Source organism: Dasypus novemcinctus, chromosome 16 (assembly GCF_030445035.2).
Source record: "Dasypus novemcinctus isolate mDasNov1 chromosome 16, mDasNov1.1.hap2, whole genome shotgun sequence".
In the NCBI taxonomy this organism is placed as follows: Eukaryota; Metazoa; Chordata; class Mammalia; order Cingulata; family Dasypodidae; genus Dasypus; species Dasypus novemcinctus.
This window is the reverse complement of record NC_080688.1, coordinates 62980794-63105927: the sequence shown is the minus strand read 5'-3', so window position 1 is coordinate 63105927 and position 125134 is coordinate 62980794. Positions and strand designations below refer to the sequence as shown.

The following is a 125134-nucleotide window of genomic DNA, read 5'->3' as shown; positions in this document are numbered from 1 at the left end:
CTGTACATCTGTCTGCCTACCAATTCAATTTCTACACACTTGAATGTATTGTATACATTATGCTCTTTGAACCCTAAATACTGTTATGAACATTTTCTAAAAACAAGGATATATCTTAAGGTCAGTTATCAAGTTCAATAAATTTAATGTTGATATAAAGCTTACATTCTATGTTCCACTTGACTTCTCTCCCTCAGTGTTCTATAGGAAAGTTTGGTGAGCTGACTTCTACACATGGGACAAGTTCTGGGACAGCAAGTGCCTCAGGCCACCACCAGATAGATTGGGCAAGACATACATGCTTCCAGTAATGTTCATAAGGTTATTCTTCTCCCACTGAAACCAAGACAGAGATTCACAGTAAGAGTACAGGACACTCTGTAAAGCAGTTGGTGATGGGATGGGGGCGTGGCCAGCAAGGGCAACACAGGATCCTACTGCTTTTTTTTAGGAGGTACTGGAAATTGAAATGGGGACCTTGTATGTGGGAGGCAGGCACTCAACCATTGAGCTACATCCATTCCTTTCCTACCACTGCTTTTTCATTTTTATTTTTTGAGGTACCAATCTGGGAAGCCAGTGTTCAACCACTGAACAATTAATACTGCTCCCCTTCTACTGCTTTTAAGTACCCTTTTTCCTGATTCCACACTTGCCCTGTTACTGCAGTCCTTTAAATGTTTCTGGAGCTTTGAGAAAGATGTTTCTGCCAGTACTTGCTTATTGTTCAAAGTTTCTGTGGGGAAACAGAGCCCTGCAGTGTCTCACTCTGCCATCTTAATTGGGGTCAAAGTTTCTGTGGGGAGACAGAGTCCTGCAGTATCTCACTCTACCATCTTATTTGGGGTCTACAAAAAGAATTCTTAAAATAAATCTGTAAAGTAATGGAGGAAGTTTCTGTGGGAGTACAGAGCAGTGGACTACACAGATAAAGACTGGTCTATATACTTTACATGTATTAACTAATTTATTTAGTCTATAATATTTCCCATCTTAACCACTTTCAAGTGCACAATTTGGTGGTGTTAATTACATTTCACAAATTTGTGCTACCATTACCACCATCTGTTACTAAAATGTTTCCATCATCCCAACAGAAACTCTGTGCCCATTAAGCATCATGTCCCCATTCTTTTCCCCACCCCCACCCTGGATGCCTGTAATCTACTTTTTGTATGATTTCACATATTCTAGCTAGTTCATATAAGGGAGAGCATACAATATTTATCCTTTTGTGTCTGATTTATTTCACTCAACACACTAATGCACTCTCCATTTTATATGAGAAAAGTAAAGCACTAGAAGGTCAAGTAACTTGCCCAAGCTCAACCATCAAGTAAAGTGACAGAATTAGATTTTTACCCAATCTGCCTTCAGAGGCTTTTTGCTTAACCTCTGTGATACGCTGACTTCTAGCAGTAGTTTCGCTATCAGAGATTTTAAACACTGAAAACATCTGTCATTCAGATATTCCCTGAAGCTGGCTTTTCATGGTAGATTATTTTTCCAGTTACTTCTAATGGCTGTGTAAGACAACCATTTTTCTATGATCATGGATTCCATGGGTCAAGAAATTAGACATGGTAGAGTAGGGATAGTTTTCTTTTGCTCCATATTGTCTAGGGTTTCAGCTGGGTAGATTCAAAGACTGCATGCAACTTGACGATGAGTTGAAATCTTCTGAAGGTTCTTTGTCTGGCAGTTCATGCTGGACGTTTGGTATCTCCATATAGCTGTTGATTTCCTCACAGGATGGTGGTTGAGTACCAAGAGCCAGTGTCCCTTGTGAACCAAAAGGAAGCTGTATTGCCTTTTATGACCTAGTCTTAGATCATAGAATCACTTCTACCACCATTGAAAGCTTACTCAAATTCAAGGATAGGAAACCAAAACCTCAACTCTTGATGGTAGGTGTGTCAAAGTCACATTGTAAGAAGAGTATGTGGAATGGGAGAAATTGATGTGGACATTTTTAGAAAATACAAGTTTCTCTACTCCCCTAATTTTCATGTAGCTGTTTAGGTTTCCAGAGAATCATGGCATTTTGGAACTGTAAGGTACCTTAGCCTTTCCCTGTATAGTCCAATATCCTGTACTCCCACAGCAAATAACTCCATTAGTTATTTTTACAACATGTTCATTAAAAAAACAATGGAAATAAAGACACCTAATATAGTAAGTGAACATAGTATATGCACAGGCTTAGTAATCTCCCAAGCACATATTCCTCTGATTTTTTCCCCTCTCTTTATATTCTAACGATTACTATTTCTAAATATTTTGAAACAAAACTGGGTTCATACTATACATGTAAATTTGCAGCTTTTTCATTTAAACTATGTATAGCTTGGACTTTTTTCATGTCAGTACATACAGATACACCTATTGTTTTTATGGCTGCATAGTATTCTAGTATGTGTAGAATTTAACTTATTCAACTAGTTCCCTACACTTGGACATTTGGACTGCTTCCAACAATTGCAGACATTATTTAGACATTAATTTCAGTACTTATAAAGTGTCTTCTAATTGCAGCCAGATTAAAGGGGTGGCCCAGCCAGGTAACTGCCTAGGGCCTCAACCTGTAAAGGGTCTTAAAACATTTTATCACTGGAAATATAATGAGGAGAAAATTGTATTTAATGAAATTTCTCTGGAGGAAGAATTCTGTGTGTAGCTGGATGTGGTACTCTGATATGTGGCCTACAGTGTGTGGTGACACTACCACATCTCTCCTTCCCCACTCCCCTCCAACTGTGTCACGCATATTATAAGGAAGTGAGAGCCAGATAAGTGCAGGGATCTCTTTTTTCTAAAATTTATTAGACTGTTGTAGGTTTACAGAAAAATCATGTAGAGTACAGAGTTCCCATATACCCCCAGTTCAGTTTTCTTTATTATTAACATTTTGCATTAATATGATAACTTTGTTAAAACTAATGAACCAATATTATTACATAGTTTACATTGGGGTTCACTCTGTTGTATAGTTCTGTGGGTTTTTTCTTTTTCTGGTTATGTACATAAAATTTCCCATTTTAACCATTTAGGAATTTCTTTTTGATGAGTAGGATATAAAAATCTGAACCAAAGCTGAATTGCTCAGGACAGTAAACAGAGAGGCATTCTTTTCACCCCTTACCACTCAGTCTCTTCTTTAAACAAATATTGACTGAATATCATTAGGGACTATAGTTTAGAAAAGGTGCCAAAATAACAATCTGGCCTGGAGAGACAAAGTAGCATCCTATTTCAGAATTCTTTTTTTTTTTTTTCCAGGAGATACTGATATGGAGATTGAACCTGGGACATTGTACATGTGAAGTATGTACTCAACCATGGAGCTACACCCACTCCACTTTCAGAATTCTTCTGATTACAACTAATAGAAAACCCATCTCAAACTACCTCCAACAATAAAAGAGGGACGTGGATGTGTTTCAAGCAATTGGGCTCCTGTCTACCATAGAGGAGGTTCAGGGTTCAATACCCAGGACCTCCTGGTGAAGGCAAGCTGGCCCATGTGGCGAGCTGGCCCACGAGGAGTGCTGGCTTGTGCAGGAGTGCTGCCGCATGCATGAGTGCTGGGCCCACGTGGAGAGCTGGTGCAGCAAGATGACAAAGCAACAAAGAGAGCCACAAAGGAGAGACAATAAGAGATGCAGCAGACCAGGGAGCTGAGGTGGCACAAGAGAATGATCACCTCTCTCCCACTCCAGAAGGTCCCAATTGGTTCCTGGAGCCACATAATGAGAATACAAGCAGACACAGAAGAACACACAGCAAAGGGACACAGAGAGCAGACAACGGAGGGAGGGAGGAGAAATAAAAGAAATCTTAAAAAAAAAAACAGTAAAAGTTATTAATAGCTCAATAAAACTGACAAGTAGGGAAGCAGATGTGGCTCAAGTAATAGGGCCTCCATCTACCATATGGGAGGACCTGGGTTTGATCCCTGGGGCCTTCTGGTGAAAAAGAAGAAAACATGATTGCATGGTGAGCCAGTGCCTGCACGGCGAGCCGAGTGCCTGTGCAAGGAGCCGAGTGCCTGCGTGAATGCCCGCGCGGCAAGCTGAGTGCCCACGCAGTGAGCTGAGTGTTCGCACGAGTGCCTGCATGGCGAGCCAAGTGTCCGCATGAGTGTCTGTGTGGTGAGCTGAGTGCCCATGTGGTAAGCCAGTGTCTGTGCAAGTGAGTCACGCACCAAGATGATGATGCAACAAAAGAGAGACGAAGGGAAGAGTCAAGGTGAAGCACAGCAGACCAGGAACAATTGACAGGGAACCTCTCTCCATATCAGAGGTTCCCAGGATGGAATCCCAGTGCATCCTAGAGGAGAAGGATAAGAAGACAAAAAGAGAAATAGATACAGAAGACCACAAAGCGAAGCAACACAGCAGAAACAGCAAGGTGAGGGAGGGGGAAGGGAAGAGAAAAAAATTTTCCTGTGATTCAGATGGGTCCACAAAAATTTGATATGGAATGAAAATAAAAGCTTCATGAGGAGAAAAAACTGACAAGTACAGAGATAGGGTAGGTGTCAAAGTTAATTTAGCTGATACAAGTTTTTGTGATTCTTGTCCTCAGGTTGGTCTCTCATTGCAGCAAAAGGGCTACAGCATTCCACATCCCATAAAGTCTCATCTCTCATCTCTGAGTAAAGGTCCTAGGCTTTGTTCCGATTGGCATACCTTTTGGCATCTGCCCACACTTGGTCTAACTGGCAAGATGAGAATTCCCTGCACTAATTGGGCTTACATGTCCAGTGCTTATCTAACCATTGTGGCAAAGACATGGCAGTTCTTATTGGCTTAGGCCAGTCTGGAGCAGCACTTAAGACTCCTTGCAGTCCAACCTACTGAGCCTAACCAGTAACTGATACACATTGGGAGAGGGGCAGATAGAGAAGCAACTACATTGTACACTACAAATTAAGCATCAGTGCAGCCTTGCTTCTCTTGGTGTTTGTTCATGTTTGTATTCTTCTCTCTTATGGGCTGAAAGTTCTTTCGTGACAGGAAGGGCTGTATTGTATTTTATTCATCTTTCTATTCCCCCAAAGCAACTTTCACTTAATGTCTGTTGAACAATGTGAAACTATACTGAGATGTAAATTAAGGCCTAAGGAGAATAAACTAAGCTAGGGAATAAGTTCAGATCCCAAAGTTTACGGTAGAGAGCCAGAATGAGAACCTACTCTAGCCACTATTCATTTATTCCTTTATTTGTTAAACAAATAGGAGGCCAATTTTTCAGGGATTACAGTCTAGTATATTTTAAGATAAAAATTTTAAACAATAATTATTTATACAATAATCTCACAAATACCTACATAATTACTATGGAAAATTGTTATGAAGGAAAATTTCAAGGTATTATGAGAGGTCAAGTCGTAAGAGGGAGACTTGAATTAAAATGTGGGATGGGTATTGGGGAAGATCTTTCTAAAGAAGTGACATTTAAACTGAGACCTGAAGGAGGAAGAGGAGTTAGAGAGGATAACAGAGAGATACTGGGAAATTCTTCTTGGCCCAGGGATCAGTGTTCAGATATCTAAAAATATAGGGGGGGAAAAAAGCAGTCTTATGGAGAAATTGAAAGAGATGCAGTTTTGATGGAAGGAGGAGAGTGGGAAGAGATAGTGGGTAGGAGCCAGATTAAACAGGTCCTTGTAAATTATATTGGGGTTTAAAGTCCTTTCCTGGGTGAGGAAATTAGAACGCTGAACTCTGTCTAGAGATTTTTCTGACTCCCTTGATTCCCCGTCTTCTTAGGCTCTCATCATGGATCAGCATGTTAGGGGTGCCATCAAACTTCCATCTATTCTGCCTTGGCATTTAATTCTTTCCTAGCTATCTGATTTCCCTGACCCTCCAGCTCTCTATCGGGGCTCTTCTGAATGCTTTCTTACTTCACTCCATCCACCCCTCTCAACTCAGTAGTCCATTGACATTCACTGCCTTTCAAAGTCACAAAGAATCAGCCAGGTAGATGCTCCGAAGATATTAACAATTTAAAGAGGTCGCACTAATTCTGCACCATTAAATCAGAACAATAGCTTACCCGAAACCCATATTCAGATTGTTCCGCTACAACTATTCTGGGGAGTGGTTTTACGTGCGGTTCGGCCCTCAGTCCACACGACCGTGTGGAAGGGCATCGTAAACATTTACCGAAAAATTCCTTTACGAATCCTTTCCACCTCCCGGCCACTTCGTAAGGCAGACCCTCCTCAAGGCCCGCGGGTAACGCTGCAGTCGCGACCGTGATTCGGGTAGTCGGCATCGGCCTCCGCAAAGGAAAAGGAAGGAACAACGAGGGGCTGAGGAGGACAAGGCGACAGTTTGCAGAAAGGCGTGAGGAAAGCTGGGAGGGTGCGAGAGAGGGCGGGAGCCGACGTGAAGCCAAGAAAGCGCACTACAGCGGGGGAGGAAGATGCCGGCGGAAGGTGGCCCGCCTGGGAGGGCAGAGGAGGCCGGGAGGGCGGGGCCGCAGGCGCCGGGGGCGGGGCTCCCGCGCAGATCACGTGACGGGCCGGCGGCGGCGGCGGCGGCGGCGGCGGCCGCGGCGTCTTTAGCGGCGCCCAGTGCAGGATGGTGCTTGAGGCGGCGACGGCGGCGGCCGTGGTGGCGGCGGTGTTGTTGGCGGCAGCCGGGGCTGTGGCGGCAGCAGCGGCGGCGGCGCCCGCGGGTGGTATAAAATGGCGGATTTCGAGGAGTTGAGGGTAAGCGGGGGCGCGGGAGTGGAGAGCTGAGGCCGCGGGGGAGGGGAGGCGGGGAAGCCACTACGTCGCCGGCCGCCGCCTTCTTGTTTCGCGGGAACCGGTTGGCGGAGTCCGGAGCCTGAGCCCCGAGTCCCGGCCGGCGTCCGCGCGGCGCCCGAGCTGGCGGGGGAGGGGAGCGAGACCGCGGAGGACGCCTGGGCCGCGCGGGGGCGGCGGGCCTGGGACGGCGGGCCTGGGACGGAGGACTAGCCGGCCAGCGCATGTTGCAAGCGGGTCCGCACACCTGGCGCGGGGACCCGGGGCGGCCCTCGGGGAGGGGCACGTGGAGATCCAACCTCCCTGTTTATTTTAAGGACAGAGGTGAGAAGCATTATTTTATTTTCCATCTTCGCAAGGGGTGTACGTGTCTATGGCGATTCAGAAGTCTACATGCTCCTCACTTGGTGGAAGACTAATTTCTGAAACGTGAAGTTGCTCTAGGAATTTTTCTCTTCTCTACGGCTGATGCTAACGTTTCGTCAGGTCTGTCACAAGAAAAGGACCCTTCCCCCATCCAATACCTTCCTTAACATCTTAAAGAGCGTGGTCTTTTGGTTTCTCTGCCTTCGGTAATTTGCCTTAAATCTTGACATATCTTAGTGCCTTGGGAAGAAATCGGAAAGTGTGATGCCATGAGATTTGCCAGTGTATTCGTTTTGCTCTTGAGTAAGCATTTGTTTTCCTTCCTTGCTTTATAATAAGGTCATTTACTTTATTGTTGATACCTTTGTATAGTAGAGATTTGAATTGAGCTCTGATGGGTGTAAAGACAGAAATTTTCTTTTTTTCCGTACACTGGAAACCCTCAAGAGTCTTTAACTGAATCAAAACTAAGTGTGATAAATGAGCCGGGTTTATTTTTTTATGATCACTGAATTACTGGCAACGTAAATGGGATATTTAACGGAAACCTGATATTTTAAAAAATGTATGCCAGAGAGATGAATGTCAACTTGAAATTAAGTTAACTGCAGTTAATTTGCATAACAAACTTAGAATGTTACGGTTACTTTTTTTAAGACTAAGAAGGAAGAGGAATCTGCTGAAAGATTCAGTTTTGTGTGTTTATTATTACTGTTTTTTGACGAGAGATGCTATGGGGGAAGGAGTGTTGGGTAGTTTGTTACCTGGCTGGTATAGTGGACATCAGCGTAAGAAACATGTTCATGGTCCTGATCTAAAGGGAGATTCTTGTACTTTACATAATGCCTGCCATTTTATCCCTCTGCTGTTTCAAATCATATAGTTCGTAATATAAAGAAGTATATTTATGCATTGTATGTCCTGTACTAGTTTATACAGAGGACCATGTTGATAGGTAAAGGGTGTTCATATTGATAAGTATAAGGGTATTAGTGGCTCAGAAGCCCACCTCTGGTGCTTTAACACTTGTGGAGTGTTTGAAACAACTGGACTTGAGCCTCCTTTCTATAAATTGACGCTTTAGATTTTGGATGGGTTTAAAGGACTGAAGTTTGAAGTTAAACGTATTTTTACCTGCAAGACTGTCTTAATTTGTATAGTAACAGATGTATACGACTTTTCCAAGTTTTTTGTTGGTGGCAGTTTTCCAGAACTTGTATTAGACTTTTATAAATATTGTCGGTCAAAGTTTAACGAAAAGGGGAGAATTTATTTACTAGCAGAGGGTAAAAAGTGTGGTCTGTTTAGGTTGGAGTGGAACCAGAAACTGGAAAGTGGTTGGAAACCACCAAAGAACCTTTTTCTCTCTTTCTCCATTTTGTTTTGTGTATCAGTTTCATTCATCTCTTTTCTTAATCAGCTGTTTTTATTTCTCCCTGTACTTTATAGAAGATACCCCCCAATTCACACCAGGAGACCAATAGCCACTTACTGGTGGGAGAGTTTGTAGAGGAAGGGAGGGTAGGGGCTTACCACTCCAGTAATTGCCTTAGTTGCTCAGTGTTGATCCATCTTCCCTTACATTCAAAGATGAATTGTACCCTACTGTACAATCATCCTTTCTGCAGAATGGTAGAGTGACACTCCAAGATCTCTATTCTTACAGCCTGTGATGCTGGATGATGATAATGGCAGATACCCACTATAATATAGAATGCTTATTATGTGCCAGGCTGTGGTCTGAGGACTTCACATATAAATCTTCAGTTCTCACACTTCTATGAGGCTGTTGAGTCACGAGAGATTAAATAACCTGATCAAGGTCACACAGCGCTAGACTGGAAAAACTGGGATTTTTAACCTCAGAGTTTAGTTTTAGAATCTGTGCTCTTCAACATCCAATCTGTACTGCTTTGCTCAGTTTCCTTTGTTTTCTGGAAGGGCTTGTAGCCATCATCCCACAATCTGTGTACTAAATTAAATAACTAAGCAACAGTCTTCTTATGTGACATATAATATTGGAGGGAAAAGAGGACAGTTGATTAAAAAATTAATTAAAAAGGGGAAAAAAACATCTAAAATTGTCTTAAATAATGATCGCTGGTCTAGAATATATTGTGATGGTGAGTGATAGTCAAGTTAATTATAGGACCAGCAAAAATCATGGGCATTCGTTTACTGGCTAACTTCTTGGCAGTAGAGGAAATTGTTAGCATGGTTAGCAATTCTGGCTACCACATATTTGGTTGCTGATTTTGCCTTTGAGAGGATTTCCGTTATGCTTGTCCATTATCCCTCAGGGCCTAGGGATCTGTATAACCAAAATAGTTTGCATCTGACTCGTGTCCCTTGTCTTGTACTGGGGATTGGGAATTGTGGGAAGCATCGAGGTTGCCTTTAGTGTGGCTTTAGTGTGACTCTTGTGCCCTTTTTATTTACAAAAAATTGTTTAAATTTAGGCTTGGGGCATTTATATGATGAGCCAGCTTCTGTAGAACCTTAGGCTGCTTGACAGGTTCATGGTTTTTGAGATAATGTGAGCCTGTACCAGAGATTGTGTCTGTTCATAGCAGTATGGCAGCCCTGTAGTGCCCTGCATGTTGCCACCTCTCAGTTTCAGTGACCAGCAGGCTACTAGTACACCTGTCTTCCAGTTCTTTTGGGAGAGAGAATGTGATTGGCTTAGCCTAGGTCAGGATCCACCTCTGTTCTGGTCTTCTATAGCCAAGAGATTAGAGTCACATAGTACAAACCTGACTCAGAAGATGATACTGATGGGCTCAGGGAAAGGAAGGGGGAAGTACTCTGAGAAGGGAAATTGTGGGTTGTACAGTCAAAGATGCCTAAAGTTGTCATATATTAGAAGCCAGGGTGCCAAAGAAGAAATTACTCAGTTTAAAAGTTGCTCGTTTATAGCATCTTTTGTTGGTAGGAGTTGAAGGAGTGGTTAAGTAGTTAGTGAATTAACTGTGGACCTGGGACAGACTGAGGAGGTCTGATGGCCTGTATCTGTCTCTGCCACTTCTCCTCCTCCCCCCAAAATATCCCCAGGAGGAGCCAAACACAGGGGGTGGAGAAGAGGCAGAACAGTTGAGATTTTGGAGCACCTTAACCTCTTCTTCAACCAGAGTACCTTTTTCACTCTTCTTTCATAAAAAGGCCTCTGTTAGAATTAGGTACATTATGCATGGTTGTTTTGTAAGCTCACAGCTTCTATAATTAAAAAAGAAAAAAAAATCCATGATATATTTTAACCTGGTTAATCTACTCTTCCTACTTCTCTCCACTTAAGTGGGGTGGGGTGGAGTGGGGGAGTCTATTGTAGTGTTATTCCAACGCTTTTTTTCTTTTTATGAACTCTCATATTTCTCATCCCCTTCCTTTTGTGTATTGAGAGTTTATTTTGCATGTGTGTCTCAGAAAAGGAGAGTAGATGTGCCTGTTAAGAGTCTGGGTGTGTATTTGGGCCAGTGAAAGAGACAGAAAGAGCCAGTGATTATAACTTTTTTTTTTTTAAACTTTAAAAATTTTATTAGAGAACTTATAGGATTATAACTTTTAAAACTAGATATGGGTATGAGTAAACCAGAAAGTTTACCAGTGTCAATAAGTCTGGTGTATTATCATGATTTGAAGAGCACAGATGTGGGTCTTCAAGTTCAAAAGGCTCAAGTAATTCTCTTAACAGATTTTTCTGCCTAGTAGGCTTATATGTTAGGTTCCTTACATCTAGCAGGAGTTGCCATCTGGATAACTTCAGTTGCTGTTAGGATGCAGAAGGAGAATGGGACTCTAATGAGAATTTGAGATTTGAGGTCCACAAAACTACCCCCTTTCTCACTTGTGGGCAGGGAAATACACTAATAGATGTTATAATAGATGTTATAGATGTAAAAGAATCTATCATATGATTAGTCTAGCATATGATTAGTCTGTCATATGATTAGTGGACATGTAAAATTTCCAAGAGGACTTCATCTGCGATAATGTCTATGAAAGCACATTTCAAAATTAATTACCTAATTTAATTTAAATTGAAATAGATAATTATTTTTTATAATAAACCAAGGTATTAGCTGTAGTAGGCACTTCTTCATTTCTTTGTTCCAAAGATCTGCTTCCTCCTGGTAAATATGAATATTAAAGCTGACATTTTTTTTTTCTTGTATAACATTCTGCAGGTATTTCTCTTCTGTCAACATTCTTGTCTTTGTTTTCCTAGATTGGATTTTAACTTGTCTGTTTTATTTGATTATTTTTAAATTGACATGATTTACATACCTGTAGATTTAGCCTTTTAAAAGGTTCAGTTCCGTGTTTTTTAGTATATTTATAAAGTTGTGCAACTATCACTACTGTCTTATTATAGGACATTTTCATCACTCTAGAAGCTCTTAGAAGGAAACAGGTACAAATCTTTGTGAGAATGGATTAGGCAATCGTTTTTTTTTATGGTTTATATTTTATTTTATTTTTCAAATTCTCAATTTATTCATTTTTTTTTAAAGATATACATTAAAAAAATATGAGGTCCCCATTCGCCCCCACCGTCCCCACCCCACCACTCCCCCCACAATTACACTCTCCCCCCATCATCATGTCACATCCATTGCGTCTGGTGAGTGCATCTCTGGGCATCACTGCACCCTTTGTCCCATGTTCCACACCATAGCCCACACTTTCCCACGTTCCCTCCAGTGGGCCATGGAAGGACATACAACATCTGGCAATTGTCCCTGGGGCACCACCCAGGACAGCTCCAAGTCCCGAGAATGCCTCCACATCTCTTCTCTTCCTCCCCTTCCCCGCACCCAGCAGCCACCATTAGGCAATGGTTTTTTTAGACTTGACACCAAAAACACAAGAGACAAAAGAAAAAAAAATAAGTTGGATTTCATCAAAATTTTTAAAAATTGTGCTTTAAAGGATATTGTCAAGAAAGCGAAGACAGTCCAGTGAATGGGAGAAAATATTTGCAAACCCATGTATCTGTTAAAGGACTTGTATCTAGAAAACACATAGAACTTACAACTTAATAATAAAAAGACAACTAACTTAATTTAAAAATGGACAAAGGATTTGAAATGACATTTCTCAAGAGAAGATATGCAAATTGCCAATAAGCACATGAAAAATGCTCATCGTTAGTCATCAGGAAAATTCAAATCAAAACCACAATAACTTACTAGGATGGTTGTAATTAACAAGATGGAAAATAAGTGTTTGTGAGAAGGTGGGAAAATCAGAAAACTTACACATTGCTGGTGGGATTGTAAAATGGTGAAGAAGCTTTGGAAAACAGTTTGGCAGGTCCTCAAAAAGTTAAATAGGGGAGCGGATGTTAGCTCAAGTGGTTGAGTGCCTGCTTCAAGGGTTTGATTCCCCCATACCTCCTAAAAACAAACAAATGAAGAAACTAACTTTTGTTTGGGAGCGGATGTAGCTTAGTGGTTGAGTCCTCCTTCCCACGTATGAGTTGCAGGTTCATTACTTGGTACCTCCTAAAAAAAAGTTAAACATAGAAATTACTGCATGACTCATCAATTCCACTCCTAGATATCTACCCAAGAAAACTGAAACAGGTCCACACAAAAACTTAACACTTGTACTTATATATATTCATACCAGTGAAAAAATGGAAACTCAGATTTCCATCAGTTGATGAATGGATAAAATGTAGTATATCCATAAATTGACTATTATTCATACATAAAAAGGGATGAGGTTATGGGAAGTTCAGAGCTCTTCATTATCTGTACAGGTGAATAAAAGCAGATTTTGTTTATGTCACAGGAGGTCCTTTATATATATATATATATATAAATAAACATATATTAATATTAGTATGACCTTGGAAAGGTTATTTACCTTTTTTTCTAATCCAGAAAATGATTTTAGTAACATTTTTATCTTGAGTTTTGTAACTCTTCTAAAGTTTTCTACAGTGTGATTCCAGAAATTGAGTACTAATGACCAGCCTTTGCAATGTGATTTTTGATATAAGTATTAATTACTGTAGAACTAAGTAAAGGTGTAGATACTTTACTTATATGGTACTAAACCTATACTCTTCAAGGAGAAATTTAACAAAGTTCTGCCTGAGTGAGGAGAACTTACTGGAGTTATTATTTTAAAAATTTAATATCACAATATGTTTTCATCTTCTTAACCATTCAGCTTTTCTTTTTTTTTTTTTAAAGATTTATTTTTTTATTTCTCTCCCCTCCCCCCACCCCCCCCCCCCCGCCCAGGTTGTCTGCTCTCTGTGTTTATTTGCTGCATCTTCTTTGTTATCTGTTGTTATCAGCGGCACAGGGATCTGTGTTTCTTTTTGTTTGTTGCGTCATCTTGTGTCAGCTCTCCATGTGGGCGGCGCCATTCCTGGGCAGGCTGCACTTTCTTTTGCACTGGGCAGCTCTCCTTATGGGGCGCACTCCTTGCGTGTGGGGCTCCCCTACGCGGGGGACACCCCTGCGTGGCTAGGGCACTCCTTTCGCGCATCAGCACTGCGCATGGGCCAGCTCCTCACGGGTCAAGGAGGCCTGGGGTTTGAACCGCGGACCTCCCGTATGGTAGACGGACGCCCTAACCACTGGGCCAAGTCTGCTTCCCTATTCAGCTTTTCTTGATGACAGACTTTCTGGAGCTTTCTGTTCTAATTTTGGAGAGCTTCCTTTCTAGACCTGCCATACAGCTATCATCCTGGGATTACTTTTATGTTGCATTCCTGGGTAAGGTCTGCTGTTGTTTTGGATCTCATTTCTTTCTTTTTTTTAAGATTCCTTTTTTATTTTACTTGAGTATAGTCTTTAGTTGTTTCAAGAAAGACCTGTTGGTAAGAAACTTTCAAAGTTCTTGAATGTTTGAAAATGGCTTCCCTTTGTTCTTGATTGAAAGTTTAGGTATAAAATAAGTTGGAAATACAGTTCCCTCTGACTTTGAAAGTGTTGCTTCAGGGTTTTACAACACTGTGTTGCTTATGAGAGGTTCCTTGCAAATCTGAGTCTTATCCTTTTGTAGTAACCATGTTTACAATCTGAAAACCTTTATGTTGATCTCCTTTGTTTTTGGTGTTGTGAAATGTGCCTTTTTCATTCCTTCTGGCAGGTACTTCAGTTCTAAGACTTCAGGTCTGGAGAATTAACTTTGGTTTCTTTGACAATTTTTTCCCTTCTTTTCTCTCTTTTCTCTGAGGACTACCCCTACTCCCCAGTCTCTCTGCTTATTGTCTGCTTGCTGTGTCTGCTCACTCTTTCAGCTCGTCTTTAGGAGGCATGGGGAACTGAACCCCAGACCTCCCTTGCGGGAGGCTGGTGCCCAACTGCTCAAGGCAAATCTATTCCCCTCTGTGACTCTTGATAAATGAGTGCTGGACATCCTAAGTCTGTTTGTTTAGTTCTGGAAGATTTTATTGACTTTGTCTTTAAACTCTTCTACAGAATAATATTTTTAATTTTTAAGAACTCTATTCTTTTTTTTCCCTCTACTTTTTAATAATGCCTGTTCTTGATTTGGGGGAGAATAACTTTGAATCTCTCTGAGGATGCAAATTTCTTTAAAAAATTCTCTTGCCACAAGACCCTGATTTGGTCATTGTAATAGTAGTTTTTGTATTTGGGTTTTCCATGCTAATTTTTATCTTTTGAATAAAATATTTATTAACTTTTATAAAAGAGTGTTTATAACAGGTAAGATATAAGTAAACATAAAATTACTTGAAACAGGTAAGATGTAAGATGCAGGAAAGTAAATGTAAATTTAAAAAAAATTACTCCTACACAATTTAAGAAATAGTTCGTTAACTTAGTTGCTTTTTTTTTTAAGATTTATTTTTTATTTATTTTTCTCCCCTTCCCCCCTCCCCCAGTTGTCTGCTCTCTGTGTCCATTCGCTGTGTTCTTCTGTGATGGTGTCTATCCTTATCAGCGGCAATGGGAATCTGTGTTTCTTTTTGTTGTGTCATCTTGTTGTGTCAGCTCTCTGTGTGGCGGCGCCATTCTTGGGCAGGCTGCACTTTTGCGCTGGGTGGCTCTCCTTACGGGGCTCACTCCTTGCGCGTGGGGCTCCCCTACGTGGGGACACCTATGTGTGGCAGGGCACTACTTGGCACGCATCAGCACTGCGCATGGGCCAGCTCCAAATGGGTCAAGGAGGCCCTAGGTTTGAACCACGGACCTCCCATGTGGTAGGCGGACGCCCTATCCATTGGGCCAAGTCTGCTTCCCAAGTTTCATATGTTTTTAAACTATATTAATGGGATAATGCTGCATGTAATATTTTTTTCCTTAATGTTTTTTACATTCTAGTTATGAATATACTCTAATTTGTCCATTCTTTTCTTGGTGGATATTTGTGAGCTTTCTCCTTTTTTTTAATTACCGGTCATTAAATCCCTTATCCAAGTTTTGAAATCCAAAGAGTTCTGAAAATGAAAATAAAATAAAATAAAATAAATTTCTAGCAAACATTTTGTGGAAAAGCCTGACCTGCACTTGGCATGAGACTTTTTGTAATCTTTGTTGATCCCACTTAGTGTGGATATTTGTGTGCTTGACTATAGAACTCTAGGAGCAAAATTGCTGGGACTTAGAGGTATGTGCATGTTCAACAATACTGGATAATGGCCAGATTGTTTTCCAAAGATGTTTATTTGAGTATATACTTCCTCTAGCAGTGAAGTTTCATTGTGCAGCTTTCTTGTCAGCACTGGATTTTGTCTTACTTTAAAAGTTTTTGTTAATGAGTTTGAACATCTTTTACTATACTGATGAACTATTCTTCCCTGTTCTGTGAAATTCCTCTAGATGTCTTTTGCCCATTTTTGTATTGGGTTACTCCTTATTGACTTCTAATAATTTTTCAATTGAGTATATGTTTTGCCAATTTCTTTGATCTTTCTTAGTCTTTTTATTCTTATGTCTTGGTGTATAGTTTCTTAGTTTTAATATGTAGTTGCACTTAATAGGTGTTTCTTTATGGGTAGTGCTTTTTGAATATTGGTGAACGTTTTCAACACAGCTTGAATTTTTTTTTTTATTTCTCTCCCCTTCCCCCCGTTGTCTGCTCTGTGTCCATTTGCTTTGTGTTCTTCTGCGTCCGCTTGCATTGTGAGGTGGCACTGGGAAACTGCATTTCTTTTTGTTGCATCATCTTGCTGCGTCAGCTCTCTGGGTGTGCAGCGTCACTCCTGGACAGGCTGTGCTTCTTTCATGCGGGGCGGCTCTCCTTACAGAGCGCACTCCTTGCATGTGGGGCACCCCTTCACAAGGGCGCCCCTGAGTGGCATGGCACTCCTTGTGCATGGCAGCGCTGTGCGTGGGCCAGCTCACCACATTGGTCAGGAGGCCCTGGGTATCGAACCCTGGACCCTTCATAAGGTACGCGGATGCTCTATCAGTGGAGCCATGTCTGCTTCCTGAAGATATTTTCTAATGTTATCTTATAAAAGTTGTGTAGTTTTTTTTACCTTTCTCATGTACATTTTCAATCCATCTGGATTTATATATGGTGTGAAGTGATGATCCAGAAGAATAACACATTTTCTCAGCGTCTTTTTTGAGGTAGATTCTTTCCCTACTGATCTGAATTACATTATTTGTCAGGTCTTTCTGACTATCTAGTCTGTCTGTCTGTACTTACAAAACCAGCACATTGTTGTAATTACTCTAATTTTTATAACTACATCTATAAAAGCAAAGCCTTTATTGACATATATATATAGCATAGGTATGGAGTAAAATATACAGATAATTTTCTCAATATAACCATATTGAAAGTAAAGAAATAAAACATAGCAGCACCCCAGAGATCTTTGAGTTCACTTCTGGTGACTAACTTTGTCCTCCCCACTGAGACTTGATTATAACATCTAAGATTACTTTTTCCTGTTTTTTTTTAAAGATTTTTTATTTCTCTCCCCTTCCCCTACCTGCCCAGTTGTCTGCTCTCTGTGTTCATTCACTGTGTGTTCTTCTGTGATGGTGTCTATCCTTATCAGCGGCACTGGGAATCTGCGTTTCTTTTTGTTGCATCATCTTGTTGTGTCAGCTCTCCGTGTGTGCGGTGCCATTTTTGGGCAGGCTGGCACTTTCTTTCTCTCTGGGCGGCTCTCTCCTTATATGGTGCACTCCTTGCGCATGGGGCTCCTGTACGTGGGGGACAGCCCTGCGTGGCACGGCACTCCTTGTGTGCTTCAGCACTGTGCATGGGCCAGCTCCACACGGGTCAAGGAGGCCTGGGGTTTGAACCAGGGACCTCCCATGTGGTAGGCGGATGCCCTATCCATTGGGCCAAGTCCACTTCCCTAGAGTTCCTGTTTCACATCCTTGCCCACCCTTTTAATTTTAGCCACTCTGGTGGGTGTGTCATGGTTTTAATTTGCATTTTCCTAAGGAGTAGTGATGTTAAGCGCCTTTAAATAGGCTTATTGGCCGTTTGAACATCTTTTGTGAAGTGGCTTGCCAAATCTTTTTCATACTGATTTGTAGGAGTTCATTATATTTCCCATATCAGCTCTTGCTGGTTATCTTTTGCAAATACCTTGTTTCCCTAGCCCTGTAGGTCTTCTGCTTGACTTCTCAGCCTCTCCATTGCCCCTTTCCATTGGCAAATATTTCAGGGGAAAAGAAGCATCACGTGTTGGGCTCAACCTTTCTAGACTTCCCTTCTTTCCAGAATCTTCAACTCAGATATTTATTGCATTTGTAGCACCTCATGCCTTTAAAGAGATGTTTTTTATATTAAGTGTTTTAAGTTCTCACAGGGAGGGTTGGTCTGAAACAGTCTAGTCAGTCATTGAGGGACGTGGAAGTAGGGCATGTTCTCCTGCCTTGTAGTTGTTCTTCAGGGAACTACTGGCTGTTTGTTCCTCCATATAATTTTAGAATCATCTTTTAATGTTTTATATACACACACACAGACACACCCAGCTTGTTGGGATTTTGATGGGAAATGCATGGACTCAATTTGGCAAGAACTAATATTTTGTTATTGTTTTCTTAACCATGAACATTGTAATCTCCATTTATTTAGGTATCTTACAGGGTCCTTCAATAAATTTCATAATTTTCTTCAAACTAAAGTATATTGCAAATATTTGCTAGATTTATTTTTAGGTGCCTTTGTTTTTTTTCTAAGCAAATATTTAAAATTGTCTTTTTTTTAAAAAAGATACATATATCACAAAAAATGTTACATTAAAAAATAGCAGAGGTTCCCATATACCCCACATCCCCAACCCACTCTTCCCACATCAACAACCTCTTTCATCGTAGTGACATATTCATTGCATTTGGTGAATACATTTTGGAGCACGGCTATACCGCATGGATTATAGTTTACATTGTAGTTTACACTCTTCCCCAGTCCATTCAGTGGGTTATGGCAGGATATATAATGACCTGCATCTGTCCTTGCAATATCATTCAGGACAACTCCAGGTACTGAAAATGCCCCCATATTACACCTCTTCTTCCCTCTCCCTGCCCTCAGCAACTCCTGTGTCCACCGTCTCCACATGAATGATTCATTTTCTTCCATTGCTAGAGTCATAATCGTTCTACAGTAGAATAACAGTAAGTCCACTCTAATCCATATTTTATTCCTCCATCCTGTGGACCCTGGGATGATAATGTCCACTCCACCTCTAAATTGAGAGGGGGCTTAGATCCCACATGGCTGATGGATGTGATTATCCTGCTTGCAGTTATAGACACGTTGGTTCCCTGATGTGGTGGTTGACCATCCTCACCTCCTTGTTAGCTGACCTGGGTAAGTCCAACGAATGGGAGAGTAGGTGTTGCAACTCTGCTGATGCTCAGGACCCAGCTGGCACATGGACAGTCCAGAGATTCAGGTCTCCTGAGCATGCACCAACCCCAGCACCATCCACAGGTTCAGGAAAAGTGACAGAAAAGGCATGTTTGGAGAGGACACATCTGAGTCCAACTCCATCACACTCAGGAGCACAAATTCCAAAGTAGGGCCCACTGACAAGGAATTGAACTCCAGAGCCATCTTCCATGACTGTAGAACCTGTGTGTCTCCGTAGCCCTCAGGAACACCAGTAACTGGGGTTGTATCTACTTTGGCTGTCTCTGGGATCCTGCTGAGACATGCATAAACGCGACCCCTCTGGTGACCTCCCGACACATTTTTAAGTCTCTTAGCCATATAAACTGATTTGTCTTTACCATTTTCCCCTTTCATTCAAGGTCTTTTTCTAGTTGAATCACCACCTGGTGATTGGTAGTAATCCCTCAGTGCCAGGGAGGCTCATCCCCGGGAGTCATGTCCCACAACGGGGGGGGGGGGGGGGGGGGGGGGGGGGGGGAAGGCAATGCGTTTACATGCTGAGTTTGGCTTAGAGAGTGGCCACATTTGAGCAACGTGGAGGCTCTCAGGAGGTAACTCTTAAAGGTGCCTTATTTTTATAGCATATCATACATGGTATGTTTTTATGATGATATTTTGTACTTCGCTGGTGGAGAGAAATATAATTTGACTTGGTGTAACAATCTTGCTATACTCCTGATTGTGATAAATTATCTAAATTTCTTTTGGATTTTCTATGCAGATATTCCTATCTGTTAATAATAACCGCTTTGTTTCTTCCCTTCCAATTCTTATGTTTTTTTCTTTCTTTTTCTTGTCTTAATGTGCTGGCTAGGATCTCCAGTACAATGTTGAATAGAAGCGGTGATGGGGGCATCGTGATCTTGTTCCTGATTTTAAAGGGAATGCTTTCAGAGTTTCACAGTTAAGTATGATGCTTGCTGTAGGTTTATTGTAGATAATCTTTTCAGGTTAAGGATGTTCCTGTCACTTGTTTTCTAAGCTTTTTTTTTTTTTTGATTCATGAATTGGATGTTGAATTTTTGAGAGGACCACATATATATGTTTTTCTTCTATAATCTGATAATATGGTATGGAGAATTATGTTGATTGACTTTCTATTGTTTAAACTAACCTAATGTTGCCAATATAAATTCAACCCTTATCTGTCTTTCTCATTTTTTTCATTACTGGACTCAGTTTGATGATTTTTAATTTAGAATTTTTGCTTGTAAGAATGAGTAATATTAATATTTTTAAATATACCTTTTCTCTCTGGAGGAGTTTATATAAGATTAGAATGATCTTTTCTTAATTGTTAGAACTTGCTTGTAAAAGTGTTATTGGTGTTTTCTTTGTGGGAAGATTCTTAACCGCTGATTTCATTGCTTTGATTATAGTACCTTTCATATTTTCAGTTTTCATATCACTTTTGATAGGTTTCAGTTTTATAAAAAGTTGTCCATTTTATACATGTTCTTGAATTTATGTAATAAAGCTGTTAATCTCTTAATTTGTATTACCTGTAGGTGATGTCCCCTTTTTCTTTTTTTTTAATGTTTTCTTTTTTTCTGGATCAGTTTTAGCTACAAATTCTTCAATTTAAAAAATCTTTGCATAGAATCAGCTTTTTGGGTTGATGCTTTTTAATGTATCTTTCTCCTATTTCATTCATTTCTTTTTATTTTCTTCTGTTTCTTTGACTGTTCTTTTTCTCATTTCTTAAGTGGAATGTTTAGCTCATTACTTTTCAGCATTTTTAATAAAAGTATATAAAATGGTAAATTCTATGTATTTATTTCTCTGCATCACCTGTTTTTGATGTATATTGTTTTCATTATTTTTCCCTTTTAGTATTTTTCTGTTTTCCTCCTTGAATTCCTTAACCTGCAAGTTATTTAAAAGTTTAATTTCAAAATGTGATTAGACAGTATGGTCAGTCTTAGATCTTTTGAAATCAGTTGAGATTATGTGGTCAATTTAAAACAATTTTGATTTGCTTAAAAGAGTGTGCATTCTGCAATTGTTGGTGTAAAGTTTTTTATTTGTTGGTAGTTAGACTTTTTATGTTGTTCAAATCTTACTTTTTTTAGAGAGCAGAGGTATTTGTTTACTAGAATGGTGGATTTTTCCTTATACTATTAATTTTTTTATATGTACCTTTAAATCATTCCTCATACATGACATTTATTATGTCTTCCTCCTGAATTGAAACTTACTCTGTGTAGTGACTCTTTGTCTAGGAATGTTTTTTATCTTAAATACTACTGTTTGATATTATCTATTTTTCTTTCAGTTATTTAGTTTTGTCTGATTTTTAGTTCTTTATCCTTCCTCCATTTTTGCTTTTTTTTAGTTGTAGCTTGTGAATATCATGTAACTGATTTTTAAATTTTTTTAATCTGGTCTGGTAGTCTTGTTCTTCGTCATTTTAAATTAAGCTTTTGCTGGTTCACTCACAGTTGTAAGAAATAATAGAGGCATCCCATGTTCTCTTTACTCGTTTTCTCCCAGTGGTAACATCATGAAAATTTATTGTTCACTATCAAAGCCAAGATACTGGCATTGACGCAATGAAGATAGAGAACTTTTCTGTTAGTACAAGGTTCTCTCATGTCTCCCTTTTATAGCCACACTCACTATCCCCTACCCACACCTCTCATTTCATGTCTGGGATCTACTAATCTGCTTTACATTTCTAGGATTTTGTATTTTCAAGAATGTTACATAAGTGAGATCATATAGTACGTAATCTTTTGGATTTAGCTTTTTTCACTTAGCATAATTCTCTGGAAAATCATTCAGGCTATTATGTGTATTAGTATATGCACTGTGTTCACAATGTTGAGTGGTGTTCCACGGTATGCAGTTTGTTTTAACTACCTGCTGAAGGACATCTGGGTTGTTTACAGTTTTTGGCTATTACAAAAAAACAAGCAAACTGCTAAACACGTTCATGTACAGGTTTTTTGGGAACATAAATTTTTATTTCTCTGAAATAAATGCCCAGGAGTGCAATTGCTGAATCATGTGGCAGTTGTATCTAATTTTTTAAAAAAGTCAAAACTGTTTTTCAGAGTTAGTTGTACCATCTTTTTTTTTTTTTTTAAGATTTATTTGTGTTTTATTTATTTATTTCCCCCATTGTGGCTTGCTTGCTGTCTCCTCTTTGTATCCATTTGCTGCGCGTTCTTCTGTGTCTGCTTGTCTCCCTTTGTTGTGTCATCTTGCTGCGCCAGCTCTCCATGGGTACGGGCTGTCAGCTCTCTGCAGGCGCAGGCCAGCTTGCCTTCACAAGGAGGTCCCGGGACACCAACCCAGGGCCTCCCATATGGTAGATGGGAGCCCAATGGATTGAGCCACAGCTGCTTCCCAGTTATACCATCTTATATCCTCACCAGCAGTGTATGAGTGATTCAGTTTCTGTGCGTCCATTTGATGTTACTCTTTTTCATCTTAGCCATTCTGGTAGGTTATGTGGTGATATTTTATTGAGCTTTTAATTTGCATTCCCCTGATGGATAATAATGTTAAACATCTTGTGCTTATTTGCCAACTGTATATCCCAATTGATATAAAATGTCTCATGTTGTTTTCCCTTTTTCTACTTTGAATTTTTTTTCCTGTTGAGTTTTGCGAGTTCTCTCTCTCTATATATTCTAGATACTAGTTCTTTGTTAGATATGTGGTTTGGAAATATTTTTTCTCAACTTGTTGATTGTCTTTTCATTCTTTTAACAGGGTCTTTTGCAGAGCAAGGTTTTTAAATTTTGGTGAGGACCAGTACATCAATACATCATTTTTCCTTTTATGGATCTTGCTTTTAACATGAAGTGTAAGAATTCTTTTCCTAACCTCTTAGATGCCAAAGATTTTCTTGTTTTCTCCTAAAGCTTTTATAATTTTTTCCCTTACGTTTAAGTCTGTGATTCACTTAATTTTCCAAATTGTTTCAGCTCTTCTAGTTCCTTTGCCTTTCCATAAAGATTTTAGAATAATCTTGTCTATAGCTATAAAAAAATCTTGCTGGAATATTGAGAGTAGTTGTTTTAAACCTATATACCAATTTGAGTGAGAATTGACATCTTTATTTGTTGAGCCTTCCGGAAGGCCCTTGAACATGCTCTTTCTATTTATTTAGATCTTATATTTCTTTCATCAGCATTTTGTAGTTATTAGTAATCAAGTCCTGTATATGCATGTTTTGTTCGCTTTACACCCAAGTATCTCGTTTTCTTTGGAATGATTGTAAATGGTGTTATATTTTTAATTTTGGTTTCCAAATGTTCAGTGTGGAAATGTGATTGGTTTTTGTGTGTTGATCTTTTATCCTGTGATCTTGCTGAACTCACTTATTAGTTCTAGGAGTTGTTTTGTAGATTCCTTGGGATTTTCTATGTAGGCAGTCATGTTATTTGAAAATATTGATAATTCCATTTTTTCCTTTCTGACCCATATGTTTTTTCTTCTCGTTTCTTTGCACAGACTGGATAGAAGAACTTTAAGCACTTTGTTGAGTAAGAGTAGCGTGAGTAGACATCCTTACTTAGTTCCTGATCTTAGGGGGAAAGTATTCAGTCTTTTACCATAAGGTATAATGATAGCTATAGGTTTTTTTTTGTAGATACTCTTTATCAAAGTGAGGAACTTCCCCTCTATTCTTACTTTTTCTGAGACTTTTCAAAAATCATGAATGGGGGCTGAATTTGTCAAATATTTTTTCTGCATCAATTAATATGATCATGTGATTTTCTTTTTTAGCTGTTAGTATGGTATGCTATATTGATTGATTTCAAATGCTGAACCAGACTTGCATCCCTGAACTAAGCTTCACTTGGTCATTATGTATAAATGTTTTCATATGTATAACTGAATTGTTTGCTATTACTTGCTAAGGATTTTTGCATCTATATTCATGAAAGATATTAGTCTAGTTTTTTTTTTTTTTTTGGTATTGTCTTTGGTTTTATTATCAGGGTGATACTAGCTTCATAAAATGAACTTTGAAGTGTTCTTACATATTTTGGAATAAATTTTATATAAACTCTACAATTCTTTAAATGTTTGGTAGAATTTGCCAGTCAAATTATCTAGGTTCAGAGATTTCTTTTTTGAAAGTTTTAAAATTGTGAATTTGATTTCCTTAATAGTTGTAGGGCTATTCAAATTATTTCATATTGGGTGTGTTGTGGTAGTTTGTTTTTTTGAGGAATCACTACATTTCATTTAAGTTGTCAAATTTATGCATGTGAGTGTTCTTAGTATTTCTGTATTATGTTTTTGATGTCTGCAGTTTTTATAGTGATAGCTCCTAATCTTGTTCTAATTGGATAGTTTATTCTATTTTTTTTTTTTTTTTTGGTTTGGATTATTGATAGGTTTACATTAATTTTACACTCTCATTTTATGCAGTTTTATTTTTTCTGTGATTGTTGCTCTTTGACCTCACCCTACCCCCCTGGATTTTCTTGCTGTCTTTTGTGTCCCTCCCCTCGCCTCTCATATTTTCCCACCCTACTCATTTGGAAAGTATGCACTTTTTTTTTCTTTCTCATAGACTACACATTTCCTTGAAATTTTTGCACGTTTAAGTTAGTCTAATGTTCACATCTTTTCCTTTCTCACAAACAGTACAAACACCTATTAAACACTTTAAACTGCTCACCAGCCTACCAACTTACATGCCAATGTTGCCCAGCATTTTAATTGTTTTTTTTTTTTTTAAGAATTTTTAGCTTTATTTTATATACAAAGAGCTAGCATTGTTTCTTAGTTTGGGTAAATGTCTTGGATAATCCATTCAAGGAAGATCACTTAGTCCAGCTTGATGAAGCCTGTCCTCTTTTGTGTAGTGATGGAAGCATTGGAGGCATACCTTGAGCCCCTATTTCGGGATCATGCCATGCTGTTTTGAGCACATGTAGCAGTGGGAACCCCGGCCAAATTTTTGTGCTGGCGACCCACTTTTTTTAGAGATGCAGCGAGATGAAAGGTAGTTTTATTTTTTCTTAAACTTACAAAGTTGACATTATTATTATTTTATATAGTAAATATTTGTTTAAATCAACCACCTCCCTCCCATGTTTGTCAGTTTCTTTGCTTGTCATTCTACTGTCTTAATAGTCATTCCCCTAGATAGTTCTGGTTCAGCAGTAGTGGGCTTTTCACTTTCCTCCTGTGTATTAAACGTGTTTTCCGCTTCAGAGGCTTTGCACCTTCTGTGCATTATGCCTTGGAATACTTTTTCCTCAGATATTCATTATGTCCTTTCTTACTCCTTTAGTTATTTGTTCAGCTACTCATTCTCATTGAGGCCTTACCGCTTTAAAACTACACATCCTTTATGTCTTCACTTCCTGTTTCCTTTCCCTCCTTTATTTTTGTCCATTAATTAATGCCTGCCATATTATATATTTCATTTAATTCCTTATTTTAACTTTTGGTTAGTCAAGCTATCCCACTTGTCATCCATTGGAATTTTATTTATAATTTAAGTTGGGGAGAATTGACATCTTTTCAGTGTTGACTGTTTTTACCTAATAACGTGAAGGGTTTCTCAATTTTTTGAAGGCTCCTTTTTTGCCCTGTGTTGTGTTTGTTGTTTTGTTAGTTTTGTTTTAATATAGGTCTTGCAAAATTCTTTAATTTATGCCTTTACATTTTATATTATTACTTAGATACTTTAAAAAAGATTTTTTTTTTTTTGAGGTACTGGGGCCTTGGGAGTGATCCTAGGACCTCATATGTGGGAAGCTGGCACTCAACCACTGAGCCATATTGACTCCCCTGAGTTGGTTTTTTCATTTGCCTTGCTGCTTGTTGTTTTGTTGTTTGTTTCTTAGGAGGCACTGGGAACTGAACCTGGGACTTCCAGTGTGGAAAGCAGGTGCTCAACTGTTTGAGCCACATCTGCTCCCAGACACATATTTTTAAACATTGTTTTCTTTATTGGTCATTTGAAAATCAATTTGGTATGTAAAATATTCAGTAAATTTTGTTGACATTATTAGTTCTAATTTTTTAGTGAGTTCCATTATATTTCCAGTGTAGAGAATCCTGTCATGTGTAAATAGTAAATATTACTTTTTCCTTGGAATAATGTTGAATGTCTTAACATAATACACACTTTGTAGATCTTGACTTTATGGTCTTGTGTTTCATTTTTAAAGTATATTTGCTATTGATTTCACTGACAGTTATCAATTATCATTTTACCAGTTTCCTTCTATTTCTCTTTGTGTAGAGGTTTTGTCAGGAATGGATAGAATTTTATTAAATGCCCTTCTGGCATTTATTAAGATAATCATATGGCTTTTCTTCTTGAACCAGCAAATCTTTTTATATTGTTTCCCTTCCTTTATCAACTTTTACAATAATAATGAGCTGGTTTCCTAACATTCTCTAAAGGAGATCAGGGCTTTTTGAAAAAGTATCATTATGAACAAATGAATTTTAATATATTGATGTGTTTGAATCTGTTCCCGTTGTTTGTTTTTTTGGGTGGCAAGGGGGAGATGAACAAATTGTTTCATCTTGGGCTACTGGTAGCCCATTCTAGCAATTTCCTGTATTTTGACAAGACCTCCTCAGTGGTGTTTTATAGCATCCTTGCTTTCTGGTATGATAAAATGTTCTAGGCTCATCTTGAGCATTTTCAACCCCAGGCAGAACTACTATCAGCCATTCCCTCAAAAATGCTGGGTTCATTTTATGAGAAATGGTTTGATCACAATATCTTTTTTTTTTTTTAGTATTTATTTATTTATTCTGCCCCCCTCTTTCCCCTCCTCCCACCTACTGTTGTTGCTGTCTGTGTTGTCTTCTCATTTTTTCTCCTTTAGGATTCACCAGGATTCCATCCTGGAGACCTCTGATGGGGAGAGAGGTTCCCTGTCAATTGTCCCACCTCACTTCCTAGTTTATCCTTTATTTCACCTTGACTCTCCCCTTGTCTCTCTTTTGATGTGTTGTCATCTTGATGCGTGACTCACTTGGCGGGGCGCTGGCTCACCACGTGGGCATGCTTTCTCTTCTTCTTTTTCACCAGGAGGCCCCAGGGATCAAACCCAGGTCCTCCCATATGGTAGGCGGAAGCTCTATCACTTGAGTCACATCCACTTCCCACAACATCTTTTTTATCCATCTTCAAGCAAATGAACATGTTTTGTTTAATTAACTTTTAATTAGAATACATTCAGATTTTTAGAAAAAGTTGGGAAGATAGTATAGAGTCTTCCCAAATACCCTGGTTGCCCTTATTAAAACCAACTTTTATAGAAACTTTCTAACAAAGGTAGAGAGTATAGTATAATGAAGTCCCTGTGTACCCAATACCTATCTTTGGCAATTATGAACACCAATTTTTTTTTCATTTATGTCCCTACCTACTTTCCCCCAAATTATTTTAGCAGAATCCCAAACCTTGTATTATTTTATCCGTAAATAATTCAATGTGTGATATAACATAAGGATAGAGATCATCTTAACCAAGTAATTTATTGAATTTATGTTAAGACCATTCTTAAATTGCTAGATTAAACTGTATTTGGTTATATTGTGGATTTTTGTGTCTACACTCACAGGAAACAATGTGTTAATATTGGTTTATAAATTGTGTGTGTTTTTTAAAAGTCCTTATGGTCTGTCTTAGAATTGAGAAAAAATATAGAGGTCCCATGATTCACCAGGCCTTTTATTAAAATTTTGTTTGAATGGGATGAATTTCCCTACTAAAGTTTGAAAGCCAAAAATTTGCATAGTTCTTTTTCAGTTTTATGTTTCGTGTTCAACAGATTTTTCCGTTTGCCTCCGAACATATATTTGACTTTGCCTTTAGTTCTCTTGAAGTTTAAGGAACAGAATTCCATCTTTGCCTCCATGGTTTGGTAGTATTTACTTATAATATTGTCTTGTCTGGTAGATATTGGAGCTGGAGAGGGGCAAAGATAATATACTTTTTCTTGAATCAGCCTGAGGAGTTTATATTTTCTAGGAAATCACTTTTATCTAGCTTATTAAATTTTTGTTTTAAAATTTATTTTTTATTTATTCCCCTCCCCTCCCCCGCCCCGTTTGTCTGCTCTCTGTGTTCATTCACTGTGTGTTCTTCTGTGTCTGCTTGTATTCTCATTAGGCAGCCCTGGGAACTGATCCTGAGACCTTCTGGAATGGGAGAGAGGTGATTATTCTCTTGTGCCACCGCATCTCCCTGTTCTGCTGCGTCTTCTTATTCTCTTCCCTCTGTGTCTCTTGTTGCATCATCTTGCTGCACCAACTCTCTGCATTGACTGGCACTCCCGCGCGGGGTGACTGTCCCACTCTGGGTGATATTCCCATGCAGGGCGGCACTACTGCGCGGGGCTGCACTTCTGCGCAGGGCTGGCACTCCGCGAGGGCTAGCTTGCCCACACCAGGAGGCCCTGGGCATCGAACCCTGGACCTCCTATATTGTAGATGGGCGCCTAGTTGGTTGAGCCACATCCGTTTCCCTTAAGTTGTTGAATAAAGTTGCATATGCTATTATTTCAATTTAAAGAAATTTTTTAAGTGTTTGTGGTTATTATGTTCCTTTTCTCATTCTTAAGACTATTTTTTTTCTTTCCATTCTTTTGAGTCAGACTTTACAGATTTTGTTTTACTGCATTTTGCCTTTGAATTAATGGTTTTTTGCTTTTACCCTTTAATTCCTCATTCCTATTTTATTTTGGTTTTGTTTTTACTTTCTGCCTTTTGAATTAACTACTTAATTTATTTTAAATAGCATTTAAGCAGATGTTTTTCTAAGCTTTGACTTATTTTACAGATTTGAAATATAGTGTTTTCTTTATTGTTTCTTTTAAATAGTTGACTTCCAATTTTTATTTCTTTGGTTTAGGATTTACTAGGAAATGTAAGGAAGAGATACACTTAAGGTCCTCTAGTATAGGGAGATTTAATTATTGGAAATATATGATTTCACAGGAATATAGGACCAGGAACTGGGGCTTCTCTTTTGATGTTTGAAATGGGGAATAGTTAGAAATTGGTGTGCCTTCTTATTTGTCACAATTTCCTTTATGACAACAGCCTGTCTACTCTTTTGACTTATCAGTCATGCTCATATATGTTTGTAGAGGTTATTCATTATCCAGTTATATTTATAAATGAAGATGTAGATTGTTTTAATAGTCTACCTGGAATATGCAGTATTACAAGTTATTTGTCAGTTTTCCTCAGCTACTCTTGTTCTCACTCTATATTATTTACCACAGCAGAAGGAGAATCTACAAAGTTTGTTTAAATCTTTAACATGACTTCTGAACTATTAGAGTTCCTCAAATTCTGCATTATTTTTGTCAGTTTTCATCTCACATTTACAAGAGTTGAAAAGGAGTCTTGGAAATGTTTTTACTCATTGCTGACTACATATAACTAACATATTTGCATGTTTGATGAGGTGTTTTCTAAATGTAGCACTTTTAACTTTAATTCTTATATGTAATGATTCAGATATATAAAGTTCTTGCTTTAAAAACCTTCATAATTTTGATATTTAAATTTGATAAAAACAAGTCATAGTCTTAATTTGAGTTAGATTTTCTTCAGAAATCCAATTATGTATATTAATCATGCAAGCATAATTGTCCATAGTTTGTAGAATTTCCTTTAAGTTGGTCAGCAATCATTTTTTGTGAAGTTCCTCTATGTAGAACACATGGAAATTGTAGCAGAAATGTTAGAGGCCAGACTTTGGGAGCCTTTGGGAGGTAGTGGAGTAGAGTGAGAAAAGTCTACTTAAAAAAAAAATTAGACTAAAGATAAAAGTCTTCAGAGGCTGGTGGCTATTCAGAACTGAAACCCGTTCTTGGTAGTATTCATAGCAGGCTAGCTTTACCCTGAGAGTCTCTAATAACCCTTCCCATGCGCTCTAAAAACTGATAAAAGAAAAACTTCTCATGCAGTTTAGGATCTCACAGCTTTATTTGAACGATTCATGAAGCAGGCAGCATCCCATTCAGAAAATGGAGGGGCGCTCCACTGAGGGAGTGGAAAGGGGAAGCTCATATAGGCTGAACATGGAAGCAAGTAAAGAGGTGTTCTGATTTGGCTGACATTGTTTCCATTTCCCAAGGGGGGTTTCTTAAAAAGTGGGGAGCAGATATACATTGATCAGTATGATTTGCTTGTCCATTCTGATAAACTGTTTCTACTAGACCAAAACTGGTTTTATCACCAAGTATCATTTATCAGCACCCTTGCAGGGTGTGTTCCATTTTTACCGTTGTTTTTGTCTTCTGGAAAAGCCCTTCTTGAAAAAGGGTCTTCTCCTGGCAACACCTAATACAGCTTACCATTTTATTTTGCTTAATATCACCATACTGAAATTTGCTTGAAGACTTGAGTTAAAAAACATAGACATCTGGGAAGCGGATTTGGCCCAATGGATAGGGTGTCCACCTACCACATGGGAGGTCCACGGTTCAAACACCGGGCCTCCTTGACCCACGTGGAGCTGTCCCATGGGCAGTGCTGATGCATGCAAGGAGTGCGTGCCACGCAGGGGTTTCCTCCGCGTAGGGGAGCCCCATGCGCAAGGAGTGCGCCCCGTAAGGAGAGCCGTCCAGCGTGAAAGAAAAGTGCAGCTTGCCCAGGAGTGGTGCCGCATGCATGGAGAGCTGACATAACAAGATGATGCAACAAAATGAAACACAGATTCCTGGTGTCACTAATAAGGATAGAAGCAGTCATAGAGAACACACAGCGAATGGACACAGAGAGCAGACAACTCGGAGGTGGGGGGAGGGGAAAGAAATAAAAAAATAAGTCTTTTAAAACAAACAAGCATAGACATCATTTTAAGAAATGAGAACCCAGCAAGATTTGCCAAAAATCTGGCTTCAGAATCCAGTGGTTCCATGTTCATAGTTTTAAGCCATTATCTCTTTCTTCCTTTTTGTTTGCTTGTTTACAAGAGCTAATAGTCATTTGTTTTAGCCTCCTTTGCCATATAATTTGACCATTAGAAATATGTTAGGGAAACGGACTTTGGCCCAGTGGTTAGGGCGTCCGTCTACCATATGGGAGGTCCGCGGTTCAAACCCCGGGCCTCCTTGACCCGTGTGGAGCTGGCCATGCGCAGTGCTGATGCGCGCAAGGAGTGCCGTGCCACGCAAGGGTGTCCCCGCGTGGGGGAGCCCCACGCGCAAGGAGTGCGCCCGTGAGGAGAGCCGCCCAGCATGAAAAGAAAGAGCAGCCTGCCCAGGAATGGCGCCGCCCACACTTCCCGTGCCGCTGACGACAACAGAAGCGGACAAAGAAACAAGACACAGCAAATAGACACCAAGAACAGACAACCAGGGGAGGAGGGGGAATTAAATAAATAAATAAATAAATAAATAAATAAATAAATAAATAAAAAGAAATATGTTAGATGAGACCTCCTAGAAATTTCTTTTTGAGAGCCAAGCTTAGGCAGGGTGACTTTGTGCTGTTCTGTTTTCTTTCTGTAAAACTAGTCTCCTTAAAACAAAGACTATCTGAAAATAAATTTGAGGAAGGAAGCTAAGTAATGACTCTGAGCTAGTCTAGTCTCCAGAAGGAATCACATATACTTGTATCTGTATCACTTCCTTTGTTGGTATTAGTGTTTTCCATGATTTAATGTTGCCTATACCACTGTAAATATAAGCAAACCTCACTTCAAATATTTATTGGGAAAGATGATTTGCATTCATTGCTTGGAAAGACACTTCCTGAAAAGTTATCATAGGCCTTTTTGTGCATGAAACCTTGAGTGATAAAGTTGTAATGGATGTATCATGAAATAGGCAAAAATTTGGTTTTCCATTCTTGTCCAAAGCATAGGGGTAAGATAAGTAAAGTAATATCTTAGACATGGAGGAAATACAGCAAGTTAAAATATAATGACCATAGCTTGCAATGTGGTATATGTTATTAGAATATGATTTAGAGCTGTACTGTCCAATATGGTAACCACTAGCCATGTGTGGTTAAAATGTGGCTAGTCCAAATTGAGATTTGCTGCATAAGTGTAAAATATACACCAGATATTGAAGCCTTAGTACAAAAATTTATCCTATTGACACTTTTAAAGATTATTGGTTACATGTTGAAATGATAATATAAATAAAATATTAAAATTAATTTCTTTCATTTTACTATTAATGTAGTTATTAGAAAGTTTAGAATTATATGTCTGGGTCACATTATATTTATATTGGACAGTGCTCCTTTACAGTAAAATGGTTGCTGAGATTGCCACTTAATTTTCTGTTTTACTGTATAAAACATGGGGACGTTAACTATAGTGCATGGAGTAGACATGATACAGCATGTGTATATATACTGTGGTGTATTTATTTATTAGATTACTTTGATATTTTTAATTTGTTTGCTTTTGGGAAAACTAGCAAGAATTATTCCAGACAATTATTTAAAAGTCAAATGGACTTTTGCTTCTGAACTACCTTTAAGACTTAAAAGTGCAGAACAGAGGAATTGTTACAGAGCAGCGCCAGCACTTGGATGCTGATGCTCAGGCACTATGCTGAGGTGAAGAACAAGTCGAGATGGAATCCCAGGCAGTTGTGTGCCCCGCTCAGGAGGTGGGGGGGCAAGGGGGGGGATTCTGGGGTCATCTTGATTGGTTGCTTAAGATAGGTTTTCCAGAAAGGAGTTTTGGCCAGCTCCAGGTCTTGCTACTTTTTCTCACCTCTTGAGTTCAGAATTGATGAAAAATCCCTAAGAAGATGGATTCCTTAGGCAGCAAGTGGATAAAAATATTTATTAGTGGGTTTTTTTTTTTTTTTAAATAAGAGGTGAGATGCAAAGCAGGAACTGTTCTTAACCTTGGTTTTATACCGAAGAACAAGTAGTTGAGTGTAGTAGAGTGGCTTGGAGGGGAGATTGCCATTTAAGATTCATGACCACTTGTTTCCTTACTCTTCAAAAGTCTTTTTCTCATTTGGTTACCCAGCTGGGGAACTTAATCGTTTTAAATGTTTGACTCCTAAGTAAGATATACATAATTTTCAGCTTTAATATTTATAAGTATCTTCATTTTCTTAGATTGTCTGTTTCTTAGTACTTGGATGGGGGAAAAGTCATTGGATTTTGGATCAAAATTCTGTCTTGATTTTGTAGATTTGCTTCTCAGCATTAGAAGTTTTACTTGTAACATTGTAAAAAATCAGAGTATTTTTGTTCTGTTGCAAGTAATCTGTAATAAGTTTTGGCTTGTGTATTGGTAGGGCTTAGTTTTGAAAAAGTATTTTCATTGGTCATAGATTTCATACTCAAAGTACACATGGGTTTACATTTGAGCATAATCAGATAATAAAGTGATTAATAGAAGCTAATAAACTGTAGATTACCAAAATTAAGGATACAGCAAAATACAATTAACATAATTTAAATGAATGTAAATTGGGAAGGGGGTGGTCTTATAAACAGTAAGGGTTCTAAGCGATGGGTGAAAATGCTACTTCATTACCATATGCCATGTGATAGAATGCTGGAAAAATCAGATTTTACAATATAGTTTAGATAGGAGTTTTATTTACTTGAGGGTAACTGTTGGCTTATTTCCCTTTTTGTTTTTCTTTCCTTTCAGAATATGGTTTCTAGTTTTAGGGTGTCTGAACTACAAGTGTTGCTAGGCTTTGCTGGACGGAATAAGAGTGGGCGCAAGCATGACCTCCTGATGAGGGCTCTGCATTTATTGAAGAGTGGCTGCAGCCCTGCGGTTCAGATTAAAATCAGAGAATTGTATAGACGCCGATACCCACGGACTATTGAAGGACTTTCTGATTTATCCACAATAAAATCATCGGTTTTCAATTTGGATGGTAGCTCATCACCTGTAGAACCTGACTTGGCCGTGGCTGGAATCCATTCATTGCCTTCCACTTCAGTTACACCTCATTCACCGTCCTCTCCTGTTGGTTCTGTTCTGCTTCAAGATACTAAACCCACGTTTGAGATGCAGCAGCCATCTCCCCCAATTCCTCCTGTCCATCCAGATGTGCAGTTAAAAAACTTGCCCTTTTATGACGTCCTTGATGTTCTCATCAAGCCCACGAGTTTAGGTAAGCAATCAGTTTCTTCTGGACAAGAGAGTAAATAAAACAAGAAGCCTTCAAGTACTGATTAATGATTTGCTGTTACAATTTGAGGCATTAATGCCAAATGTTTAAATGTGCAGATAAAATTTTGGCAAGTATGACAAATCTAATACAAAACAATTCACATCCCTCAAGCTTTATTTTTCTTACGATTTAGAACTTAGTTGCTTCTGTATGAATGGGAACAAACATAATCTTATTTATTGCCTGTGATCCTGCATTTTAATACATTTACAAAGAAACTTAGTTTATGTTTAACATATCTTTTAAACAGTTTTCCTATGGAAAAAAACTTTTTAGTTTTAATTTGGAATTAAAGTGCCATAGGGAATTTGACATGCTTTTTAGCTTTTCGTTTAATATCCATCAACTTCTCAGAAGTTTCAGAAATTTTAGCATATTAATAAAAGATGTTATGTATAGTTTATTTGCTTATTTATTTTTTCCTAACTTGATGACTTCTGTGTTGTCATGGAATAATTTTTATACTCCTAATGAAATTATTTACTGAGGTATTTGGATTTACTGATGAAATAAACTGCTTGGGATTATGTTCTGTATTGAAAATTTGTCAGCAAATAATTGATAAAGTAAAAAATATGTCAGAAAAATTAAAAACACAGCAAAGCTATATATCTAAACTACTAACATTTAGCTGCAGCCCTAAGAATTGTACATGTGTATTGCATATGCATATGCTAACTCTGGAAGCATTCGATTTTCAAATGTTAAAGCTTATGGTTTGTGGAAACCCCTCTGGGTAAGTTGACAAAATCATTAAGAGAGCCTCAGATACTGGCATTTAATTTGGTGAATTCACTAAAGGTCTTGTGGCTGTATGAAGCAAGAAACAGTTGTTGGGCAGATCCTTTAGTTTATCCACCCTTTCCATCTTTTTTGCTATTTTTATATCTTGTACTTAACCTGGGTTATAAATCCTGCCTTTCAATGCTTTTACTTTTGCTTTAAATAGTTATCTTTTTAAGGAAATTGCAAGAAGGAAAAAATACCAATTACTTACTGTTTGTGTTTTTTTTTAGGGTACAGGTTTGATTTGGTGTGTGTGTGTATATATATATATATTTTCAAAGCTTGGCTATTTCCTTTTATATTTTTTGAAGTGTATGTCTGCTGGCATGTAATTCTCTTAGCTTTTGTTTTTCTGCAGTCACTATATGACCCTGTTTTTGAAGGTATTGAATTCTTATTTGGTAGTTTTCTCCTTTTCACTCACAATGTCCTAGCATTGTGTTCTGGCTTACATTGCTTCTGATGAGAATTAGCCTGTATTCATATTCATATTCATATTGTAGTTCCTTTGTATTTAATGTCTTTTTTTTTTCCTGGCTGCTTCCAAAATTTTGTATTGATCATTGGTTTTCAGTAATTTGATTATGATGTGACTTTGTAGTATTCCTTGTATTTATCTTCTTGGGGTTTGTTCTGTAAGTCCTTTTTTCCTCCATCGAAGTTACTTTTTATTCTGTCCTGGGTTTTTTTCTTCTGACCTATTTTCATTCTCTTCTCCTTCTTGGACTCCTTTTATACTTACGTTAGACCTTTTGATATTGTCCTCTGGGTCCTTAGAGGCTCTGTTGACTTTTCTTCAATCCTATTTTTCTTATTGTTGTGAAATTTTCTATTGGCCTTCTTTATTTGCACTTACTCATTATTTAGTGAATTTTGTCCAGCGAAATTTCTATTTCAGCTTCATACTTTTTGGGTCTAGAATTTACATTTATTTTTTGTGTAGTTTCCACATCTCTGTTGATATTCCCTATCTGTTCTTCCTTTAAACCATGTTTCTTAAATTCTTTAAAAAACATAGTCTTGGAATATTTATAGCACCTACTGGGCTATCAAAGAGTTGTTTTCCATTGATTGTGTTTTATTTTTATTGTGAATCACTTTTCCTATCTCTTTGCATGTGTAGTGATTTTCCTGACTTCTCTAATGTAGTGATCTCAGTATTCTTAAGGATCTTTTTTTTGGTTTATCTCAGTCTTTGTTAATATGTGTTTAGAGTAGACCTTACTCTAGGGAATGACCCTTAGTCTTAAGATGTCATCCTTAATGGCATCTCGGATACCAGGGGTTTAAATTAAGCGTCAGTGAGCTTTTTCTACTCTTGCCCAACTGGAACTTCCAGTGTTTTTCAGCATTGCTCAGTCTCTAATATTTCTATTTTGTTTTCAGTCCTGTAGCTAGTTTCCACTCTTTTGCTCTCAGGTAGTTTAATCTTGTTGCATGTGCAGCCCAGCCCTTAGCCAAGTTCTTGATTGAGCCCTCATGCTGATTTCTGATGGGTCGCGTCCATGGTTTACTCCTCACCTATTATCTTTACCTGAAGATTCCAACCACTTCATCTACCTTGAACTCTATTCTTTGCCTTCTCATCTCTGTGGAACTGCCACTGTGCTTGGCCTTGAGCATACTATAAAGCATTCAGGAAATTGTTACCAGGTAGGCAGCTGGGGTGATAGTGGAGCTGCCTTCATGTAGTTTGCCTTTTCTCTAGGATTGCAGGCTTCTGCTGCCTCTTGTCTGTCACTTATGCCTTATATATTTTGTCTAGTATTATGATAGTTTAGGATAAGATGTTGAAGTTGACACCAGTGCTAGTTGGAAGCAGATTCAGTATAATAATCTTTACCATTTTTCCATCAGGATCAGCCAAACTGTACATTCAGTTTGTGTACTTGCTTTTGTCCTATTTAATACATCATGAAGACTTTCCTTGGCCACTATTTTTAATGGACTTATTTATTATTATTATTTTAAATGCATTTTTTATTAGAGAAGTTGTGAATGTAAAGAAAACAGTCATGCATGTGCAGAAGTCCAATTCCCTCCACCAACACCTTACATTGTTGTAAAATATTTGTTACAGATTATGAGAGAACATCATCAGTTACCACTAACTATGGTCTATAGCATGAATTTGGTATATTTTTTCCATACTCCACTCTTACTGTTAACACAGTACCTTCTTTTCGTTAATGTAAGAATATTACAATATTGCTGTTAACTATAATCAGAAGTGACATTAATTATATTTTTCGATAAATGACATTAATTGTATATTTCCCATGCATCACCATATTCTTACCACCGTGTTATAGTGATGTGCATTTGCTCTAGTTTATAGATGAAAAATATTCTTGTGTTTGTATTATTAACCACAATCCTTATCCACCTCCAGGTTCCCTGTGTTATTCAGTCCCAAGATTATTCTCCAGCTTTCTTTCAATTGACATTTACATCTTTAGACTACCCCTTTCAGCTGTGATCTCATTTATAAACCAGTGTTATACTCAATTACTATCAACTCTATTTCCACACTTTTAAAGTCCAGGTAATTAAAAATTCTACATATATTAAGCATCAGTACCCCTTTTCAGTCCTCATACTATTTGCCAGTAACCTGTACTCTAGATTTTAACTCATATGTTTATTCTTTGTATTTAGTTCATACTAGTGAGACCATACAATAATTGTCCTTTCGTGTCTGGCTTATTTCACTCAGCATAATGTCCTCAAGGTTCATCCATGTTATCATATGTGTACCATTTTCATTTCTTCTTACTGCAGCATGGTATTCCATTGTATGTAAATATCTCCTTTTGCTTATCCATCTGTTGTTGGACGCTTGGGTTGTTCTCATCTTTTGGCAATTGTGAGTATTGCCGCTATGAATATTGGTGTGCAAATGTCTGTCTGTCACTGTTTTCAGTTCTTCTGGATATATTTCTAGTAGGGGGATTGCGAGATCATATGGCAGTTCTATATTTAGCTTCCTGAGGAATTGCCAAACTGTCTTCCACAGAGGCTGCACAATCCTCCCCAGCAGTGAAGAAGTGTTTCTATTTCTCCACATCCTCTTCAGCATTTGTTTTCTGTTTTTTTAAATAATTGCCATTCTTTGAAGTGTGAGATGTTCTTATTGTTGTTGTGATTTGCATTTCCCTAGTATTGACATTGAATATTTTTTCATGTGCTTTTTTGCCATTCGTATGTGTTTTCTAAATATTTAATATTTTCTCCATTCAGTGGGCTGCTTTTTCACCTTCTTGACAGTCTTTTGATTCACTAAAGTATTTCAGTCCCATTTATCCTTGTTTTCTTTCGTGCTTGTGCTTTCAATGTAAGGTTTAAGAATCTGCCACCTACCACCAGGTCTTGAGGATGTTTCCCTACATTTTCTTCTAGGAGCTTTATGGTTCTAGCTTTTATATTCAGGTTTTTGACCCATTTTGAGTTAATTTTTGTATAAGGTGTGAGGTAGCGGTCCTCTTTATTTCTTTTGGATATGGACATCCAGTTCTTCCAGCACTGTTTGTTGAATAGACTTTACTGACACAGCTGGGTGGTTTTGACAGCCTTGTCAAAAATCACTTGACCATAGATGTGAGTGAGGGTCGATATTGGCCGTACCATGCTGTTTTTACCACTGTAGCTGGGAAATAGAATTTAAAGTCCAGAAATGAGAGTCTTCCAACTTTGTTCTTCCTTTTTAAGATGTTTCTTGCTATTGGGGCCCATACCCTTCCATATAAGGTAGAATTTTTATTGGAATTGCATTGAATCTGTGTACCAGTTTGGGTAGAATTGACATCTTAATGATATTTAGTCTTCTAATCCATGAACGTGGAATGTTCTTCCACTTATTTAGGTCTCCTTTGATTTCTTTGAGCAGTACTTTGTAATTTTTTTAATACAAGTGCTTTACATCCTTGGTTAAGTTTATTCCTAAATATTTTATTTTTAATCACTATTGTAAATGGAATTTTTTCCTTGACTTCCTCCTCAGATTGCTCATTACTAGTATATAGAAATACTACTGATTTTTGTTTATTAATCTTGTCTCCTGCCACTCTGCTGAAACAGTTTATTAGCTCTAGGAGCTTTGTTGTAGATTTTTCGGTACTTCCAAGGTATAGACCCTATCAGCTGCAAATAGTGAAACTTTTACTTCTTCCTTTCCAATTGGATGCCTTTTCATTCTTTTTCTTGCCTGATTACTCTACCTAGAACCTCTGGCACTATATTGAACAACAGTGGTGACAGTGGGCATCCTTGTCATATTCCTTATTGCAACAGGAAAGCTTTCACCATTGAGTACATTGAGTACAGTTTAGCTGTGGGTTTTTCATATATGGCTTTTTATCATGTGGAGAAAATTTCCTTCAATTCCTGTCTTTTGGAGTATTTTTTATCAAGAAAGGATACTGTGTTTTGCCAAATGCCTTTCCTGTGTCAATCAAGATGATCATATGGTTTTTATTCTTTGATTTATTAATTTGGTGTAATATGCTAATTATTTTCTTGTGTCGAACCACCCTTGCATGCCTGGTATAAAACCCACTTGATCATGATGAATAATTCTTTTAATGTGTTCTTGGATTCAATTAGCAAATACTTTGAGGATTTTAGCATCTGTATTCATTCTGAAAATGTGCCTGTAATTTGCTTTTTTTGTAATATTTTTGTCTGGGTTTGGTATTAGGATAATATTGGCTTCATAGAATGAGTTTGGTGTGGGAGTCGACGGACCCGAGGGTATCGGGAATGAAAGATAAAGATTGGGTTCAGGGGATCTGCGAGCATTGAAGCCTCTAGCTCATCAGACAAGTTTATTAATCTCAGGGGCTTCTTTATATACCCCAAGCAATTGTGAGATCCAGCAACTATTCTAGCTAACTATTCCTGTTACCTCATTCTAAATAACACAGTGCACAGTGGATAAGATAGTTACCAAAGCTCATAATGTTCTATTATATTATTGAAACAAATATACTCATTAATCTTGTTGCCCAGGTTATTTGAAATACCAAGTCTGGGTTCTGCTGGAATGTTATGTTTCCCAGAGAGATTAGCCACCTGCACGTATATCTCTAGGGACAGCATGACCCAGTGATCAGAAAATAACTTGCTTCCATGGAAACAACATGCCTTTGTTTCCTACAGTTTGGTAGCATTCCTTTTTGTTCAATTTTTGGAAAAGCTTGAGTAAAATTGGTATTAAATCTTCTTATACTGCTTGGTAGAACTCACTTGTAAAGCCCTTTGGTCTAGAGTTGTTTAATGATTGTTTCCCCCCCCCCCACCTCCATGGCTGCCTCATCTTGCTCACTATTTTTGCTTGTTGCTGCTCATTGTTTTTTGCTCACTGTCTACTTGTGTTTTTTTCTTTAGGAGGCACTGGGAACTGAACCCAGGGTCTCTGTGTGGGAGGCAGGCACTCAACTGCTTGAGCCATATCTCCTTCCTGCTTGTTTTTGCTTGTTGTCTGCTCATTGTTTTTGCTAGTTGTCATCTCAGTGTTTTTTGCTAGTTTTTTCTCGTCTGCTTGGTTTTTGCTTAACGTCTGCTCGTTTTTTGTTCGTCTTCTTTAGGAGGCACTGGGAGCCAAACCTGGGGCCTCCCATGTGAGAGGCAGGTACCCAACTGCTTGAACCATGTCTGATCCCTAATGACTATTTTAATCTCTTTACTAGTGATTGGTTTGTTGCAGTCTTCTGTTTCTTCTAGGGTCAGTGTAGGTTGTTCACATGTTCCTAGGAATTTTTCCATTTCATTCACATTGTCTAGTTGGTGTACAGTTGTTTATAGTATCCTCTTATGATCTTTTAATTCTAAGGGGTCAGTAGTAATATCCCTGTTTTCATTTCTGATTTTATTTATTTGCATATTCTCTCTTTCTTTGCAGTCTAATGGCTTGTCAATTTTATTAATCTTCTCAAAGAATCAACTTTTGGTTTTGTTAATTTTCTCTATTGGTTTTTGTACTCAATTTTACTTATATCTGTTCTGATCATTATTTCATTCCTTTTCTTTGCTTTGGGATTAGTTTGCTCTTCTTTTTCTAGTTCCTCCAGCTGTGTAGTTAGGTCATTGATTTTAGCTCTTTCTTCTTTTTTACTGTAAGCATTGAGGGCTGTCAGTTTCCCTCTCAGCACTGCCTTCACTGCATCCCATAGATTCTGATATAGTATGTTCTCGTTTTCATTGTCTCGAGATATTTATTGATTTCTTTTGCAGTTTCTTGACCCACTGATTATTTAAGAATGTGTTGTTTAATCTCCATATATTTGTAAGTTTTCTCTTTTTCGCCTGCTGTTGATTTTTAGATTTCATTATGATCGGAGAAAGTGCTTTGTATAATTTTTTTTCTAAGATTTATTTATGTATCTTCCCCCCTTCCCATCCTCCCACCCTGCTGTTTTTGCTGTCTGTGTTGTCTTCTCATTTTCACTCCTCTAGGATTCACCGGGATTCGATCCTGGAGACTCCTGATGTGGAGAGAGGTTCTCTGTTAATTGTGCCACCTCAGTTCCTGGTTTCTGCTGTGCTTCACGTTGACTCTTTCCTTCTTTCTCTTTTGTTGTGTCATCATCTTGATGCACGACTCTCTTGCATGGGCACTGGCTCACCACGCAGGCACTCGCGCTCACTGGCTCACCACATGGGCACTGGCTTGCCACATGGGCACACTTTCTCTTCTTTTTCACCAGGAAGCCCAGGGATCAAACCCAGGTCCTTCCGTATGGTAGGTGGAAGCTCTATCACTTGAGCCACATCTGCTTCCCTGTATAATTTTGATTATACCAATTTATTGTTGAATTTATTGGTATCTGCTTTGTGACCCAACATTATTGTGGAGACATCTTTCTCCCTTCAGTTTTGCCAGTGTTTTCCTTATGTAATTTGGGGCCTCCTGGTTAAGTGCGTATACATTTATGATTGTTATTTCTTCCTGGTGAATTGCCCCTTTAGTAATATATAATGTCCTTCCTTGTCTCTAATAACAGCTTTGCTCTTCAAGTGTATTTCATCATATTTAAGATAGAGTCCCCAGCTTTTTTTTTTTTTTTAATATAATGCATGTATGAATATCTTTTTCCAGCTCTAGCAGTTTGATATGACTATGAATTCCAAAAGTAGATATTGGATTATGTTTGTAATCTGATCTGTACCTGGGCATGATTGAGTTATGATTAGGGTGTCCCCTTGGTGGGTGGGGACTCACACATAAAAGGCATGGCAAAGAACAGAGTTGAGGGTTTCTGATGTTGGAATTTTGATGTTGGAGTTTGATGCTGAAGACTTAAGCTGGAGCCCTGGGAAGTAAGCTCACAGAGGAAAGAGAAGCAAGCCCCAGGAAGAAAGGAACTTTGAACCGAGAGAGAAGCAAGACCCTGGAAGGGAGGAATCCAGGAAGCCTGAACCCTCATAGCCGTTGGCAGCCATCTTGCTCCAACAAGTGAAAATAGACGTTGGTGAGGGAAGTAACTTATGCTTTATTGCCTGGTGTCTGTAGGCTCCTACCCCAAATAAATACACTTTATAAAAACCGTCCAGCCTTTCACTTTAAATCTAGTTGTATCCTTCCTTGAGTCTAAGGTGACTCTTTTGTAGACAGTATATATATGACTCTTTTTTTTTATCCATTCCACCAGTATGTGTCTTTTGTTTGGGAGTTTAATCCATTAGCATTCAATATTATTACTGTAAAGGCAGTTCTTTACACATTTTGACCTTTATGTTTTATCTGTCATATCTTATTTTCACCACTCTTTTTACATTTCTGATTACTTTTACTGATGTAATACTCATTTCTATATGGCCTTTCTGTCTTTTCTTTTTAGGCGTTAGCATTCCCTTTAGTATTTACTGCAGAGCTGGTCTTTTGGTTACAAACTCTCTCAGTTTCTTTATCGTCCTAATTTTTGAAGGACATTCTTGACAGATATAAGATTCTGAGTTGGCAGTTTTTCCTCTTGTAGTATCTTAAATATATTATATCACTACCTTCTTGCTTCCATGGTTTCTGATGAGAAATCAGCATATAATCTTATTGGACATTCCTGTATGTGATGCATCACTTTTCTCTTATTCCTCTCAGGAGTCTCTCTTTATCTTTGGCATTTGACATTCTGATTAGTATATGTCTCGGGGGAGGTCTATTTGGATGGGGGTACATTGTATTTCTTGGGCTCAAAATATATAAGTACCTCAGTAGGGTTGGGAAATTTTCTATCATTTCTTCAAATATTCCTCCTACTTTTTCTCTCCTCTTCTTCTGGGACACCTGTGACATGTATGTTGGCATGTCTCCCTGAGATCCTGCTCAATCTTTTCCATTCTTTTGTTTCTCTCTATGTTCATTTTTCAAGGCCATGTCTTCAAGCTTGTTGATCCTTTTTTCTGCTTCCTCATACCTGTTGTTATGTTCCTCCAGTGTATTTTTAATTTCATTTATTGTGCCTTTCATTCCCATAAGATTTGCTATTTTTCTGTGTAGGTTTTCAAATTCTTCTTTGTGCTCAGTCAGTGTTGTCTTTTTAAAAATATATATAAAATTTATTTTTAGAGAAGTTTTAATATTTTAAGGAAGTACTGGGGATTGAACCTGGGAACTTGTACATGCAAAGCAGGTACTCAGCTACTGAGGTATACCTGCTTCCCATCCAGTGTTTTCTTAATAGTCTTAATCTCTTTAGCCATCTCATTGAGTTTATGAAGGAGATTTTTTTTGAACATCTGTGATTACTTGCCTCAACTTTTATGCTATCTGATGGCTTAGCTTGTTCCTTTGAGTGGGCCATATCTTCCTGTTTCTTGGTATGGATTGTTATTTTTGGTTGGTGACTTGGCATCTGGTTTCCTAGATGTATTCTGGGCACAGTTTATTTAGTCTAGCACTTTCTATTTGATTGACTTTGTGCTATAGCCTTTCTTTGATATTTGGTTCAACTTAATTTGGAAATTTATAGTGGCTCATGTTTAGGCAATCTAAACTTTTTTCAGCTCCTTTTCATCTGTTTCTTGTCCTTTCTCTCTTGCTGGTTGCATAGTAGGCACCAAGGATGCATTTGGTATTATAAGCTGTTCAAACTGAAGCTGCCCACATTGCCTCAGGAACAGATGAAGCTTATCCCACCTTTCTCCCCTGCCAGGGGTAGGTAAGGAGCTTCAGCTGTGGGCAGTAATCCAAGTTGTATAGGCCAAGACTGTAGTTCTCCGAGAGACTAATGAAGCTTCCGTGCCTCTTCTTCCCCTGCCTGGGGTGGGGATGGAGTGCAGGTGTGGGCAGCAAGCTAAGCCGTGTGGGTTAAAACTAACCAGTCATCCAGGTAGACTGAATAAGCACTGACACCCCTCCTCCTCTGCCAGGGGTGGGAATGGAGTCCCAGGAGTACCCATATATCTAGTCTGTGCAGGCCAAAAGCCTCTGCAGTTGCCCTGAGAGGTTGGGGAAACACCCCTCCTCCCCATGGGGGTAAGGTGGGGATGGAGCCACAGGCATTTAACAATCCAGTCTGTGCAGATTGAATGCATCTGCAGTTGCCAGGAGAGGCTGGGGAAACATTGCCCCTCCTTCTGTCCTATCTGGGGTTGGGAATAGAGCCTCAAATGTCCAGTGATCCAGTCTGTGTGGGTTGAAAAAGTGCCTGCAGTTGCCCAGAGAGTCAGAGGAAACACAGCCCCCCTCTTATCCTATTGGAGGGTGGGAATGGAATCACAGGTGTCCAACTATGCAGTCTCTGTGGGCCAAAATCTATTACAGTTGTCCGGAGAGGCTAGTGGACATTCCCCCAAATTCCTCTCTGCTGGAGGTAGGCATGGAGCTCAGGCTAGGGCAGCAATCAGACCTGGTTTGGAAAAAGCCACTGATTTTTTTTGTCACTGTGATTTTCACTCAGCCCTGCTTCCCGTCATGCTGTGTACAGTGTTAAAACAAAGCTCACTTGTCTCTTTCTGACTTGAACATGTCTAAACTTTAGGTGTTCTTAGGATTAGATTGTAGCCAGCTTGATTTACTAATCAGTAGCTGAAGTTGGTGTCTGGCCATCTCTTCGTCCCCTCTTTTGGGAAATATAGTTCCAACTCCAGCCATGGAATAACTCACAAGTTGGCTTGTACAGCCAGTAGGAGATGAGCGGCCTCCATGGCCTGGAGTATCCTACTACTCACAGACTTCACTGCAGATGGACAATCTACTTCCATTCTTCTAAGAATGTTGCAGGATGCTCTTCTTGTTGCCTGGGCCCAGAAACAGGTGCTTTAGATAGCTCTGGGCAATTACTAACTGCACTGTAGGAAGAACTGACTCTTGGATCTCCTTAGTCTGCTGCCATCTTGTCCCTCCTCCTAATGAGGGACATTTTTATCTGTATAAGGAAATCTTCATACTTTATTGGTCAGCTTCCCAGTCCCACTTTTGCATATTTTGATTATCCTCCTGATTATAAGTGACTGCTTTTTAAAAATAATGGCTGTATTTAAATCATCTCCTAAGAAGTTCTTTTAAAAAGTCTAAGATTAGATACGTAGCAAAACTGGACAGCATTGAAGCATTAGTTGGAGATTTCAGTATCCCACTTTCAGTAATGAATAAAACAACCAGATGGAAGGTCAGTAAGGAAACAGAGGGCTAGAAAAACCATAAATACCTAACTGACTTATACAGATACTCCAACCAACTATGGTAAAATACGCATACTTCTCAAGTGCACATGGAACATTTTCCAGGATAGATCATATGTTAGGCCACAAAACAAGTCTTAGTAAATTTTAAAAGATTGAAATCATACAGTGTCTTTTCTGACCATAATATAGTAAAAGTAGAAATCAATAACTGAAGTAAACATGGAAACAGAAGGAAACTACACACTCTTAAACAACCTATTAGATAAGAGATCACAGGAGAAAGTAGAATATACTCTGAAACAAATGAAAACAAAACACAACATACCCAATCTTATGGGATGCAGCAAAAGCAGTGCTCATAGGGAAATTGATAACTATACATTAAAAAGAAAGATCTCAAATCAGTAACATAACTGTACACCATAAGGAACTAGAAAGAAGTAAACTCAACCCAAAGATAGCAGAAGAAAGGAGATAATAATGACAAGGTGAATGAAATAGAGAATAAAAAAGCAATAGAGAAAATCAGTAAAACCAAAATTTGTGTGTGTGTGTAAAGATCAGTAAAGTTGACAAACCTTTAGCTAGTTGTAAGAAAAAGAGAAGACTCAAATTAGTAAAACAGGAATAAAATATGGATTAGAGTGGATTTACTAGCATTCTACTATAGAAATTATTGTGACTCTAGCAATGGAAGAAATTACATCATTGATGTGGAGACAGTGGCCACGGGAGTGGCTGAAGGCAGGGAGATAGGGGCATTTTTGGGACTTGGACTTGTCCTGAATGATATTGCAGGGATGGATGCAGGACATTATATATCTTGCCATAACCCACTGAATGGACTGGGAGAAAGTGTAAACTATAATGTAAACTAATCCATGCTGCGTAGCAGTGCTCCAAAATGTATTCATCAAATGCAATGAAATGTACCACCTTAATGAAAGAAGTTGTTGATGTGGGAGGAGTGGGGGATGTGGGGAGTGGAGTATATGGGAACCTCTTATGATTTCTGTATTTTTTTTAAAAAAGAAAAATTACTAAAATCTTAAATGAAACAGGATTACTACCTACTTTAGAGAAAAACAAAGGTCTGTAAGAGAATACTATGCAAAACTGTATTGTCAACACTTTGGATAACCTAAATGAAATGGACAAATTCCTAGAAACAGTCTGAGTAGATCAATAACAAGTTAGGAGATTGAATCAGTAAACAAAAATAATTTCCATTCATGGGGGAAAAAACCCAGGACAAAATGGTTTCACTGAATTAATACCAGTCCTTTTCAAACTCTTCCAGAAAATTTAAGAGGAGGGAACACATCTATTCAATCTATGAAACCAGCATTATCCTGATACCAAAGCCAGATAAAAACTACAAAAATAACGAAACTACAGACCATTGTCTTGTATGAATGTAGATGCAAAAATCTCAAAAAATACTTGCAAATCAAATTCAGCAGCATATTAAAATGGTTCTACACCTTGATCACGTGGGATTTATCCCTGAAGTGTAAGAGCTGTTTGTATAAAAATCAGTTGTTGTAATCCAGCACCTTACTAGAATGAAAAAAAAAAAAACATTAATTGATGCAGAAAAAGCATTTAATAAAATCCAACACCCTTTCATGACAAAAATAAATATACTAGCAGTAGAGGGAACTTCCTCAACATGATAAAAGCCATATAATGAAAACCTGCAGTTAACATCATAATATGAAAGACAAAGGTTTCCCCCTCATACAGGAACAAGACAAAATGTCCACTTTTCATATTATGTTCAACATAGTACTAGAAGGTCTAGCCACAGCGATTAGGCAAAAAAAAAAAGAAGAAATAAAAAGCATCCAAATTGGAAGAAGTGAAACTCTCTTTGCAGATGATATGCTCATGTATCTAGAAAACCCTAAAGAATTCATTTAAAACATTTAGAGCTAATAAATAAATTCAGCAAATGTTGGAGGATACAAAATCAGCATACAGGTCAGTTGCATTTCTATAGAAAAGCAGTGAACATTCTGAAAAGAAAATTAAGAAACAATTCCATTTCCAACATCAAAAATAAGAAAATACCAAAGAATACATTTCATCAGCGATGCAAGACTTGAACAAAGTTACAACTGCTGAATGAAATTAAGACATAAATAAATGACAAGACATATGGTGCTCATGGATTAGAAAGCTTAATATATTGTTAAGATGACATTATCATCCAAAGTGACCTATAAATTCCAGGCAAATTTTACCAAAATTCCAATGGTATTTTTTCCAGAAATGGGAAAACTCATTCTAAAATTCATATGGAATATCACAGAACCCAGAATTGCCAAAACCATCTTGAAAAGGAAGAATAAAGTTGGAAGACTTAAATTTTCTGATCTCAAAACTTACCATAAAGCTACAGTAATGAAAACAATGTGGTATTTGCATAAGGTTAGACACATATATAGACCACTGGAATAGAATTGAGATTTCTTAAATAAACCCACACACCTCTGACCAATTGGCTTTTTTTTTTTTTTTTTTTTAAGCAATGATAGTAAGGAGTTTATTAAGAAATAAGAAAAGAGATAGTATACAACCCAGACACAGGTGTGGATGTGCTACAGGGTGAGATGTATGTGCAGGGCCCTGGGGACCCTAGCTATTTGCTGTCCTGATTGGTTGCTTTTCTGTCCTCATCGGTTAGCTTTCAGGGGACCATTGAGAGGCCTTTCTGTTTGGAGTTATCTGGGGCTTCTTTTGAACCTGGGAGCTTCAAATGGAACCTTGTGATCCTTGTCTTGGCGGACTTTTGTTTTGTTTGTTTGTTCGTTTGCTTATTTTTTTTTTTTTTTTTAGGAGGTGCCGGGAACTGAACCTGGGATCTTCCTTTTGGGAGGAAGCAGGTGCTCAACTGCTTGAGCCACATCTCTTATCCGTGGTTGGCTTTTCAGCTGTAATGGGAACAGCTGTGTTCTCAAGCAGTGGTTTTCACTTGGGTTTCTGGGTAGGGTCTGACCAGGAAGGTCCCAGCTGTTATGACTATTCTGATCAGCTGCTTTCCCTTGTTCTCCATACTGACCTGCTTGAACTCCCTCAGAATTTACACCCTTGTTCTTAAGGGGTATCTGAAAGGCAATGGTCATTCTTCTGTAGCTGCTTCCTGCTGTTGAGGGGCAGTAGTCCCTTCCTGACAGGGTGGGAAACTCTCTGCCTATTCTGTTGAGGTTGAGGGAAGGTGGGTCTGACACCATGGGTTGGAATGGGATTAAATCCCTCCTTGACTAGTACTTTGTTCTGGAAGGCATTGATTCTGGAAGAAATAAACTTAGAATTTTGAGGATACATGGTCCTACTAAGAGGATAAAGAAGATGGTGTTAAATGGCCCCCAAAAGGGGGCCAGCCATGACATACTAGATCATGGGAATGAGAAAGACCACGTGTCTCCAGAGGCTACATACTCCTGAGTTTGGTGGTCTTCATCTCGTAGGTTTCAAATGTTGTCTAGGAGTGTTCTGGAGAGATTTACATAGAAACCACATTCCTCCTTGAGGAATAGGCAGGTTCCTCCCTGTGCCACTTTTAGCATGTTTAGGCCTCTGCGATTTTGCAGCACCACAGTGACAAGGGAATTTGTTGTCTAAGGGATTCTTGGGTATGGCTATTTTCTTCTATGCTGTTGGTTAACTGTAGAAAGACACTATGGTAGACCTGCTGGCTTTGGTACAAACTGGCCTATTGAATTTTTTTTTTTATTTGCCCCCCTGTCCTTGCGGCTTGCTTGCTGTCTGCTCTGTGTCCATTTGGTGTGGGTTCTTCTGCATTTTTTTGCTTGTTTCCTTTTTTGTTGCGTCACTTGCTGAGTCAGTTCTCTGCGGTGCTTGTGGGCCGGTGGCTCTCCACAGCATGCCGGTGAGCCTGCCATCACAAGGAGGCCCTGGAACGCGAACCCAGGGCTTCCCACGTGGTAGATGGGAGCCCAACTGATTGAGCCACAGCCGCTTCCATGGCCTATTGAAATTTGACAAGGTTGCCAAGACCACTGGGGGGGGGAAGAACAGTCTCTTTAGAAAGTGGTGGTGAAAAAACTGGCTACTCATGTGGAAAAGAAAGTAGTAGGACCCTTACTGTATACCATATACAGAATTCAAAATGGATTAAAGACCTATTTTTAAGAAGTGAAACTAAAACTCTTAGAAGAGAACATAGGGGTAAATCTAAATGCTCTTCGGTTTGGCAATGGCTTCTTAAAAGTCACATCAAAAGCAAGTCACATCAAAAGCACAGGCAACAAAAGAAAAAAAAGTAATTTATACTTCACTAAAATTAACTTTTGTGCATCAGTGTATCACAAAATGAAGAGACAACCAACAAAATAGGAGAAAATATTTGCAAATCCTATATCTGACAAAGGTTTAATATCTAGAATGTATAAAGAACTCCTACAACTCAACTATAAAAAGACAATCTAATTAACAAGTGGGGAAAGTACTTGAATAGACATTTCTCTTGAGAAGATACACAAGTGACCAATAAGTACATGAAAAACTGCTGAAACCATTAGACATTAAGGAAACGTAAATTACAAGTGCTGTGAAATCACATACCACATTACACTCACTAGTATGGCTGTAATTTAAAATAAAAGGAAATAAGAAGTATTGACAAGGATGTAGAGATACTGGAACCCTTGTACACTGCTGGTGGGAATGTAAACTGATGCAGCTACTTTGGAAAGACAGTCTAGTATTTCCTCCGACTGTTAAACATAGAGTTACCATGTGATCCAACAATTCTGCTGCTGGGTATATACCCAAAAGAATTGAAAATGAATTCAAAACAGATACTTGTACACCAGTGTTTTTAGCAGCATTATAATCACAACTGCCAAAAGGTTGAAACAATCCAAGTATCCATCAAGAGATGGATAGATAAACAAAATGTGGAATATACATACAATGGAATATTATTCAACTATAAAAAGAAATGAAGTCACATAGATGAGTCTTGAAAACATTACGCTAAGTGAAAAAAGCCGGACACTATAGGACAAATATTGTATGATTCCACTGATATGAAATATGTGGAATAGGCAGATGTATAGGGACAATAAGTAGATTACAGCAGCTGGGGGAATGTGGAGTTAATGCTTAATTGAGTATAGAGTGACTCTTTGGGATGATGAAAAATTTTTGAAAATAGTGGTATTGATTACACAACATTGCGAATGTAATTAGAGCTACTAAGTTGTATACCTCAAAACTGTTAAAATGGCTAATTTTATGGTATATATGTTTTACCACATTAAAAAGTAAATGTAAAAAAAGAATTGCCTGCATTAGAGACAGAAAGTAGACTATTGGTTGTCAGGGGTTGAGGGAAGGGGAGGAGAGATGGGAGTAACTGCCAAAAACGAAAAATTCTGAGGCAGATAAAACTTATTTTTTCATATTCATAATAGGCAGTATAGATTCCAGGTCAAATCTGTGATAGCATGTTGTATTTTTTTCTATGTGTCTTTTATATACTATACCTGGGAGCTTCTTAAATAATATAGAATTTTAAAATTTTACTGTGGATTTTTTTTTTCTGATAAAGTCTCATGTACAAATTACATGTAATCTGGCAAGAAGTGGAGTAGTTTTTTGGTTCAAACAGTGGTAGTTGTCCTGGTACCTTTCCTATAGCCCTCATCACCCCTTTTCCTTTCCTCAGCCTAATTTTTCTGCGTTAATTTGTTCAAGAGGTTAAATCAGCGTTTTTCCTTTAACATCTCCAGAAGTGTTAGGGGTGAGACCTCCCCATCAACTTGAGGTTGTATGGTTGAAATAGAAAATAGAGAAATCATGGTGTAACATGGTAAGTGTTGAAGCAGGGTTTTTACAGGATTAAACAGTTCCCTTTGGGTACTTAGATGAAAGTGTATCACTGGGAGGAGGTTTCACTTAGGAATGAACGTCTTTTTAAAGGCTGAATTTATCAGAGGAAAGTATGTAGGACAGGGTTTTTGTGGGCAAATTTGGCCTTTGATCATCTTTTTGGCTCTGTTCGCCTGGAAACCTGATAATGATAAAATGTCATCTGAGTTACTAGACAGTTTTGTTTATGGTAAATGTCCTGTGTTTGATAAATTTGAAACTATAAATATCTGGTGGGAAGCCATACTATATAGGTCTTGAGTGTTTGCATGTATGTCATTTTCAGAGACCCTGGAAGTTTTGACTAAGACTGTTATTAAGAGATATTTTTTTCCTATTTGGAACATTGGGCTCGTAAGCCAGTTTTTTTCATATACCCATATGACATCAGGCTTGCATTTATGCTGTCAGAGGGTCTTCGTCAAAGAGAATTGCTTGTTGGATTTTTACAGGTAAATTCTACTGAAAAAGAATGCCTGGTGTTGCTCTGCTGACATTCTCTAATTTTTTTTTTTTGTTGAGTAAACTGCATGCTAAGTGTGGACTCCGTTTGAGTCTTGTCTGAATTTTTACCAGACGACTCCCTGTGGGTATTGCAGCATTCTGGGTGGTGACAAAGGCATATGCAAATAGTATATATTTGCAGGAACTGGCAGAGTGCATTTTGGAGAAATGTGTGAGTGATAATGATAGGAAAGATAGGTTGAAACCAAAATGTAAAGAATTTTGGATGTCAAGGAATTGGGCTGTTATCCAGGAAGTTTTTAGCTATCATAGCGATTAGATTTATGAACGCAACTCTGGTGATACTATGGAGAAGAGACTGGAGTGGGGAAAAGTTGGTTCTGGGAGACCAGTGAGGAGACTATCATAGTAATCAAGGAAAGTGAAGATGATTGTAGAGTTGAAAAAGGGAGTCCTGTTTCTATTTCAGAAATAGCTTTTTTTATTTTCTTAACAAATCAATTTTATTGATACATATATATTAAGAAGATAAATACATCCAAAGTGTATAATAAGTGATATTTGGTGTAATCACATATTTGTGCGTCATCACTTCATTCTTTTTTTCCCCCACTTTTTTTATTTTTTAAAAGATACTTTCATTACATAAATGTTAGAGAATATATAGGGGATTCCAGTATGCCCCGCTTCCCATATCTCCCACATTTACTCACATTAGCAACATCCTTCATCAGTGTGGTACATTCGTTGCAATTGATAAATGCATGCTGGAGCACCATCACCAACCATGGATTTTTAGTTTACAATTTAGTCTACATTCTCTTCCATTTGACTCTGTAGGTTATGGCCGGATATATAATGGCCTGTATATGTCGTTGCAGTGTCATTCAGGAAGGAAGAATGGATATAATAGGGGTACATTTTCAGGACTTGGGAATCATCCAGAAATAGCTCTTGATGCAATAGGAATTGCTGACAGAATGAAATGTGGAGATTCAAGGGGGAAATAGGAATTGATTGTGAAGTTCCTGGCTGGAGAGAATAGGTGCTCATACCATTACCTAAGATTAAAGATGCAGTGCATTTACCTGTATTGTCAAAACAGGTTATTATGAAATTTGACAGCTAAGAGGTCATTGGTAACCTTAGCTATAGACAGTGGAAAGTACAATCTACACAATATAGAAACCATTGAGGAATAACTAGGAAGTGAGGAAATGGAAAAACTTACTACTTAGGTATGTTTTTGTATTTATTCCTTGTGGTTATGTTTATGACAAGGGTTTTGTTTCATTTTCAATTTTTTTTTCGTAAACAGCATCCTCACCTCCCCCTTTTAAAAAAGTTCTGGGGAAATATGAGTCCTTTATAATATGATTTCGAGAGCATAATTGCTATATAACCTGCCTATGTTTAGAGAAAAGTGCATTTAAAATTTTTGTTTTGTCTTAATGTGCACTAGAATATCACTGAATAATGTATCAGTAGTAGTCTGTTTCAGTTCTTTATGAAGTCAAATATTTTTCTGTTTTTAATAATATAGTTAAGGGTGACTTCACGAGGGAGTTTTCAATTTTAACTAGGCAGTCGTATGCAAATAATTATTGTGTGTCTTAACAGCTTTAAATTTTCTCTTACATGTGTGTAATTAAATATAAAGCTCCAAAAGCAAAACAAGAAACAAAACAGAAAAAACTCAGACCTGGTTCTTGAATAGAGTTCTCCTGGAGCGAGTGTTTGACTTCCTGAGATTTCCATTGGGTGATACTATAGTCCAGGGTGAAATTTGGTTTTGGAGGAGTTTGTTGTATTTTGACATTATATTATAATTTGTGTTTTAGACTAAAGAATGAATAAATACTTAAAATTAAGGTATTTGGAGTGCCTTTTTTGTCATGATTCCAAGATTAATGCAGTTTTGTATTTGGAGTTAAATTTTTTTTTATTAGAGAATTGTGGGTTTACAGAATATCATGCATAATATACCACATTTAGAACAATTGTGTGGAACATTTGTTACAGTTAATGACAGCACATTTTTATAATTGTACTATTATTTAAAGTCTATGTTTTAACTTAGGGTTCACTCTTTGTGTAGTATAGTTTCATGGAGTTTTTTCCTTATTACCATATAATCTAACATTTCCCTTTTAGGCATAGTCAGATATATATTTCAGTGCTGCTAATTACATTAACAGTGTTGTGCTACCATCATGACCATCCATTACCAAAATATTTCCATCATTATTCTGAAAAATTTTAAACATAAAGATTTTAGAATTTATATTATTAGTAGTGCCTTGTTATTGCAGGTGCTTATATCCTTGAGATTTAATTTTTTCTCTTTTTTTCTCCTTAGTTCAAAGCAGTATTCAGCGATTTCAAGAAAAGTTTTTTATTTTTGCTTTGACACCTCAACAAGTTAGAGAGATATGCATTTCAAGGTAAGAAGAATGTTTGAGATATATTTCTCCTTGAATATTGGACTACTTCTCATTAAGTAAGAATAGTGTGCTGGAAAGCAGATGTGGCTCGAGCGGTTGAGCACCTGCCTCCTACGTGGGAGGTCCCAGGTTCGGTTTCTGGTACCTCCCGAAAAAAAAAAAACAAGCAAAACAAATGGAAAAACTAACTCAGGGAAGCCAGTGTGGCTCAGTGGTTGAATGCCAGCTCACCACATGTGAGGTCCTGGGTTCAATTCCCAGCCCCAGTACCTCAAAAAATAGTATGCTTTGGCTATGGTCAGCCAAATACGTAATAAATACTGTGTATTAGCAAAAATTTTTAACCTTTGAATAAAATCTCAGTATCTTTTGAATTATTTTTTGTCACATTTGTCAGTGATTTTTTAATTTAAATGAAAATTTTATTCCAAACATAGCAATATAAATAAAAGAATTTTGTCAACAAAGTCACCTAAAGATTGGGTGGCCATAAACTTTATTATACAAACTGAATGAAAATGGACATCATTAAAATTATCCTGGAATAAGAGGCATAACTGGGATTATTTCTGGACAAAGTGAGGTAGGTAGGTGTATTTTCACCCTGCCTGAATATTTAATAGAAAATCTGAAAAAAGTTCTGGAAAGGACTGTTAGCTTTGCCATTTAGAAAAAATACAAGAAACTTAAAGAAGACACACTTAAAAAGAGCAAATGAGCTAAGAACTGTAAGAAGAAAGAAAAGGATATCTGTAGTAGACTGGCTTGTAGCTTGATGCAGTTCATGTCTACCAGCAGCAAGATATTTTGAGTTTTTCTGAATTTCTGAGTACTTTCAGTTTAATAAACCAACCAACCAAAGAATAAATAGAATAAATTAAAAGTTAAGTTTTATATCCAAAAATCATATCATTAATGTTTTATTTAATGTTCAGTGATGATCCCTCAATGTTTACTAAGTGTTTATTAAGTATAAGGCATTATGTTATATGATATGGTCCCTTTCTACAAGTTGTTTGTACTTGGTTAGTGACCTAGACCATATTCATAGAAGGATCATTGACTTTGTAAGGTGACATATGATAATAGCCAACTCAGTAATGGAAAACAGCTGATTTATAGGAGGGAGCAATCACTATTAACCTTGGTGGTGTGGAAAAGCTTCACTGGGGTTTTGGGTGGGCCATTGAATGAAGGGGATTATTTTAAGTAGATTTCAAGATATGCTTTTAAGGAACAAAGCAGGGACAGAATAGTAAAGAATATGCTATCAGTTGCTTTAATAAGGTGTGTATGTGTACAGAATTTGCTTAACTGTGTAAAATAACCCTGCACAAATATGATTAATTGCCTCTGGAGAGAGTAACTGGGTAGCTAGGGGCAGAATTGAGAGCAGTCTTTCCACTTTATATCCTTTTTTTATATCTTTTTTGAAATTTGAACAGTGTGAATGTATTAACTATTCAAAAATTAAATGGCTAGAAAATAATTCTCAGTGAAATTTTTTCATCATAAAAGTAATGTTTGCACTTCTCCCTCCAAAAAAAGGCCAACATCAAACACATACATGTGCATACAAACCCCAACCTTTTCATAGTTGTGTAATGAAACTGTAAAAATCTTTCCAATACCTCTAATGAAAGTAAGAGTTTGGTATCTGTTACTGAGTTTCAGTAATATGCTGATGTATTTTAAAGCAAATCTCAGACATCATATAGATGCATCTCTAATTTTTAAATATAATCACAGCAAAAAAATTAATAATTCTTTAAATATAATTTAATATCCCTTCATATTCAGATTTCCTCAGTTGACGCAGGATTCAGATAAGGCCCATGGATTACTTTTTTTTTTTAAGGTGATAGATACCAGGGATTGAGCCTGGGACCTTGTATGTGGGAGGCAGGGGCTCAACCACTTAGCTACATCCACTTCCCCCATGGAATACTTTTGACTCTTAAGTCTTCCAAGACTTTTTTTTAAGCTTTTTATTTTGCAAATCATTTTAGATTTAGAGAAAAATTGTAAAAATAGTACTTTTATACCCTTCACCCACTTTCTTTAATATTAACATGTTGTATAACTATAGTACAATTATAGAAACCAAGAAATTAACATTGGTACAACACTGTTTGCTAAATTTTACAGACTATATTCGGATTTCACCAGTTATTTCTGTGTCATCTTAGTCTCCTTCAGTCTATGACAGTTACTTGGTCTTTCCTTGTTTTTCATGACTTGTGACATTTTTGAGGAGTCCTAGCTATTTTATAGAATATTTTATAGAATATTTTATTTCTATAAAATATGCATTTGTCTGATGTTTTCTCATGATCTGCATTTTTGGCAAGAACACCACAGAAGTTATATGTCCTTCTTAGTATATTGTATCAGGGCCTACATAATATTGATGTATCTTATTTTCGGTGATGTTAACCTTGATCACTTGGTTAAGGTTTCTTCTATACTATAGAAGTACTATAAAGTTGCTGTTTTTTCCTTTGTTGTTAATAAATGTTGTAGGGGAAGATACTTTGATACTAGGCAAATATTCAGAGTTTCCCCTCAAACTTTTATCCACTAATTTAGCTTAGTCTCCATTTGTGGATCTTCCTTGCAACAATTATTAGTGTGGTGTTTAAATGGTGATTTTCTATTTTCCTTCTTCTTCTTATATTTATACATTGGAGTTTTTCTTTTGTAAGAAAGCTGTCCCTTCTTCCCATTTATTCAATTATTTTTATCAGTGTGGACTCATGGATACTCTGGGATTATAACTGAATGCTATTGTAATTTATTTTGTTTCTTTTTTTTTTTTTTTTTAAGATTTATTTTTATTTATTTAATTCCCTTCCCCTCCCCCGGTTGTCTGTTTTCTGTGTCTTTTTGCTGCGTCTTGTTTCTTTGTCCGCTTCTGTTGTCCGCTTCTGTTGTCGTCAGCGGCACGGGGAGTGTGGGCGGCGCCATTCCTCGGCAGGCTGCTCCCTTTTTCGCGCTGGGCGGCTTCTCCCTATGGGTGCACTCCTTGTGCGTGGGACTCCCCCACGCGGGGGACACCCCTGCGTGGCGCGGCACTCCTTGCGCGTATCAGCACTGCGCATGGGCCAGCTCCACACGGGTCAAGGAAGCCCGGGACTCGAACCGCGGGCCTCCCATGTGGTAGACGGACGCCCTAACCACTGGGCCAAAGTCCGTTTCCCTATTTTGTTTCTTGAACTGTTCTAGCTTTGGCCATTGAGCACTCTTTCATGTTGGCTTCTGTGCACATTCTCCATGTCCCCATCCTTTCTGAGTACTTTTTAACTTTATGGAATAATAATCTCCACCTCACTCAGTGGTTGGGGGGATTAAATTCCATAGCTCTCAAATCCTGATCTTTTGCCTAGACAATTGTAGCTGTCTTCTTACTCTTGCCATATGATTTTCGTAAAGCCTTCATTCAGTATTTGTCTCTCTTGTGCTTAAAACCCTTAGGGGTACTTCAGGAAGTCCATACTCCATTGACTGGCAGTTCTTTTCATCACTTTGCTCTGTCTTTTTATCTCCTGTTACTTTCCCTTAGCATTCTATATTTGGCTAAGCTTTCCTGTTTGCATTCCTATGTTAACTGTGCTGCTTCAGATCTCTCTACCTCTGCACAGAGATCTGCCACTTCTCCCAGCACCATTTATTGAATAGACTGTTCTGTTCCAGCTGGCTGGGTTTGTCGGGCTTGTCAAAATTCACCAGACCATAGATGTGATCATCTGTTTCTGAACCATCTGTTAGGTTGCATTGGTCTATGTGTCTGTCTTTCTGCTAGTACCATGATGTTTTTACCACTGTAGTTAGGTAATATGATTTAAAGTCTGGAAGTTGAGAGTCCTCCAACTTTGCTTTTCCTTTTGAAGATGTTTCTGGCTATTCGGGACCCCTTACTCTTCCAAATAATTTTGATTATTGTGTTTTCCATTTGTTTAAAAAATGCTGGTGGACTTTTTATTGGGATTGTGTTGAATCTGTATCAATTTGGATAGAATTGACATTTTAATGTTCTTTAGTCTTCCAATCCCTGAGCATGAAATGTTCTTCCAATTATTTAGGACTTTTAAAATTTCTTTTAGCAATGCATTGTAGTTTTCTGAATACAAGTGCTTTTAGTTGCTATTGTAAATGGAATTTTTCCTGACTTTCTCCTCAGATTGCACATTACTAGTGTATAGAAATACCATTGATTTTTGCATATTGATCTTATATCCTGACACTCTACTAAAATCATTTATTAGCTCTAGCAGCTTTGTTGTAGATTTTTTTGGGACTTTATAGGTACAGTATCATATCATCTGCAAATGAAAGTTTTACTTCTTCCTTATGATTTGGATGTCTTTTATTTCATTTTCTTGCTTGATTTCTCTAGCTAGAACCTTGACCAACAGTGGTAACAGTGAGCATCCTTGTCTTTTTCCCAATCTCAACAGGAAAGCTTTCAGTCTTCCACCGTTGAGTACAGTGTTAGCTGTGGGTTTTTCATATATGGCATTTATCATGTTGAGAAAGTTTCTTTCAATTCCTATCTTTTGTAGCATTTTTATCAAGAATGAATGCTGTGTTTTGCATCAATTGATAGGTTCGTGTGATTTTTCTTTGATTTATTAATGTGTAGTACACTGATTGATTTACTTGTGTTGAACCACCCTTGCACGCCTGGTATAAAACCAACTTGATCATGATGAGTAATTCTTTTAATGTGTTGCTGGGTTTGATTTGGCAAGTATTTTGTTGAGGAATTAAGCATCTGTATTCATTTGGGAAATGGATCTGTAATTTTCTTTTCTTGTAATGTCTCTGTCTGGTTGTGGTATTGGTGATATTGGCTTCATAGAATGAGTTTGGTAGCATTTCTTCTTGTTCAGTTTTTTGGAAGAGCTTGAGTAAGATTGGTATTAAATCTTCTTTGAATGCTTGGTAGAACTTACCTGAGAAATCATCTGGTCCTGGGCTTTTCATTTTGGGAAGTTGTGTGATGACCGTTTCAATCACTTTACTTGTGATTGGTTTGATGAGGTTTTCTATTTCTTCTAGGGTCGGTATAGGTTGTTCATACATTCCTAGGAATTTTTCCATTTCATGTACATTGTCTAGTTTTTTGGCATACAGTTGTTCATAGTATCCTTTTATAATCTCTTCTCATTTGGTAGGGTCAGTTGTAATGTCCCTGTTTTCATTTTTTATTTCATTTATTTGCATCTTCTCTCCTTTTTTCTGTCAGTCTAGCTAAGGGTTTGTCTATGTTATTAATCTTGGAGAACCAACTTTCGGTTTTTGGTCTCAATTTCATTGATTTCTGCTCTGATCATTATTTATTCCTTATACTTGTTTGGGATTATTTTGCTGCTCTTTTTGTAGTTCCGCCAGCTGTGTAGTTAGGTCATTGATTTTAGTTCTTTCTTCTACTGTAAGCATTGAGGGCTATAAATTTTCCTCTCAGTATTGCCTTCACTGCATCCCATGGATTCTTATCTTAAACTACATTCATGTGTTCTCACTGTGCTTTCTTAATTATTTTCTCTTACCAACAGAGATTTTTTGCCAGGTGGTAGAAGAGATTATACAGTCCAAGTTCAGCTGAGGTGAGTGTGAAGTTTTCAGTTATCTTAATGTTGCACTTGTTTTATATGTTCATATAGTCCTGAATTTTAACATATATAAGTTAAGCTTGAGTACACTATTTAAGAATAATTTCTTTTTTTAAATGCAGACTTTGCCTGGCAGAGACAAGTTGCCCTCAAGAAGATAATTATCCTAATAGTCTGTGTATAAAAGTAAATGGGAAGCTGTTTCCTCTGCCTGTAAGTTGCTTTTTACTCACTGAGATTGCATGTAAATTGAATATAAATATAAATATGGCCAAGAAACAGTGAGAAATCAGTACCTATGAACAGTCCTAGCATGGGGATTAAATTCTATTTTCTACTTGCAGGAGGGATTCATGATTCCTTGGAGAAGTGGCTAGGGCAGAAGAAAAAGATGAGTCTGAATATCTTGTGCCAGAACACAGGGAAGCTGTGAAGGACTATCATAGCAAATGGCGTGGTAGTAGGGCAGGACCTGGGCATTACATAATTAGGGTAGCGCATTGTGGTGGATGTTTGCATTTGCTGAACCTAGCTGTGGGTGAGATGGTGGCAGACAGAAACTGCCAAGAGTGACTTAGACACAGAGATCAAGAGTTCCAAATTTGGGCCTTGATGAGGCACTTACTTTGGGGGAGGGTGTATTGGCATTTGATTGACAATCTGTTTAAGCAATGAAGCGGTATATAGGTTTTGACAGCCAGGATATATACACAATATGGATGAATATAGCCTGTTCCTGGCCTGATAGCTCTGGACTTTTTTTTTTTTTTTTACCATGTTAATCAAGTCTTAAAATAATACTTAACTATTTTATATATTAATCTCCACTGGAGGTTTGGAATAAGTTACATCTGTTTAGAAGGTTGGTACATCTGTGTAGAAAGCTGACAAAGCAATCTTTAAAGAAGAAGGAGAACATAGCCTGTTTGTCAAGCATTACAAAGTGGGATATGTATATACTGGAACTGAAGTGCTCTGAGAAGAAGACCCCACCTGTATGCTAAGTTGCCGTATCAGCAAAGCAGACACCTTCGTGATCATTGAAAAAAGATGGAGAAGCTATTCAGCATCCCTGCTGAGCACAAAATATAACCCTGAACATAATGAACAACATCTCAGAGAAGCTGAACAAATCAGACAACATGGACAAACCCTTGTTGTCAGAACAAGTCAGACAACACAGTCTAGGACTTTGGACTATATCACAGACAAGTGCTTGTAATTGAGCACCAAAATGATATAGCCCATGGCCCAGGCAAACCCTTGCAGTCAAAGGGGTCTGACTTCTCTCCACTGTATAATTGTTGGAAGTCCCATTAGTCTCTCTATTAGTCAGCCAAAGGGGTACTGATGGAAATACCAGAAATTGGTTGGTTTTTATAAAGGGTATTTATTTGGGGTAGGAGCTTACAGATACCAGGCCGTAAAGTGTAAGTTACTTCCCTCACCAAAGTCTACTGGAAGCAAGGTGGCTGCTGTTATTTGCGAGGGTTCAGGCTTCCTGGGTTCCTACATTCCTGGGGCTTGCTTTTCTCAGGGTTCAAGTTTCCTTCCTCCCTGGTGCTGGCTTCTCTTTCCTCTGGGTGCTGACTTCTCAGGTCTTCAGCATCATACTCTAACATCAAAAATCCCTAACTCTGTTCTTTGCCATGCCTTTTATCTGTGAGTCCCTACCCACCATGGGTGGGGCGCAATGCCCTAATCATAACTCAGTCATGCCCAGGTACAGATCAGATTACAAGCATACTCCAATATTTCTGTTTGGAATTCATCAATTATATCAAACTGCTACAGTCTCATACTAGTTAGAGACTTGAAAAATAATTGTTTTATTAATTTTATAGGACTTGAGCAGTACTGCATCACTGACTGACTCTCACAAAAAAGTCTGTGAGGCTGAAATCAGCTAAGACAGTCTCTTGGGAATAAAAGGGGAAATTGCAGGCGGTGGACTTGGCCCAGTGGTTAGGGCGTCCGTCTACCACATGGGAGGTTTGCGGTTCAAACCCCTAACCTCCTTGACCTGTGTGCAGCTGGCCCATGCGCAGTGCTGATGCGCCCAAGGAGTGCCCTGCCATGTAGGGGTGTCCCCCGCATAGGGGAGCCCCATGTGCAAGGAGTGCGCCCCATAAGGAGAGCCGCCCAGTGCAAAAGAAAGGGCAGCCTGCCCAAGAATGGTGCCACACACACGGAGAGCTGACACAACAAGATGACACAACCAAAAGAAACACAGATTCTCATGCAGCTGACAAAAACAGAAACAGACAAAAGAGACGCAGCAAATAGACACAGAGAACAGACAATCGGGGTGGGGCGGGGAGGGGAGAGAAATAAATCTTTTTTTAAAAAAGGGGGGGGCGGAAATTGCAGAGGCTGAGTAGATATGGTTGGGGAGAAATGCTCACATGGCCCTGTTCATGTCCAAAACCCAGGTAGGACATTTTACCTTTCAGGTAGCTGGCTACTAGCAACAAGATTCTCAGGAGCTGTTTTTTATCTAACTGATTTGCATAAATATCTGAACTGTGAGAAGAAGCATCCCTACTTGAAGGTAAAGGATTCCAGTGCATGGCCAAATGTTAGTGGCAAAATCACTGATAGAATGATTCTGAATATTTTCCATGAATGTACTAAGATTTCTTTGACCTTTGACTGTCATTGCTTTATTACTTTTCCTACTACCTTCAAAGAAATATCTAACTATGCCTTCTTAATGTGTATAGACCCACTCCGAATCCTATGCATTTTTGTCTGGGGGAGTGGATGTAGCTCAAATGGTTGAGCGCCTGCTTCCCATGTACAACGTCCTGGGTTCAATCTCCAATACCTCGTAAAAACAAACAAATGAAAAAAACAGTTCTCATTGGAGAGTAGATATAGATCAGTGGTTGAGTGCCTGCTTCCCATGTATGAGGTCCTGGGTTCAATCCCCAGTACCTCCAAAAAAACTCCAAAAACAAAACAAACCTTTTTTATTGTGTGGTTATGCCAGTGATGGAGTCATGGAGGCCATGTCTAAAATGTGTGAGACTCCACCTAAAATCCATGACATTATATAAAACATGATTAAAATTAAAGATGTAAATGAACACAAGTTGCACAAAATGTTCCAAATGGACCAATCATGCCATGTCTTGGGATGATATCTCCATGTATGAGATGTGCAGCACCACCCTGGAAGGCTCGTAATCTGTCACTTTTATAGTCTTCTTGAGAGATAGAAAGTCTAGTAGTTGAAGCACTTCCTCTGGGACAGTGTTATTGGATAGTCACTGCTGATTTCTCTTCCCAAACACTAACCAATCTTTGAGTATCTGTATAGGGTTGTTTGTGAACATGTCAGCTGCTATATAAAGCACCCTTTGTTTGATGAGTCTAGCATTCATCCCTGGAGCAGATTTGAAGGATGAGAAGTATTGGAGGATTAGATGGATGCCAGTAACAGATTTCAAAAGCAAAAGCCAATGGGGAGGACTTGCTGGGATGTGACTGTTGGGACATGGAGGATTAAACTTTGACATAGTTGTGGAATTTCTGATTAGAGCTCTGTGAATGTTTGAGTTTTTCTCTGTCTGGAGCAAGTCATTTTGTTTATGATCTTGCTGTATCCAAACATTACAGAACCATGGCCACTGTACTGCATGTATAAGAAATAAACTAAGGGAGTGACTGTAGCTCAAGTAGTTGAGCCATCTGCTCCCACGTACGAGGTCCTGGGTTCAATTCCAGGTACCTCCTGGAAAAAAAAAATAAACCGAATGGAAAATGATCAACAGTTGATAATAGCAAAGTCTCCCTAGATGCTTAAGGATCAAATAGTGATGAAAGTAGCCTTTTTGCTATTTTACCAGCATTGAAATGATGACTGTTAAACGGTACTTTCATATGTCAATTTTGCCAGATTCCCTAGATACAGGGAAGACAGCGAGCAGCTCAGAGGACTTGGAAGATAATAATGTGTGAAGAATAGCATATACCAAATAAAGCTGCCTCAAAGACTGTCCCCCAGAACATAATATCCTTTACTCCAAAGGCTGCCAGCATAAAGACTTACAGCCACATGAGAAATTCCATGTTTTCATGGGCAAAAGAGGAAAAAAGATATTTTTTATTCAGGGATTATTTTGAGAGGCTGAATTATTTTTCTTTTTAAACAGATGGTGAGAAACTTCTGTAAAAACTGGAGCTGTAAGGCAGTTTGATATTGTTTATGAATTCCAAAAAATAGATACTGGATTATGTTTGTTAACTGGTCTGTTCCTCCAGGCATATTAGATTATACTGGATTCAGAGGTTTCACTTTTACTTGATTAAATAATGATTCAGGCTGTGATTGGGCCATGTCATAGGATGTTGCATCCCCGCCCCCTTGGTGGTCAGGGACACACAGAGAAACCACATCACAGAGAAGGGAGTTTTGAGTTTTGAGCTGGAACCCCAGGAAGTAAACACAGGAGAAGAACACAGGAATAGAGACAGCTTTGTAGACACAGCAGGAGCCCTGGGAAGAGAGATGAGCCTAATAGCCTATAGCTATTGAGCTATATGAGAGAGCTATATGAGAGAGAATCTAGACCTAGGCAGAGAGATGAGCCTTATACCAGCTTATGGAAGGAGCTGGGACCATGGAACCTTAAGAAGAAGAAGGAGAAGGAAGGCCAGAGCCTCGCAGACATCACCCACTGTCTTGCTCCAACACCTGGCCAATGACTTTGGGTGAGAGAGTACCTCTTATGGTACCTTGAGTTGGATACTTTAGGGCCTTGTGACTGTAAACTTCTACCCCAAATAAATACCCTTTATAAAAGCCAACAGATTTCTGGTATTTTGCATCATCACCCCTTTGGCTGACTAATATAGGCAGCAAAGATGGGGTGGAGCTGACAGGGAAGAGTATTTCTTTGAAAAAGTCAAATAATGGAGAGGATGTGTGCCACAATTTAGTTGGCAAAAATATCTACATAGTAACTTGGTACAGTCAGAAGATTTGTCAGTACTGGCCCTTTCTCCTAATAAATTCTATTTCTGAGTTCATAGATTTCTGCTTTGTCTTAGGTTCCTGCCTGTTAAAACAAAGTAGTACAATCTAGTTGGCTTAAAATAACAAATTTATTGTCTTTTAGTTTTGGTGACTAGGAAGTCTGAAATCAAGATGTTGGGAGGGCCATGTTTCCTCAGAAACGTATAGAAGAGAATCCTTTCTTGCCACTTTTAGCCTCTGGTGTTTGCCAGCAGACACCATGGTTCTGCTAAGGGAACCAGTTCTTTTGGATTAGGCCCCACCCACTTCACTGTGACCTCTGCCTAATCCAGAATATGAGGTCATTTCTCAGGTTTCTCGGGCAGAACAATGGCATTGGAAAAGAAAGTGTGTGTGTATAAGAGGGTAGACTGTTAATAAAGGGAGGCTTCAGAGACACATTTAAGTGTAATGTACAACTCTAGTTTGGATAGTGATTCAAAGTACAAAAAGGACATCTTTAGGTGCTGAACTATTTATATGGATAAAATGATGTCTGGAATATTTCCCGTTTTTTTTTTTTTTCCTTTTATTTTATGAGGAAATCTCTAGATGGCCATAATTCCCCCTCTCCCCACACGAACACTCATTTATTTCCCTTTTCCATACTGTAATCTGAGTTAGGTAAATTCTTCTTTTTGTTTTCTACTCCCCTGCTCGAAGTATTTGATAATTTTCAAAAATTTTATTGCAAGATGTGGGTTCCAACTGAAGCATTGAAAGGTGTTCCCACACTTCGATATACAGAATGTATTCCATATCTTTGCTGTGTAATACCACCAGTACTCTATTTCATTGTTTCTAAGGTGCATATTTTAACATCCCTGAAATCCAGATGTGATTTGCAATTGATGGTGTCTTACAATTGCTTATTACCGGGTGGTAGCTGTGATGTACTGCTATTGCCTGCATTTGTGCAATCTTGATGTTATTTTTGTGTCATGGCAGTTAACTGTAGCCCCCTCGACTTTTCAGTCAATGCATGATTAAAGAACATTGGGAGGAAGGAATATGAATCCAGCTGTTGTCTGGAAAACGTTCATGGATACATTCTCATAAAGTGCAGAGCATATTAGGCTTAACAAATACAGTATGGGTATCAGTTGACTTGAAAGACAATCTGAGAGACATTAGTGGAATGGAATACAGTTTTGAGAAATACTATCTTCAAAGCTCTTAATGGCATATAGGAGGAGAGAGTATTGTGGAAATATATGTACATTGATGACTGAGTGAAAAGTGATTCAGAAAATTGTTCTATATATTCAAGAGGAATACTTTCGCCAATTTTGCTTTTATTTCCTTGGTATAGATATGAAAAATAAGTAGTAAAGCATTGTATTAGAAACAGTGTTTTTTTTTTCTTTCTCAGTCATATATAAATTACAACCATGGCATCTTAGATTAAGTGAAATAGGGCATCTGCTTTTCAATATTTAGATGTTATCATAGCAAAGAAATTTTAATTTTCTAAAAAATACGCTGTTTCAGTTTTGAAAATCACAGACTGAAAAGTCCTGTAGGAATTGAAAATCGGATGTACCGTTGATCTAAAATGAGTACATTTTCCTTTTAAAACAAATACTTAATGACTAGAAAAAAGTAGAATAGAACATTGAAATATTGATTATCTTTGCTGTTAACTTGACCCCATTTTCAAGAAGACCACTCCTTTTCTATTTGGAAAGAAGGCAGTGCAGAACATTTTTTTCCCCCTCAAAAGGTTGTAATAGTTCCTTTGAAATTCAGGAATTTGTACTGTTTTATTCTCAAAGTTTGTCTTCCCTCTTTCTCACTCCCAGTATATGAATGCATGTAAGTTCCAGGGTGACTCCTAAGATGAAAAGAAATGTGACTTTATGTGTAAAGTCTGGTTTCCTTATGTAAAGGGAAAAGATCCATAGCCAATATACCAGCATATTAGCACCTTTAATTTTACTGACAGAACATGGATATTTATATATATTTTTTGTACTGTCTGAATCTGTAAGATATTTCATAATTATTTTAAAAAAAGATCGTTTTCTACTTGAGAATCAAGAGCCTAAGAAAGAGAACTGTAATTTCCAGGATAAAATAAAAATAACTAGTGTTACTGAATTTGGCAAAATCCTGTATTTATCTTGGAGAAAATGTTTAATCTCTTACAGAGAATATAAAGCAGTTTTTCTTTCTTACTGTTATAGGGCTATGCACCACCACCTAAAAATGGGATTGAACAGAAGCGCCCTGGACGCCCCTTGAATATTACATCTTTAGTTAGGTTATCTTCAGCTGTGCCAAATCAGATTTCTATTTCGTGGGCGTCAGAAATTGGAAAGGTAAAGGCTCTCTCCTCTGGGTAGTATGAAAGTGTGACCTTGCTGTGATTGATGTATTTTGCTCTTCTTCATCTACTAACTCTGGCTTTTCAGTTTTTTATATGCTGTCTCTAAAAAGCAATACTTTTCAATTCAGAGGTGGAGGTATGGAGCTCTTAAGGTTAGAAACTGCAACTGTTACTGAGTATTTCAGCAGCTTAAAGAAAATTATTTATTTTCCTGAAAGGATATAGGTATATTTATAATATTTTTAAAGGTATGATGTAATCACAAGTTTGTGTGTGTGTTTGCACACACAGGCATGCATGCACTTGAGTGTTTAGTATTTTAGGAAACCGGAAGCTTCGGGTGATGTCATTAGGTATTTATGAACAGGAACAAAGGAAAACCTTACCAGTCTTTGGAGGAAATGATTAAATGTACACATGTTGTCATCAGACAACATCTTTTCATAAATGGCTCCATCTTTTTCATAAATGGCTGATAATTTCAGATAACATGGGCATGCTGTATAAAAATATTTACTTAAAAAAGTATTTGCTCCATACCTATAGGTTGGTGAAACTGGTTTTCTGCTGATTCTTAGTCTCAATTCATTGTATCTACTGTGAGATACCGATCACTACAAGAGGGAATTTTCACTGTAGAATTATATATGAAATAATATATAATTTATTATTATATAATATAATTTATATAGTAAATAGTGAAAAAATTGGACTATAAAAATATTGTTATTTCTTTAAATTATTCTCTTGACTTACCGGTATTATCATAAGGTACGTACTTTAAATATTTTCCACTTGTATAAACTGTGAGTGTTTGTTGGTAAAGGAATAGATAAGCATTGAGAAAATCTTGACTTGTCCCAGTTGGTTGTTGTTTGATTTTGGCAAAGTTGCTTAATTTCTTTTTTTTTTCTTTTAAAATTTATTTTTAAAAGATACTTAGATTACATAAAATGTTACATAAAAATATATAAGGGATTCCCATATGCCCCACTACCCCCACCTCCCACTTTCCCCCACATTAACAACTTCTCTCATTAGTGTGGTATATGCATTGCAATTGATGAGCACATTTTGGAGCATTGCCACACAGCGTGGATTGTAGTTACATTGTAGTTTAAATTCTCTCCCACTCCATGTGGTAGGATATGGCAGGATATATAATGTCCTGTATCTGTCTTTGCAATGTCATTCAGGATTCCAAGTCCTGAAAGTGCCCCCCATATTATACCTCTTATTTTCCTCTCCCTGCCTTCAGCAGCTCCAGTGGCTACTATCTCCACATCAATGATATAATTTCTTCTATTGCTAGAATCACGATAAAGTCTATAGTAGAACCCAGCAAGTCCATACTAGTCCATATTTTATTCCCCAGTCCTGAGGATTCTGGGATGGTGATGCCCACTCCACCTCTTATTGACAGGGGGTTTCGATCCCATGTTACTGATGGATGGAACTCTTGCTTGCAGTTGTAGACCTCTCAGTTCCTTGGTGTGGTGGTTGTCCATCCTCACATCCTTGTTGTCTTTGGTGAGTCCATTGAACTTGTTGCAGTTCTGCTGAGGCTCAGGGCCCAGGTGGCACATGGACAGCCCAAAGATTCACGTCTCTTGGGCATGCACCTACCAACTCTAGTGCCAACTTTAGGTTCAATAAAAGGGACAGAAGAGGCATGTGTAGAGAAGTCACATCAGAGTCCATCTCTGTCACACTCGGGAGCACAAACTCCAAAGTAGGGCCCACTGGAAAGGCACCAAACTCTGGAGCTATCTGCCATGACCATAGGACCTAGATGTCTCCGGAGCCCTCAGGAGCCCACTGTTTGGGGTAGTAGTATCTACTTTGGCTGTCTGGAGATCCTGCCGAGATGTGCATAAGTGTTAACCTCTCTGATGACCTCCCAACTCATGTTTTTTCTTGAAGATTTATTTTTCATTTGTTTCTCTCCCCTTCCCGCCCCCCCCCAGCTGTCTGTTCTCTGTGCCCATTTGCTGCATGTTCTTTTGTCCGCTTCTGTTGTTGTCAGCGGCACGGGAATCTGTGTCTCTTTTTGTTGCATGATTTTGTGTCAGCTCTCCGCGTGTGCAGCACCATTCCTGGGCAGGCTGTACTTTCTTTCGCACTGGGTGGCTCTCCTTATGGGGTTCACTCCTTGCGCGTGGGTCTCCCCTACGCGGGGACACCCCTGCGTGGCAGGGCACTCCTTGGGCGCATCAGGACTGCATGTGGGCCAGCTCCACACGGGTCAAGTGGGCCAAGTCTGCTCCCCAACTCATTTTAAAGTCTCTTAGCCATATAAACTCATTTGTCTTTACCATGTCCCCCCTTTTATTCAAGGTCTTTTTCCAGTTCCATAACCAGCCAATGCTTGGTAGTAATCCCTCAGTGCCAGGGAGGCTGCTTAATTTCTTGGGACCTCCTTTTTATCAAGATTAAGTAAAATCTTGAGAGTGGGTGTGGTATACAAATGTGACGTTATATAAGCAAGAATTAATGCTTAATGCTTCATGAGAGGAATTTGGGCAGAAGAATTTGAGATGATAAATTTATAGGTGTTTGAATAGATATAGACTTAATATTGGTCACTTTAGGCATATAAAGGGAATAAAATTCTTTCCTTGTAATTAAAATGATTATTTGATCTAGAATTTGCACAACATACTGGATATTTAGATATTTAAAAGGACAGCTGTTAAAAGATGTTAAAAAAGTCATGTTTAAAATATATGGTTTGGTTTGACAACTATCAAAAAAATATTTTGTTCATTGTAGAGTTAATGGAATGAATACCTGTATATTGAAATGGTAAGATAGCTTGTTTTAGCATTTAGGTAAATGTTAAAATATCTGCTCATCTCAATTAGTAGCTAATGAACATTCCCTTTGCACCAGATCTCAGAGGATTGAACTCTTTACTGTTTTCTGGCCTTGTCTTTTTGATTTTGTTTTTCTTCATGTGTCTCATATACTACAGTATCTACTTCTTCCCCAGTAAAATGCCATTTGGGAAAGGAATTAAGTTGTCAAAGCTTTTATCAGAGGAAACCAATATGGGCTCCATTGGAGCGATTTGCTCAAGGTCACAGTCAGAATTAAAACTTTGGAACTCTGGGTTTGGTGTTTGACCTTAGTTTCTTCAATGGATCCCATTTTTCAAATGAAAGCAATAAGAGTAGATAAAAACAAAATGATTCTAGTAGAAGTGAGCATGGGAGGCTTTATTCTCATTCATACCACAATACCCACTAAAGTACCACTTTTGCTAAGTGGAACTTGAGAAACAGTTTGAAAACCATTTATATGAACTGTTATCTTTCATATGTGTGTTTAAATTGATGATTGAGGAATATCTTTAATATGATTGAACTTTTATCTTCCCTAACTAGCTGAGTTGATGCCGTCTTCTTCTCAGTCTTTGACCTTCTTGTGGAAATTATTTTGAATGTTTATTTTTAGAAATCAGAGTTTCTTAGACAAATATTTAATGTAAAGAGGCTATTATCTCTCATCTTTAATACAGGTTATCTTTTTTTGTAGAATTACTCCATGTCTGTATATCTTGTACGACAGCTCACATCAGCCATGTTATTACAGAGGTTAAAAATGAAAGGTATTAGAAACCCTGATCATTCCAGAGCACTAAGTAAGTAATGCTTATAACACTGAGCATATGCTTTAATGGAAAAAAAAAATTAAGAAGTCTAACAGAATAAGAAAAATTTGGAGATACTACAAACCTAAAATCAATTTTTGGTTAAAAAATGTCTGAGTGTCGCTCTGTAAATAGAAAAACCTTTCCCTTGGAAACCACTCCAAAGAAGATTAGTTTTTAAATCCCATTTGGCCTCATTATTGGCCTTTATATGAAAACTCCTATTATATGTAAATATCAGTATGATGTTAGTTTTAATGCATGCATTGACTTAAGACTAGGAATGCAAGTCTTCAAATCTCCAATACAGTATGTACATTTAAACTAATTCTAAGAAGTTTTTTTGCAGAAAAAATAAAAGTTGATATCCGTTTATAATATTTGCCTTCTGAGATACTTAATTTTGTAATTTTGCTTTCATAATTTATAATAGTAGGTAAAGAATATTTATCTAGTAAATAATTCAGTTCAGTAACTGAACTTCGTTGAACAAGATATTTTTCTGGGAAAGGAAATATTTTCTCCCAACTGCCTGCCATACCACTAAATGAACCAGAAAGAAGAAAGGTTCCATAGGTTGAAAAGGGAGTTAGTGCTATTGAAGTGGTATTCTTGGTCACTTACTCACACCATTTCTCATCTCCTTGTAAAGCACAGAATTGATCTTACTGCCTAGAATTGAAAGGCAAAGAAGCTCTTTCTTACTTTTTCGTGCCCCAGTCCAGTTCCACTGCCTGCAAAAATTAACCAAACTCCCCCTGTAAAGGAATTGATAATTATTAGGTATCTGAAGGAGATAGTGTACACATTTACTAGTTTGGATATAGTAATTGTGTACATTACCTGGTGCATAAAATTGCAGACAAATTATCACTTCCATAGGAGCTTTCAATTGCCAAATTGAGATATGAGAATATTTTTTCTCTTTTCTGTTTACAAATTTAACAGTTGTGGGAAAAACCCTCTTATAGAGACAGTGATGAATACATGTTAGAAAAGCATTGAAGCTCAGGATGCTGCACAATTTCCTTTCTTAATTATTTTGTTCTTAAGTCTTAATCAGCTTTCTGTGTTTGAAACTCTTTCTTACCTGCAGTTTTACTTTTAAAAATAAATATCTTAAGTTCAATTAAAAATGTGATCTAAAGTATATTTTAAGTATGGTTGTGTTTTAATATTGTATCAGTGTTTAACGTTATTTATTTATTTATTTTTTGTAGTTTCTTGACCTATCTGTAGTGTTTTGGAAATTTAAAAATAAGGTATATATTTCTATAATTCCATTTATATAAAAGCATTTGTATTTTTTAAATGTTTATTTTTTTCCTTTTTAAAGTTAAAGAAAAACTTACTGCAGATCCTGATAGTGAAATTGCTACAACTAGCCTTCGTGTATCCTTGATGTGTCCCGTAAGTAAAACAACAAAATATTCTGGGGATTTTTAATTTTTATAAATTAATAATTTTTTAAAAATAAAAATAAGTTTGGGAATGAATGATATATTATTATAGAATTTCGAACTTCTGTCAAGTTTCCATTCAGGAATCTTCTTGAGTAGGCATTATAATTCTTCATAATTCTTTAGACAATGACTAAAAAGGAGGGCACTTTAAAAGATACTATATCAAGGGGAGTGGATGTTGCTCAACCACATATGAGGTCCCAAGTTCAATCCTTGGTAAACTCACCCACCAACAGAAATGCAGCTCGTGGGAACCGGTGTGGCTCCATGGTTGAGTGCTGGCTTCCCGGTCCCGTGTTCATTCCCTGGCTCTGGTACCAAAAAAAAAAAAAAAAAAAAAAAGATATTGTACCAAACAGGAACCATAGCTTTAGGTTCTGAGTAATCTACCACAGTTAATGCTATAGAAATCCACAACTAATAATAAACATATATTAAAAATTCGCTCCTTTTATTAGAAGTAAGTGGTATTGAAACACACCAATGTAATTACTAGGACCTAATAAATACAATTGATGGTTGTGGTTTAATGAGTTTTCAGCCAGTTAGAGGATGCATGGAATGTTTTACTGTATTTGTAATGTGCTTTTAAATTGCAAAGTAATTTTTATTTTATATTTCCTTATGTAGAGACTGTGGGGGAAAATCAGTCAGCAACTCTGAGATAAAACCAACTCACATGAAAAACAGGCAAACTTTACTTAACCCATTAAATTGCGCTCTTGGAGTACCAAAGAAGAGATGGGCAAGGTCATGAATAGTGAATGAAGGCATCTTAAAGATCAGTAGTTTTGTAGGAGAGCTTTTCTAATTGAAAGGAACTTTATGAGAAAAGTGATGGAATTAGGAGTTTATAATGTTGTTTGGGGACATTTAAACCACCGTTATGAAAAATGCGAAATATTTTAAAACAGAGTTAATCGTGTCAGAGAGGGGAATAATTTGTTGGGTTCCTAGTATATGTTCCTTCTTTACTTATCTGAGCAAACCTATTTGGAGGATTTGTCCCTATTTTGCAGATGAAAATACTGAGACTAAAAGAGGTTGGTTTATCCAGATCATAAAACTAGTTAGTAGCAGGACATTGATAAAGTTTTGGTCTTTAGATGTTATTCCAGTTTTCTTTCCAGTATACCACGTTTCCGTATTGGGCTAAAATATAAATATTGTTATTTTAAGTTCACCTCTCTATTGCCCTGGGAAGTAGTATTTCTAGTAGCCTTATTTATTTATGTATGTATTTTTATCTCCCCCCCCCCATGGCTTTTTGTATGCTGTCTGCTCTCTGTGTCCATTCGCTGTGGGCTCTTCTGTGTTCTTGCTTTTCTCCCTTCATTTTGTTGCATCACCTTGCTGAGTTGGCTCTCTGCAGCATCTGCAGGTGAGCCTGCCTGCACAAGGAGACCCTGGGATGCGAACCGAGGGTCTCCCATTTGGTAGACAGGAGCACAACTGATTGAGCCACAGCCACTTCCCTCTAGTAGCTTTTTTTTTTTTTTATCATCATTAATTAAGAAATGAAACAACTGGCGAGTTGTGTAGCTCCGTGGTTGAGTGCCTGAGTCCATGTATCAGGTCCCAGGTTCAATCCCCAGTACCTCCTAAAAAACAGCAAAAAATAGTTAGCTTACCTTTATTGGAAAGGAATGGAATTATATGAAATTGGGAACCTTTGGTTATCAAAAACCCAGAGACAAGGTCTGCAGTCACAGGAGGAGGACATTCATGCCTGAGATAGTGGCATAGGCCTTGGAGGCTCCTGTTTCGATACTGAATCTCTTCTTGCCACAATATCTCTGCAAATCTTTAGGCATGAGGTCTTTCTGTTTTGTTTTTTGTTTTTATATACTTAAAAAAAATTTTTTTTAAATGATACTTAGATTACATAAATGTTACATAAAAAATAGAGGGAGGCTGGGTTGGGGTTGCTGAGGTAGTCATCACACCAAGAAGAGGCCTTTGCCCTCCACCTGGATCGGGGATGTTGAAGAACATAGTGTTGCCTTCCCAGTACTGGAAGGTGGACGTGGATGAGTACTACAAGACCAAGCTCATAGACAAGGAAGACAGAGGTGATGGCTGGACTGGGCCCAGTGAGGGTGAGGTGGACTCCTGCCTGCAGCAAGGAAACATGACAGCTGCTCTAGAAGCAGCTCTGAAAAATCCCCTTATCAACACTGAGAGGCAGTAAAGGATTGGGCAGGCAGCACTGTCTTGAAGGAGCTCATTTCTTTTAAAGCTAATGATATTGAAAAGGCAGTTCAATCTCTGGACAAGAATGGTGTGGATTTCTTAATGAAGTGTATTTATAGAGGCTTTAAGAGCCCCTCTCATAATAGTAGTGCTATGTGATTGCAGTGGCATGAAAAGGCACTCGCAGCTGGAGGAGTAGGGCCTATCATTTGAGTCTTGAATGCAAGGAAGACCGTGTAGTCTGTGGGAACTGGGTATCTGCCATTGGTGCGGGAGTTGCTGGTACAAAGACCAAAACAAACAAATGTTCCCCGCTGCTCTTTGGGTAGCCTCTGTTTCTCTCAGCTTTACCTTCTTGCTTCCTTTTTCATATCTTTAAAGAAGAAAATTATCTATCAGTTTAACTTTAATGAAAATTAGGATAATATAGAGGAAATTGTGTTTCAATGGGAGTGTTTCATGCTCTCAAAAACTATTTCAGTGACATGTATATCAGTCTGTATATAGTATAATTTACATTCAAGTTTTATTCTGTTGGCTGTTTTTTTTCTTTCGTTTCATTTTTGACTAATAACTGAGAAGTGGTCAGAATTTGACGCCAATTTCCTAACTCACTGGTAGTCAGCGATCTTTATAAAAAATAATATGTTGGAGAAACTGGCAGCTATTAGCGTTGGAAAACTGGACCATACTTCTTCTATTTAAGCAAATGTGGTTCTGGAGCATGTGTTGGGTGAATTCCACTGCCAAGTTCCAGCTTTGTTTCTGCTTGCCTCCAGATTATTTATGTTGTGAGTTTTTAAGTATGCTTTCTTCCTCTCAGCATCCACACATCATGGCCTCTCAATTTCTGTGTGGTTACCTAGGGTCCAGGGCAGGGAGTATTACTATAAAAAAAGTATCTATGAACTATCAGAACCTAAGTGTCATGAGAATAAAACTTTTGTCCCAATAATATGGCCCTATTTGGGGGAACGACAATCCAAATCAGAAGCTATTCAGAAACTGATGTAGTTCAAACTCTGGGCAACCTCTGAATGAAATACTATCTTCTTTAAACTATAGGAGCTGCCTTAGACATCATGAGATGTGCAATTAGTATTTTTTTTTTTAAGATTTATTTTTTATTTATTTCTCTCCTCTTCCCCACTCCCCGAGTAGTCTGCTCTTTGTGTCCATTCGCTGTGTATTCTTCTGTGGGAATCTGTGTCTCTTTTTATTGCGTCACCTTGCTGTGTCAGCTCTCCGTGTGTGCGGTGCCATTCCTGGGCAGGCTGCACTGTTTTCGCAACGGGCGGCTCTCCTTACAGGGTGCCTTCCTTGCACAGGGAGCTCCCCTACACGGGGGACACCCCTGTGTGGCACAGCATTCCTTGCATACATCAGCACTGTGCATGGACCAGCTCATCACACAGGTCAGGAGGCCCGGGGTTTGAACCTTGGACCTTGCATGTGGTAGACGGATGCCCTATCCATTGGGCCAAATCCGCTTCCCTGCAATTAGTATTTAGTATACCCTATAAATGTCTTCAGTGTACTTCAGGGTAATTGGGATCTCATAAGATTTGGTTCAGATCCAAACCAATATACATTCCATGTTTTATCTCAGTGTTTTTTAAAAAAGAAAATGCCACACAGCAAGAAGTGTTTACTTTCTTGGACAAACCAAGTCAGTTCTCAAGCAAATGATTGGTGCTTACAAAAAGCTATTCAGTATCTCCAAAATCACCTAAATGTGTATGACCAGAAGGGCACTTGGCCTGTGTTTAGTATTTATATTGAACACCAGTTTCACAAACATTGACTTATGTGAAAACTGCTACAGAAAGTCTATAATCTACTGTTTTTGATACCTGCTTTTGTTTTGTTTTTTATAAAAATGCTATAATTCAGAAAATAAAATTCCAGTGTTAAATTTTAAAAAATAATTGGGGATTCCCATATGCCCCACTCACTACCCCTCCTACATTTTCCCACATTAACAATATTCTTAATTAGGGTGGTACATTTGTTAAAATTGATGAACACATATTGGAACATTGCCACTAAGCATGGGTTATAGTTTACATGGTAGTTTACACTCTCTCCTGCACAATTTTGTAAGTTATGACAAAATATGTAATGACCTGTATCTGTCATTGCAGTATCATTCAGGACAATTCCAAAGTCCTGAAAATGCATTAGTATTACACCTATTTTTCCCTCTCCCTCTCCTCAGAACCTCCAGTGGCCTGCCTCCATATCAATCATAAAAGTTTTCCATTGCTAGAATGACAAGTTTATAGTAGAATAACAGGAACATAATCTTGAGGATTCTGAGATGCTGATGCCCACTGAGGCCTCTAATTGAGAGGGGGCTTAGATCCTATGGGGCAGATGAATGGGACTGTCTTGCTTGCAGTTGCAGACTCTCAGTTCCTTGGAATAGTTGTTGTCCATCATCATCTCCTTGTTAGTTGTCTTGGGTAAGTCCAATGAACTGGAGAGCAGGTGTTGCAACTATTGTTGAGACTCAGGGTCCAGCTTGCACATGGACAGTCCAAAGATTTAAGTCTTTTGGACATAAACCTATCCAACTATGTCACACTGGGGAGCATAAATTCCCAAGTAGGACCCACTGGCAGGACACTAAATTCCTGAGCTGTCTGCCCTGCCTATAATGTTTGGATGTCTCTAGAGCCCTCAGGGGCCCCGCTATTTGAGGCAGTATTTACTTTGGTAATCAATGAGATCCTGCAGAGATGTACATTAGCATACCTCTGGAATGACCTCCAGACTCACTTTGAAGTCTCCTGGACATACACCTATCAACTCTAGCACTAACTGTAAGTTCAGAAAGAAGGGACAGAAGAGCCATGTGTAGGGAAACCACAGCCAAGTCCAACTCTGTCAACTGGGCAGCATAAATTCCCAAGCAGGGCCCACTGGCAGGGTGCCAAACTCCTGAACTGCCTGCCCTGCATATAGTGTCTAGATGTCTCCAGAGCCTTCAGGAGCCCCGCTAGTTGAGGTAATATTTACTTTGGCAGTCAGTGAAATCCTCCTGAGACATGCATAAGTCTAACCTCTGGAATGACTTCCTGACTCACTCTGATGTCTCTTAGCTATATAAACTCATTTGTCTTTACCCTCTTCCCCTTTTGGTCATGGTCTTTTTCCAGTTGCATTGCTAGTTGGTGCTTGGTGGTAATCCCTCAGGGCCAGGGAGGTTCATCCCTGGGAGTCATGTCCCATGCCAGGGGGAAGGTAATGCATTTATATACTGAGTTTGGCTTAGAGAAAGACCACATTTGAGCAACAAGGAGGCTCTCAGGAGGTAACTCTTAGGCAATATATAGTAGTAGGCTAGTTTCAGTTTCAAAAGTACAGGTTCATAAGTACGTTCATCAATACCATGGACCTGTCACTGGTCCATCATCCTTCACTAGTAACTGCCTCTGTTCTTGGGGGATTCTTGCTGTCCCATTACAGAATGTGGCAGAGCTCCCCAGGATGGGAATTCGATATCCTTTCAGTTATTTTGTGGTTCTCCACCCACTGTGACAATGCCCCATGAACACTTGAACACATTCATATGCCTTATACGAATGTTCCAAGTGAACTTCCTCCCATGCATCCCCCATCACTGATGCCCCACACCAGAGATGCTCCCCTGCCACAGTTGTGATCCTTCTGTGATCCAAAATAAAACCAACAAAATAAAATTAATAAGATGAAATGATAGTTTTAAAAATAACAAAATACAAAAAAATTTTAATTTGCAATAATAAAAAATATAAAATTAAGATAACTTTTTTTTTGACATTGTCTTTCATCACTGTAAGATCTGTTGTCTTCTATGTACAGTGATGTTTTCTTCCATTTATTCCCCCAGTGTCTTTTTCATTTTGTCTTCAAAGAAGCTTTTGGTTACAGAAAAGTCACATACAGAATATAGGGGATTCACATATACCCAGCATCCCCTATTGATAACATTTTCCCATCCCCTATTGATAACATTTTACATGTGGATGGTACATTTGTACAATTGATGTACAAATATTGAAGCATTGCTACTAACCATGGTCACTGATTTACATTTTGGACCATACAGTCTTAAAACTTTTGATGAAATTTATGATGACCTGTATCCATCATTGCAAGATCATGTAGAACAATTCCATCGCCCCCAAAATGCCCCATGTTCCATCTGTTCAGTCCCTACCCCTCCCCTCAGGACCCATGGCAACAATCAAGCTTAACTCCCTGAAGAACAAGATTCATAGTTTTTGAAACAACACTGAGGGCTTGACATACTGGCCTGTCCTCCCCTATTAGGCACTACCTATGCTCTTGAGAGACTCCCACCCCTTTCTTTGAGAATATATAGCAAGACTCCCCAGGACGGGAGTCCAGCACTTTCCCACTCGTTTTGTGTGTCTCCACCCACTGATACAACACACTATATATAACAAGATGAACACATGCTCCCTAGGTGCGCCCTGCCCCACATCCAGCAACCTAAATGAGTAACCCTCCCCTGCCATATTTGCCAAAAGAATATTTTCAGCATTATAGTTTTTTAATGTCTTCATACTGCCTTTTCCTCTGTCTCATGTTAAAATTGCTCCCATTGTGGGTTCCTGGTCCTATTCCCGAGGTAGCAGAGGTACTATGTACATAATGGGGTGTCTATATGTCTCTGTTAGACTATCGGATGTAGACTGAAGGTCTGAGCTAGGAAACTTGGGCTCACCCTCCCAGAACTTGCCCTGTAGGCAGAAGCAGCTTGCAAACTGCCAAGGCAGTGTTAAGAAACAAATTAAGTCAAGGAGGCCTGGGGCAAACGATTACCTGCTGTAAGTCATACTGTAGAGCCACCTAAGAGGGGGATAGTTCATGGGGAGTAGTGGTAGCATTCCAATTTCTGTAAACGGGGGAATCCCTGAGGCCACAAGCCAGACTCAGAAAAGATGGAAAGGACCCTCCACTTCACATTCTTGTAATTTAACCTAGTGTATTTAGAAAACATTAATTGTTGGCTATGTCTAGGCACAGTCACTATACAGGAAGGGAACTCATGACACTTTTATGTTTTAGTATATCATACTGTTCTGTCAGCATGTAAGTTCTCCACAATTTACCTGAGGATTTGGTACAGTTGCCCAATGCCATTTTCTGTAAGTCTTGTTTTCTTAGAATCTGTTCAATTTTCCTTTTCAGACTGCCATTCTGCTCAAGGATTCAGACTTTGAGTAATAGTGAAAGTGGTGTACCAAAATGGTTAAGATTCCTTCCATATTAGAAAAGGAAGCAATTTGTTTCACACATTTTAAATTAAAAGTAATAATGAAAGTTTTAATAAAGGTAACTTAAGTTATTCACAGTTTTAATTCTGTGCATGAAAGTGAGAACGGATCTGTTATTGAGACTTACTTTTTGAGCTTTTCCTCAGTATTCATCCTGATTTTTTCAGAACACTCTAAGAATGAGTGGTATTCTTCAGGCTATAGTAGGTTAACATAAAATTAGATAGCTGAACTGTAGTATATGATACACATTAATTGGAATACCAAGCACAGGTTTTTTAACCTGATTTGACCTCGATGACAGAGAATTTAGATGATGAAAGTAGATTTTGCAGAAGAGAAATAAAGTACTAGTACCAGCCAAAGAAAGCAGAAGGTAGTATAGCTTGTTGACTTTGGAAATAACATAGAATCAGGTATGGAGACAGTGGAAATGGAGAAGAAAAAATGAAACACAGTATGGAGGCATTTTCGGGACTTGGAGTTGTCCTGAATGATATTGCAGGGACAGATGCAGGATATTACATATCCTGCCATAACCCACTGAATGGACTGGGGAGAGTGTAAACTACAATGTAAAGTATAATCCATGCAGCGTAGCAGTGTTCCAGAATGTGTTCATCAAATGCGATGAATGTGCCACACTGATGAAAGAGGTTGTTGATGTGGGAGGAGTGGGGGTGGGTAGGGAGTGCGGAATATGGGAACCTCTTGTATCTTTTAATGTAACATTTTGTATGATCTATGTATCTTAAAAAAAAAAAAAGAGGGAAACGGACTTTGGCCCAGTGGTTAGGGCGTCAGTCTACCACATGGGAGGCCCGCGGTTCAAGCCCCGGGCCTCCTTGACCCGTGTGGAGCTGGCCCATGCGCAGTGCTGATGCGCGCAAGGAGTGCCGTGCCACGCCACACAGGGTGTCCCCCGCGTAGGGCAGCCCCACGCGCAAGGAGTGCGCCTGTGAGGAAAGCCGCCCAGCGTGAAAAGAAAGTGCAGCCTGCCCAGGAATGGCGCCGCCCACACTTCCCGTGCTGCTGACGACAACAGAAGCGGACAAAGAAACAAGAAACAAGACGCAGCAAAAAGACACAGAAAACAGACAACCGGGGGAGGGGAGGGGAATTAAATAAATAAAAAAAAAAAAAAATTATTAAAAAAAAAAAAAAAAAAAAGAATCGCAGGATTAAAAATAGGTTAATCCTGGGTTTATTTGACCAAAACCAGGAAAGAAAATGATATCCTAAAATGCTAGAAGAAATGTTATTAGTCATATTTCACAATATGTTTGTAAAAGTATTTATTTACAATGGATGTGAGTCTAGATAGTGGGAGTAGATCCCAAAACCTCTCTCCTTGGAATCTAAGAAAGGGAATTTAAAAGTAGCTATTGAAAGGGTTTTTTTAAAAGTAAGGTTTATTTCTTTCTTTCTCCTTCCATGCCACGTCGTCCCCCCCCCCCCCCGTTGTCTGTTTCTATGCCCATTCACTATGTGTACTTCTGTGTCCTCATGTTCTTGACAGCAGCACCCAGAATCTCTGTCTCATTTTTGTTGAGTCATCCTGCTGTGTCAGCTCTCTGTGTGTGCAGTGCCAAGCGCTGGGTGGCTCTCCTTACTGGGCACAAGGACGTGTGGGGCTCCCCTATGTGGCACAGAACTGCTTGCATGAATCAGTGCTGCACGTGGACCAGCTCGTCACAGGGATTAGGAGGTCCTGGGTTTGAACCTTGGACTTCCCATGTGGTAGGCGGAGGACCTATCCCTTGGACCAATGCTGCTTCCCTGAAAAGGGTTTTGGTTGTATTATTATATTCCTAAACAAAGCACCTGAATTTTACAAGTGAGTTTTCTTTAATCTCTGTGATAACAACCACTGATTCTTGATCTGTTCTCCAGCGGTGAACTGGTTGGCTGGGGAAGTAGAAGAGGAGAGCTAGGTTTGCTTTTATTTCTTGGGATTCTGACTAATATGTGTTTTAAAAGAAAAAGTGTTCTAAGAATAGTTTGGAAACCACTGACTTGGGCCTTTTTTTACTTCTAAACGCTTAATTTAGATTGGCACTAATTCCACAGGGAAGTGAAAATCAAAAAGGATAGTGCCTGTTTAACGTTTTATAAGAAAAAAGTGTTGCATTGGTTAGAAACCATTCATAAAAACACATTTCAAAACAGCATCTATCAGGTGACTAAATTAGCATTTAGCAAATTCACATCTTTATCAATGTGACATAATCAGTATTGAAAAGTCACATTTTGCTAGTGAGTAATAATAAATGCTGTCTTAGGTATTTAGGGAATGCTTATTAACTCTCAGAAACACTAGAATAAGATTAAATTTAGGCACAGCAATTTTTTTTTTTATTTTTTTATTTTTTAAAGATTTGTTTATTTATTTAATTTCCCCCCCTCCCCTGGTTGTCTGTTCTTGGTGTCTATTTGCTGCGTCTTGTTTCTTTGTCCGCTTCTGTTGTCGTCAGCGGCATGGGAAGTGTGGGCGGCGCCATTCTTGGGCAGGCTGCTCTTTCTTTTCGAGCTGGGTGGCTTTCCTCATGGGCGCACTCCTTGCGTGTGGGGCTCCCCCACGTGGGGGACACCCTTGCGTGGCACGGCACTCCCTGCGCGCATCAGCACTGCGCATGGCCAGCTCCACACGGGTCAAGGAGGCCCGGGGTTTGAACTGCGGACCTCCCATATGGTAGACGGACGCCCTAACCACTGGGCCAAAGTCCGTTTCCCTAGGCACAGCAATTTTTATAGTCCATAATGTTACTTCTATATGCTGTGGAAATTCTAAGGAAAGATTGAAAAAAAAAAAAAAAGGCAGCTCTTCACAAAGTATGACCTAGGGATACCTGGGATCCCCATTACTTTTTGAAGAGGCCACTAGTCAAAATTATTTTTATAAAAATGCTTGCGTTCTCATGAATATAGTGATGTTTAGCAGAGACTGCCTCATAGGTGATTTCATTGGTCTAATGGCTAATGTAGTTAGTATTTCTGTGTTTTAAAAATGTCTTTTAATTTTTAATACAATAATTTTGGTAAATGCAATCCACATACCTAAAAGCTTTGAGATTCTGAATTTTTAAGTATGTGAAGAGTGTCTGAAACCAAAGTTCAAAAACCAGTGAACTATAAAAATCATAGAGCATTATTTTAAAGAAAAAAAATATATAAATTGACAAATATTACCTACTTTATTATAATTATTAAAATATAATAGAAACATAAAATATTACCAAGGTTTCCTATTCAGAATTAATATTACTAATTGTATGATAAATAATTTTCTAGATTTAATTGTCTTCATAATCATATGTATGTTATGGAAAAATTGTATTGTTTCATATATACTACTCTGTGACTTGTTATTTTATTTTTGTTTTTTTGAGGTACCAGAACTGGGGATTGAACCCGGGACCTCGTATGTAGGAAGCCAGCACTCAGCCACTAAGCAATATCGGCTCCCCTGAGTTGGTTTTGATTTTAAGGAGGCACCGGAATTGAACCGGGAATCTCCAATGTGGGAAGCAGGCACTCAGCTATTTGCTTGAGCCACATCTGCTCCCTTGCTTTGTTTTTGATGAACAGTTTGACTTATATATATCAGTGGGTGAAAATCTATCTTATTTTCATTGTTGCAGAAAATTTGTTGCATGGGTGTGGTGTAACTTATTTATTCAACCTATTTTAGTGATTATTTAGGTTGTTTGCAAACACTGTAAAAACAAACAAAAATTTCTCACTTTTACTAATAGAAAATTCCTAAATAAAATACGAACAAGTAAAATTCAGTACTATTTTTAAAAATGTGATAACAGAGGGATTCATCTTAGGAATGTAAGGGTAGTTTGGTCTTAGAAAATCTAATCTAATATAATTATTTGTCTTATTCATAATTGTTAGGGTAAAATCCCTGTGGTCATCAGGTGCTGAATAGGCATATATCCATTCCTAATAGAACAAAAACTCTTGGAAAAATAGAAAAAGGTGGATAATTCAGTCCTAAAGCTATCATCATATGTAATGTGATAAAACTAGGAGCATTGTCATGAAAGTGAGAAACATTTGGATTGTGTTCTAACTATACAGCTGTGACTCAATGTGTTGTTTAGCCTCTTGAAGCCTCAGAACATCATCTTGTAGGTGGAGAATTTTGTATATTTCATGCCACCATTTGTGGGAAAATATTTTTTAAATATACACTTGGATATGCATAAAACAACTATGAAAGGCCATAAAAGAGATGGATAACAGTGGTTCCCTCTAAATAGGAAAACTGGAATACCAGACTTGTTTTCTGTATATGTGTATTTTTCCTACCTGTGGATTTATATGATACCTATTTTGAAAAAAGTGAAATGGTCTGACAAAAATCACAGGGCACTCAGTGATTAAAAATATACAGTGATCTTGATGGGAATAAATTCTGGTTTGGGCTTTTTTTTTTTCTTTTTTTGGTCTTCCTCTGTGACTGTGTTCTCTTTGAGGCTTTGTCCTCCTTTCTGAAATGGTTTTCCATGTTGTGTTCACCCTGTTCTGTAGTTGGGAAAAATGAGACTGACAATCCCATGCCGTGCTGTGACTTGTACACATCTGCAGTGTTTCGATGCTGCCCTTTATCTACAAATGAATGAGAAGAAGCCCACCTGGATTTGTCCTGTGTGTGACAAAAAGGCTGCCTATGAAAGTCTAATATTAGATGGGTGAGTATATTCGTTTTAAGTTATTGGCCACATCGTGTAAATTCTCCGATAGCATAAATCCGTGTGTTCATGTGTTTTCTGCTTTATTTTTAATTTTACTCAAGTCTTATTTTTAAGCTGTTGTTAGTGGTCCTTTTACTTTTTGGTATGATTTGTGTTGGGGCACATAGGTATGTAATTTCCTTAATTTTTTCTTTCCAGGATCATATTTCATAGCCCATAAGAAAGGGGAAAAATCTACTTGATGATGTCACTTTTCTTGCCTAGAACTTTTAAAAAAAAATCAATTCTATTGCTACATATTAATAAAGCATACAATTCAAAGTGTACAATCCATGATATTTGGTATAACCACATAGATGTGCATTCATCACATCTATTTCATTCATCACTTCAGTCATTATTAGAACATTTTCATTATTTCAGTAATAATTATTATTATTAAAAAATCAAACCAGAAAATTCTTCACCTCTCAATCTCTCTCTGCCTCCCCTGTTGTACGTAGCTGCTATTTATGGCTATTCTTGCACAATTATATATTTATTAAGCAATTTTCTTGAGATATATTCACATACCATATGGTCTATCTAAAGTGTATAATCAGTGGCTTTTAGTATATTCACAGTGTTGTCCATTCATCACCACAAAAAAATTTTAGAACAATTTCATTACTCAAAAAAGAAAAACTCTACACACCTTAGCAGGCCTTCCCTAGCCCTGCAAAACCACTAATCTAATTTCATCTTTATAAATTGATTTATATTTACGTTTTATATAAATGGAATCATATAGTGTGCAGTAGTTTGTGTCTGGTTTCTTTCACTTAGCATAATGTTTCTTTGGTCTAGTACCAACATCTTGTAGTATTAACATACATATGTTCAGCTTCAAAGAAAAATGGTCTTAAACATGTAATTTTACCCATACTCATATTTCACATGCAGTTTTACTATGCTATACAGTTCCACATTACATTTTTTATCTTTTCTTTTAGTAATATACATGACTTTAGGCTTTCCATTTAAACCACTTTCATACCCACATAATAGTATTGCTTGTTACAAACTTTGTTAGACATTCACTTTTTCTTTTCATTTTCAAAGACTAACACATCTTTTTTACCAATTCTCCTCAAGTTAACCCTCAACTTTCCATTCTCTAACTTCATTCTGTTTTCTGGTGACCCATTTTCAAGTTATTAACTCCTTGAAATTACACAATATATTTAGTACATAGTAGCACATTCATACAGTATTTGTCCTTTCGTGACATAATGTCCTACAGGTTCATCCATGTTGTCAAATGCTTTATGACTCCATTTCTTCTAACACCTGCATAATATTCCATCATGTGAATACACTATAGTTTGTTTATCCATTCATTGGTTAATGGACACCAGGATTGTTTCCACCTTTTGACAATCATGAATAATGCTGCTGTGAACATTGGTGTGCAGATGTTTGTCTGTGTCAGTGTTCTCAGTTCTTCTGGGTATATATCCAGTAGTGGTATTGCCAGATCACATGACAAATCTACATTCACATTCTTTAGGAACTGCCAAACAGTCCTCCGTAGTGGCTGTACCATTCTATGTTCCCATCAACAGTGAACAGGGAAGTGGATTTGGTTCAACTAATACAGCATCTGCCTACCACATGGGAGGTCCAGGTTCAAACCCAGGGCCTCCTCACCCACGTGGTGAGCTGGCCCATGTGTGGTGCTGATGTACGCAAGGAGTGCTGTGCCACGCAGGGGTGTCCCTCGCATAGGGCAGTCCCACGTGCAAGGAGTGCACTGCGAAAGGAGAGCCGCCCCTCACAAAAGAAGTGCAGCCTGCCTAGGAGTGGCACTGCACCAACATGGAGAGCTGACACAGCAAGATGATGCAACAAAAAGAGATAGAGATTCCCCTGCTGCTGATGAGAACACAAGCAGACACAGAAGAATACACAGCAGATGGACACAAAGAGCAGACAACTGGGTGGGGGGGAGGGGAGAGAAATAAATAAAAAATAAGTCTTTTTAAAATAATGTGAATAAGTGTTCCAGTCTCTCCACATCCTCTCCAACTCTTGTAGTTTTCTCTGTCATTTTAATAGTGACCATTCTGATAGGTGTGAAATGATATCTCATTGTAATTTTGATTTGCATTTCCCTAATTGCTAGTGATGTTGAACATTTTTTCATGTGCTTTTTGCCATTTGTATTTCTTCTTTGGACAAATGTCTGTTCAAGTCTTTTGCCATTTTTTAATCGGGCCATTTGTATTTCATTGTTGAGTTGTAGCATCTCTTTATATTCATGGATAAAAACTCATACTGAACAGGTGATTTCCAAATATTTTCTCCCATTGAGTTGGCTGCCTTTTCATCCTTTTGACAGAGTCCTTTGAGTTGCAAAAATGTTTAATTTTGAGGAGATCCCATTTATCTAATCTTTCTTTTGTTGTGCGTGCTTTGGGTGTAAGGTCCAAGAAACTACCACCTACCACAAGGTCTTCAAGAAGTTTCCCTACATTTTCTTCTGGTAGTTTTATGGTCCTGGCTTTTATGTTCAGGTCTTTGATCCATTTTGAGTTCATTCTTGTGTAGGGAGTGAGATAGGAGTCCTCTTTGATTCATTTGGTTATGTATATCCAGGCCTCCCAGCACCATTTGTTGAAGAGACTGTTTTTTCCTGTCAGCATGGATTGGTAGGTTGCCAAAAACCGGTTGGCCGTAGAGGTAATGGTTTATTTCTGGACTCTCAGTTTTTATTCCATTGATTGATGTGTCTATCTTTATGTGAATACCATGCTATTTTGAACACTGTAGCATGTTTCAGGTTAGGCAGTGAAATTCCTCCCACATTGCTCTTTACTTTTACCATACTTTTAGCTATTTGGGTGCATTTTCCCTTCAGATGAATTTCTATTTCTATAAAATAGGCTATTGGAATTTTTATTGGTATTGCATTGAAATTGTAAATCAGTTTGGGTAAGATTAACATCTTCATGATATTTAGTCTTCCAATCCATGAACATGAAATGTCTTTCCATTTGTTTAGGTCTTCATTGATTTCTTTTAGCATTATTCTGTAGTTTTCTTCATATAGGTCCTATACTTTGGTTAAATTGATTCCTAGGTATTTGAGTCTTTGTTGCTATTGTAAATGGAATTTTTCCTGATTTCTTTCTCAGAATATTCAGTACTAGTGTACAGAAACATTACTGACTTTTGTGTGTTGATCTTGTCTCCTGCCACTTTGCTGAACTCATTTATTAGCCTAAGTGGCTTTTTCATAGACATGTCAGAATTTTCTAAATATAGGATCATGCCAATAGTGAGAGATTTACTTCCTCTTTTCCTATTTGGATGCCTTTATTATTATTTTTTCTTGTCTAGTTGCTCTAGCTAGAACTTCTAGTGTAATATTAAATAACAATGGTGACAGTGGGCATCCTTGTCTTGTTCCCAATCTTAGAGGGAAACCTTTAAAACTTTCTCCATTGAGTATGATGTTAGTGGTGGTTTTTTTCATATATACCTTTTATCATATTGAGGCATTTTCCTTCTATTCCTAAATTTCAAAGTGTTTTCATCAAGAAAGGATGCTGGATTTTTTAAATGCCTGTATTGCATTGATTGAGATCATCATGTGTTTTTTTCCCTTCATTTTGTTAGTATGGGGTAGTACATTAATTGATTTTCTTATGTTGAACCACCCTTGGATACCAGGAATAAATCCGAATTGGTTGTGATATATAAGTCTTTTGATATGCTGTTGGATTCTATTTACAAGTATTTATTGAGAATTTTTGCATCTATGTTTATTAGAGATAATTTTCTTTTCTTGTAGCATCTTTATCTGGCTTTGGTATTAGGGTGATGTTGGCTTCATAAAATGTGTTGGGTAATTTTCCCTCCTTTTCAGTTTTTTGAAGGAGTTTAAACAGTATTGGTCATAATTCTTCTCAAAATATTTAGTAAAATTCACCTGAGAGGCCATCTAGTCCTGGACTTTCTCTGGTGAGACATTTTTGATGACTTATTCAGTCTCTTTTAATGTGATTGTTTGTTAAGTTCTTGTATTTCTTGTAGTGTCACTCTGGAGTGTTTGTGCATTTCTAGAAATTCTCCATTTCATTTAGATTATCTAGTTTGTTCCTATACACTTTCCCATAGTATTCCCTTATGATCCTTTTTATTTCTGTGGGGTCAGTTGTAACTTTCCCGCTTTCATTTCTGATTTTATTTATTTGTATCTTCTCTCTTTTTTGTTAGTCTAACTAGGGGTTTGTCAATTTTATTGATCTCAGAGAACCAGCTTTTGATTTTGTTGGTTTTCTCTTTTTTTCCCCCTCAGTTTCATTTATTTCTGCTCTAATCTTCATTATTTCTTTCTTTCTGCTTGCTTTGGGAATGGTTTGATGTTCTTTTTCTAGTTTCTCCAGTTTTTGACTACAGCTTTGCCTTTAGCTCTTTTTTTTTTTTTTAAAGATTTGTTTTATCTTTTTATCTCACCACCATCCCCCAACCCACCATCTGCACTCTCTGTCTGCTATCTGTGTCCATTCACTTCACGTTCTTCTGTGTGTGCTTGTCTTCTCTTTCGGAGGCACCAGAAACTGATCCTGGGGCCTCTGATATGGGAGAGAGGCACCCAAACGCTTGAGCCACCTCAGCTTCCTGATTCTTCATCTTTTCATTGAATCAGCTCGCAGCACGGACCAGCTCTCTATTGTGTGGGCCAGCTTTGCCTCCACTAGGAGGCTCCAGGAACCAAACCTGGGACTCCCCATATGGTAGATGGGAGCCCAGTCACTTGAGCCACATCAGCTTCCCTCATTTTTTTAATGTAGATATTTAGGCTTATGAATGTCTTTTTCAAGAATGCCTTTGCTGTATCTCATAAGGTTTTTCGTGTTTTTTTTTTTCTGTATCCCATAAGTTTTGATAGGTTGTGTTCTCATTTTCATTTGTCTCAATGTATTTACTAATTTTACTTGCAATTTTTTTCTTTGATCCACTGATTATTAGGAGTATGTTGTTTAGCCTCCACGCATTTATTTTTGAATTTCCCTTTCTTGTCTATTATTGATTTCCAGTTTGTTTCCATTATGATCTGAGAATGTGCTTTGTATAATTTGTCTCTTTATATTTATTGAGACCTGCATTGTGACCTAATTTGTGGTCTGTCCTGGAGAAAGATCCTTGAGGCACTTGAAAAAAATATATAACCTGCAGAGTTTGTGTGCAATGTTCTGTGAATGTCTTTAGGTATAGCTCATTTATCATATTGTTCAAGTTCTCTTTCCTTGCTAATCATCTTCTGTCTAGTTGTTGAATCTAATGATATGAGATCTGTATTGATGTCTACTTCTTCAGTTTTGCCAGAGTTTGCCTTGTGTATTTTGGGGCACCCTGATTAGGCGCGTAGATATTTATGACAGTTACTTCTTCCTTGTGGATTGTCCCTTTTATTAATATAAATGGCCTTCTGTATCTCTCATAACTCTTTTGTATCTTAAGGCTGTTTTGTTTGATATTAGTAACTTAGCTACCCCTGCTCTTTTTTGGTTACTAATTGCGTGGAGTATCTTTTTCCAAATTTCACTTTCAGCCAGTTTGTATCCCTGCACCTAAGGTGAGTCTCTTGGAGGCAGCATATGGATGCCTTATTTTTTTCTTTTTCCATCAATTATCTCATCCTGAATCTTTTGATTGGTGAGTTTAATCCATTCATATTCAGTGGTATTACTTTATTTACTTCCACCATTTTATTCTTCAGTTTTTATAAGTCATATCTTATTTTCATCTGGCTTTTTACTTTCTGCTACTCTTATCTTCTATACTCTCTTCCAAGTCTCTCTTTCCTGTCCTTTTCTTTTAGGCTGTAAGGCTTCATTGAATATTTCCTACAAAGGCAGATTCCTTTTTTTTACAAACTTTCTTTAGTTTCTGTTTGTTCGTGATTATTTTAAACTCACCTTTATATATGAAGGAGAGTTTTGCTGGATCAAGAATACTTGGCTGGCAGTTTTTCTCTTTCAATATCCTAGTTATATCTCTGTCGTCTTACCTCTGTGGCTTTTGATGAGAAATTCGCACTAAGTCTTACTTGGCATCCCTTTTATGTGGTTTGCTTCTCCCTTGCTGCTCTCTGAATATTCTCTTTGTGGTGACATTTTACATTCTGAGTAGTATGTGTATCTATTTGGATTTATTCTGATTGGGATATGCTGTGCTTATTTGACATGTAAATTTGTTTTGTGAGAGTAGTTAACTTTTCACCTATTATTTCCTCAAATACTCTTCCTGTCCCCTTTCCCTGTTCTTCCCCTTCTGGAATTCCCATGACACGTGTGTTGTTTGATTTCATGTTATCATCAACTCCCTGAGCCCTTGCTCAGTTTTTTTTTTCATTTTTTTTCTCTCTCTCTTCTTTTCTTCCTTCAACTTCAGCTGTTTCATCTTCTGTATCACTTATTCTTTCTTCTCTCAATTCGAGTCTGCTCTTTTATTCCTCTAATGTTAGGTTTTTTTTTAAAGATTTATTTTTTATTTATCTTTCCCCACCCCATGCGCGTGTCCCCCCCTCCCCCAGTTTTCTGCTCTCTCTGTCCATTCGCTGTGTGTTCTTCTGTGTCCGCTTGTATTCTTGTCAGCAGCACCTGGAATCGGTGTCTCTTTTTTGTTGTGTTATCTTGCTGCATCAGCTCTATGTGTGCGGCGTCATTCCTGGGCAGGCTGCACTTTTTTTGCCCTGGGTGGCTCTCCTTACAGACTTCCTATCCGTTGGACCAAATCCGCTTCCCATCTAATGTTAGTTTTTAATCTTACCTGTTATGTCTTTCATTCCGATGAGCTCTGTTGCTTTTTATTCAGATTTTCAAATTCTTCTTTGTGCTTCCTCAGTGTCTTTTTTTTTTTTTTAAGGATTTATTCCTTTTTTTAAAAATTTCTCTTCCCCCCCTCCCAGTTGTCTGCTCTCTGTTTTCATTTGCTGCGTGTTCTTCTGTGACTACTTCTGTCCCTATCAGGGACAACGGGAATCTGTGTTTCTTTTTGTTGCGTCATCTTGTTGCGTCAGCTCTCCATGTGTGCGGTGCCATTCCTGGGCAGGCTGCACTTTCTTTCGTGCTGGGCAGCTCTCCTTACAGGGCACACTCCTTGCATGTGGGGCTCCCCTATGCAGGGGACACCCCTGCGTGGCAGGGCACTCCTCGCATGCATCAGCACTGCACACGGGCCAGTTCCACATGGGTCAAGGAGGCCTGGAGTTTGAACCATGGACCTCCCATGTGGTAGGCGGACACTCTATCCATTGGGCCAAGTCCACTTCCCTCCTCAGTATCTTCTTGATGTCCTTTATTTCTTTAGCCATTAAAGAGATAAAGGACATCATTAATTTCATTCTCTTATAATTTTTTTACTGATGGCTAGGCATCTGATTAAGATGATGAGTTTACTCAGATGCTTGCTTTCTCTTTCATAGGGGTAGTGGCAGGAAGCTATGTATTACTGCTCTTCTTTGATTCTTGGTTCATCCTGTTCTGGGTCTTTAGGATTGTCCCTGTTAGTTGCTCAAATCTTGGCCCTGGACCCAGTAATGGGTTGCCTACCTGCTTCCTATGGCCTTGGGGAAGGAAGTTTTAAAGGCTGGGAAAAGCTGCTCTTTCTTTTTATTTCCTCACGTTTACTTCTTTTTTCTGCCAGCAGATGGCACTGTTTCATAACCCTCTTAGTTCAATGCCTGATGGGAGTGTTCACCACAACTTGAACCAGATCAGTGTGACAGAGGTTCCTACTTGGGAGCCAAGAGCCTCGTAATTCAGACTGTCTCAGAGACAGTTCTGAGAAATTTTGGTGATACCCCCCTCCCTTTTCCTGAGTATGAAATAATTCCACTCCCCTATGCTGTCCTCAACAACCAGTCCTAAACAGTAATCAGGGACTTTGAGAGAGTCAGATCTCGTTAGCTCCTTGCAGGCCCCCATAGCAAACAATGGTGCGGCCCCACCCTGTATGGAAGGGCTGAAGGGACACTGCAGACCAAATTCGTGGGTCACAAGCTCAGTTAGCCTTAGACTGTACCCCTCTTTCTCCCCTTTCCCGGGGAGGTAGATCCCTGGGACCCCTTTTGTTTGTAGCCACTGGCCCCGAGGCCTGAGAATTTAAGTGTCTATAAGATGGGGGAGGATGCCCGCATTTGCAGCTGTGGCTTTTAGCTCACAGTTTTATTGTTGTGATTCTTTTCCTTTGCCACTCTCTCTTTTGGGCCGTGTCCAACCTTCCTCTGTTGTCCAAAACCTTAGAATATTTTTTTCTAGGCCATTTCACCTGTCTTCTAGCTGTTTTTCTGGGACAGAAATGAATCTCATGGCTTTCTAGTCCACCATCTTCCCGGAAGTCCCTAGAAGTTCTTGAAGTTGCAATTCGAGTCTTGGCAAAAAGCAGAGGAACTGATAGGGTAGATACGGTCATATGATGTAACTGGTAAGTTTAAGTCAAATTCATGCCAATTTATGACTCTGGAAACTTAAGGGTAACCTTAAATGTTATATCATATTGCATATGTCAGAATCTGGAAAATGGGGAAACAGACTTTGGCCCAGTGGTTAGGGCGTCCGTCTACCATATGGGAGGTCCGCGGTTCAAACCCCGGGCCTCCTTGACCCGTGTGGAGCTGGCCCATGCGCAGCGCTGATGCGCGCAAGGAGTGCCGTGCCACGCAGGGGTGTCCCCGCGTGGGGGAGCCCCACGTGCAAGGAGTGCCCCCGTGAGGAAAGCCGCCCAGCGTGAAAAGAAAGAGCAGCCTGCCCAGGAATGGCGCCACCCACACTTCCCGTGCCGCTGACGACAACAGAAGCGGACAAAAGAAACAAGACGCAGCAAATAGACACCAAGAACAGACAACCAGGGGAGGGGGGGGAATTAAATAAATAAAAAATAAAATCTAAAAAAAAAAAAAAGAATCTGGAAAATGGTACGAAAGGATCATTATCCTTTTTTTTCCCCAAATAACCTTTAAAAAACATTGCATATGTGATACATACAGTACTGTAAGGTTTAGAAAATAGAATTAACCAAAAGATTAAAATAAAAGTATCAACCATCCCATTCCATCCTATGGTGATGGCTTTGTTATTGACATATTTAAGCGTTTGAAAGCATTCTTTTCATATTGATTTGTAACCTACTCTTTAACTCAAAATACAGTGAAAAATATCCTAGGTTTTTGAAGATACCTGTACTGTGTGTGTGTGTGTGTGTATTTATTTTTTTGAGTTTTAAACTAAGTTGTTACTGTGGAGAGGTGGCGTTCAATGAAGAGTAAATGGAACTTTTAACTTTTCTCTCTTAATTTTAGCTTTCGTGAATTTTTACTTTTATAATCTAACTTCTTTTGAAATAATTTAAACTTAGAGAAGTTGCAGCGGTAGCACATGGAGCCTGCTGTGTAACTTTTTCCCATAGGTACCATTTGTTAACATTTTGCCACATTTCTTTAGTCACATTTTCTCACAATATATATGTATATGCACATTTTTTTTTATGTGTGTGTAAAAGGAGTTTGTTTTATTCATTTTCATAATTCCTTTGCACTGCTTCAGAGTAACTTGTAGCCACCATTCCTTTCGCCCATTAATATTTTAGGGTGTGTTTTCTAAAATAACTGATAGATTTTCATATATGGGTGTACACTTATCATTTAAAGCCTTTTCCTGTTATTGCCTATAGTGTTTGTTTCTATTTTTTAATTTTAAGCTAAGAATATATATTTTTAAAGATTTATTTATTGCCCCCCCCCTTGTTGTTTTACACTCGGTGTCTGCTCTCTGTGTCCATTTGCTGTGTGTTCTTCTGTGTCTGCTTGTCTTCTCTTCAGGTAGCACTGGGAACCGATCGTAGGGCCTTCCAAAGTAGGAAAGAGGTGCTTAATCTCTTGAGCCACCTCAGCTTCCTTATCTGCTGTCTTTTATTGTCTCTCCTGTGTCTCTTTTCGTTGCATCATCTTGCTGCGCCATCTCTTTGCTTGGGCCAGCTCACCACGCAGACCAGCTTGCCTTCACCAGGAGGCCCCAGGAATCAAACCCTGGACCTCCTATATGGTAGTCGGGAGCCCAGTTATTTGAGCCACATCTGCTTTCCTAAGAATATTTTTAAAACTAGATCTTTACATATGTCTATGGATTTTTCCTTAAGATAAGTCTTTAGAAGCAGAAATGCAGAGTCAAAGAGAATTTATAATTTTAAGGCTTATAGTATTTATTATTAAAATGCCTCAAGAGTAAACTATTTTGGGGAAGCAGATGTGGTTCAAGTGATTGGGCTTCCACATACCGTATAGGAGGACCCTGGTTCAATCTCTGGGGCCTCCTGTTAAAAAAAAAAGCATGCCCACTTGGTAAGCCAGTACCTGTGCAGTGAGCTGAGTACCTGTGTGGCAAGCTGAGTGCCTGTGCGGTGAGCCACTACCCGTGCAAGTGAGTCATGAAGCAAGATGATGATGCAACAAAAGAGAGGCTAAGGGGAGAGTCAAGGCAAGTTGCAACAGAAACCAGGAATCGAGGTGGCGCAAGTGACAGGGAACCTCTCTCCACATTAGAGGTCCCCAGGATTGAATCCTGGTTAATCTTAGAGGAGAAAAATGAGAAGAGAAGACAAGAAGAGAAATAGATAACAGAAGATCACACAGCGAATGGACACAGATAGGAAAAACAGCAGGGCAGGGGGGAGGGGCAGGAAGAGTAAACTATTTCACTCTCCTGCTAACAGTGTACTAGAATATCTGCTTCCCAGTCCTCTTGCTAACACTATATATTAAATTTTATTTTTAAAATATCTTTACAAGTTTCCTAGTTGAAGAGATGGATCATTGTTTTGATTCCTCCTCCTTGTATTATAAGAATTATCACACATTTCTTCAAACATATATTTGGTTATTGTCCATCTTTTCTGTACTGATTTATAAAGTTCATTCTATATTGAGTATATCAATTTCTCTGTCCTAGCATAAGGTAAATATATTGTCCCAATTTGTTTGCCTTTTCAATTTTATTTGCAACTTGTTTTCATTTCAGAGCTTCAGTTTTTTAAAAGCAGTTTTATTGGGATATATTCATACACTGTACAGTCCATCCAAAGTGTACAATTAGTGGTTCTCAGGATAATCACAGGGTTGTGCATTCATTACCACAAGCAATTTAAGAACATTAGCACTGCTCCAAAAAGAACACCCTCCCAATCCCTTATATTCCCTTAGTTTGCCAAAGAGCTGCCAATGCAAAGTTCCAGAAATGGGTTAGCTTTTATAATAGGAATTTTAATAGGAGGAAAATGCTTACAGTTCTGAGGTCATGAAATGTCCAAATCAAGGCACCTCTGAGATGCTTTCTCACCAAAGATAGCTACCTGTGATCCTGGGTTCCTGCCACATGGGGAACACCCTGCCTTCCCCTTTGGACTCTCTGTCTCCTGGAGCCCATCTGTGTGCAGTCAGGCTTGTCTGTTTCCAGGCTTCCTTTCTCAGTCTCTGCTGCTGTGCTTTCTTCCAGAGTCCAGCTGTGGGCTATCAGGCATATGGCTTATCTCTTCAACCTTGAGGTCCTCCTTGGGCCCAGCCCCTTGGGGACCTCTTTCTCTGCCTCTGTGCTCTGCTGATTTCAGACTCTGGGACCTCTCTCAGCTTCTCAGGGCATTTCTGTTTTTCCTGCAGTCCTCTCTCTCACATGGCAGGATCAAAATTGTGGCTTCCTTCTCTGTGTCTCTTTCTCTGTGTCTCTCTTTGTATAAAGCTCCAGTAAAAGGGTAGAGCCCCAACTTGAGTCATGCCTCATTGATGCAATCCAATCAAAAGGGCCCCACAGGAGTAAATTAGTTCAAGAACATAATATTTTTTGGGGGATTCACCAAATTCAAACTGTCACACCTCCTATTATTGACACTTAGCTTTGGTGTGGTGCCTTTATTAAAATTGGTAAAAGAATAGTAAAATATTGCTGTTAACTATAGTCCGTAGTCTGCGTTAGATATATTTTTCCCATATACCACCCTGTTATTAATGTTGTAATTAGCTGCTGTTCTATTAGCTTTGTATTTTGGTATCATCAAATGACTGTCTCTTCCTTTTGGATTTCTGCTTTTATTGTGTTTAGAAAGTCTCAGATATTTTGTATAAACATTCACCTGTTGTATTTGGAGAGAGTGGGAATGATTAGAAACTTTTATGATTTCATTTAGTCACATGGTTCTTCATTCCATCCTGTGGAATCCTTCATGAATTCATTCAACACAAATACTTATTGAATGAATACCTGTTTTGTGTCAGGCACTGGATCTCAAGTGGTGAAAAGAACATTTCTACTGTGGATGATAGTAAAAATTATATATTATGTTCAGTGCTATAAAGATAAAGAATGGGAAGTCCGAGGAAAATTGAGGATGGGGAAGAAATTTTAGGGTAAGAATATAGCAGGGAGGAAGGAATCACCCATACCATCACTCTGAATAATTTCTTTTCTGGGCTTAAGATACTGTCTGCATCATTATAATAAATTTTTATATATACTAGCATTAGTTTCTGAACTATATTGTTTAGTACCATTGATCAAAGTGCTGGTGGGCCAGTACAAAATGACATTAATTACTGGATTTCTGTAATGTTCACATCTTAGGCCCTTTCATTTCAGCAGTTCATACGTTAGTATCACAGTTTATTTTGCCATATTCACTTTAATTAAAGTGTGCTCAAATTATATGAAAAAATCCTGATTGGATTTTGAGTGGACTTATGTTAAATTTTTGGTATAGTTGGGGAAAATTCACATCTTTTAAGTATTACATATTCTATGGCAGGGTGCATTTTTTCATGTTTATTTTTATTAGCTTTATTGAAGTATAATTGACAAAAGATCTCTGCAAATGTAAAGTGATCAATTAGATGAATTTTGTGCTTTATATAAACCTGTGAAACTATTACTAGTCAAGATAATGAATACATCCATTTTTTCCAAAGTTTTCTCATTTGTCTTTCTAATCCCTTCCCTCAACCCTGTGTCCAGGTAAATACTGATATGCTTTTTGTTTCTACATATTAGTTTGGATTTTCTTGACTTTTATATGAAAGGAGTCATAAAGTATGTGCTTCATTGTCTAGCTTTTTAAATTCTTTATTAGAGAAGATGTGGATTTACAGAACAATCATGCATAAAATACAGGATTCCCATATACCACCCCATCACCAAACCTTGAATTGGTATGGAACATTTGTTATGATTGGTGATAGCATATTTTTATAATTGTACAATACTATTAACTAAACTCCATGGTTTAACTTAGGATTCACTCTTTGCATAGCGTAGTTCCATGGCTTTATTTAATTGCTTTCACAGTGTTGTACTCTCACCACTGCCATCCATTACCAAAACATTCCATCATTCCAAATAGGAACGCTGTACATTTTAAGCCTTAATTTCCCATTCTCTGTCTCTACCCCATGCCCTGGTAACCTATATTCTAGATTTTGACTCTGGAGTTTGATTATTCTAATTGTTTAAAAGTGTGAGGTCATCCACATTTGTCCTCTTGTTCCTGGCTTATTTCACTCAACATTTTGTCTACAGAGTTCATCTATATTGTCATATGTATCAGGACTTCATGCCTTTTTATGGCTGAATAATATTCCATTGTATGAATATACTATATTTTATTCAGCTGTTCATCTGTTGGTTGACCATTCAGTTGCTTCCATCTTTCAGCAAATGTGAAGAGTGCTGCTGTGAACATCTGTGTGCAAATACCTGTTGGAGGCCCTGCTTTCTGTTCTTTTGGGTATATACCAAGTAGTGGGGTTGCTGGGTTATATGGTATTTCTATATTTAGATTTCTGAAGAACCGTCAAACTGTCTTCCACAGTGGCTGTGACATTTTACATTGCCATTAGCAATGAGTGAGTGTTCCTATTTCTCCACATCCTCTCCAACACTTGTCATTTTCTGTTTTTTTTAGTAGAGCCATTCTAGTGGGTATGAAATGGTACCTCATTGTGGTTTTGATTTGCATTTCACTGTTAGCTTATGATGTTGAACAACTTTTTATGTGCTTTCTGGCCATTTGTATATATTTTTTGGAGAGATGTCTGTTAAGTGTTTTTGCCCAATATGTATTTTTTAAGGTTTATTTATTTAAAACCCCCCCTCCCATTGTTTGCACTCACTGTCTGCTCTCTGTGTCTGTTGTATGCACTCTCTGTCTGCTTGTCTTCTTTTTAAGAGGCACTGGGAACCGAACCCAGAATCTCCCTTGTGGGAGGGAGGCGCCCAATCTCTTGAGCCACATCCGCTCCCTGCTTGTCGTGTCTCTCATTGTCTCTCCTTGTTGTGTAAGCTTGTTGTGTCAGCTTGCTGTACTGGTGCATTGCATCAGCTCACTGTCTTGCTCGTTTTCTTTAGGATGCATGGGGAACCAAACCTGGGATCTCCCATGTGGTAATGGGTGCCCAACTGCTTGAGCCACATCTGCTGACCATGTTTTTGCCTAATTTTTAATCTGGTTGTTTGTGTTCTTGTTAAGTTGAAGGACATTGTTATATATTCTGGATATTAAACCTTTATTGGATGTGCGGTTTTCAAATATTTTTCTCCTGTTGAGTAGATTGTCTCTATACTTTCATGATAAAGTCCTTTTGAGGTGCAAAAGTTTTTAATTTTGATGATGTCCCATTTATGTATTTATTCTTTTGTTGCTTGTTCTTTGGGTGTGAAGTCTAAGAAACCAGTGCCTAACACAAGATTCTAAAGATGCCTCCCTTCGTTTTCTTCTGTGAATTTTATAACTCAGGTTATTATATTTAAGTCTTTGATCTATTTTGAGTTGATTATTCTATAGGTTGGGAAATAAGGGTCCCCCTTCATTCTATCACACATGGACATCCAGTTTTCCCAGCACCATTTGTTGAAGAGACTCTTATATTCTTTCCCAATTGGAGGTCTTTGTTCCCTTGTCAAAAATCATTTGGGGGAAGCAGAATTGACCCAGTCGATAGGGCGTCTGTCTACCACATGGGAAGTCTGCAGTTCAAACCCCGGGCCTCCTTGACCCGTATGGAGCTGGCCCATGCGCAGTGCTGATGCGCACAAGGAGTGCCGTGCCACACGGGAGCCCCCCCGCGCAAGGAGTGCGCCCTGTAAGGAAAGCCGCCCGGCACGAAAGAAAGTGCAGCCTGCCAAGGAATGGCGCCGCACACACGGAGAGCTGACGCAGCAAGATGATGCAACAAAAAAAAAAAGAAACACAGCTTCCCGTGCCACTGACAACAACAGAAGTGGACAAAAATAAGAAGAAGAACACGCAGCAAATGGACAACAGAGAACAAACAACTGAGGTGGAGGGGGGTGGGGGGCTGGAGAAGGGGAGAGAAATTTTTTAAAAAATCATTTGGCCTTTAATACAAAGGTTGGTTTCTGAACTCTCAGTTTGATTCCATTAGTCTGTATATGTCTGTCCATGTCAGTACCATGCTGTTTTGCTTACAGTGGCTTTGTTTTCAGGTCAGAAAGTGTGAGTCCCCCAACTTCATTCTTCTTTTTCAGGATAGCTTTAGCTGTTCCTTTGCCTTCTATATAATTTTGATGGTTGGCTTTTCCATTTCTGCGCAGAAGATTGTTGGAATTTTGATTGGAATTGTATTGAATCTTTATAATGCTTTGGGTAGTATTGACACAATGATATTTAGACTTTCTAATCCATGAACATGAAAATCTTTCAATTTATTTAGTCTTTGATTTCTTTTAGCAATGTTTTGTAGTTTTCTGTGTATAAGTCCTTTAGTTAGATTTATTCCTAGATTGTTCATTACTTTGTGTATAGAAAACTACTAATTTTTGGTGTTGATCTTATACTGTGCCACTTTGCTAAATTCATTTATTAGCTCTAGTAGCTTTGTTGTGGATTTTTCAGGATTTTCTGAAAGTAGGATCATATCATCTGAATCAAGTGAAAGTTTTACTTCTTCCTTTCCATTTTGGAAGTCTTTTTGAATGAAAGGCATCCAAATTGATTGGAAGTCACTAACTACAAGCTGTGATCAGTGACTGATCATGCCCACCCCTTCCTTGTCTTGTGCAAGAGTATTTTTATGTCTCTGTGTCTCCAGTGAGCTAGCCGGGGCCTGTACCCCACAGTGCCCTGCCCTGACAGTGGGGAGGGACACTTGTAGCTGATGCATGGAGAGAGCATTTTACTGTTCTTTACCATAATTTATCACCCTCTTTTACTCACTGTTGTGTGGCATCTCTACAGTGTTCTTTGGGTCTCCAGAGTTTGAATGTAGTTGTTTTCAGCCATTGCCTGCCTATTTAATAATTGGTTTGGTGAAATGATTGAGTCTTGGAGCTCCCTAGTCTGCTTTCTACCCACAATCCTCTATCTCCTTTTACCTAATATAATTATTTTGAGGTTCATCATCAGTGTTGTTGCATGTCCACTAGATTCATTTATTTTTATTGCTGAGTGGCATTCCATTGTAATAGTTAAGCCACAGTTTATCTGTACATCTGTTGATAGGTTATTTTTCAGTTTGGGGCCTGTTACAAATAAAATTGTTATAGACATTCTTTTCCAGGTCTTTGAATGGACTGATGCTTTCATTTATCTTGCTTAAACACTTGGGAGTGGAATGGCTGGTCACATCCTAGGTATATGCTTAACTTTCTAAGAAACTACCGAACAGTTTTTCAAAGTGGTTGTAACATTTTATATTCCCACTAGCAGTTATGAAGGTTCCAGTTGTACCACACATCCTCCCCAGCACTTTATTTGGTTAGTCTTTTTAACTTTAGATATAGTAGTGGGTATATAGTGCTAATCTCTTGTGGATTTAACTTTTGTTTACCTTAAGATTTATTATATTTAGCTTTTTTGTGTGTGTTTAATTACCACCCCTGTATCTTTGGTGAAATATTTGTTCAAACTTTTGCACATTTTTAAATTGAGTCTTTCATAATCACAGCATTGAGTTTGAGAATTATTTGTATGATCTGGATACAAATGATCTGGATACAAGTCTGTTATCAGATATGTGATTTAAAAATGTTTTTGCCAGCTTATGTTTTCAATCTCTTAATTTCTTTTTTTTTAATTAAGCAGTTTTATTGAGATATAGTCACAGACCAAATAATCTATCCAAAGTGTGTAATCAGTGGCTGTTAGTATAATCACAATGTTGTGTGTTCATCGCCACAAAAAACTTTAGAACAATTTTATTATTCCAAAAAAAAAAAAAAATTCCACACCCCTTAGCATTCCTTCTCCAGCCCTACATAACCGCTAATCTCCATCTTTAGAAATTGATTTATATTTGCATTTTATATAATTGGAATCATACAGTATTTTTTGTCTGGTTTCTTTCAGAATAATTTTTTTGTGTGTGATACTAACATTTTGTAGCATTAACATATATTTGTTCAGCCTCAAAGAAAAGCAGTCTTATATATGCAGTTTTACCCATAGTCATATTTCACATGTGGTTTTGCTATGCTATACAGTTACATGTTACATTTTTTTTAGCTTTCCCTTTAGTAATATCCTTGAACTTTAAGCCACTTTCATACCTACATAATAGTACTGCTAGTTACAAACATTATGTTGGGCTTTGACTTTTTCTGTTCATTTCCTAAGATTAACATACTCTTAATTTCTTTTGAAGAGCAAAAATTCTTAATTTACATGAAAACCAATTTATTTTCTTTTATAGAGTGTGCTTTTGGTATTATATTAAAACGTTTTCCCTCATCCAAGGTCCCAAAGGTTTTCTCTATGCTTTCTTGAGAGTCGTATTTTGGTTTTACATTTAGGTCTATCTGTTTCAAGTTAATTTTTGTTTATTATGTGAGGTATAAGTAAGGAGTTATACTTTTATTAAATAGTATATAGCCATGCATTTGTGCCTCCATCATTTGTTGAAAAGGTTATCTTATCCTAATGGAATTGCCTTTCCATGTTTTTCAAAAATTAGTTGACCATAGATGTGTGGATCTATCTCTGGACTGTATTCTGGTTCATTGATTTATTTTTCTGTATTTATGTCACTGAAAATCCTGTTGTGTGAGTCTTCCAACTTTGTTCTTCTTTTTTAAAATTATTTTGGCTGTTGTAGATCTTTTGTATTTCTATACAAGTTTAGAATCACCTCGTCAATTAAAACAAAACACATGCTGGGATTTTGATAGGGATTGTGTTGAATCTGTAGATCATTTGGGATGACTTAGCAATATTAATCTTTGGTTCCATGAGCATGGTATACCTCTCCATTTATTTATTTACATAGGTCTCAAGTTTTTACAGTTTTCAGTATATAGGTCTTGTAAGTTTGAAAAATTTTATGACTAAATATTTAATATTTTTGACTTAGTGTTTGTTTTTTAAGATTTCTGATTGTTTCCAGTATATAGAAATATAGTTGAATTTTGTGTATTGATCTCATGTTTTGAAATCTTATTAACTTGACTTAGGAGTTCTGGTAGCTTTAATTGCAGACTCCATAGGATTTTCTGTATAGACAGTAATGTTTACAAATGAGGACAGATTTTCTTCTCTTCCTTTCTAATCTGGATACCTTTTATTTTTTTATTTGTCTTGATTTATTTCGCTGACTAGTCTTAATATGACTAGGATGATATTGGCTGATTTTTTAATAAAACAACCTCTCATTCTGGGGAAAACTTACTTGGTCACAATTTGTTTTCCTTTTTATATATTGTTTGATTTACTTTGCTAAAATTTTGTTAGGAATTTTTGCATCTAGGTTCATGAGGGATATTGGACTAATTTTCTTGTGGTATCTTTGGTTTTGCTATTATAGTAATACTGTTTTTATATGATGAGTTGGGAAGTAATGGTCCTATTTCATCCTCATATTTGGTAGATTGCTCCAGTGAAGACAGAGTTCTGGAATTTTCCTTACAGTAAATTTTTTAACTACAAATTCAATATGTTTAATAGACATAGGGCTCCTCAGGATATCTATTTCTTTTTGAGTAAGCGCAGTCTGACTAGAAGTTTGTTAGTTTTACTGATCATCTCAAAGAACCAATTTCATTGATTTTTCTTTTTTACTTGTTTCTGCTCTTTATTATTGTCCCCTTTCTACTTGGTTTTAATTAGCTCTTTTTTTAGTTTCTTAAGATGGGAGCTGAGATTGATTTGAAATCTTCTCTTTTATATAGAGAGACTAGTATTATAAATTTTCCTCTAATACTTTAAGTACCTTATACATTTTATATTTTCACTTTTATTCAATTCAAAATATTCTGTAATTTCTGTTTTTACTTTTTCTTTGACTTATCAGTTCTTTGAAAGTGTTTTATTTCTTTCCAGATATTTCCAAATATTCCTTACATTAATTTAAAATTTAATTCCATTTTGGTCATTTATCATAATTTATATGCTTTGAGTAATTTTTTATTTTGAGGTAACTTTTATGATACAAAATTTGATTTACCTTGGTTTTCATCTATGCTTAATATGACTTTTTCTTCTTCCTCTTTTTAAGATTTTGTCTTTATTGCTTGTTTTTTTTTAAGATTTATTTTATTTCTCTCCCCACCCTCTTGTTTGCACTTGCTGTGTCTGTTCATCGTCTTTGTTTCTTTAGGAGGCACTAGGAACTGAACCCAGGACCTGTGATGTGAGAGGCTTAATTGTTAAGCCATCTCAGTTCCCTGCTTTATTGTTTCTTGTTGTATGTTTGCTCTTGTATCTCTTGTTACGTCATCTAGTTGCATCAGTTTGCAGTGCCTGCCTGTTGTGCCAGCTCACTGTCCTGCTTGTCCTCTTTAGGAGGCACCGAGAACCTCTACTCCCTGCTTTGTTGTGTCTCTCATCATGTTTTTCTTCTTGTGTCTCTTGTTGTATCAACCTGTTGTGTCAACTTTCTTTAAGTTTGGTTAATTTCTCTTGTGTTTTCAAGTTTACTAATGTTTTCTTTTGTAATGTGTAATCTGTTATAAAATCCTTATGGTATGGTTTTCATTTCAGATGTTGTGTTTCTCATTCATAGAAAATCAGTTTGCATATTTATTTGGTCTCTCTCAACATGATTATGTTTGTATCATCTTGCACGTAAGAAATATAATTATAACTTTTAGTGTCCATATATATTTTATTGTCCTTGTCACCTATATTGGTTTCTGCTGGATGATTTTTCTCCTCATCAGATTGTATTTTCATGCTTCTTTGCTTGCTTGGTAATTTTTGAAACGATGCCAGACACTGTATCTTAGGTGCTGGATATTCATATAGTCACCCCACCCCATACACCCATTTCTGAGCTTTATTATGGGACACATTTCTGTTTCTTGGAAATGTTGAGAAATAAAAAAGCATAACCTTGCAAAAAAAAAAAAAAATCTAATGAGCTACTCCTGCTCCTGCTTCTGTAAATCAGCCCGCGAAAACATGGCCTTGCAGGAGAATATCAAACGAATGACTCCTGCCCCCCACTTCTGTAATCTAACAAACCACTCTGGTCCCCTCCTTCTGTAAATCAGCCCACGACCTTGCACCTGCATTCAGCTTCTGTAACCCTGCTTGCAAATTTCGCTTAGCAGTGCGTTAGCCAGTAAGAAGTCAAGCTGATCCCACATAAAATCCTTTGTAAACCTATGAAAACTGAAAAACAGGGCTCAGAATTTGGAGATTTACTCTCTTATGGGCCCACACCCCAAGTGCTGTCTTGGGTTTCTTCTGCAGTTCAGAACTCCTGGCTTTGCTACAACAGAAACAGTTAAATGCTTTCAAGGCTTGTTTTTTTATTTAGTCTTTTTTGGGTGGCACCAGAGAAGTCTTTAATCTAGAGATTGCTTTTTCCCACTACTTTGGCAATCATCTTCTGAGTACTGTGTCCATACTGATGTAATTTAAAAATAAAAACATTTTTGTTACTTGTTAACAGTTTATATCTGGCCATCTGCTGACATTTCAGAGTTTAGATTGCCAAAGTAGAGTTTTTTTAATGCCTGGCAGTGTGCTGTAAGGCAGAGAGTCTGTCAAAGAACTGCCACCACTTCCCCCGTTCTCCCCCTTCTCTGTGGCAGGTATATGAAATTAACTTTGAGTGTTAGAGTAGTATCCAGAGGAGAGTAAATGTCAGCATATAATTAAATATTAGGTATTTTGATTAAATACTGTGTATTGTTTCCTATGATAATTCATTTCTAGTCATCATTCATTTACTCTTCACCTGTTATTTACCCACATGATTGTAAACTAATGTGGGTCATTTATTTTTAGTAATTTCTAAGGGCTGTCAAAGTTACTTGGTTTCCTTCTTTAGAGCTTTTTATTACCAATTGTGTTTTATTTTATGTAATTCAAATTCCAAGTGATTCTTAATCACTTCATTATTTATTTCGATAATATAATCAAATATAACTCTAATATTAACTGAAGTTATAAAATGGTTTAACTTTCTTCAGTTTGTCACAGTGTGCTAGGGTTAGATCATGTGAGTCCCTATTCTCTCTCTTTCCTCCACTCCCCTGATCCTTCATTCTTGATATTAAGCATATAAATGACATTTTCTATAATAACCTTTATGTTGTCTTGTGTTTATTTTATTTATTGGCTTAGGGGTAGCTTTTTCTGTCATTCCCAGGTAGGAGACTCCACATATTTCTGATTAGTCACTTAACAGTCTTTATAGATTTAAATAAAACCTTAGGTGTGGAGGGGGAGGCTGGGGGATAATATTTGTCGTAAGATATTTAAAAGATGTCAGGTAGCATTACTTTTATCTCCAGGGCAATGTATATTACTTTCCTAATTCACCTTTGAACAAAGCCATTGTTTACATTTATGTACTTTTCAATTGGCTTATAGGCTTTTTATGGAAATTCTCAATGACTGTTCTGATGTGGATGAGATCAAATTCCAAGAAGATGGTTCTTGGTGTCCAATGAGACCGAAGAAGGAAGCTATGAAAGTATCCAGCCAACCTTGTACAAAAATTGAAAGTATGTGCAGAGTGACAGCAGAGAACAAAGCAATGAGACTCACACAACATTGTCATTAACCTTGGCAACTAAAACTCTGTTTGGAGCTCAGTTTATTAACTCTGTCATTTGATCATCAGTTACATATGTAATTTCCTCCAAATGTTTTTTTTTCTTTCCTTAAGACTTGTGATCAAATTTATACCATCTTATTAATAAGTATTTTTCACAGTATATTTTAATATGCAATGTAAATAGTCACCTAATATTTTAATATATGGTGACTGTTACAAAATGAAAAATTATAAATGGCATTTCTTTGGACAGTTTTTCAGAGTTGCTTTTAGAGTACTTGTTTAGGTACTCTACTGGGGGCACCGCAGGAGAGGTGTGGTTAGAAAGACTATATTATCTATTAATGGGGCTGGGTAGAGAAGGACTTGTAGGTTAGTTGCTAAGAAATTGAACCAATTGTTTTCTTCCATTTCTTTGTGGGAAGGAATTTGACCATTGCCTTGGATACTTAGAATGTATAATCTGGCTTTAACTTCCTGTACCTGTCCAAACTGGGAAGACAGGGAGAGAGGGTGAAATAAGGGTAATCTGGGTAATTGAAATCCTTAGGTAAATTTAGTTTCTTTTTATCTACTACTGTATACTCATTGTTCTGACACTATTTGAAGTTCTAATGAATAGCATAATGAAGAACAGGTTTTAGAGTGAGAAGAGAGGGGAAAAAATTAAGGATTTATGTCAATATCAATTTTCCCATGTGGTACTTAAGAGCAGGCAACCAAGGTTTCCCTCATCTATGAGAAAAATAGAGAATATACATCTATGACATGAGCATGATTGTGTTGATAGAATATAAGTATCTGATTCTGACTTAACTGTGTACCATACAGCTGTGAGAATTTAAATCAGTGAAACCACATACTCTGTCCATGGCCAGAGACCAATTTCCTAAATCCAAGACATCTATTTCTAAAATAACAGTGAGCAGCAGGAGCCTCACAAATCCATCAGTGCTAATGGAATGATAACTTAGAGCATGCTGTCTGAAGAAAGCATTTGACCCTTGGTCAAGGAATAGTGCTCATCCCGTGTCCCTAGGGAAGCAGTCATTTTACTGTCAGTCTGGAGTTAGGAGTTGTTCCTTGACTATGGGACGGAGTATGTGATTTCAGTGACTCTCTATTCTCAGAGATGTGCTCTTATGTGTTATGGCCAGCATTTGTATTACATCTTTGTTTTTTGTTACATTTTTTTGTTTCCCTACATGCAGCTTCTAGTGTCCTCAGTAAACCTTGTTCAGTGACTGTAGCCAATGAGGCAAACAAAAAGAAAGTGGATGTCATTGACCTAACAATAGAAAGCTCTTCTGATGAAGAAGAAGACCCTCCTGCCAAAAGAAAATGCATCTTTATGTCAGAAACACAAAGCAGCCCAACCAAAGGGTTTGTTAATTTATAGTTCACTCTTGTTCATTACACTTGCAACTAACTATTCTTGGAATAGGTTTGTAAATGTCTCTGACAATTTAAGTAGCCATAGAAGATTGTGTTAATTTGCTTTTGTTCAGTTGAAATTCTTTTAAGGAATCAAGTTGTTTATAGGAAAGAAATTTTGATGGAGAAAATATTCTTTAACTTTGGAAAGTGAAAATTTTGAAACTTTCTCATGTCTAAGTATTTATTTCACTTGACACTTTTAGTAATTTTCTTGAACTCATTTGTAAGGAGTAAGTTTCGTATCTGAGACAAACATTAGGAAGCCTGTTATAAAGGACTATGAAATTGGGAATCTGACATGTGATTTCCAGTTCTGGCACAACCACTTGTTCTGTGATCTTGGATGAAAGACTTGTTTAGACCTCCTTTTTCTGCTCTTTAAAATGGGGTTAAATGATGCCTACCTCATAGGATTATTGCTAAGTTTTAATGAGGCCATGAAAGTGTTTAGTGTCAGTGTCTGGCTTATGGTAGCTTCTCAGTAAAAATGGATTCCCTTCCCTTCTCAGGCTCTCCTGGGCAAAATATGGGCAGGTAAAGTATATTCTAGAAGGTATTCTTTGTGTTTCATTTGACCTATAGCGAATGACAAGTCTGAGTATTCAATAGATGGTTCTTACTGAGAGAGATTTTGGAACCTACAGGGTATTCTCCTGACATCTCAAGAACATATTGTTTCAAATGTAAGTGTGTTAGTCTTATGTCTTTGTCTTTGGCCTTTCAGTGCACTTTTCTTTTCTAACAGTTTACATACCGTAAAATTCACCCATTTTAAGTATACAGTTGCAGTGATTTCAGTAAATTTATAGAGTTGTACAGTTATCACAATTTTGTTGTAGAACATTTCCAACATCCCCAAAATTTCCCTTGTGTCTGTAGTTAATCCCTTTTCCCACCCCCAAATCAAGGCAACCATTGATATACTTTTCATCTTTATAAATTTCCCTGTTCTAGACGTTTTTTATAAATGGAATCATACTCTCACAGCAGTTTTAAAACATTCTATTTTCAGAGTTACTTTTGAAGCTAGGAGAGCTAAACATTTTGAGCTGTCTTTTTCACTGTTATAGTGCTTATAATTCCAGGTATAATTTAACACATTACAGGTAGGACATATATTTTCTTTTACCCATTTAATCAGAATTGGATTTTTTTAGTGGGACAAAAAATGAGAAAAGTATTTCTAGTGGCTTTTTTCATGGTGTGATCATTTACTCTTTTTAAACAATATAGTTGGCATGTCTAGAATTTTAAAAAATAAAACATGAAAAATATTTTTGAAATGTTTACTAGAGTGGTATGAGTCAGGGAAATTAATACTTTAGTTGTGGTATTTCCACATTTTGCTTTCTAATGTTATCCTTCAGAATGTGCTGGAAAGATGTGGATTGCACAGTTCTATAGTTGTGTAGATTCTTGCCAGGTTGAAGGACTGCATATAGTGATGCTGACTCATTAATGGGTATGGTCTTGGGGAATGTCTGGTGACATGCCACAAGGATACATCCTCTGCCTGTCCTTTACCACATTTTTATCAATACTTTATGAGGATGTGAAACTGGAAGGATGGCATATAGAGGGGTTAGGGAATCTTAAATGACTTGAACATGCAGAGGAATAATGATAGTTCACATTTGTGGTTAGTAACCATAGAGATAAATGGAAGGCTTTCCTATTTACGTTAAAACAGAAAAACAGAAGGCTCTGTCCATCTAAGTTGTAAGAGAAAATCAGAACTAACATTGTAAATTGGAAATTTGTGGCTAAACCAACAATACGTGAATGTTTTGGTTTAAAAAGGTCTGTATATATTGTAGCTAACCAGCTCATTCCATAAAGGTGACATAACTTTTCTTTTTTTTTTTTTTTGAGGGAGTAGGGAATTGAACCTGGGAGCTTGTAGGTGGGAAGCTGGGACTCAACCACTGAACCACATTGGCTCCTGAGTTGGTTTTTTCATTTGTTTTACTTGTTTGTGTTTGTTTGTTTTTTTAAGGAGTCACTGGGAACCGTACCCAGGAACTCCTGTGTCAGAAGCAGATGTTCAACAGCTTGAACCACATCCGCTTCCTAACATAGCTCTTAGTACCCAAACTAGATTGACAAAACACCCATACAGAAAAACCTTTTTAAAACCAGCTCACATAGAATCTTAAATGAAAACTTTGAATTCACTATTAAGAAATCATTTAATTATATAGTAATATCCATTACCACCAAATAGAGTTTATCCTACGAATACTTTAATCTTGGGAAATATACTGATAAAATGAATCATGTCATAAGCAATACTATAGCTGCTGAGATTGTATTTGACAACTAATGGCCATTCCTCATAGAAACTCTTTAAAATATCAGAATTCACTTAATGGTTTGAAGGGGTCACCAGTTAATTCGTTCCTAGGCAGCATTAAAGGAAATACCCTTTCCAAGATGCATATCATGTCAGTTTTGCTCCCATTTTGGGTTAGGTGCCTCTCATTCAGCATTTTAGCCACCACAGATCTTCCAGATGGGCTTTAACAAACAGTGAAACCAGAGGAGAGGTCCAGGTGGTGAACAGTGAACATAGCATGGATAAATGAGTATGACTGAGGATATTAAGCTAGGAGAAGAGAATATGTGCTGTCTTTGTAGTTCTTAAAAGGGAGTCATTGACTAGCTGGATTTAGTTTATTATAATGTTCAGCAGATCTAGGTCCAAAAGAGGAAAGATATTTGGAGCTTTAAGAAAGTTAATGTTTTGTGCTAAAATTACATTTTCTGTCTTAAGGTAGACTGAATTCTACCTGTCACAGTGTCATAGCATTGGTGATCCATGTTTTGGTTATGCTACCTCTGTGATCCCTTCCAAATCTTAGGCTTTTGTGATTTTCAAATTTTGGGCTTTTGTGATTTTGTTCTTGGTCATTCTTTTCATATTTCCTCTAATGGCTGAACACCAGGATTTTTATAGTTTTCCTCTGCTGTGTAAGTTTAGTATGGGAGTTCTGGGTTGATGATAGAGTAAGCAGATGAGAAAAATGAAGGAAAAAAAGAGAAACTGAGAAAACTTTAATTTACAGTTCAGAAATTTGAACAGCTGTTTTTTAAATAGGTGTGTTTTAGTAAAAGTGATTCTTATAAACTATTTACAAAGCTCCAAAAAGAAAGTAAAAAGCATTCCACCTAGAGATAACTTAATATTTTAACGGCCATCCTTCTAGCTCCCTTCCTTGCATACCTACTGTAGTGTTTATTATAGTCATGTAATACCTGTCCTTCAGTAACCCCAAAAAACCTCTTTCAAGGAAAATTTCTTTTTTCCATGTGATACAAGTTGATTGAAGCTGTTAACGATAATAGGATTACCGAACGCTTTGAGGAGAACATAGTTTTTATCCTTGACTTGCATAAGGTATTATGTAGATAAGAAGAAACTGGTACATTAAGATTTTTAGAAAAACCTTTGATGTTTTTCTGTATTAAAATATAATTTTAAATATTATGCCTCGACCTCATCCCCTGGCAATTGATTGCTTTGTCATCAATAAGGAAGTATTCAAAGACAGGAAACAAAAAACTGTCTGTGGATTAAAACCGTTAGGAATTGGTAGTAAATTCGGATTTTCTTTAAATATGTATGTCCACAAAATAGGAGCACACAGTGAATTCCAGGTTTATGCACAAAAATTCAGAGTTATTGCATTGTCAGTCCACTTTCAGACACTTAAGTATGGACCAAGTATGATGAATCCCATGTAGTTCCCTGAGCCATACACAATGTAGAATACTCATATTTGCTATCAAGCAACATTCTCATATTTATTTTTGTGTCTGATACTATGAGTTTGAGCTATAAATTTTAAAAGTAAATAATGTACACATGTGTAGTACATACATAATGCTTGTATGTATCTTTGCCAAGCTTATAAGAAGGCAGCAACACATTTTAAAAGCCTTTTTAAAAAAGTTTTTATTAACTCATAGTGTCATGTTGGTACATCCATAATTCCACCAGACATAACCATTTACATTTCTCCAAAGTTCCTGTTATTCCATACCTATAAATACATCTATTTTTTGCATGGGCTGTAGAATCATTTATGTATTTGAATGTGATCCTTGTGAAGATTCTGATAAAAACAAAAATTTCCTACCAGTATGCAATTTGACAGTCCTATCTAACAACTAATTTTAACCATTCTATAGTAGAGTCGAATTTGTGTTAATGATTGCAAAGTTCAGGTAATAGGAATTAACCAACACTAAATAGTTTTTCACATGTTTGCTGAGGTTATAAACATTGATTTATTAATAACAACTTGTATCTCCCTTGGATTTTGGTATTTTTGCATGTTGTGGCAGTCAACACTTTGGCATACCATTTAATAATCATTTAAAGTACAGTTTCATGTTGTTAGGTGAACAGAACATAACGTAGTAGTTAGGTGTTGTAGTGATAGTGGACATTGGCCTGACTCCTCCACAGATGTAAGAAAAGGGAGAGAGAGAGGAAAGTGAGTTTTGTTACTAATTCCTATAAATGTGATCAAAGTTAAAGGCTCCATTCAGGTTTAAGACAAAAGAAAATCTCCAGTGTTAGATATCAAAGGAAGTGAAGTGAAGAGAAGGGTAAGAAAGCATTGTCTTTTTCTTACACACTTGAAATTTTTCTTTTAGTGTCTTTTAGTGGCAGACAAGAAGTTGTAGATTAAATGTAGGGACTTTAAAAAATAAATGAAATCACACAAATATGTTTTGGTTTTCAAAAGTTTGCCCCTAACATTAAATTAAAAAGTTATGATAGTAATACTATGAGGCAACTAGAGTAATCAGAGCTACTTTTTTAGCTCCCTTCCAACATGAAAGTACCCATTCTTTTTCCTTCCTGTGCCTCCTTCCCCAATTTCTGATGTGTCCTCCTGTGTGAGAGGTAGGATCTTGTATAGTTTGAAAACCTTTTTAATTAAACTCTGTCGTTCTTTCACACCTGTAGAGGACCACTGTTTTCAAACACCCAGAAAAAGATGAACTTTAAATAAAACCAACTTACCTCATTCCACGTTTTTCCTCCTCCAGTGCTTGCCTTTTCTGCCATTGTTCACCTTCTGCTTGTTGTTTTTGGTCTTCACCTAACCTTGGAGGCCAAGAAACCACCTGATTCTAACCTAGGCAGGTTGCTCTTTAGAAGACAACTTCCTCTTGTTTTCATCTACCTCTGGAAAATGTGTTTTGAAATACCAGGCTTTTGCTGTTGCCTTAAGCTTAATATATTTCATATGCCTCCTGAACAGATGTTTTTCATCTAAAATCTCTTGAACTTTGATCTGTGTTATCCCATTTTCTGAGACTAACACATTTGTCTACACAAATATATGGACTCTCAAGATGACTGTTTCTCATGTTTCTAGTGGCATCCATGTTTTGGAGAAATAGTACAGAATGACAGCTAGGTAAGATCCTTACATCACAGTTCACAAGAACTCTTGTATCTAAGTTAGGTTGTGATTATTTAAGTAGTTTGAGATTTAAATCGAGGTTATAAAATAGTTTTGCAGTTATTTGGAGGATGAGGGATTTTATGAAGATGTATCATTCTTATTGCCAGTATTTTATAATCTGAATAATAACAAAAAGTGTTTCAACCAAAGAAAAGGGCATCTAGAAGTCCCAGATTGTCATTCCAGTCTAGTTTTGTGATCATGGTCCTAATCTGTTATGTTTCTGTCGATTTCATTTTCTTCATCCTTATAATGGTCTTTCCAGCTTTGGAATTCTGTGTCCAGTCATAGACTTATTAGTCATCAACTGGCAGTGCTTTGGGATGCTAACCTTTATGCTTTTTCCCCCCTTTACATCTTGTTACTAGTTGGCAGAATGGCCACCATCAGCTATAGTGTGAATAACATTGTTTAGTTTCTTATATACATTCAAGATGTTTTTCTTGTGAACTTCCAATTGTTTACTCTGGGCTAAGAGAAAAATGGAGGTTAAATAAGAAAACATGCAAAATCATCTCTCTTTAAGCCTGGACATTTGGAAAAATATTTAATTGTACTGCTTCTGGAAATAACTACTACTTATGTGTGTTTAATTTGTATTTTTAGTAACACGAATACATAAAAGAGTCATACACCTTCTTAGAGTGGAGGACCAGCACTTTGATTTCTAGATATAATACCTTAAATTCTGAGTAGTCATTTTATCCTAATTTCTGCTTATTTTCTACCACTGTTGGGTTAGCTGACTTGAGGATTGGCTAAATTTACCCAGGAGATTACTAAATAAGATTGCAAATAACTACTACAAATCAAATTAGAATTGAAGAAATTCTGATTGAGCTTTAATAAGAAATGTCAGTTGTAAAGATGCCCTAATTTAACTCAAATCTTAAGAGTCCCCTACTTTAGTTCTAAATTTCTGTATAGATAAAATTACTAATACCCTCATATATTACATATACATTAGTGAAAGCATATGTAAATTATATTTCTATTCTTGGATGAAAATGTTATGTATTACTCCAGCACTGTACATTATGTTTTAATGCCAACTTGCTCTTATGTCACAGCTGCTGTTGAGAGCCAAGATACGTTCATGTTAAAATGAAGACTGTTATGAAAGAGGAGAGTAGAGTGGAGTACTGTGTAGTGAGTAGCTGCCATATAGTTGTGTTGAAACTTAGTGAACTTATGACAGAGAATGCCCAGTAGTACAGCCCTTCTCTCCTGTGAACTAACAGCCAGATTGTTTGTAATTTCCCATGCTATTTAAAACAGGGTTCTCATGTATCAGCCATCTTCTGTAAGGGTGCCCAGTGTGACTTCGGTTGATCCTGCTGCTATTCCGCCTTCATTAACAGACTACTCAGTACCATTCCACCACACGCCAATATCAAGCATGTCATCAGATTTGCCAGGTATGTGGAGAGTTTTTTGTGTTGTTTTTTTTTTTTAAATAAGTTTTATTATTTATTTTTAATCTTAATCTGTGGAGCAAATATATATTTTTAAAAATTAAAATGGAAGTGCAAAGGAAATTTGAAGGCCTTATGTAAAGATGGTAACATGTCACATTTCAAATATTATTATCATTTTCACTACAGAGTAATCTGTAGATTTCTGATGATAGGAACTATAGTAGTAGGAAGTTTTTATTCAATTTATTCTCCCTTATGGAGGATTTGCACTTAGAGAATTTTTTTTTGGTTTATTTCTCACAGAAGTTTCACAGGTTAGGGAGAGCGTTTTCTCATACAGCGCATTGCTTGGTAGCGTATCAGAAGTTGAGAATATACTGCTATAGTGGTGGGGCGGGCGGGGGTTTTCTTAACAGCTGCATCCTGTTTGGTTTTATTCCCCTGTAAGTATAGGACTTAACAGCCATTTCCCTAGAGCAGTGATTCACATTTAGGGATGTCTTTTTGTTCTCATAATTACTTACATTTTAAAATTTCTAGCTGGCTTGGGTTACCTTAGTATTAAGACTGATACAACCAAGGCCATATTATAAAATTTAAACCTTTTCCTCCTTCATTCTTGTTTTCTCTTGCTGCAGCCATTGTTTTCACATTTGTTCTTTGTCAGTCAAATTCAAGCAAGTTGAAACCATTGCCTCTTAATATTCATGACTCCTTTTTCAAGGGCCCTTTTAATGAAGTACTCCTATTAATCATTTCCTTCTCTAGATTTATGAAGTTAAATTTGGCCTATGTTTTCTTCTTTTCTTTCTTATTGAGACCTTTATTTTATTTTAAGCATAATATTCTGTTGTGCAAAATTTCTGTTATTGAAACAGTTAATAGTTGTGTTATCTGGCCCAGTGTAATTTGGCCACTTGAAATTTGTTCAGATTATTTTAGTAAGTTTAGTGGAAAAGCAGACTAAAATCCATTAAAAAACGTTTTAAATACCTTTTGCCTCTTATGTATGTGTATTTCACCTGACGTTTGGGAATTAGTATTCTCAGAAGTTTTCTGTAAACCCTACAGTACCAATTGTAAAGTATTTGTTGTATATAAAGCTTGATGCTTGGTAAAGGCGAGATTTCAAGGTCCAGGACAAAGATGGAAACTCAGAGATCCTTAATTCCTATTTCTGCCACATATTGCTTTAACTTTGGCTAGTTTTAAGTAAAGTTTAAGAATGTAGATGTCATCTTAGTGTGTGTTACAATCATTCCAGAGGATTTATTTCCTAAAGACCATGAATTCAAAGTTAATCCTGAAAAAAAGGTAATGAATATTTTGTTTACTGTTAAAGGAACCTTGGCCATTTAATAACTTAGACACAATTTACAGATCACTTGCCTTCTTAGTTTCAGATTACGTTAGTCTATGTGAATCTTTTAATTTGGAAGAACATTACTTTAAAATTTGGGCAAAAAATGAGGCTTTATTTCTTTTAAAAATATGCAGATTTGAAAAAATATGTATAATACTTCTGAATTGATATTTGGTAAAATACATTTCAAGCTGGTATTGAGAAAATAAGACTAATATCTGGACTGGTTGGCTTGTTAAAAATGTAGAAAAGGTCTCTTACCTGTTGGTAACTGAATAGAATAGAATCTCCTAGCTATTTTTCTAGAACAGGACTTAACATTTAAGTAATAATAACAATTCTAATGTAAACTCAGTGGTTCAAGCAAATTGTCATAGCATGTCTTGATGACTCTTCATGTTGAGGCCTCCTGTCATGTAGCAACATCTGAAAGCCATTCACAGCACCATCTGTCAGTTCAGGGCCTATCGGGCTACACAACATTGTTACTCATTCTTTATGCAGATCTCTGTGCTTTAAGAGAATTACAAGTTGATCATCATTTATGAATTATGTGGCAGTTACATATTAATAATTCAGTTTTTACTTTGCTTTTATTATTAATGTGTTCTTCTGTAATTAGTAATTACTTTGGTTTTACTTTTGTGCATAATTTTTATGTAATTAGTGAAACTGCAGCTTTGCATTTATAAACTTAAGAACTTAGAATAAATGTTAAAATTGAACACCAAGAATGGAGAGATGACAAAGTTTTAATACATTTCTTGACATTCCTTTTAAACATCATAAACATGAATCTTCTGAATCTGCAGGAGAACAAAGAAGAAACGATATTAATAATGAACTGCAGCTTGGAACATCTTCTGATACTGTGCAACAATGAATACAAAATAAAACAAATAATTTGTATTTATGGAATGGAAAACAGCTTGATTATTTCAAGAAAAATATGACTGCCTTATTATTGCTAGTGCCATATTGTCAGGTGCGAATGGTGCTCAAAAAATGTGTCATTAAAATTTGGAAGTGCTAAAACATTTACATATTCAGTCATGTAGCAATCATGTTCTGTTAAAGTTTATGGCTCAAGTAAAGAAAACGTGTTGTCATAGTAAGGAAAAAACTAATGAATCAGTTTCACATAATATAACATTTAAAGTAAAAATTTTATCAGTGTTAGTAAAACAAAAGAAAACATTTAGACTGTACCTTCAGAATTTTTTAACTACCTGCTTTTTGGTAAAAATAATTGAGCATTTTCTAGCATGAAATACTTAGAAGAGTATAAAATATATAAATATGACATAACATTGTGATCAAAACTTATGGTGAAATAAGAAAACAGCATTTTGTTAAATGTATAAAACAGGGCAGTAAAATTTTAATCACTTGACGAAACTTCATCTATTTCATATGGATTTTAATCTTAACTTAAAATGTAAAATTCAAGACTTTGATGATAGGTTATAGTTTTTTATTAGAAGAAATAACATATAAAGAACTCTATCAAACTTCCATGTTAATGCTTGGGTTAAAAATGGTTTCATTTGAAAAAACGTATATTAAAACCTTACTGGATTTTTTGTAGACAGTGCCTGTGTCTATGAAGAGAATCTGGTGTGTCAATCAAATGTTAGAAAAATTTCTAGGGATTTTATTATGGCACTATGTAAGTCACTATGTTCCTTTTGACACCTTAGATGTAAAATGATAGGAAATCAAGTAAATCTCATCTTAAATTAAATCTGTTTAAATTAAACAAAACAACTGAAAAGCTGGAAATTGAAATAATGAAAATAAGTCTTTGGACCTCGGTGGGCAGCTTCTAGTCCTAGAGTTGCAAAAAAAAGTTTTAAAATTATATCAAGTCTTGTGTATTTATTTTAATTGAAAATATTAAATGGGAATAGTTAAGCATTTAGAATTGAGCAGTTTTTGAGTGATCTGGCTTTAGTACACCATATTCCAACAGAGATATCAGTACATTCTTTACCTTTTAAAAAAATTGTCAAATTATTAAACTGGATTGAGTGATTCGGCAAACATTAAAAGTGATTCAACATATAATATTTAAAAATAAACAACAAACCCAAACCTATAAAACAACAAAGGAAGAAAAATATTTCTTTTGAAATAAAACAAAATAAAATTAATAAAATTACAGCAATTAAATGACATTCTAATAAACTATTTTTGTGAATTAGTCAATACTAGAGACGTTGAATACCTAAAAATTCTTAGAAAGTATTATAAGGACTAGAGAAATTTTGAAGTACTGTTTGGCAGAAGCAAAGAGGGTTTGTTCACCTTTCTGACTAATACATTAATGTGAAGAGAAATTCTTGAGGTACATCACCTAATGCTTATCAATTTTATGAAGACGTTATTAGCAAAATTTGTCAAGTCTTAGCTCAAACGTCTGCATCATAGAAGGTAACAACCATATCAAATTACATCAACAATTTGGAAAAATACTTTGGAAATTATTTCAGTGATTTCTTTCATGAACTATTGGTGCTAATAGCTTTTATCACTTGGTAAGCATTTTTATAATTATTTAGGAATTATAAAGAAATATACTTAAAAATTTTCAAGTTATAATTTATCCATACTAGTTGTTAAATAATTAAATATCGTCCCTACTAATACTCTCTGTTTCGGATAACAGTCTAGTATCAGACTCTGTATGGTGGTTATATTCAGGATGACATTGAATGACAGTGTATAAAAATTCATGAAATTGAGAAGAAATTGGCCTGTCTTAATGACCTATATACATGATGTGATTTTTTTTTAAAGTTTTTGAAATAGAATTTAATCAAATAGGTAGGTCTTGGGGAACTGACTTTAAAGTTTATTGCTAGACTTTTCAGATCTGAAATTTTTTATTGTTGAGATTATTAAATATTTCAAAATGGTATTACTGAACAACCTTTTCCCATTCCTGTTTCTAAAGCATTATTGGAGAATCCCAAATGTTTGGTTTAGAAAAATGCATTAGCTTTTAAGCCAGTAAACTTTGATTAAAACAGAGCTTATTTAGTGAGCAGCAATTTACCAAGTGCTTGCTTTGTGCAGAACACTGGACTGTGTATTTACTTCCCTTGGTGTGGGAACAGGGGAGCAGAGAGCATCAATGAAATAGTCATCTATTTAGAAGTGATATTTTAGATGAACCTCAATATGGTGTATTTCTAAAAAATAAATGTGAAGTATCTTAAGAGCCTAAGTATGTTTTTGTTTTTGTTTTTCTTTTCGTTTTTGTTTTTTTTTAATGGTGTGGATCCAGATCATTTTTATCTTCTCATTCTGTTAAGTAACAAAGGGGAAAGTTTGCTTTGCCTAGTCCTACATCTCTGGAAGTTTTTGGACTGCTGCATATTGAGTCACTGGGAGGTAGTTTATCTAACTGCTTTATCAGAGAATATGTTCATCTTTGAGTTCTTTGCACATTAAATATCATTGATCATGGTGTAAATCATCCATTTGACAGAATGGTAAGAACTTACCCCAATTGTTACATGACTAATAGTGCATATAAAATGATTTTGGGAAATAATCTAGACTCCACAATACAAGAAACAACTATTAACAAAGCATTTTTGTTTTAGGTTTGGATTTTCTTTCCCTTATTCCAGTTGATCCCCAGGTATGTATCCTGAATTTAAGCAACTAATTTGTATTTGATTGTTGGTTATGTCATAATAACTAAAAATGACCAGTTGCATAAAATCAGGACAGTCAACTCTCAATTACTTTCATTGATGAAAAGGAGGTACTATATAAATACTTCACAAGTTTTATTTATGAAAGTCACTGTTTTTCAATTTATGATATTTTGGTATTAATACCTGAATTTGTAATTACATTTTGTTTTGCATAATAATCTGTTGGCATTTCCTTCAATTTGCGTGATTAGAATTTGGAGGAAGTGATTAGAATAAGGGAAACAATACTAGGTGGTTGGAGATTAAAATTTAAGAAGATTATAAAACACTTATTCTATACATAGAAGACCAGTAGCTTATTAAACAGATTTGAATCATCAGCTTTATTCCCCTATTTTTTTAAAGCCAGTCAGATCCTAGACATTTGGGATGCCCAAATTTAAAATTATTATGTACCAGTCACCCCAGTTTTCTGTTGGAAATAAGAAACTCTAGTATCTCTGTGTCACAGCATGAAGACCTGTAGTAAGCATAGATTCTACTGACAGGGTAGAGAACAGAGAAAGGGGAAGGAAAAAATGAAGCAGAGAAAGAAAGGAAAAGAAACTAAGGTTAGGGTAGGGAAGGATGGAGGAAGAACTATGGACCACTGATTCTTGGAATGTTCAGAATCAGGTTTTATATCAGCCTTCACCACAGAAACTGGACTTGGGAAATTTGAGCCCAAGGTTAATGTGCAGAGTGAGGAATTTCTTTTTATAGCCCTGAGTTTGTTCTGTCAGGAGACTGTATAACAAAACTGTATGTATATTTTTCTAGGAAATGGACTTTTCAGGTTTAAAGAATAACCAATTTTTATGTGAACAACCCCTTTGAAAAAAATGATCTTGGAACCTGGAGGATTTTGATTTCATAGCTGTTTGGCACACTTCATGATGGGCTAGGCTGACTTATTTATTAAGTCAGTAGAAGGATGGGTGAGGTTGTGCCTTCAGTTTATCTTAAAGCTTGTTGTACTTTACCCCATTTTCCTCCCTTAATCCCTGTCATCTTTGTGCAGGTATGTGCCCATTACACCTACAGGATACAGGATGAGAGATAAATAGTACCCCTGTACTATTAAGCATTCAAGACATAGAGCCCATTGATGGCAGCACTGTAGTATCTAGCACTCATTTTATAAATGAAGAAGAGGATATTTCACTACTAGGCCATCAAAAACTGCCTGAGATGTATTAATGGTAGGAATAACAGTGTAAATTTCTGGGCTTTATTCCAGATTTCCCCCCCCCCCCCCACCAATTTTAGTAGGAAGTTGGAAATTGATTTGCTTTTAGAGGAGAATTTTAATACCTGAGCATTCAACTATATTTAGAGCTCCTTACAAGCTTTTAAGGAACTATTCCCTCTCCCGCTTAACCAGTGTCCCTTCAATCTCTTTGTATATGGCATTTGTTTCATTGGTGAACCATGACAGCTATCCATCTTAAACGTAAAATAAACTGCATTTTTGAAAGGCAGACTGAATTTTAGTTGTTGCTTTTCCACTGACTGGCAGTTTAAACCTGGGATGGTGGTTCCCATTTTACAGGCCTTGAAAGTCATGTAGTCCAAACAACTTCAGGTTTAAATTCTTATTCTGTAATTCAGTATTTCTAGTAATAAGTTGAATATAGGGTAAATAAAATTGATCAGATATTCCTTACTGGTATTCTTTCATACAATAAAAATTAAAGACACACCTAGGAAATCTGCTTTTGCAATATATACTAGACCTTGCTTATTTTGCTAAAGTTAGTGCAGTTGTTTCTCACATAAAATGTACTATGTGATATAAATAAAACACTTAGCCTCTCTGTAGTCTTCTTGGTCAATTTAGACTTTTAAACTCAGTTTCGAATTTTGAGGGACTGTCAGCAAATACCACAAGGAAGATTAGATTAGACTCATTTTAGAATGAATATTTCCATTCTGGTTCTATAGATAATGTTTTTTTATGTGTGTTCAAAGGATTCAAAGACCACTATCATCACTGTGCAGTGTTCATTCTTAACATTATTCATTAAGGGTCTGATTGGTTTAAATTTTGAAAGAATTCTTGAATTTTGCATTAACATTTTTGCCTAATACCAGTCTTTTACAATATGATTTAGCCTGGTCTAAAAACATTTAATCTAATTAAGATTAAGTATGTGTCTCAATTGTGGCTACAATATTTAGTTTTAAATGATTCAGTTTTTGTTGACATTATTTGTACTTTTGCCTATTGTGTGGTCCACAAACAAGTGCTGCACCTTTTGAGGGAATCAAGAATATGCTCCATTCGCTAAATGATGTAAAATCGCCTAATTCATACCACCTTCTTCCCAAAGATGTGAAGTTTTGAAAAATCTTTAAATCCCAGTGGGATTTAAATATGTGGCTATCACTTGTGCTTATCTAACAATTTCTAGTCTTTTTAAAATCAATGTAGCCTCTTCCTCATCGGCATCATTGTTTGTTTCAAGCAGTACTGTCCTCCTATGTTTTTGGATAGTCTCACCTCACCCTTAACAGCAAGCAGTGCGTCTGTCACCACCACCAGCCCCCATGAAAGCAGTACTCATGTTAGTTCATCCAGCAGCAGGAGTGAGACAGGGGTCATAACCAGCAGTGGAAGTAACATTCCTGACATCATCTCATTGGACTAAAGAGGACTTTCTCGATTCTAGGAATCATTAGTTGCGACTGCTCTTTCTTGGATCTTTGGTCCATGGAACTTATTTTTTTGGCAGTTACTTTGATATTTATTGAAACGTCAAATGGATTCTTTTGCTTTCTGAGAGATGAACATTAATGACTGCAGCAAGAACCCAATGACATGCAAGGATTTTTCTTATTCATGCTGTATCCTGAGCATCAAGATAAATTATATTCTGCCAGTTTAACTGTATCTGTCTTCTTAAGAGATGGATTTCAAAGTCATATGTTACTGGATGGATTCTACAAATTAGTTAAATTTCTTTGTTGTAAAACAGCAATAAAACTATGTAAATATTCAAGTAACTTTTTTCTAATTAAATGTAATTAATGAGTCAAGAATGACAGCAACTTGTGTCTAACATGATATGAAGGAAAAAAATATATGGAAAGGAGGTATGTTTGCTGAATGAGTCCTTTCAGTGGAGATTTCTTAATATTTTCCTGAAGTAATTAAGCCTTGACTTGAGGCCAAAGCTTGGGCTCCGTTTTTCTTCCTGCAATTCCAGATTTTGTCTTGATAACATCAAAGAAAAATGGTCTTTGTTATACATTTTTCTGATTTGTCATTTACACTGAATAATGCAGAATGAAGCTCTGGGATTTGGTTTTTCTTTATTAGTTATATTGTATTTAAAACACTATGCAGATTCTGCCCTGACATATATGTTTTTTGTTTTTTTTTTTTTTAACTACAGTCTCAGTCAGGAATTTTCTATAAACTTGGGGAGCTTTCTCAAAAAAAGAAATTCTCTATTGCCATTGAATGAAATGTTTTCAGGGTAATGTGTGACTGGAATGTTCCTTAGGATTTTGGTCACACTCTCCAGAAATATTGAGTGCTTGATGGCAGTGGAAGAATAAGTGGGAAAAACAGTTTAATTTCTTTCTAAGACTTTAATTTGTTCATTTCTTTTACAGAATAATATACATATACTTAAAACTTTTCAGGTTTTAGTTAATGGCGCAGGAAAAATGTTTTAGATCTCTGATCCTATTTCTCAGCTCTGTAATCTCAGCCTATTAGCAATGATTTTCAAAACTTGAAGGAAAAAAATTGCCAAGGGATGGAGGCATAAGATTTCCCACCCTTTTCCCCCCAAAAGAAATTTTTCCCAAAACCACCAAAGACAAACAATTAGAAATATTTGGATTGAAGTGAGGAAGAATTGGGAAGGATGGCCCAGAACCTTCTTTAATGTCTCATTTCCACCCTGCCCCCAAACACTCCAGGGAACCCCTGTCATTCTGCTGGTGCAATTTGAAAACCACTCTTCTATAGTGTTCGATTTTAAATCACTTAGGAAACTGAGTTTTACCATTTACAGAAAGTTTTTCATCCAAATTTTATATTTTCCTATCCTTCATTTGGTTTCCTAAATAATTTTTAATTCCGATTTATTACTTTCCTAATGCTTAGGTTTCTCTTTTTGAGCTGTATCTCCTTCCTGTAAAAACAACATCCTTTTTTTCCTGATTAACCCAACCTAATTGATTTCTCAAATTGAAGTGCACCAATGAGAACTCTCCAGTTTCCCTTGGAATAGGGGCACATTACTTCATGGTTGATGCAACTCCAGGGAGCTGAATCACTGCTTGGTCTTTTAAACTTTCTCAAGTTTCTATGGCCTTTGTGTGCTCATTTTGTACTGATTCAATTTCATGTGGTTTATACATCATCCGTTCTTCGGGTACATCTTCCCTTTATTTAATATCCTTTTGGAAGGGCTGCTTATTATTAAAGATGTAATGAAAAATGAAATTTTCCAGCAGTAGTTTTTCCATAGTTGCCAATTATACTTTCTTAGTTGTTATATTTCCAATTCATGTTACAGTCCTTTAGTCCAAATAAAGAATTTCTTCCTAGTAAGATCTTACGTTGCTGCTCTAAGTTCAGATGCAATTTCTGTCAACTTTGTAATCAAATAATCTGATTTGTGTGGTATAATTTGTTAATAAAGAAATGATGTATATTGTTATCATTTTGTTACCCTTTAGATTCTCAGAAACACTCTCCTTCCAGTTTAACCAACAGAGTTTTATGAGGTAAATGAAAGTATTAGTAGAAATTAGTAGTTGTACTTTACTTCCTTTTCACTACTTTATATGAACAGTTTTAGTGTTCATTTTTGGTGCTTTACACTGAAAATACATACACGTTTTTAATTTATTTCATACTGGTGCCTAACATTTAAGTTTGTAATCTTTAAATTGGGGTTACAGTATATATATATTTTTGAAGGTGAGTACTTTATGCCTCTGGTGTTATGGCAATGTCATGATTATTAAGCTATTATCCTTTGCTTAGCATGGTCACTATTTTTATCAAGGTCCTGACTTTTTAGCAATTTATTTTGCTAGCACAGGTTTCTGCTTAACCAAGTATAATACA

The 125134-nt window shown here is 37.3% G+C and overlaps 1 protein-coding gene across 33 annotated transcripts; it reads left to right on the top strand.

Annotated features, from left to right (window-relative positions):
• Positions 1 to 6491: 6491 nt before the first annotated feature.
• On the top strand, positions 6492 to 124917 carry PIAS2 (protein inhibitor of activated STAT 2). Of its 33 annotated transcripts, XM_071208536.1 has the most exons (19): positions 6532 to 6724; positions 7120 to 7246; positions 19794 to 19882; positions 22700 to 22793; positions 23444 to 23486; positions 28092 to 28136; positions 33570 to 34044; positions 54239 to 54323; positions 59882 to 59932; positions 60061 to 60151; positions 67145 to 67279; positions 70825 to 70930; positions 72276 to 72349; positions 84426 to 84586; positions 106448 to 106581; positions 107846 to 108017; positions 114833 to 114972; positions 119947 to 119984; positions 122514 to 124721. In XM_071208536.1, the coding sequence occupies exons 7-19, from the start codon at positions 33573 to 33575 to the stop codon at positions 122691 to 122693; spliced, it is 1839 nt and encodes a 612-aa protein (XP_071064637.1). In that variant the 5' UTR covers positions 6532 to 6724; positions 7120 to 7246; positions 19794 to 19882; positions 22700 to 22793; positions 23444 to 23486; positions 28092 to 28136; positions 33570 to 33572; the 3' UTR covers positions 122694 to 124721. The 33 variants fall into 33 exon arrangements, with proteins under 33 accessions (XP_058133608.1, XP_071064646.1, XP_058133617.1 ...); XM_071208539.1 differs by lacking the exons at positions 7120 to 7246; positions 28092 to 28136 and having other exon boundaries at positions 6520 to 6724; positions 122540 to 124721; XM_071208533.1 differs by lacking the exons at positions 7120 to 7246; positions 28092 to 28136 and having other exon boundaries at positions 6520 to 6724.
• The last annotated feature ends 217 nt before the right edge of the window (positions 124918 to 125134 follow it).

Coding starts and splice junctions, on each gene's coding strand:
- PIAS2 (XM_058277624.1), top strand. CDS start 6,701: ATGGCGGATTTCGAGGAGTTGAGG. Junction 34,045..54,238: donor CATCAAGCCCACGAGTTTAG/GTAAGCAATCAG, acceptor TTTTCTCCTTAG/TTCAAAGCAGTATTCAGCGA. Junction 67,280..70,824: donor GGGCGTCAGAAATTGGAAAG/GTAAAGGCTCTC, acceptor CTTTTTTTGTAG/AATTACTCCATGTCTGTATA.